We start from the raw sequence: 144,179 nt of genomic DNA on the forward strand, positions 1-144,179 counted from the left end.
GGCACTACCTTGCTGCTTTCCTGTTTGTCTTGACCCTTGACTCCATGATGACTGGATTCCGTAACCCCTGGACCATCTTGCCACATGGATTGCTGTTTGCCCGACCCTAAGACTGGACCTGGATACTGACTCTGCCTCCAGGCAAGTACACCTTCTGGCTGGCTGGCCGGCCTCCGACTCCACTGAGTTCTGCATGTTGTTGCTGAACACGAGACTACGACAGGCCTCCATGGATGAAACACTGGATTTCAGCACAGAAAACGTAGGCTCAAAATTCATGTGGTTTCACTTGTTGATGTGGCAGTTACTGGGCAGCAAGTAGCTAGTGCTTAAAATTAATTTACTTAGACAAGAACAGATACTTGGATTACTAGGTGAGGTAGCTGTTGGTGATAGTATGGAAGCTGAAGTATTTGCTACCTCGATGTGCCACTTGATTGCTTCTGAACTGAAATTTGTTCCAGATGTGGTGTAATGGATAGAGTGCTACACTACGACCTGAGAGACCAGGGTTTGAATCCCCACTCAGCCGAGAAGCTCACTGGGTGGCTTTGAGCCAATCACACTCTCTTAGCCTAACCTACAGCACAGGGCTTTGGTGAAGATAAAATAGGGAGGGGAAGAACCATGTACATACTCTACCTTGAACCTCTTGGAGGAAAAGGTGGCATATAAATGAAATATGTTGGGATGCTACTGCATTGGCAAACTTGTCTGACTCTGTTCTCTATCCATGCCTTAGGAGGAGGTCCCTGCAGAGGGGTAGAACCCATGTTCGTAGCCAAGGGAGGGGCAGGAAGGGACAGCTGCCCCCCTTTGTAAAAATACATAGCTAACTGAGGTTCTGCCGCCTCTAACAAAAGGCCTCCCCCTCCTAACAAAAAGCCTCTCCCCCCCTCCAACAAAAATCCTGGCTGTGCCCATGGTGGAACCCTCAGAGTATGCACGGAAAACATGTTTTTTTTTTTTTTTTTAAGTCTTGCCCTTTCAAATACAGCAAAGATCAAGAGGTGGGCATATGCATTGCTTACAGGCTGCCAGCAAATTTTGTGAGCAAAGAGGAGTGAGCCCTCACTTGCTGGAATTGGATGTTGGGCTGGGCTTCTTCCCTTCCACCTGGGTCAAAATGTGGTGGGAGGTTTGTGCTCAGAGAACATAACCTCACAGGTGCAATTCTTCTCCAAGACCAGTTGTACCCCTGAAGAATCCCTTCCATTGCAGCTTAAAGGATTGTCAAGGAAGGTGGCTGGGAGGTCGCCTGCTCTGGATGGGGTTACGCTTCCCCTGAAGGAGCAGGTTCATAGCTTGGGGATACTCCTGGATCCTTTGCTGTGCCTCAATGGCACACAGTGCCCTCCATCAGCTTTGGCTGGTGGCCCAGCTACGCCCCTGTCTGGATAGGGATAGCCTAACTACTGTTGTCTATGCTCTGGTAACCTCAAGTTTAGATTACTGCAATGCGTTATACGTAGGGCTGCCTTTGAAGACAGTTCAGAAACTTCAGCTGGTGCAGAATTCAGCGGCCAGGTTGCTCACTAGAGCAAGACAGTTTGAATATATTACACCAATCCTGGCCCAACTGCACTGGCTACCAACTAGTTTCAGGGCCCAATTCAAAGTGCTGGGTTTGACCTATAAAGCCTTAAACGGCTCAGGACCACAATACCACAAGGACTACCTCTTCCCATATGAACCTACCCGGACCCTGAGATCATCTTCTGAGGCCCTTCTTTGTGTGCTGCCTCCTCGAGAGGTCCGGAAGGTAGCAACACGAGAATGGGCCTTCTCTGCAGTGGCTCCCCATCTGTGGAATGCTCTCCAGAGGGAAGTTCGCCTGGCACCTTTAGGCATCAGGCAAAAAGTGTTCCTTTTTAATCAGGCCTTTGCCTGACTTGATCTAAATCCTATACCCCTTTTAAAATGCTGGCTCTTTGGGTTTGTTTTTTTAGATTGGGTTGCTGTTTTTGTTTTGATTTTATGTATTTGATATTTTATGTGAACTGCCCTGAGACCTTCGGGTATAGGGCGGAATAGAAAAAGAAAGAAAGAAAGAAAGAAAGAAAGAAAGAAAGAAAGGTCAATAGCCTAGGAGAAGGAGTGGTACTTTAAGACCAATTCCCACCCCCAACCCACCCCCTGAAATCATTTAAAGTTCTCCCTCAAAGGATGACTGACCCTAGAGAATGTGCACCCTCGGCTGTGTGTTCACCACGTTCAACTCTTCCCTACTAACTGATCTTTTAAACTGTGAGATGGATGCCATTTAAAGAACCATGCAATGAAGTGTCGGTGTTTCCAGTTGCCGATGTGATCTCACAGCACTGTGCCATTGCACTTTGATGCACATTATGTGCACTGACCCACCCACAAATGGACACACATCCGAGTAAACTTTAAAGCAATACAGGGTTAATAGACAACTTGAGCATTCACATGCATATTCCGATGGGTGTTTAATTGCAGCCTGTGGTTCCTGACCAAGAAGTGATATGTCCATGGAAAGGAAGCTGTGTCAAAGCATAAATCTCCTTAGTTGGAACCCATGGGTGGAGGTGGGGGCTGGAGATAGTAGGAAGTTCTTCTTTCTTCTCCGCCCTCCACAACATTTTATGGGTGCTCCTATTTTTTGCCCATAAGCTTGATCAGCAACCCCAGTGAAGAACTAAAGAATTGGAATGAAACTGATGAGAAGAGAACAGGGTTTCAAAGCAGCAAATTAGGATTCCAGAATGGCAGGTTCACATTTCAAATAGGTAGCATACCTCCAGTTATGATAGGGGTGGCAGGTGCCTAATGGCTGCATTGTTGTTGGGAAAGACATATTGTTGGGTCACAGAGCTGCATCAGTCTGCTTTCCCCCTTGCTCCTGTTCATCCTGCCTGAACCACTCCTCCGTGTACATAAGAACTGTATTGGCCCAGAGGGAGCCCTCTTTGCTCCTCATTGCTGCAAAATGAGTATCATAGTAGTGGCCATGAATAAATTGGAAATGTCAGGATGGATATGATAAGGCTAAAAAGCATAATATTTCCCCTAGCATTGTGCAGATGTCACATTCAGAAATTTCAGGGGAGTTTGGGTTGGAGGGATGTTTCTTTTTGTGTGTGTATGCGTGTGTGTTTCTTATATGCCTCTGCAGGCCATGAAGAGGAATGTGTAGATAATTTAGTCCTTCATTTCATCGCCACCCGCTTTTCTTCCACCCCCAAGAATTCTATGGAGGGTTTATATAGTGAAAGCGTTTTTTTCTGACGATGCTTTGCTTCAAAAGAATAGAAAGCTTTGTGCCCCGTCCAATAATGTCCTTCTGGCCCAAATTAAGGCTTTGGATGTAATCCACACCATTCTCTTATGTCAATGTCATTTCTCCGCAAGAGGGAATCATAACAGGATTCGTAGCGAGGGAGCTGACACCAAGCCTTCTCACCACAAATCAGATAGCCTGGTCATCATTATGCCAATGGTGTTTGTTTCCATCTTTAAGCAAATACAAGGCCATTCTGTGTGCCAGTCTCAGGAGTGCGAGTGACTTCTCACTGCCCTTGGCTATCTTGTGTTTAATTTAAGAAGCAGGCCCATACACCATGGCGGCCATTGTTTACCGCTGTCATTGTTATCAAAGCAAGTAAAGACGTTAGAATCTGTCCTGTCACTGGGTTTTATTTTCCTCATGTCAGGAGACAATGAGACTCTTCACATCCAGTCCTTGTCTAAGGACATTTTGTTTTTGCTATTTTTTTAAAAAAAGACTTTCATGTCATATTTGGCAAGCATCGAAACCTCACAGACTTGGTTGGATGAGCACTTCTGGAATAAAATTTGGGGGGGGGCACCATCACTACAGGAGAGTAGCTATCGGAGTGGTGATTTCAGCTGCAATTATCTACCTACTTAACTGGGAGTAAGGCCCACTGAACTCACTGGTGCTTGTTTGTGAGTGGATCTGTAGAGGATAGCATTATTTTAGCTACTGCAACCCTCATACTATAGAATTGGTATCCTTTGTGGTAAATCATTTCATTAGAAGGCACCAGCTTGCACAAAGGGATGCATCGCTTCAGTAAATGGTAGGAGCAGTGTCGGGCCATTAGAAAAACAAAATCCAAAAGCCTCAGGATGAGAACAGCTGCATTTGGACCAATGTGATAAAACCATGGGCTGTTGCCATTTTGGAGAATATAAAAGTTACTAGTTACTTCAGCTCTACATGAAATAGGTATCATTGTAAGGCAGAGAGAAGAGAACGCTACTAAAACAAATCATGTGATTAAATTTTGGTGGCACACTAGGTACAGAATTGTTTAGTCATGTCCGACTCTTCGTGACCCCATGGACCAGAGCACGCCAGGCACTCCTGTCTTCCACTGCCTCCCGCAGTTTGGTCAAACTCATGTTGGTAGCTTCAAGAACTGTCCAACCATCTCGTCCTCTGTCGTTCACCTTCTCCTTGTGCCCTCCATCTTTCCCAACATCAGGGTCTTTTCCATGGAGTCTTCTCTTCTCATGAGGTGGCCTAAGTACTGGAGCCTTAGCTTCAGGATCTGTCCTTCCAGAGAGCTCTCAGGGCTGATTTCCTTCAGAATGGATAGGTTTGAGCATTTTGCAGTCCATGGGATTCTCAAGAGTCTCCTCCAGCACCATAATTCAAAAGCATCAATTCTTCGGCGATCAGCCTTCTTTATGGTCCAGCTCTCACTTCCATACACTTCTGGGAAAACCATAGCTTTAATTATACAGACCTTTGTTGGCAAGGTGATGTCTCTGCTTTTTAAGATGCTGTCTAGGTTTCTCATCACTTTCCTCCCAAGAAGCAGGCGTCTTTTAATTTCGTAACTGCTGTCACCATCTGCAGTGATCATGGAGCCCAAGAAAGTAAAATCTCTCACTGCCTCCATTTCTTCCCCTTCTATTTGCCAGGAGGCGATGGGAACAGTGGCCATGACCTTAGTTTTTTTTAATGTTTAGCTTCAGACCATATTTTGTGCTCTCCTCTTTCATCCTCATTAAGAGGTTCTTTAATTCCTCCTCACTTTCTGCCATCAAAGTTGTGCCATCTGCATATCTGAGGTTGTTGATATTTTTTCCGGCAATCTTAATTCCAGCTTGGGATTCATCCAGTCCACCCTTTCACATGATGATTTCTACACATAAGTTAAATAAGCAGGGAGACAATACTCACCCTTGTCGTACTCCTTTCCCAATTTTGAACCAATCAGTTGTTCCATATCCAGTTCTAACTGTAGCTTCTTGTCCCACATAGAGATTTCTCAGGAGACGGATGAGGTGATCAGGCACTCACATTTCTTTAAGAACTTGTCATAGTTTGCTGTGGTCGACACAGTCAAAGGCTTTTGTGTAGAGAATTAATAGAGGTACAGAATTAATAGAGGCAAAATTGGGAAGCATTACCTAGTGGTTGGAGGATAACCTTCCAAAAGCTAAGTGCCTTGGGGGTGGGGTGGGTTAGAAGAGAATTTTATCAAGCTTAAAGATACCTCTCCAGGATGGCTAACAGTCTTTTCCAATTACTCAAAAATTACTTCAAAAATCACTTCAAGTTTGTTTGTTTGTTTGTTTGAAACCGCTGAAAATGCTTTTCCTGACCTATAAGATTTGGCCCTGCTTTTAGTGTTCAAGTCCTCTGAATTTCTTTTTCCTTTTTATCTTTGTGTTTTTATACTTCTGTTTTATAGGTTTTAGGTTGTGTTTTTTTTTGTGTGTGTATATATATATATATATATATATATATATATATATATATATTGCTGAAATGATGAGTATATACAATATAAAGCTGAAATATGTGAGTATACACCAGGCATAGGCAAACTGGGCCCTCCAGATGTTTTGGGACTACAACTCCCATCATCCCTGACCACTGGTCCCGTTAGCTAGGGATGATGGGAGTTGGAGTCCCAAAGCATCTGGAGGGCCCAGTTTGCCTATGCCTAGTACACACACACACACACACACACACACACACACACAAACAAACACACAGCTATGCATCACTTAGATTTTTTTTTAAAGTGGCTTACAAATGTTTTTAAATAAATAGGGCAAGTTTTTCCTCCTATCAGCAGGAAATGAAGGCTAGAACTGATACCTTTTTTTACATACAAAGTCTTATTTTTCTCAAATTACTCATGAGAAAAATAAAGTGGACAGCTTGTACACAAGGACTGCAGCACCTCAGATACAAAGTTTTGAATCACTATGCTTCAGAAATAAAAATATACAGTTCTAGAATCAGAGACCCAATTCTCATTTTATTTTTTGTTATATAAAGTCACTGTGAGGTGATATTACCATAATAATTTTGTCTGGCAAATGCTTAATGTGATTGGTCTTATTTACCACATGAGGGGAACTCAATGAAAACTAGAACACATTCAAGTAAAAAAAATAGGGGGGAGGGATAAATCAATTTAAATACTGTCTATATTTAATAGATGGGGGGAAACTTACTTTCCTGTCACATTGACAAGTAACAGGAGGCTAGGCCTAGTTTAATGTGGTATGAGCTCTTGTGAGCAGCAGCTTTGTCACTCAAATTGTAAGTGGAGTGAAAAAGCAAACCTACGTTAGAGACAAAAAGTTTCCAAAATGGAAACCAAAGATGACCGAAAAAATAGGAAAGAATGCACCATGATTAAACTGAAGACTAATTATATAATGAAGGTGTACAATACATAGCTAAAGAGAAGGCAGTTTACTTTTGTAGTTGGGAAAATCACCCCTAATCCTTATTCAGACCATATTGGATGCCATTGTGTTCTTTCTCTTCCTTTGGTGATGGATTTCTCACCCTGTGGCTTAATTGAGGAAAATCCCCACATATTGCTGCATAATAATTTTCTGAATTTTAATGAAGGCAGGCAGAGCTCCCTTATGATAGCTGTGTGTGTATATTGAATAGTGCCTCATGTGAACGATACGTTGTGTTGCACAAACGCTGAAGAAGCAGGAGAGTCTACGCAGAAGGGGGTGGTGTGGTGGAACAGACAGCTTAGCAGGGAGTTGCTAACTATACACCACTCTGGACAGGAGCCTTAAGGGCAAAACACAGTGCTTGTCAGTTCGTGTTTGCCTGGTCTCTGAGAGAAGAGACATTTTAAGGCTCTGCATCATGATAGCCATCGCAAGCTGAACTGAGACACTTCCATACACTGCCCAGTTATAGGGACAGACACTGACGAGGGAGCTTACGTACGCTTCCATGCTTTTTCCTCAGACAATGAGACACTTAGGTCTCTCAGAAATGCAAGTCAGATGATATCAGCTTTCAGGACTTGGAAAACGCATCCTAGGATGCTCAGTTTCCAGCTAGGGGTCTATGCCACTTAACAATAGGCAAACTTTGATCCCGCATGGAGCAGCTCTTTCTTTTCAAACCCAAGTCAATTCAAATGATTATTATTATTCTTTCCCCCAGTCATGTTGGCATTGTGTTGCAAGCACAGGCTGCTCAGGCAAAATAAACTTTGGTGCCTGTTTGGGAAGACATCAATGGTGTCCTTTCATCCTTATTCAACCTTTGGATGAACAATCACAATAGCAAAAACAAAAAAACCAGAAGTCTAGCTCTTTTGCATTTATTTCTTCAGCTTGTGGTCTGACTTATATGGAATGAATTTCTCACGTACCACATGTGGGAAAATGCTGCTCCACGTTTCTCTAGGAACACAGGTGTATAAACCCATGAAAAAACACACACATGCACATGCAAGAAGTGGATCTTTTTCCATGAGTCAAAGAGTGCACTGCTTTGAAAATGTGCCTAAGCAGTTTTAAACCCAGAAATTCATATCCACAATTGGAAGACAATTTCAAAAGGGAAGTTTTATTACAGTGGTGTGGGGAAAATGTTTCAGTCACCACAATCTAAAAAACGGAATGCAATACTTTCACAGGTTCCTTTAGTTTTAATATGCCTCCACCTAGCCATTCTTGTTTTCCCCAGTCCTTATCCATTCTTCCCTCATTGCAACCTTATAGTCAGTTGTTCTGAGTTTTCCACTTGTGTTGTGAAAGAGAGCAAGAGTTAGATAAATGGTGTGAGAGGATGATTTTTCCAGCATACCACTCTTGCTTTGCCAACCTCCCAGATTAGTAAATGAATCTCAGGAATATCATTGGGTTGCTTTGTCCTTTGACATGCTACAACCAGATCTGATGCCTGATATCTAGAAACCTTAATTCAATTTATTGTATTAATCTTTACTCAGTTCTGCTCAGTCTACTTTACACTGTTGTTTGTCCAAACGGAAGTCTGTAAAAAGGAACCAGATATTTCAGAGGTATAAACATATCCCTCCTCTCCATCTTTCCTAAATCCCTGAGGGGAAAGGAAACAAAGTAAAAAAACAAAACACACACACACAGGGAGAAAAATTAGAATCTGTACATGATCCTTATTAAGTCCAAATGGGACTTAACTCCCAGGTAAGTCTGAGGCTGCAATCTTATACATCCTTACTTGGGAATAAGCCTCATTGAAAAGAGTAGGCCTGCTTCCAAGGAAATATGCATAGGATTGCACTGTGAGTATTTTAATTAGTGCTACGCTGCAAATTTCTCCCACATCATTCCCCCTAACCATTCCCCATCAATTAGCGAGAAAAGAATTGCATGCAAATATTATTAAAAAGGGAGACAAAACTTCAGTGAGATTCTAATGGGTGAGGTGTAGGGCTTTTGTTGTGTTTACCTTACTTTGCATACGGCTAAGAAGCATTTGTGAGTGTCCTTTCTTCCAGTTTAAAAATCAACTCAACAGTGGCCTGCGCCATGCAGTTTTCCTGGGTGCCTGTGTTTTAATTAAAGCCCAGGGAAAGATATTTTCAAGTAATGGCTTTTGTAGGGCCTATTCAAATCAGGAAGAGTGGGCAGATGTGGAGGCTGCAGAGTGCCAGAGAAATGTTTGCTAGAAAGTTGGCTACCAAGCAACAATAAGGTAAGTTCAAAATCCCACAGCGTAGGAGCCATCTCTAGGGGCCAAAATCCCTTCAGCCTCCCCCCAATAAAATAGTTGAGGGGCAGTGCCCCCAGGTTGGTGGGCATTGCCATTCAAATGGTATGTGAACACCAAGTCTTGTGGTTGATTATGCGGGGCGGGGTTTACCTGCCCCTCCCAATATTTTATCCCAGTTGGCACCCTTGTCCCACAGCCACCAAAATTTTAAATAAGGCAGAAAAACGGAAGCCTCAGTCACAGCTGAAGAAAACTTCCAAGAAATTGGATTTTGGCACAGCACCACTTTTAATATATCCAACCGACTTTAAAAAAAATACTCAGTTTATCATTTTGGCCACACTACTTTCTTTTTTGTGCCTTATGCTGCAAAAACTAGCATTAGGCACATAAGCAGGAAGGTTTGGGATAGATTCCTGAAACTGCAGACACACCCACGTTCAGTCCTATTGGTTGGCACTACCATCCTACAAAGGCATAACACACTGCATTTTGAAGAAAAGGGCATAGCTTTATTCTTCAGAGGTGTATAATCAAAATGCTTCTAAATTTGATAGTTTAGCTATCAAAAATGGCTATAATAATGGCCGTTTCCTTGCAAAAACTCCTAACCAATGACTTAATGTATACTTTTAATCGCTTATAATTTTGAAAAAGCCAGGCATATCAAAGTATTTCCATTTCCCCTCTTTTGTCTTTAATGATCCATTGCCATAATAGCAGGGATGATGGACAAAAGGTAGCTAAGGAGATCTGTGGTGGATAGCTGATATCTTCCTCTGGTTAACCCTAACTGAAAGAAAGGTCATGTGTCATTTACTATCGATCCTGCACCAGATGCAAGTAATCAAAGGATAGAAAGATTTCTGAGGGAGATTTTATTTCGAAGCTTAACCAGGACATAAGGAAGTTACTAAATTAATTAATGTCATTTTTACCTAACCAATAACAGCAAGGATACCCTAGTAAGTCAGAAAGCCTCTTGAAAGGCTATTAAATAGAAATAAATCTTTCTTCTTTTCTTCTAGTAACAGATGCATCAGGCCAATGATGAAGCATGCTTTCAAAGCAAGTGAGTTCCTTTCCCCTCAGAGGGTCTGATAGGGTTTTGTTTTGTTTTTTGGCGTAGGCAGGCTCGGTATGAGAAGGTTTGCTTTGTTAATGACAAATGTCTTCAAACATCTGAAAAGATAAGCTATGAGGGTCGGGATCTACGGATTTATCTGGTCCACTCATATTATACATATTGCAGTCCACCAGTTTTGTGGTAAATATTGGAAAGGACTTTCAGATTGTAAGGATCGTGGTGTACTAGGTTGCGTAAGTATGCTGAAAAATGTTCCATAAGTAGAGAGCCTTAAGAGGAGGTTGGGGAAGCTCTGTCTGGATCAGGTGGATTTAAATCACTGAAGAACCTGATGCATCTTTTAGAGTTCATCTATAGTCACTTTCAATAACTTTCAGTATCCTTTATTTGTTGGATATTCCACCCCGCCTCTTAATACTTTTTGATTTTCAAGAAAATTTTGTGTCAGGTGTATATGTGATGGCTTTATTGGGATGAATTTGATATTTATTTAAACAATGTATATACCACTTAACTGCAATAGTCTCTAAGTGGTGGGAAAGTCAATGGCGTTTCCGTGTGCTCTGGCTTCCGTCACGGTGTTCTGTTGTGCCAGAAGCGGTTTAGTCATGCTGGCCACATGACCCGGAAAGCTGTCTTTGTGATAACCTTTTGAGCCTTTCTGAGGGTAAGGCAAGATAAAAAATAGACTTAGATGGACATGTGTCCATCCATCCCAAGGTGCACATCCCTGTGTGAAGTTTAAAGTGTTGTTTTCAATCTTGACAGTCCTAAATGGCTTTGGACACAAGGACTCAAGGCGCCAATTTTCTCTACGTGAACTAGCCCTACAGTTAAGATCTTCCTCAGGGGCTCTGCTTTGAGTCTCCTCACTATTATTTGTGTAAGAGTTTTAAACCAGCCTTTTTGGGCCAACCCCTCATAAGGTAGCTGCCTGGATGAGTCAGGAACCAGGAGCCATGTTCAGCTGTCAAAACCAAGGAGCCAAGCAGGAGCCAAGCCAGGAACAGCGCACTTGGCAAAATGGAGCCACGAATGGCAATAGTCTCCTGGTAGTGGCATTGCTGCTGCTTCCTGGGAGAGGTGAGGTGGTATCAAGGTTTAAGGCTGTGCAGATGTACCAGAACAGCCAATCTGATGGTCCTGCAATCTGATGGTCCTGCTCCTCGCCCCTGTCCCTCCATATAAAGGAGAGAGACACAAATGCTGGGAGGCTGTTGCTGTGGTTCCACCCACTGAGCTGCTCCTGACCCAGATACAAACCAGAAGGCAGTATTGCTGAATGAGCCATGATTCAGAACCACAAAGTAAGTCCAGACTGGATGACAAACCAGGAATCAGGACTGAAGAGCAGACCGCCTGTTAGGATCAGAGAATAACCAAGAAGGGCCTTGTTGTTTGAGCAAGGCTCAGCTGGCAAAGGAAACTCTTTCTGCCTAGAAAGGACCCAGTGGCTGGCCTGGGTGAGTAGAGTCAGTCTGGAAGTCACAGAGAAGGCTGCCATCAGCAGTTCATCATACAGGACCCATCAGCTCCCATCAGTTTGAGAAAAGGAGGATTGGGTTCCCATGAAATAGGCTCAAACAGATCCATTTAGACTCAAGATGGGGCCAGGATCAAACCGAAATGGATCTAGGAGGTAGAAGCCAGAAATCCAGTGTCTGGCCACCACTCTGGTTTTTGGGAGTCCTCCTATCTCTAGACAAGGCTTCTGCCTGCTCAGATTCATATAAAGTAATGTTTGCCACCCATTCCAATTAAATTGTGTTAACCAGATTTTGATTGCCTTTAGGTCAGAGCCTGTATCAACCTCCTATAAGTGAATATAGTGCAGTCCTAACAAATGACCTTGTGTTGTGACGCAAAAGAGTTCTAGCAATTGCTTCAAGTATATATCTTAAAAATGAAGCCAACAATAGTCTGAAATAACTGTGTGTGTGTGTGTGTGTGTGTGGCAGATTGTGCTGTCAGACCAAGTCTTTCCACTTTGTTGAAATGGATGTCTACAGAGAACATCCATGTTAAATTTACTCAAATTTCAAACTGGAGCTATCTTTCTTTCTGTGTTCTTCTTATTAATAACATCCAGAAATTATTTCCACAACCAAAGATATGTTTTTTTGGACTCTAGTGAGTCAGGATTAGCATTCTGCAACAGTGGGGAAGATGCATTATAATTAAGTCTGCACCCTCCAGCAGGTCTCTGCTGGAGGTACCAGCAGTATTTGGCAAAACCTGGTTTGTAATCAGCCTAGCTTCTGGCTGAATAGCTTGGCTGGTGAGGAGGCAAAGTCTGTGTGTTTCTATGGCTCCCACTCAGCAGACGCTCACTGAGTATCTGGGAATACAGGTCCAATGTGTCTCTCTTGTTCTCTAGTCATTTATTTCATTCCAAAATGAGATTTGTGAATTTTCTGTATTTTGACGAGAGATAAGGAATTAAGAGATTTCCCGGAAAGTCCACAGTAATACTGATTGTCTCTCCAATGGAAGTGAACATAGTTAAGGTTGCAACTTAGACACAGACATTTATATTGTCCAATGCAGCAGGAGACAAGGCAGATGTTGCTTCTCCTGCCAGTTCCTTCCTTGGACCTTTCATCTGCTGCCTTCCCTCTCCTGCTGGGGTGATCCAAGTGAGCAGGAGTCCAGGTGTGCCATGAAACAAACAAATGCAGAGGAATATGACAAACAGGGAGTGAATGAGTGGAATGAAGCAGATTCTCTTGCTAAAGATGGAGATTTCAGGGACCATGTCCAATACCCTAGTTGGATTTCAGTCATAAACATGCTCATAACAGCATGAATATCAGAAGGGTGCCTAAAAGTATACATTTCCCTTTGACTCATAGAACATGCTGCAGTGTAGTCGCATTTTGGTAAAGAACTTGGTGCCTTTAGTAGGGAAACGTGGTGTCTATGTCGAACATTGGGCTTCATAACACTTTAACGTTGACTTTGTCATTTGGGAGGTAATGAGAAGTCACAATCTGAGATCTCTAACCTTCCTCACAGAGCTAGAGTTCCCAAGGTCCTGTGGGGAGAAGGGATGACTTATGAAGCCAATATACATCTACAGTGCAGATTTTGTCTTCAATAGGTAAAGCTTGATCTGATATGACCCCCTTTTGATTTTCATCTGCTAACGTAGGCTGAAGCCAGTTTATTCAGTCTTAAGGTGCTACATGACTATGCTCAGTGGTAGTGTTTGGCAGGTATAAGATCCCAGGTTCAGTCCCCGGCCTTCCCAGATAGGGATGGGAGAGATTCCTGCCTGAAACACTCACTGAGCTAGACGGACCGATAGACTCACTCTCACTTACATCCTAGTCCTCTGTAGAGTTAAGCAATTTGGAATCCATTGATTCCATAGGGCTGGGCTGTACATAGCCTGAAGCAAATTGCGGCCTTAGCTTACTTCAAATATTGTACAGGGAAGGGGGGGAAAAGGATGTTTTGTAGCTTCCTCTGTGCTCTTAGTATAGAGGAGGAAAGAAATGTTGTCATCCTGCATACATTTATGTCTATATATTTTAAATGAAGACGTGGGAGCATTGCCTCCCTTTCCTTAAACAGAGTGCTCTTCCACAGCACAGTAGTGACATTCATACCTTGCAGTTACCTCAGTCTGGCATCTCTCTAGTGCTCTCCATTGCATCCCCCTAACAAGGAGCTGTCAGAACACACCATTGGAAAGACCATATGCTGAGAAATCCACTGAAGATTTGGTGCCCCACACAGCTTTTTCATTCTCCCCTTAGGGAACAGAAGTCAAAAATGCTCCCTTCTCAACGTTATATTCAGATACAGGAATACTGCGGTGCCCATCTTGCCTCCTCAGTGGCAAGAGGAAAAGGATATATGGAAGTTACCGTGAGTTTCCAGCTAAACCAGCTTTCCTTAGGCTGAAAAATGGGGTCAATATCCTTCTCTTCTTTTTGGTATGCTAATTCAAATGACTCTTCCCCTTCTCTATTCTGATATTTCTGCATTTTGGTTTTTTTAAAAGAAAAACACACCATCACACCCTCGCTTGTCGGCTTTACTTTATGTCAATATATTTCACTCTGTCACTCTATTTAGGCTTCACCTGTCAAAGCAGATGAGTTGATTTTCCTGGGGATAGCCTACGATGGTTTCCAAGTCTCAATTGGCAAAGTGTTTAGCGACTGCATCTCTGCCATGCCTTCACCATGGAAACCACCTGGGTGCTTTTCACATTCACATGACACACCGAAGAGACAGGTCAAGACTGACAAACCTTGACCAGTTTGGCTGCACATCTACAAAGCTAAGTTCCCTGTGGCATCTATTGCCATTCTGCACCTTAGTTTATGGGTGGCACATGATGTGCTCTCTTGGCCTAAGGGATGACACCTCCTATCTGTTGGAGTTTATCAGAGGAAATGACTGTTGGCTCATACAGTGGTGTATCAGATTTAAGTTTGTTCCTGCAGCTGCTTCTGGAGTGAAATGGGTTCAAAGGGTCCAGTTATTATTCAGTTTGTTCCACAGCTACCCAGAAGGAGGCTCCATATCCTCCTGAACTAGCACATGAACTGGCAGCAGCTGCCAGCTTCTAACATTATAGACAAAGAATTAAGAATAACAGTGTTCCAGCATATTGTTGGGAGGGTTAGAGAGGTGTTGTTTGGCTTCTCTCTCCTGCCTCTGCCAATAAATTAAAACTTGGTAAGTTCTAAAAGAGGTGTTCAAGGTCAACTGTAATAATTAGATTATTGAAGAAAAATAATTCTAAATGTGATCCATATGTAGGATTTAGAACAATAGTTGTCAACCTTTCCCAGCTTGTGGCCCACCCAAACATGAATTTCTTTCCTTTTTCTGTTTTTATCATATATTTGCATGATGATAGTTCTGCACTTGTGATCAGGCCACAAGCTGATCTGACCCACCAATTGAAGACCAATAATCTAGACCAATGTTTCCCAAAGTTGGGTTTCTAGCTGTGTTTGGACTACAACTCCCATCTTCCCTAGCTAACAGGACCTGTGGTCAGGGATGATGGCAACTGCAGTCCAAAAACAGCTGAAGACCCAAGTTCAGAAAACACTGAATTCTAGACTATGCAGAAGAACTCTAAAACGTACGGCTACGGAGAGCCCCCAAATTCTCTCTTCATCTAGAAGAGCTTCAATTATCTGACTTGAAGTATAGGTTCCATAGAACACCTTTTACATGTGTATCCCTGACTCAATAAACGACAGGCCATTTTCTAAAGGACCCTTTTGTATTCAGAGGACACAAACTGCATCCTAGCCAGGAAGGTGCAGTGCTATAGTTTTAGCCCTTCAGCTTGCTAGCAGATGGGCAAAAGCAGTAAATCTCATCACATGGCCTGATCACTAAGAACAAGAGTGGAACTTCATACAAGAGGCATGTGCTGAAGCTGACAGGATGAATGCAGAGGAGAAATTATCGCAAACCAGTTGTTGTCTATTCCAGGTCATCTGATCCAGAGTTAGAACTGATATGAATATTCATAAAATATACAAATTTTAGAACTGCCAATTTCATGATTCAAATTTTGAATGTGACATTCCATCAAAAATTAAGATGCATGCACTTTAAACATGTTGGCAACTCTTCACGGTGTGGATTTTAGCAGATTGTCAAAACCGAACTCTTATAACTTGTCAACAGCCAAAGAATGACAGACCTTGAATATGGTTACATAATAACTATCAAATGCTATTAAATACCAAATTCAGGAAAGTAAATACATTTGACTCAAATGCTCAGGAAATATTTAAATATTCAACATCGAAATTTGCAGAGGGCAAACTTTTTTGATGGGGAAAATAGATTCTCTAAAAGAAGACAGTGTGGTTAGCATAGCTCTGACCTTCTGGGTGACCCAGAATGGAATCAGGGTAGCCTCTGCCTTGGCCACAGCCCAATGATGTGAGAAGGGAGCAAGAGAAAGTGTCCTTCTTTTTATAACAACAACAACAACAACAATAATAATTTATTATTTATACCCCACCCATCTGGCTGGGCTGAAAATGGCATCATGAGCGACACTGCAGCAGATTCAAGAAAGCTATATCTAAAAGTACATTGAACTGACTGTATTTTATTCACTGTTTATCAAATAGTGATAAATATTGAAATAAATTGAGCTCAGTTTAATTGCTGATGTTAGATATATTTGTCTTTCATTGTTATATGTGCAAATGTTTCATCTGTTATACATGCAATTGTTCTCTGTGTGCTTTTTATTGCATTGTAAACTGCTTTGGGATTTATTGTGGGAAGTGAATTGTAAATGAAATAAATGATAAGTAAGAATTATGGTAGTAATAATAATAATAATAATAATAATTAATAATATAACAACAACAACTTGTTCTATTTTTTGTCTTTTTACAGATGCTTCAGAGTCTGGAAAGACTCAGAATCCATTCACATGAGGACAGAAATCTAAGTTCTTTTGAGTGAACAAGAAATCAATAAGCTGTCAAGCAAATGAATGTTTGCTGCTTAGGAGTGTAGTTTTGCAGATTTTTATGTAAATTTCTCAAATGTTAACCTTTCCTATTTGCTGATTAGTGCCAAGGCACTGGTTGATTAGCACCCACAGATGAGTCAATACTAAGAGCCAGCATGTTGGCATATGAATAAGCTTGGCTTAATGTCCCTACATAGCCTGGAATTGTCTGGGTGAATTTAGACAAGCACTCAAATCCCAAGTAGATATCACTGGTCTGCCTCAACAGATTGTTACAAAGATGGTACAGTAGTACTTAACCATTAATTTTGTTGTTGCCATAGTAGCCAACAAACAATCAGCTAGGTGCAATCCAAAATACATTATTTTCATGAACTTTTCAAAAGCTTTCAACAAAAGTCCTAAACAGGACTTCAGCCTGAAAACATGGGAGCACAAAGCATTTAGCAGGAAAGAAGAGATATAGAATCATTTATCCACACTAAGTGAATGGGCAGTTGAATGGCAAAGAAATTCACAATGTAAATCTATACATGTCTATGGAGAAGTAATCCCGTTGAGTTGAGCGAGACTTAACACCTGTGCTAGTTGTGTACAGTGGTACCTCGGGTTAAGAACTTAATTCGTTCTGGAGGTCTGTTCTTAACCTCAAACTGTTCTTAACCTGGGGTTCCACTTTAGCTAATGGGGCCTCCCGCTGCCACTGCGCCGCCACCACGCAATTTCTGCTCTCTGCAGGAAGGCTCGCCTGGCGCCTTCATTATACAGTGGTACCTCGGGTTACAGATGTTTCAGGTTACAGACGCTTCAGGTTACAGACTCCGCTAACCCAGAAATAGTACCTCGGGTTAAGAACTTTGCTTCAGGATGAGAACAGAAATTGGGTTGGGTTTCTGGGGTGGATCAGGGGCAGGGGATGTCCATGCACAGCCCTAACTTTAATTCAGTAACATGCAACATGGACATGTTATCACAGAATGAGTAGCATTGGAACCCATGATGGAGTGTGGACCTCAGCAGCTACCCAGTGATGCTGACTCCTGGCAACAGCTTCTGGAAGTTGCTTCAGCATGACAGGCTCAATCAGTTTCACCATCTCATGACTACTCTTGGCTTCATTTTTTTAAAAATGAAAAATCCTGACACCAGATCTTCTCTAATTTATCTCGTTTGGCTTTTGGATTACCAGTTGCAGCAAAGGTTTTTTGGCCAAATGTTGCTGAGCTGGCAAAAACACACACAAAAAATGCCATTTTTGAGCTAATTTTATGGAGCTACATGGGCTGCCATACATCTGGATTTTCCCGGACAGCTGGCCGATTTCCACCTGGACACTGCTGCTGATTGAAGTGTTCTGAATATGTCTGGGGAAATCCAGACATATGGCAACCCTACCTTCATGCCCTCCTGGTGAGTTTCCTGGGTGTTTCCCGTTGGCCAGTGTAGGACAGAGGACTGCCTGGATATTTGGTCTGATCCATCAGGGCTCTTCTTAGATTCCTGCATTTAAAGTCTCGTAAAAATTATCGCTCCTAGTTCTGGAAGGAAAAAGACAAGACAAGAAAAGCAGGATGCTCACAGAATGATCTTTAGCTTCACTTTCTTTTTTTGAAAAATATGCTTGAAAGTCTTAAATTTCAGCAAGCTTTTAGTTTTCTTATGGATTTTTTTCCCTTTGTATTAGGGTTTATCTATTTTTAATTCTCAGGTGCAGGCACAGATCAAGTGGCCTGTGTTTGTTGTAATGCTTTGGGACAGCTTTCGTAACCTTAATTCTCGGCGATTGTTCACTCCAGGAGTAAGGATTAAGGCAGGTAGCGCTTCATCAGCATGAGAGAGAGCAGTTCAGAGAGGAATGTTGCCATGGCACACTTCTCCTTTGGGTTGGGGGCATGAGGATAAGAGGGTCACCACCTCTGCTCAGTGATACGCTCGCTGACGTTTTCAAAGTCTCATTAATTCAAGTGTTCCAGGTATTGTGCAAAAGGTTTGACTGACTGACAGTAAAACAATGTTTGCATAATTGCCCAAACATGTAGCCTTTGAATAATAATAACGTCGTTATTCTCTGAGATACACTATTTATTTTCAGAAATGACCTGATAACTACTAGCAGAAGCAAAACACTCAATTTCACAGCTACATTGAGATGAAAATAATTATAGAATGCACGCAGAAATTAAAATCTATTATGGGCAATTGGGTTAGCAAACTAACACATAGCCTTATGCAAGAGAACCAAGTAGTCCTTCTTGAATGTACTGTACATTTTTAAGACTTGGCTTTTCACCTTAGCCCTAGTCTATTTTCTGCGATGCTGTTGGAACAATGTACCAACTACCAGGCCAGCTGCATGTTCAGCTGTCTGCTGGTTTAATTACAATTACATAATACTGACTTCTTTTCATTTGCCTAAAAGGACGGATGGGTGGGAGGTTGGTTCAGTTGTTGGCCTGATCCAGGAACTCTACTTCCCAGTTTTAGAATTGTCTCCAGAAATCAAACAAAGCTCAAGATCTTGATCATACTGAGGTCTGTACATAGGGATGGAGGAATCTGTCAATTCAATCCCCCCCCCTTTCCCAGTTTATTTTTCCAGCCAAAGTGACCTGTTTGAGGCTCACACCCAGGGAGTGTGTCTATGGAGGACCTGAGCTGTCCCTTGGCCTCACTGATATGGTCCAAAGTAAAATGCAGCAATAGGTTTGGCTCCAGTTTGTCTGCAGGAGTTGCTGGAAGGAGGCATACAAGACACCAGCCAAATACTGTATGTCCTGGAATGTAGCAAGTATAGTGTTTTTCCCAAAGCCTTTCTCATGTCAGCAGAAGTTTAGGATCAGAATTTTCCTTCTCCTAGATGGGCTACTTTCCCATCTGCCCCTCACTTCCCTCCATCGCACATGTAGAAACTGCACTATTGGCCACATCTGCTCAATCTGCTGGAGCCTGTCATGACATGCAGAGCAAGTCACTAATGTACCGACAGTTTGAGTCCCATCGGCTACACTCACATATTTTTTATAATGCATAGAATTTTGTTTACATTCTGTGGTTGAAATTCAGAGAAGTGCACATTTTGAAAGAAAACTATGATTTGGTCCACATGTTGCTTTGGGAACTGTAAATTTTATAAGTTTGCATTAAAATGTGAACAGAATGAAAGAATGAATTTCTCCTGCACACCTTTCTGTAAGAAGTGTGCACGCAGATGAAAGCTCATACCAATAATAAACTTTGTTGGTCTCTAAGGTGCTACTGGAAGGAATTTTTTTTATTTTGTTTCGACTATGGCAGACCAACATGGCTACCCACCTGTATCTAGAACCTTTCTTTATGTTGCTTTAAACAAAGCAGGAAAGAAAAAAGAAAGAAAATTTAGTGTTTAAGACATCCATCACATGGGAAGCCCAGGCATCCCCTCATTTTTCTTGCCTTTATGTCTTGTGACCAGAATGGCCAGGGGTTTGGAAAACTATTCCTGTGGAGAACAGTTACAAAAGTTGGGCTTGCTTAGCCTAGGGAAGAAAAAGGTTAAGGGGAGACGTGAAAATAGTCTTCAAATATCTGAAGGGCTGTCACGCTGAAGATAGAGTAGAACCAATGAGAGGAACTTGCAGAGAAGCAGATTCTGGCTCAGAGCTAGGAGAACCTGTTCAACAGTGGAACAGCCTGCCTCAGGAAGGGCTGGGCTGTCCTTTGGTGTAACAGCAGAGGCTGGGCAGTTGGGGGGGGTGCTGTTGTGGCCTTCTGCACTGCAGCTCCTGCACCCAGCAGCAGTTGTACTAGGTGATCTTCTAACTCTGTGATTCTACGATCTTTCCAGTGACTTGTTTTCTTTGATGACTTCAACAGTCGAGTCATTCATAGAAGTGAAGACTCCGCACCAAACCACCACCACCACCTGGCACAGAAACATAGGTTTTATTCAGAATGAGATTCAGAGCTGCTTCAGCAGTTCCCACCTTATTCATTTCACAAAATGGCTCTTTTCATAACACGATTAGCATTTCCCATCATTTCAGGAAAATAGTATGCAGACACCTAATCTTCTTCACTGGAGTCTTTGGGTTACAAAAAACCACTACTAAGGATGCGATCCACCAGGAGATTTCCCTGCACAAGCCCCATCAAAAAGAATAGGAATTCCTCACGGGCACAAGAGGTTTCACTACCAGAAAATAAACCCTATACAGTTCTGGACTGGGGTATCTGAGAAGCCACATCTCCCCCTACATTCTACCAACAGCCATGAAGATCTGTTGATAGTCCCCAATGCCCCTGCAGTAAAGCATGCTGGGACTTGAGCCTCTGCTTTCAGTGTTGCGACAGCACCACCAACTGCAATTATTTTCTCTGACTTAGATGCAAAGCAAATATGTTTTTTGTCAATGGTCGAAAATTAGTTTTCTCCTAAGCCTTCCCAATTTAGTCCGTTTTATTTCTACAGTGTGAAATTCTTGGCAAGTTTTTATGGATGGATGGCGGCTAATGGATTGAGGTTGAATCCTGACAAGACAGAAGTACTGTTTTGGGGGGACAGGGGGCAGGCGGGTGTGGGGGACTCCCTGATCCTGACTGGGGTAACTGTGCCCTGAAGGACCAGGTGTGCAGCCTGGGAGTCATTTTGGACTCAAAGCTGTCCATGGAGGCGCAGGTCAATTCTGTGTCCAGGGCAGCTGTCTACCAGCTCTATCCGGTACGCAGGCTGAGACCCTACCTGCCCGCGGACTGTAATGACTGCAATGTGCTCTACGTGGGGCTACCTTTCAAGGTGACCTGGAAACTACAACTAATCCAGAGTGTAGCAGCTAGACTGGTGACTGGGAGCGGCTGCCGAGACCACATAACACCTGCATTGGCTCCCAGTACGCATTTCCAAGCACAATTCAAAGTGCTGGTGTTGACCTTTAAAGCCCTAAACGGCCTCGGCCCAGTATACCTGAAGGAACGTCTCCACCCCCATCGTTCTGCCCGGATGCTGCGGTCCTGCGCCGAGGGCCTTCTGGCACTTCCCTCACTGCGAGAAGCAAAGTTACAGGGAACTAGGCAGAGGACCTTCTCGGTAGTGACGCCCGCCCTGTAGAACGCCCTCCCATCAGATGTCAAAGAGATAAACAACTATCTGACATTTAGAAGACATCTGAAGGTATCCTGTTTAGTGAAGTTTTTAATGACTGATGTTTTAATGTATTTTTAACCTTTTGTTGGAAGTTTCCCAGAGTAGCTGGGGAAGCCAAGGTGGATGGGCGGGGTAGAAATTATTTATTTATTTATTTATTTATAATATTTATTTATTATTAAAACATTTTAATGACGTTTCAGGATAAACGTTACGTTTATCTGCAGCACCTGGGTGTCCTTTGAATGTAGAGCAGCTTATAAATCCTGAAATTAATTAAATAAGTAAAAGAAAATGAAAGCTTGTGACAAATAGCAAATTTATAACATGCTGGCTCCACTTTGGAAGGAGGACTGAGTATTCTGATACATCAATACCAGATTTAGATCTGGATAAGTGAAATTTGGGAAGCATCCCTACAGACGGGAGAAAAAGTATTTTTGTTCTGTTTTGCTATGGACATAGTAACTATTACGTTTTTACACAAATCTTTAGCATTTAGGTTGCTGCTTCTGCTTCTAGAGTTGTTCTTGCTTTCATCTGTGTAGGCATAAAGACTTTCTGGTTCTCTTGATTAATTTATTTTACCTATTTTCTTACTTTTATATTCCACCTTTCTTCTGTCACGGCATACATGCAATTTAAGGTTTAAGGACAAATTTGACTTCATTTGCATTACAACGAGATGCTACCTAATTTGCACTTTTCAAACCAACACGCAAACCAAAACACGAGTATCCTTCCAAATCATCACGTTTCTAAATTTTGTGATGCGGTTCTCCTGACCAACACCATGTACAAAAATGTGTATATGAGGATAAAATGTTTATTTAAATGCATATATTAGGGTGGAGAAGTGCTACATCTAGGGAAAGTGTTTGAAAAATTGTGTATATTAGTCAAAAGCGCATAAAGCATACCGTATTGCCCTGAATATAAGCCTCACATTTCCCCCAAATTCCGACTGTGAAAAAGTGCGGCTTATATTCGCGACTGTAATGGTTTTAGGGGTTGCTCGTGTGTAAGTTGCCGTCGCTCTGGGCTAGGTTGCCTGGTTAAGCCTTTTCTGTCTGGACAGCCATTCACTCCGTGGCTGTTCAGTCGCTAGCAGAATCCGTCAGTGGGCGTTTCTTGAACTTCTTCCAGCAAAGAAGTTCTTTGACGCCAAGTCTACGCCTACTTTCCCTGCGCGGAAGTCTTCTGTGCAGGGTGGGTGTGGGTAGCGGAGGACCTGTGCTCTCCCCGCTGGTCTCCAGCGAAGAGTCCTGGAGCCCTCTCTCCAATTCCCCCATCCGCCCCCCTTTATCCCTGGTGTTACACTGATTTCCTTCCCCAGCTGATGAGTCCCCTCTCTCCCTGCTTGGCCCTTCTCTGGCATCGCTTGGGAGCCCTGCCTCCACTTCTGGCTCCGATGTCAATTCCCTGACAGCGACCTTACGGTATGCAGCCAGGAGCGCGGGGCAAACAGCGTGGTAAAGTGGCGCCTGTCCTGCGCATAGTCCCCCATCCTCTCCCCCAAGGCCGGGAGGGGAGAGAGCAAGGAAGGGGAAAGACCGTTGGCAATGCAGTGCAGCCCCCCCCCCATATGCAGCCAGGAGCAGCGAAGAATGGAGCAGCTTATATTCGGGTATTTTTTCTTTCTTTCTTTCCCTCCTCCAATTTTAAAGGTGTGGCTTATATTCGGGTCAATACAGTATTAGGAGGGTGTGTGTGTGTGTGTGTGTGTGTGTGTAACTTCCTTTAAAAAACTGAAGAACTGAATTTAAGATTTGAAAAACAAGCAACTTAGAAAACCAAAATTGACAGATTTGCCCATCCCTATTGTGATTCCTAGATGGTTGCCTGGCATGAGTACAAAACACAAAAGCAACACCCAGACCCTGAGGGGACAGGAGGTCACTTGCATGGTTTGTGAACATGCCAGCAAGAAAGGATGCTTGAGACATTCAATTTTTGAAAATCCCCATAGGAAATGAACTCATCCGTACCTCTTGGACTAATTGGAATCTACCTATCCTCCAGTTTTCTGATTCTCTGAACATTGCGATTCAGCTTCCCATAATTTAAACTTATCAAAATATGCTTTTCAGGGCATGCTTTGAGAGCATATAGAGATTTAAATATGTACAAAAAGAATCCACACATTTAAATCCAGATTAAATTAAACATACAAATAAATATTTTGAGGGCACTTCTGGGTGTGTGGAATCTGCAGATTATTTTGGAAAGTGAACATGTGGAAATGAAGTGAATGAGAAATATACAGATTTGCTCATCCCCATCAAAGAGCAAAACTACATTGCTGGAAACTCTTTGCATTTGTCTGTATCAGGTTAGAAACAACCGTGAAGACAGTGCCCCCCCCCCCCCCCGGTACCAGGAAGGGTGCATGTTAAAGCAGCATTAGAGTTAGTTTACAATAATTTCATTGTTGTCCATAGAAAGTTACCACCAAATAACAAGTTTGAATCCTCTGAGAGCAACAACAGCACCACTGACTGAGCCGACATTTTCAGAATGGGCTGGTAAGACACAGAATCGAATTCTAAAAAATGCAGATTTCACAGAGAACGTGTTGTCAGGGGTAAAATCCCCGGGTCACTTAGTGAAACCTTGAGAGTTGGCTTGATTTCAAAACAGAGGTCCTTGTTGTGCTTGCATAGGTCTGGTTGACATTATAACAGCTGTTATTACAACCAGCCTGAGGGTTTATCTGGATAATTTGGTGGTATCATTTAGCAGATACTCAGCAATATTCCATAATTAAAACCCAATGTGCTTCAGGTAACATGGATAGAAGATGATTGAAACTGGACCTTAGGACAATGCATGCGTGTGCGTGTTTAAAATACATAATAATTTGGCCCTGTGAAAATAAGACAACAGCCGCACAAATGGATAGCTGATGTTTCTTTAAACAAAAAACAAAAAAACCCTTGTTTTGAAAAATTGTCCCTTAAAATGAAAATATTCACTACCCCCCAAGAGTAACCGTATCATCTTAAAACAGAATAGGCCTGTAAGACTCTTTAACACTTGTTCGTTGATTATATTAATACCGGAATATATTAAAGAAGTGCAATATAAATTTGATTTTAATTGTTTTGTACACACACCAGTGAAAAGGAACTGATTGGATACAGTTCACAGGCAGTATGTTAATACGTTATTTTCATATGATGATAGCTTTGCATAATCTTTCTTTTTTCCAATATTTCCAAAAAAACCTGTTGTTAACCAAAGCACAGGAGAGAGGAAGAATACAATTTACATAAAATCGGCTACCCTACACATTAATTAGTAATGTGGCTGAGCGGAAGGTGTGTTCACTTAGTCGAAAGTACACTTTATAATTTATACACCAGCTGTTTCAGCGCTTTCGAGTCCATTTTCCTCCCTGCCTGCCTCTAATGAAATCGTGTTACTGGAGAATTGACTGGGGTGAATTGAGATTTTAATCCCATTGATGCTCTTCTATGGAAAGGCACACTGGTGGGAACTTTTAATGGAAGGTCTGTAATCAGAAGACACTTGTATTCAGTCCCCCACTATAATGAATCTCATCAAATGTTAAAGCCCAGGCAGTGTGCAGAAGGCTAGAATTTCAAGGTTTTTGACCAACCCCATTTGAGGCATTCCTCTGGGAGCGTGTGATTACTCAAGTTTAGCAGTTTATTGCCTCATCTTTCAATATCCAGTGAAGCACAAAATTCTCATCTAGGTTGCTCTTTTTACTTAAAGAACAGGCCAAAATAGACTCAAAGCTAGTAGCACTGTCATTGAGGTTAATTCTTGCTTTTCAGTTAACTGGGAGATCAATGGCGGCGGTGGTGGTAGTGCGGGAGGAGGAATCTTCAGAAATATTTGAATACAAACTACGGCTTTGCACTAATAAAAGGTTTAGTCCCTATTTCCTAATATATAAATTAAAAACCCCAGAACACCTTTTGTCTCCCTGCTCACATGCGCTTGTCCCTTGTTCTTTTGGAGCTCAACAGTAACATTAATTGAAAGGTGTTGCTGTCCTGCGAAGGATAAAACGAGTTAGTGGGATGTAAACATGTATTAAAATCCAGGAGTGTGAACAGTGCCCCTCCCCCTTATTCCCAAAACTTGAGCAGTTGAGGAAAGCATAGTCATTAAAAGAGAGCTGGTCAAAAAGCATGCTGAATTGAGAGCTAATGGGACTCATTATGTCAACCACACGTTAGCAAGAGTCTCCTTCCCCAGCAAAGGGAGGGGGTGGGTGGGAAGTAGGGGAAAGACGCAGAAAAGCAAATCCCATTTAAACAAATGCCTGTTTTTATTTTTATTTTTTTAATTTCCTTTTTAATCTGGCTGCGGGGTGGAGAAGAGGAAATGCATTTGCAGACACAAAACATCAATTAATAGAATGGAAGCCACTTAAACAAATACATGTTAAAGAAATAAACGGTGAAAAAGGAAGGTGCTTTGCCAGACAAAAGGATGTCTAGTACGGCTGAAAAAGAATAACTCTATTTAAAAGGAGTCTTTTCTTCAAGCGTATGGAGTTAAAATAGACGGAATAAAAGAAGGTTGTCTTAATACATTTTCTTAAAAGTTAGCAGATGGGTAATTTTCTTCCTTCGGCAACAAAAGAACTGTTCTGAGGCTAGTTGCTTTAATGAATATATGTTTTCTTGAGTTACTTCTTCTATACTTCTTCTTGGAATAATAAAAAAGGAGATCCTAAGTTGGCATTGTCTTGTCTAAAAGGAATCTTTATCTCTAATGACTATCCTGCCCATTAATGTCCCATTCCTAGGTAATGCAACCCCACCTTTTCCCTTTTCCTTGATAAATTTAAGTAAAACATGAAGGGCTGGATGCAGACTAAGTTAATTGTACTGTCCCACTGAAACCAATGTGAAAAGTTAGGAATGGCTACTGTAAGACACTATTTAAATCTATGGTATTAAGTGCAAGTAGCTTGGTGTGAGTACAACCAAAGGAACTAAATCCTTGCAGCATTCAACCTGACAGTGTGGCTTTCACAGCTGCCTTTATACAATTAGGCAGATATACAGAGCCATTGCAAGGGAGCATGTGATTCTGGCATGCATATTGTGAACACCCTTTGGCTACCTGCCAAAGGGATCTGATAAAAAAAAATGCACATGGGGCAAAATGTTTTTTTAATGTGCTGATGACATGACACACTTTATTTTGTCTGTGTTGTACATTTTAAAGACGGTGTACTAAAAATACTTCCCATCTCTGCAAAATCTAAGTTTAAAACAATTATTTCATACTACTCTGTCTATCACTGTCATTGATTTCAAGTAGTCCTCTAGAGCTTGTGACTTACCAAGCTAAATGCAAAAAGATTCCTGCATTTCAGGGGGTTGGACTAGATGACCTGTGTGGCCCCTTCCATCTCTACAATTCTATGATTCTATGAAGCTACCATTGTGCATAGTGGTGCGTGAATAACCCAGGAAGCCAGCAAAAAAATAGAGGTCTAACCAACTCTGGTAGGCCATCCAAGATGGCTTGTAGTCTATGCTTGGCTTGGTGGGCCATCAAACCCTTTTAAATTTTCTTGTATATACTGATTACAATTAGCTCATCAATTTGTCGTGTGTTACAAAAGGCAAAAAAAAGGTACATTGTATAACACCATAGAGTCACATTCCTCACAAAGAATATCTAAAGCTTGGATTCAAAGATCTACCAGATCTGTGGGGAAATCCCTTTTCCTTCCACTTGATCCTACCTGCATTTAGAGATGCATGCACTTGCCATGTTATAATGAAGATGCCCATTCCTGGGGGTTTAGATGTTAAAGCAAAAGTATAACACTTGCCTTTTCTTCAGGCCCACTTTATCTATATGCCCATTATTTCCATTGTCTGTTTCTGGGTCATATTATTTCAAAACTATTGCCAGCCCTTCTCATTTATTCATCTGTAGGCAGAAACAATTAGCTTATGCAAAGATCTTAACAGAAGAAGACCTTGACATCATGCACATTGCTGTCATGTTGCTTTAGATTCCACATAAGCTTGATTTTAAAACAAGAATTCAGTGAGGCAATAGTAAAATGTTCCACATTCTTCTGCTCTGAAGGAAGAGCTTCCAGTTCTACCATGGAGTGGCAGGCTTCTACTTTTAGGGTAGATGTATGTTTGTATTGGCTTCTAGTCTTGTAAAGGTAAAGGGGACCTCTGACCATTAGGTCTAGTCACAGACAACTCTGGGGTTGCGGCGCTCATCTCGCTTTACTGGCCGAGGGAGCTGGCATACAGCTTCCGGGTCATCTAGCTAAATACATGAATAAAGTGAAATACATCAAGATTTTTTTTAATATTTCAAACGATCCATTCTTGAAAGAGCTCCATGTATCTTTGAATTACAACCAGTTGAACTGATTCGGTGACAATGATCTGTACACCAAATGGGTCTCCATGTGCAAATCTAATCTGAATCTTCTGCTATCTATATAGAACTTTTGAGTGAATCCTTTCGCAGTTTGGATGCCCTCCTGAGAAGGAGAGGTTTGAGTAGTGGTGAGACTAAGTCCAAGTTCCTTCTACTCTGTCATTGGCTTGGAGAGGATTCTGGTCTGCAAACCAAGCACCCTGACGGAAGCACAAATGCTTTGTTTCTGCTATTCTGGTTGTTTTCCAGATTGCAGTCACAGATCAGAATCTCACTGCGTGACAATATCAATGTGTAGCAATCACAAAAATGATGGATTAGATGATATTTGAAATATAGGAGACGATACTACATATATATTATCATTTCAAAATTCAAAAAAAACCCCTTTACAACATTGAAGATACATCCCCACCCCAGGTTGAATGCTACATTGAAAATAGATCCCTGCCCATCCAGATAAAGCCAAAACCATGGCAAAAAAGAAAAAGATCTTCTTACTGTTAGAAAACAATTATGTCCAGTCCCAGAGTTTCTATGCATCAAAAATGCTATTTATATAATTCAAGTCACAGACTTTACCAATAAAAACCTCTGGAGCTACATCATTTGGATTCAAAATAACAAATTTTAGAAGCTTTGTTCTGATCTTTTTATTTTTTAAAAAAATCATGGAGAAGTATTATTAGAAATATGCAGTCATGAGTCTCTACATGCCATTTTGATAATGAAGACTACAATCCACAAGGAGACAGAAGTGGAAGAAAGAGGGGAAAGAGCTGTGTGATCATAAGAGGTGACTGCACCAAAATGATGTGTTGTTCAGATTGTTATTGACATAAGTACTCTCATGTGCTATGCAAGCTGTGATATGCACCTTGGAGGTCATAAAACCAAGAGCACTCAAGTGATCCAAATTAACCTGATTGCCCTGAGAAAATGACGCCCTATCCATTTGCTAACCATCTTGGCTTTATAGTGGAATCTCACAACTATCTCCACTTCGGGAATGGTAGCTTGCGTGTTGCTCCAAAATGGTAAGTAACGGAGTTGAAAGTTTAATGCATCTCTGACATTTGTTCTAGTCACACCTATGGCACCTGTTCCTAACACTGCCACTTCATGACTTATGCACACTTCCAGCCTTTTCTGAACAACCGGATCTCACAACTCTCCTGCTAGCTGCTGAAACTGGTCAGTGTTGGCTTCCCCCCGCTTTCTACCTGTTCATTCCCTCATCAAATCAATTAAAGAACATTCCCTCACAATCTTGTTCAGGGGTGGTCAGCTGCAAGCACCTCAGCATGTAATATGATAGTATAAAGGGGCATATCTTTAGTGGTTAATTCATTCCAACATTAAGTACCTCCTTGGTTTAAGTACATCAATAGTGATTGGTTTTAGACAGGATTTGGTAAATTTTAATGTTGTATTTTGTGTGTGTTTTGCAGCACGGGCTTCTAAGGGTTGATTTTATTCTTTTTCTGTGGTACACCACCTCAAGAGGCTTTTTTTCTAATCTGAAAAGTGAATTAAATAAATGAAAAATAATTAAATAAAATATTCATTTAGCAGACCGTATATGCACACTACTTAAGCTGAGGATCTGATGTCATACCTGCAGACAAACGAGGAAAGGCAAGTGATAGAGGATCAGAAGTCTGGAGCAAAGAAAGGAAATAGTTGTTAGAATAAGTTTGGACTCTGCCAGTTCACTTATCCCCAAAATTTACATTCTCTCGTTTCCATTTCCAATTTTGTGTTCATACTGGCTTGTAAGGAGTTCCCCCTGTGGTGACCTCTAGAGAACTAAGCTAACTGAGCTGTATTCCAAGTCACTCAAATACAAGCAACTGTTGCTATTTCAATGAGTTTTCTTAGAATATACCATATTAATAATATAAAAGAACAAAGAATGCAATATGATTCTCATGTTCTTTTTTGATTATAGTAGAATTGCCACAGAATGGGGTTTTGTTTGTTTTGGGTTTTTTTTTTTTGTTTTTTGACCTGCTAATGTTTCTTCTGAGTGAACTTCCATAGGGTAGGGTAAGATATGAGATTTACCATATTCTCTTTATCATGTTCTAGAAAGTATTTCAATCAAAAGTTACTTCCTAACCCCAAATCATTTACCCAACTCTTATCTCACCACATAGGGCTAATGGATGGGGTTCTCTCCAACAGTAGCTTTGCATGAGCAGAAAGCACTTCTCCTTGTGCAGAAGTCAGGACTTTTGATTTTCACTGATCCCCACTGTAGCCACCCATGCTCCATCCCATTTTTTTCCAGAGTCTCCCAGCACCCATTTTCGGGTGGTTGCGGTGGTAGAGGGTTTAAGTGAGTAGGAGGGATTGGCCAAAATGCAGTACTGTAATCCAATGTGAAAACACACTCTGCTAAGGCAAAGCTACCATTGGATACAACCCATAGTCAGAAGAAATAGGCGCCACATGTTGATGTTGCATTGAAGTCAAATGGTGATGGACATCCCAACCACAAATCCTAACATGAGAACTGGCCCTAAGTGCCTACCTGAACTGAAATAAGTTTTAATGCTCTTTTAAAGTATAAATAATTGGTAAACTTTATTTTCAACACTAAGACAGTAAAACGCCATTATCTCATCTCTGACCACGTCGTTATTCACAAGCTAGGCAATGTTTGCATGGAAAGGAAGCATGCTACTGACCTTCATAAACATATTCCTGGGTTACCATAGGATTGTATCACAGAGAAGGAGCTCCATTGTTACTGTTTATAACTATGAATCAGCTAAGGAAGTGCTGACCTCAGAACCTCTACTTGGTACCTTCAAACAGAACAAACTATAAGTGCACAAGAACAGCCTGCCAGATCAAGCCAATGGCCCACCTAGTTGAGCATCCTGAACTTAGATGCCCATGGGAAGCCTGCAAAGCAGGGCATGCATGCAACAGCACTTTGCTCACCTGTGATTCCCAGCAAGTGGTATTCAGAGGCATACTGCCTCTGACAGCTGTCATGACTAGTAGCTGTTGATAGCCTTATCCTTCATAAACACGTCTGGTCTCCTTTTAAAGCCATCTCGGTTGGCGGCCTTAAGTGTCTCCTGTGGGAACCATGCTCTGTTGTGTTCTAGGCCACCCTTTACATTTCCCAATGCTTCCTTCTTTTGAACTGCAATCACGGAATTGGAAGGGCCTCTATGAGGATAATGTAGTCCAATCACCTGCAATGCAGGAATATGCAGTCGTCCCTTATGGGAATCAAACAGCACTATGCTCCAACCAATGGAGCTATGTCACTTGTTGTTGTTGAATGTATATACCGCCCTATACCCAGAGGTCTCAGGGCAGTTCACAAAATAAAATCAAAATATAAAACCACAAAATACACAATCAAAATAAAAACAACAACCCAATAAGCTTCCCCTGGAAAAAAACACATTTTAAAAGGGCATAGGATGTCAATCAAATCAACCAAAGGCCTGGTTAAAAAGGAACATTTTTGCCTGGCGCCTAAAGGTGTATAATGAAGGCGCCAGTTGAGCAGAGCACATGTATAGCATATGTTAAAATGCCATATTAATTGAGAGAAAGTATGGCAGCAGGGATCCCCTTGCAAGGAAATGTGGCAAACTGGCCATGCAGGAACAGATCTCTTTCCTGTATGGGTAGCTTGCTGTGCAGCAGGGAGAGGGGTAGGTGGCCGATAGTGTGTGTCAGAGGCTGGGTTAAGAGGCTGAGTTTGTCAGATTAGGTCTGTGGGCTGGAGGTTTCCCATGCCTGCTAAACACATCAAACTGAAGCCTCAGCATAAAACTGCCTTGTCACCTTTGAATAACCCCTACATGCCACTTCTTATAGTTTCTGTGCAACCATGTTTATTGTTGTCCCAAACAACCTTTTGGTTTTACGAAGCATTGACACATCCTTTCTCTTTTGAAGAATCACTTTTTGTAGTAGCCTGGTGTTACATTCCAGGTAATGGCTGAAACTTGCTAGGCCACCTACCAAAACAAGCAAGAGAAATTCCTGTGGTTTTTTTTATTATTATTATTTTCTGCATGAATCATCTAAGTGGCATCTCAATTTTCAAGAAGAGAGAAAAAACTATAGGATTGATGTAAATCTGGCAAGAATGATCATCCTCACGGTGATGATCTTTGCAAATTTGCTTCTCTTCATGAATTTCCAAGTTCCAGTGACAACCCTCATTGAATATAAAACAGCTGGAAATTCACAGCTCCAACTCCTTGTTTGGCAAAGAGCTATGAATTTCTAAAGACCTTGTGAACAGCTTTTAAAAATGTTTTCTGAATAAAAATTAACAGGGAAAAGGAACTTTCTGATGGCTAATGCTTTGGCACTATTAATTTGCTCCAGAGAGGGAAATGTCACATTCATTTGCTGTCCTTTATAGCCCCTCCTAGTCCGGGGGCTACAGGTACTGACTGCAACTTTATATATAAAACAGCTGAGCAAAATTGTGGAAAAGGTCATAGAGGGCCTTTTTGGTAGGAAACTCACACAAGTGATGGATTTATGAGTATTATCTTTTCTAATGGAAACTTTTACTGCTGATTGCATATTATTTGGAAAGAGCTGTAGAAGGCTGGAGCCCCAAAAGGTCTACAGAACAGAAAGTGAGGTATGCTTGCTGATTACGATGGGAAAGAATGAAACCCTGAGGAGGCCTGATGTCATTTGTACAGTGATGGAGCACAGATCTGGTCTAAACATATATACAGTGTGTGTAGAAGACTGTAGTGTAAAACTTAGTAACCAGCAGCAGGCCTTGCACAAGAGACCAGGGCCCTGCGGGATTTGACATCTTTCCACAGGGCCTGCAGGACGGAGCTATTCCGCCAGACCTTTGGGCATGTTGCAGTTTGACTTACTTTCCTTTGTATAAAACAAGCCCAAAGGAGGCTCCCAACCTGCTCACAGGTCCTTGTATAATCAGTGGAAACAGTTGGTCCTGGCAATTATTAACCACTCTCAGTTCCACCCTGATAATTGCCACCTGCCCGGATTTTAACTTGTTTGAATCAATTTTAAGATGTATTTTAATTAATTGATGTCTGTTTTTATGCTTATTGTGTTGTTTTTATGATGTTAGCTGCTCTGAGCCTGGCCTTGACCGGGGAGGGCGGGGCACAAATAAAAATTATTATTATTCTTCTTCTTATTCTCCAGGTGTTTGCTTCTCCAGGTGTTTCCATCTGACACCTCAATAGCCAACCAAAAGGCAAAAGAGAAGTGTATGCAGGCAGCATCCATATCTATAGGACTTATCTACAGGGCTTTAGGGGCTCACCATATCCTACTGCTTCTCAAAGCTTCCCTTCAACACAGCTTGTTACAGATCAGGGTGCAAATTTACTTAGTACTTTCCCTAATGGGGTAGATTCCAGATATGCTGTCTAAAGTGAGTGGCATTTCTTATCAGTCAGGTATGTTTAATGATGAATATCAACTAGACTGAACTGGAGTACCCTTCATGGAAGGATGAATGAGCAAAGCATATGGGTACCAGAAAGCCCACACACAGCATTAGTCCACTTCAAAATCCACAAAGCACCAGTCACCAAAAAACTAGACAGTTATATATATATATATATATATATATATATATATATATATATATATGCATCAGCATTTTCTTTAAGCAATTCTAAAACTTGGTTCAATGTTTTATCTATTGTGTGTTCATTCTCTGCCGTAACTGAAGGGTAAAGTGGTGTGCAGCTCCTAGTACATAGATCTTTTGGTGGAGTGACAAAACTGCATCCAGCATACATCCTACCCTGGCCCATCACCTGGATTGCAGCAAGGACGGGGTAAAGATGAGCTGTGCAGTTTTCTTGACATGTTAAAGGTACATATTTTAGGGATAGCACATGATGCTGGGTTGGCTGTTTGGCCTTATGTGCGCCATCCATGTTGGCATGTATGTATGTGTGCTTGTGTGTGTGTTCATTTCAATAATCGCCATGAAAATTAGAATTCAATGCTATTTTGAAAGTCGTTCAGCAGCTCTCAGTGATTAGTGATGTCATTGCTGCTCTTGTCTTGTATTTTTATTTTATTTTTTAATAAAATTAAGAATTCTGCCCTGGAAAATAGGAATCCTTTCCCAGTTGATGAAGGGGTAAGTTCTCTCTGACCTACAGGAAATGGGTTATTATTGCCAAATAAATTCTACTCAGGCAAGAAAGCTAAACTCCAAATGTTCTAGCAGCATCTGTCCTCCACCAGGGAACAAATAAACCGGCAAGCACTAAATAAAACAAATGGAAAATAAAGATAGCCAAGCCTTTAGCATGAAGAATGTCAAAGATGTGTTTAGGAAATAACAGTTTTACTGGAAGGGAACACCAGTGCTTTGGCCTCCCTGAGAAGTGTCCAATTTTGGTGCTGTGCAAGCCTTTCTGCCTTGTCAGGAGGACCTGCTACTCCAGCCTCACTAATCACAGTTGCTGGGATGAAACATCGAGGAGCAAAGTCCCCAAGACAGGCTAGTCTTGCATTATTTAAGTGTTTATACTGATGGGCAGAAGAAGAAGGAGGAGAAGGGGAAGACCCTCAGCACATATTTATTGGCTTTAATGGTGCTAGTGTGATTTACACCACCTTAGTATCTAGTCCAGACAGAATAACCTTAAAGTGCATGTGGTAAATAATGGAAGAGGAAAACAGAGAATAATGTACTCTACTGCCAGCAAAATTGGATTGTATTTCTGCTCTTTCTCTCCCTCTCTTTGGCTTAGTCACTCAGAATTTTTAGGGCTGAGGATCAAACGCAAAATAATGGGATGCAATGAAATATATCACAGTAAAATTGGAAGAAAGAAATGGGGTTAACCAAATACCCCCCCCCCGCCTGCCAATGGGCAAATCAGAATGGCAAATTTTCCAGTGGTGTAGCCACACTCAGTGCAATATTCAAGTTATTTCTCTTTCTTCTCACAAGTTAAACATAAAATTGTTGAAGCAAAATAACCCCACCTGCTGTTGCCTATAGTCCTCACTATAGGAATGTGGTGCGAGTGGTGGGATGGGATTAAATGGGGAGGATAAGCATGTCATGCACAGGGCAAGGGATGAGGGAAGTGATTGGAGTGTGCATGTGCTGCGCAACATGAGAATGGGCAAAAAGGAAGAAATGAGTGAGACTGTGCTGCTATCTTTGTCCATCTTCAATCACCAACTCATGGCTCCTTGGGAACAACACCAGTCTCATCACTGTCTGCTGTGTTTCTGTAGCTCTGAGATCTCAACCTTAGGATGAATTCCAATATATTATGCCAGCAGGGTGCCTTATATTAAAAGCCACCATATTGCTAGCCACTCTTCTCCCCGTAGCCCCTTGCCCTGTACAATGCGCCAAGGAGATTGAAAACAAACATCAGTGATGCTGTCAGGAGGAGAATTGTGGAGTTCAGTCCTTGATCTTCCAATGTTTGGAACTTCCAGTTTAAATACCAACTGAGCCCAAACTTCTCAGTTCAGGCTTGGCACTGGACAGCACCAGCCTTCCTCACCACTTCGCCACCTCTTTCCCTTTTTCTCACTGAAAATTCCCCTGTGGGAGCAATGGAAGGAGCTGCATCCTCCATTAGGCATCCGGCCTCGATGTACATATACACAAATATATGCGCATGTATGCACACCTTGGTTCATCAGCAATGGATTTCATGCACCTTCCTGGCTCTCTTGGTGTTCAGCTACGAACAATTCCTCTGATTCAACCAGTATGTTTTCTGATTCCTATTGCCAATGAGACTTGCTGTATTCCTCATCTGCCTTCTGGAATGCCCTCCTGCTTATTCTCTTTGCTTGACGGTCATATTTGCTTTATTTTTGAATTGATGGTGACCTGATAGGCTCTGTGGACAAAGAACTGGCCCATCCTTTTACCATGCTCACAAATGTTTACATTTCTTCCCCATTCCCATCGCTGTATGCCTTTAATTAAAAGCTAGCTGCACGCACTCACCCAAATACTATTTTAAAGGTATCAGAATGTACAAGAAGCATAGATTTGGGGATGGTATCCCCTTTATCTTCAGTCCTAGCTATGAAATACTCTCTGTGTGTGTGTGTGTGTGTGTGTGTGTGTGTGTGCGCGCACACACACACACACACACACACACATGTCCAGATGGTCACATTTGCTGTCTTTGTCAACAGTTTCCCTAATACAAAAGGTTTTGCGTCCATGGGCTGCAGACAGTATCACTTGATCTTCTTTTCAGGCCTCAGCCTGCTAATGAAAGGCCTTGTAAAAGTTGTGTGGAGTTTGTATTGACAAAGGATTATAGGGATACCTTTCCAAAGCTTAGCAGCACTATCTCATGAATTGTCCACTGATGCAGGGAAAGCGAACCAAAGTCTCCAAATACCACTGTACAAACTTTTATTTTGTTTCCAGTGAACAGCTCCACTTCACAATATGAAACATTAGAAAGAAAATTATTGTAAAGGTTCCCCTGTGCTTCCTGGTTTCCATCCTAAAGGATTGATTGGTTCAGCAAATCTCTTTGGCTTCACAACATTTAAAATCTGAATTTGGCACATAGCTCTAATAACGTTCTCAAGTAGGGTTGTATCATACAAGCCCTACCCAGAAGAGGGGAAGTAACCTGTCATTTTCAAGTGCAACTAAACTGGTTTTCCAAATCCCACCACCAAAGAGGGTCCTGTGATATGAATTACACTAATTACTTCTTGTGGTTTAAACATTGATTTCAGTGTTAATTTAATGGACTTAATGGATGTTGCTGTTCCCATCAGATGGGTGACCAATATTTGTCTTATTTCTTGACCACATATAGATTTCTCTTGACCCTTTAAATATATTATAGTTGGCAGTCTCTTTATTCATTGTGCACAGGAATATCACCACAGCTTTACACAGGCAATTCTCTGCTCTATACTGGGTTCTCTCAGGGTTGAAGGATTATTTCTGGCATTTGCTACCCTTCCATGAAATATTGCACACACACACACACACACACGGACTATATATTATGTGAAAGCCAAACAAACATTGTGAGAACAGAGAAATGTGCTAAACTTCTATAATCACACCATGATAGATTTCATAAAGTTCCCTTTCACATCATCATTATTATGCTTAGGTTTAAAACATAAATTGCAGGCTTTGATACATATTATTTGAAGCCATTTGGAGTCAGGCTCCCTGTCTTTAAAACGCCACACACGGTGTGTTTAATAAATGAAGTAAAAAATAATAAATGATAATGAATCTTGGAGTAGCGTACTGTTCAGGTCAAAGACAAAACTCCCACCGAATTCAGCGTGGGCAGAATCGTTTACTTCATGTGAGGTCTGAGCTACATTTCCACTTGTCTTTTTCTTATGAGATGTTGTCTTTGGGCTTGAAGGATTTTGCTTCAATATGGGAATCGTAACACACATATGCTTGCCTTCCTGACCTTACATAGGCAGAGCTTCCCACTGAGGCCTGTGAAAGTGTTTTCCTTAGGAACTCAGAAGCTTTCCAGGGAGGGAGGCCCAGTTCCGCCATGTTTTTGTGGGTCTCCACACACCTGCTTCCAAAAGCAGCCCAAGATATACTGGTGCTTGAGGTAGAAAATCTAAATATTGTTACCAATCTGGGAAAAATATACTAATAACCAAAATAACAGATAATTTTGTGCCCTTTAATGGGCTTGACATAAGCCTTCCTGCTCTGCCTAATAGTAGGAATAGGACTGACTTCCACTTCTGCTTCTGGTGTCTGTAACAGAACTGTGATGTGACTGTGTAAAGGAAACCCTTTAGCAGCCTAGGATGGTGCCTTATACTGAGTGAAATCTTTGCGTCTAATTGGCCCAGTAGTGTCTACACTGACTACCAGTGGCTGTCTGTGATTTCAGATAGGGAATCTCTCCCAGCCATAACTTGAAATGCTAGGGATTGAACCTTCTACATGTGAGGCAGAGCAATTGAGCTATGTCCCTTCCTCTCTGAGGATCCTTGTGTCACTGCAGAATTGACATTAATTCCAGTAGAGGGACAGTGGCAGGAATCATTCATGAAGTGAGCCATGTTTTCATAAAGAGTCAAGATCTTCAATAGCTTTTGGGATTCTTCAAGCAATGGCCCTAAATCTGTTTCTGGGTTGGCCAATTATCTAGAATCCGAAATGTTAAAAAAGTGGGATGTGCCGTTAGAATGTTACCTCAGCTGAAATGAATTTCTTTCAAAGCCAGACATTGCTACATAGCCATCAGATTGAGAAGCCAAGGCGATGTGAAACTTCCCCCCATTAATTGTTAAGTAACTTTTTAGTGTGTGCTTGAACATAGCAGCAAAGTACAGCATTAAAGGAAATGATGAGCAAAATAACATGGGAAAGGACTGGGAAGGCTAGAGCTAGGGTGGACCAATGACTGAAACCTAGATTTCTGCATCCCTGAAACCCAATCTCTGCAAATTACAGGCACACCTTACCATTTCATTTCCAAAATCCTTACCATGGTGTGGATAAGAAAGGCTTTGTGGCTTAGTCAGGATTCACATGTCTGACACTAACTGATGCTTAACATCCAAAAGAAGCGATGGCAGTAATGGGAAGGCATTTAACAAAGTCCTCTGGGTATATTTAATGTAAGACCATCGGGGTGGGGTGAAGTGTAGCTGTTACCCTGCAAGACCAATCTCACCTTTCTTAGCCACAGGCAAGGAAATATAGAGAGTCAATACACTGAAATATTTGTGCCGTCTCTTTTCTGTTCAGTGAGAACTCTGGAATTTAGCAAAGCAGGGTATTTACCTAGAACAGAGAAGCTGGCCGACCTTTAGTCATTTAGAAAATTGGGGAATTGGAAGTCAAAGAAGTTCAATGAGATGGCAGGGTTTAAGAGCAATGACAGGTATGTTCCAATGGTGGGAGAAACTGCAAGTGTCAATCTGAAATTGCCATCAATGGAAGCAAGCTGCCTGACGATCCGTTATCCATCTTGAGACTGATTCATACAGATGGAGACTCCATGTGTTCCCAAACAGCCTACAAGTATGGCAGTCACACTTTGTACTCCCAAGTATGGGGGCCACTGCATTAACCATATCTTTATTGGCATCACTTACAAACATTCAGAATAAATAGGCCAGTGCGATCTCGTCGCCATTTCAACAGTACAGTCATTTGCCAAAGGGAAGAAGAGGCGGGCAATCTATTTCACCTCTCTGGGTCTCCAGCAAGGGCAGGGTCCTGTAGCATACTTTGGTGGCAAAAAATCAAATAAAGGAACTTAGCTACAGTCTTGGTGAGCTCCTGGTCTCTCCCCTGTAATAAGAAGCTTATGACCTCTGTCTCTGGTTTCCATATTGGGATACATAGTTGGTGTAAGAATTGTTGGCGGAGATCATCATACATTTTACATTTAAGGACTATGTGGGCTAGAGTTTCCACCAGGTGGGCATCACATGGGCAGATCCTATCTCCGTCTGCCAAACCAGCAAATCTACCCCAAAGGAGGTTAGAAGGGGTAGAATTGAACCTAGCTAGTAAAAAAGCCCTTCTTTCTTGCGGGTTAAACAAAAATTGTAGATAATTGAGGATTGACCGTATCTGTATATCTATGTACATGCACATGAACAAACATGCTTTGATTGCCAGATTTTACACAGAAAATCCAAAACTATTATTTGGAGTATCATTTAAGAAACAAGAACAGTTGTTGGTGTCTGTCTGCCTTGAAAGACAATGAAGTGCACCTCCAGGGGTGAAGTCAAACTGCTGGAGAATCACAGCACCTGCAGTGGCTGCAGAGACCGGTAACTCGTAACTCATAAATGTGTATATTAGTAAAAAAAAAAGTGTTTATTTGGAGAAATTCGCACCCAAGTGATGGTGAACTTTCATTCATATTTGCTGCAGAAATGTGGAGAAATTATAGAAACCATAACCAAGAGCTTCAACCATCAGTAATCATGGTGTCATGAGCCCTGTAGGGCTAACAGAATTGGACTCTGATGCAGGAGGTAGAAGAACGTGTGTGTGTGTGTGTGTGTGTGTGTGTGTGTAAATGGAGTGAAATCTGGGTGGGAGATGGTGGGGAATCCCCACTTTGAACAAGGAAGCAGAGAAGCCCTGGCATTCCCGTGAAGTAGAGAGCCTCAGTGGAGGCTGCAGAGGTCTTTGATGAGCCAGTCAAACGTGTGTACTAATCATACATGTGTAGCCTTGGGTGGTTTTGCCTTTAGTCTATTGATCTGGAGAAAAGGAGTAGTAGAGCCAGTGCCATAGCCAGGTCTATGTGTCGTCATACTGTAATTTAGCAGCTCAACAAATTCTCACATTCCACAGGCTGAGCTCCACACCCACCATGGACTAATGCAATACAAAGTTAGAAGCAAAGCTATTTGCCAGCGCCTCTTCCAAGCCTCAGTGACAACACAGCAGAAACAAGCTGTGTGTTTATTTTCCACAATATATGCCCTTAAAATCCCATTCATAAAATTCTAATGCTTGTAGTTTGGAGGTGGGGGGAGTTTTCCTGAATGTGGGTTGAAGCCTATCACCTTTCTGCCCCACACCTCTTTGGCATGCCCACCAATGCCCAGGTGCCTCTTAAGATTTTGGCCTTCTCCTGCTCTGCTAATGGCCTTTACTCCTGCTCCTAGTTAGCCTCCTAAAGAACACGAGGATTCAAAGGCTATGACTCAACAGGATTCAATTTCGGCTGTTTTATTAATTGACAGGGGGCCAGTCATGTGGCAAAGTTGAGAGTAAAGGTCTGAAGCTCATCCTTCGGACAATTTCCTAGTAATGTTGATTTAGCGATTCCCCTTTCATTTCAAAGACAGCTAAACAACGCTCGAAGTTCCTTTCTGGTTTGCAATTCGTCATAGCTCTTTTGACTGCAATTTAATTCCTCCCTATTTCTAGATTTCTTATTTAAAATATACAGTGTTTCAGAAAATTGAAATAGTATCCAAAATTGTCCCCCACTGGTTTTCCCACATTTGATTGTCAAAAATGTTAATCTTTTCTCAGGCCTGAAATTACGAGCCAGCTTTATTGGTCAAAGGCCATAATAATTTGAGCTCTTATTTTATAAACTCATTTCTGTAGAGTGATATCCCGATAGGAGCAAGAATAATAAATCACAAACATGTCCCCCAAGATTGCATTGTAAATGTCAAAGTAGACAGGAAATTGTAATTAAAGAAAGGAAATTGCTACAAAGAAGCACTTGATTTTAAAATGAGCTAAGCACAGAATTTTCTAAGCATTTAATTATAGACCAATTTCAACTGACTACTTTGCTTTTGCAGTCATATTTCTTATTATAACTCCTCTCTATAATAACCAAATCTCTCTGCTTACACTGGTCAAGAAGTATTACTGCATAACACTGCATAAGTACTGGGATTACCAACTTTACAGGAGCTTTAATCATATTCTGCCGTGATGGACAGAAAGATCAGAATTGTAAGTAAACCAGAATCAATCTAATGAAAAAAGCATATAGCTTGCGTCGCTTCAAAGTGTGACATTTGACCAAAATTGTACAGCTACCAGGCCTGTTCTGAAGTAAGAGAGCTTACTGGAAAGATGCAAGTGAGGGCTATTTCACAAAAGCAACCTGCAGTGTAATGAAGGGGCACTTGCAATCTACCTAATGCACAGCACTGAGCCAATTCACACAAACATCACACGCTCGGTGGCTCGTCAAAATGCATCCCTTGGCCTTGGCGAAGCTGATCACAAGCAAGCACCACCACCACTGCTCTGTTCTGTTAGCCCAGTACCACTCTACCAAACTTAGACTGACATGAAGAAATCCTTATCCTGTGCATGGTGGGACTTGCCTAAAAGACGTCCCTTATCCTTGTCCTGTTATTTCAGTGAGATTCCCAATGACTACTGTGGACTGAATAATTATGTGATCGTCATTAGCTCACAATGACACCTCATTGCCTGAGGAGGGCAAGGTAAGGATGACACAACTGCTTCAATTCACATTTTCATCATGCATATATAGTCCTGTGTGTTGCTCCCTCCTAATTTGTTTATAATCATTGAATCTGCTGGTCTGGTCAAGAGCCTGAGCCCAGCTTTTGCCCTTAATCATCCATCTGGCTGGCTACTGTGAGAACAGAATACTGGATGAGATGGGCCATCCAGGAGTCTCTTCCTGTGTTCGTAAGTGCTGGCTCTCCCTATATGCTAGGTTGGTAATTTGTTGTTGTTGTTTAGTCATTTAGTTGTGTCCAACTCTTTGTGACTCCATAGTGATGGTCTTTTGGGATGACAGGCTTAGCTCTGCTGGTAGCTGGAGAAAAGCAATAACATTGGTTAACTGGTAAGCTAACAGCAACAGAGGAAAACAGGTGAGAACTTAGTTGCACTGTAGTTAAAACAGGATAGAAAACTACCCAGTACCTTCTTGATTCCATCCTGTGCGTTCTTATTTCAGAGAGGCCATAGTTCAGTGGTTGAGCATCTATTTTGCATGCAGACGGTGTCAGGTTCAATTCTTCAGGTAGGGCTAGGAGAGGTTCCTGCCTAAAATCCTGGAGAGCTGCTGTCAATCAGTGTCAGAGATACTGCACTAGATGGACCAATGGTCCAGCCTGGTCTAAGGCAGCTTCCTGTGTTCCTTCTCCTCTTTTGCCCTACAATTCCTGCCAATGGCCAGGAATCCTACTGCCTTCTCCTCCACTGGCATCCCTCACTAAGGCAGCCTACAAGATCAAGATATTCACTTGGAAATCAATACATTGATTTTAAATCTAACCACTCTGACATTTGGATGAGATGAATTAACATGAGGCTTCGGGCTTTTCAATTAAACCAGAAAAAGAGACAGTGATTAAAATGAATGGATGTCACATGCATTCAAAAAGAAGAATGGTATGTGTGTGTTTTAAGACTGGTGAGTAATAGTAACATAAATGTGATATGATGGTTATTCATTATAGTTCATTAGGGCTCATTAAGTGGAAAGGTGTGGTATTTCAAAATACAGGATGTGATACTATCTGCTGTAGAGTTTGCAAAGGGCTTTCTGCAAAACTAGCCTTTGTAGAATTCCACTTGGGATCTTCTTCCAGGCTGATGCCCGTCCAAAAATATTTACTGTTTTCGCATTGCTTTTCTGCCGCTTGTGCATTCACCTTGTGGTAGCTCTTTTTAGCCCACATTTCTTTTGCTTAATTACAAAATTGTCATGCAGAACTGCCTGAAAAGCCTTGTGCACCGAAATATTTAATTATGAAATTCAAAGTAATTTATAAATTAATGTTATTTTGTTTACTTGCAAATTACTTTTTCTTTTCTTCAGTGAGTAAGTATTTGTGGCATCTTACTCTGTTGGTTCTCACATCATCATGCCATTTGAGCTCTGCATTATAGGAACGCAGGATGAAAAGCTGCACTATGGCTCCAGGGGCAGATTGGTTTGCAAGGGCACATGCATAGCAGGCATTTTTCCCCCAGGATGAAGGACAAACAAGCTTCCAGTTCCAGGAACATTTGTGGTTGACAGCGGAGGCAGGGAGCAATTCATGCTTGCAACTGGCATTGACAATTGCTTGTTGGTGTCATGACTCTGAGTCAGATTCCTGTTTCTTTGGGGGATGAGGGTGGGGACTTGGAAGCAGCAGGGGAAGGGAAACCAGGGACGGCTCAGGTGCGCTTCCACCAGATGTGTCTGTAGTGCCAGTGCCCCTCCAGTCTGAGGATGTAGCATTATTGTCCTCTAACGTGCAGATGTCCCAGTGAGACCTGAGTCTCGCACAGAGGGAAAGACTGATGGACTGGACTGGGATCCTTTACCCCTTTACCTGAGAAGGCACTTTCCAGAGAGGGTGGGGCTAGCAATAGGACTGGAATTATTGTTGCTGTATAGCGCTCAGTCTCAGGTTGATGGTTGTTGAAGCAATATCAGGGCTCACCTCACAGCAGTCTGGTTCACAGAAGGCTGTCTCTTTATTCAAAGAAACCAAAAGAGTGCAGGCCTAGCGATCACAGCAACTCTTTCCAGTAGGTCTGGCCCTGATGAGGTAGTTGTGAGGGCTGAAGGCCCCCACCTTCCCACCACTTTCTAAGGCTCCTCTCCTGGTTCCTCCCGCAGCAGCCTAAGGCCCATCATCTTGTCTCTCATTGCTCTGACCTCTTCATTTCTCTGCATGCTCTGGGAGACCAGGGGGAGAGGGAGACTCCCTGGATTCTTCGGCAGCCTGCCTGATCTCTGTCTTCTGGCCTTCCTCCTCTTCAGCCTCTGAGTCTGAGCCGCTCTTTGCCACAGTTTCTTCCTGCTCTCTAAACCTTGTTACCTCTTCAGCTTGTGACACTTCCTCCTCCCAGTTTACTCCCTCTTCTCCCCCTGACCACATATCGCCATCCCACCTTCTTCCCCTGGGGATTTTCTGGGGGGTTCCCCAGTTGTGCCTCCCACCTATGCATCCAGCCTGTCCACAACAGAGGCATTAGTGAATTGGCCCTGTTTAGGGGATCCATGGCTATTCCATGCTCCATCTTATGAACTTATTTCAGTACTGCTTACATGATCAAGTGCAATAGCAGTAGTGACTCCTGTGGTCTATAGAGAATGATTTTCATGCCTCAAGGTGCTCACACATTACTGGTGATAATGAATAGCACCAGTAGTGCTGAAACACCAACATAGTTTCATTATTACCAGTATTCCTCCCCCAATGTTCCCACTTAGGAAACTGATGATAATTACTCTGTGAATTTTGCCAAGTTTAAGAAGTGGGTGGGGATCAACAGTGTAGCTGTTCTCTTTCAACTGGGGCATGAAGCCTCTTCTTTTTATGCTTGCTTACTTACTTAAAAAAAAAATGATTTGGTTCCATGGTCAAATAATAATAGCAGTTCTTTTTGGTGAAATTATAGGGTTCCACTCCATCTTGTATCTCTAAATGGATCTAAATGTGTTGATCAACTCTTATAAGCAGAACTCGGCTCTGAAATCAGCCATAAAACTTTTTTGATGTAATAGGGAAGGCTGGACTAAGAAAGTTCCTAGAAAAGAAGGCGGGGGAACAGTATAGTCCTAACTAGGGATGGGGTAGAAATTAGTTTCAGTTTGAATTTAAAAGTGAATCTACGTAATCTGCACTTTCTGAAACAATATGTGAACTGAAACACAGCTAACTATACATCTATGGATAGCTCTGTGGTAGAAGTACTACTGACAGTTCATGTGCTGCCATTAGACCCCAAAATGGAGTACTTCAAGGGCAGAGGTGGGATGGAGACTGTCTTGGCTCTGTGGGATCCAAGGCCTTTTTTATCCATCCAAGAGGCCCCAATATCGGAGCCATCCTCAATACCAACTTGGAACTGTGTAACTAATTCCAGTCCAACCTCACCTGCCAACCGGGAGGGAAATGAAAAGAAAAGACTTGCAAAAATCCATCCCACACCTCCTGCTCTGGACAGCATGAGCCAGCAGGGCAAGTATTAGATCTGCAGCTTCACAATCTCCTCTACATCACTGCTTAGATTTCCTAAGCTATGCCTTTTCTTCCTTTTTCCATGTAATTAATGTTTGCATTTATACTGTCCCCCTCCATTTGTTGCTGCTTCAGCGTAATTTGCTCTTTCCCCTTGCTGTGTGACCCTAGCCAGCCAGGGATCACACAGTGAACAAGATGACATCATTCCGCTATGTAGCCAATCAGAAAAGCATGATCCTCTTGCATGATTTGTTTGAAAACACCACCGAAATCAAACTCTCCCTACATATGGGCTGTTGGTGGTATTTTCCATTAGGAGTGGCATTATTTCACAGCATGCATTTGCATCAGTCCCCACCCCCCGTTGAAGGTTATAGGAAATTGAGCAAAAATGTTCACTGGAGGAATATGTTGTCAAAGCCAAATATTGATATTCCTTATTTTGTTATGCTGTGCTGCACCAATGGAAGTGATGCAGTAAATTTGCCCATTTGTACTGAAAACAAATATGCACGCCCTTCCCTCCCTTGACTGCTGTGGGTGAGGGCAACTGAGTGGCTTCATATTATTGCACATATATTTTTCTACATCTGATTGGCTATGTGGCAGCATGACATCATGCTGAATACATGATCAATGATTGGCCGTAATCGTGTCAGCAGTGAAAAGAGTGTTGCTGCTTTTTAAATGGCTCCAGTTGCACAGAAGCATCAAGGTGACAGTGCTAATGTTGCACTGAATGTTTGCACATGTAAACAGTTGGTGCAGCCCTATGAAAATCTTCTGCCTCGTGCCAATCAAGTCAACACACATATAGGTGTATGCCTGGAGCATCTACCTTATAAGCAAGGTAGAAACTCACTCTTCCATCACACAGATTGATGCTTGGTCAGGTGATTGTGGACCAACAAATCAATCCAACCTTTGTTCAATATGTCAGTCTGGGAGTTTTCTTCACCATTGTTGATATACTTTGATGGAATAAATGAAGACATTCACCCAATAGTTTGGCAGTATTACTAAGGATGCAAACCTATAGTCCAGGCATGTCCAACAGGTAGATCGTGATCTACTGGTAGATCACTGGACGTCTGTGGTAGATCACTGGAAGATCACTGGCTCCCCCCAAAGAAGCTCAACAACTTTGATCTGAACCCCGCAAAAGGGGGTAGATCACTGCCAGTTTTTAACTCTGTGAGTCTACCCCTAAGGCAGTGGTGGATGGCAGGGTGGGGTGGCAGTGCTCACCAGACTTCCCAACAGCTGAGTTGCTATTATATTCTGGAAAGGAGGAGATGCTGGAGGGAGGAGGTGGAGGCCTGGCAGAAGTGCAGGATTGGCTCTGCTGGTATGTTTGCACCACACCTCCCTCCCTGTTTCCTCCCCTCCCCTTCCACCTAGTAAGTAGAAGCGAATCAGCCTTGGGAAGGTCAGGTGAGTGCCGTCACCTCATCATGCTATCCGCTCCTGCCCTGAGAACTATAGCATTCCAGGGAGGCCTCCTCATTGCAGCTGCAGAAATCCTTGCAAGATAGCCGAGTTGGTAAAGCATGAGGCTGTTAATCTCAGAGTCGTGGGTTCAAGCCCCAAGGTGGGCAAAAAGATTCCTGCATTGCAGGGGGTTGGACTAGAGGACCCTCAAAGTTCCTTCTAACTCTACAATTCTCTCATTCTCTCTCTCTGTTCCTCATCCCCATCTGATGTTTGGAGGACAAAAATGAGGGGTTCCAGGGCTCAAGTTGGGGGAAGTTTTGGATCTACGTCTATGCCTGAAAAGTACACCTGAGGTTGACATACAAAAAAATTATTTCCAGTGAAACGGATGGTAAAGGATTTTTTTTTTAAGGAGGAAGAGGAGGAGGAGGAGCTGCAACCTTCTGCCCTCCCAGCATAAGCCTGGGACAGTTTTGGATTTGTCAGGCTCTCCACATTCAGTCCTCTCTTTTCCACCCCCTTTAGATTGCTCTGTAACACTAATAAATGAAATAATAAATGTTATGTATATTTATAAGCACCTCACCTGCTGGCGCAGGGGGATTAAAAACAATAAAACAACACAGAGAGACCATTTGTCCATTTCCGATTACCTCTCTAGGCCTGCATCACATTTTCAGACAAACTATTAATATTGTAATTCAGGCTGCTTGGGGGAAAAAAATCCAGTATACAAAAAAAACCCTAACAACCCCAAAAACCCATTTGTTTCTATATATTTGTGTCAAAACGACACCGTGTGAAAGAAACAACTAAATACTAATATTGATTTTTAAACATCCACTAGCAACAGTGTGATTGGATTCAAAGGAAACAATCCAGACTGTAATGAACTGGGAAAATTCTGTGGGACAAAAAGACCTTGAAAAATATGAAATCTACCGAGTATCTCTTTTTTCCACCCCCAACCCTCCCCCCTTGCAGTTTTATGATTTCTCCAAAAAATTCACCTTGACTCCGTTTAAGTGAAATCTACCAAATTGGAAAATGACAGCAAACATGTAAATAGACACAAACGCTTCAAACGTCTAAAACCGCAGAAGTGTGGGTGGGTGCTTGTCTGAGAAGCTGGGATAATAATACAAAAAGGAGAAGAGGAAGAATGAAAAAAAGAAAGAAAGAAATGCCACTCTGTTACTAGTAGAACAACATATCAACAACTGTTAGAGCTGACTTGAAGGTTAAATATTAGGAAGGAATCCAATTTCTCTTGTCTATTCAGCTCAGCGGTGTGTTAGATTGCGGTTGGAGTGTGCTTATGGAGTGTGGGATATGAAGTAGCCTAATCAATCCCTACTGTTTCAGTCTCAGGTTCTTCTTATATCAGGTCCCTGCCCTGAGGCAGCCTTCAGCTTTCCAAAAGCCAATTCCATACAAATAAAAATTGCGACCTGCAGCTAGAGGGTGAAGCTGAGTTTCCCCCTCATGATTAATCTCTTCTTGGGTGGCTTTCAGAGGGGAAGGAGGAAGAAGAAGGGGGGGAAGGAAGGGTGGGGAGAGAGGGAAAAGCGGGGGGGGGGGTGTATTCACGCCGCAACCTTGTGAAAGAGAGATTTCCTATTGAATGAGCCCAGTGCTCTACAGCCAGCTTATCAAATGAAAGAATTCATTTAAGCACGCACACACACACACAGTGCCTCATGTTGACATTGAGAAAATGAGCTATCAAACACTATGATTAAACTTCAGCTGCCATAATTGTCGTCCAAACAACTGCATGGTGGAACTGAAAAGCATTTTCTTTAACCAGCTCGGTATGGTTCACCAGTAATACTCAGTTTAAAAGGTTGTTGCTGCTAGCAAGAGAAACAAGGCTTGAAATTAACTTTTTCCAATCCATAGACAAAATTAAACATAGGTATTTGAGTCACACAAACAACGGCAGGAATCAGATGTGCTTTAAGCTTCCCTCCCCCCCCTTTCATTTGTGTGGGTTCCGTTGCCCAAAGGTAGCTCCGGGTTATTAAAATATTCCAGCAGTTCCTGGTTTCGCTGCATTTGTCAAGAACTGTCCTGCTTCTCTCTGTGTGTATACACACACACACACACACACACACACACACACACAGTATGCATTTCTCTCCTTTTTAAAAGATAGATTTGTCAAGGGATGGAAGCAGAAGAAATCAAATAGATAATGTGTAAGGATTTCCCCTGCATTTCTGAAGGGATGGGGCGGACTCAAAGCAGAAGAGAACCCAAAACACAATTGCTGCCTCACGTGCAATTATATAGCAATGCCTTTATGATCTGCACACGGGTCTGCTCATTCAGACAAGCCCCTTCCAGAAGATAAAAGCATTTGATATTCATTCTACGCAAAGTCATTCTGGAAGTGATCTCCAGAGACTGTGGGGTCATTGAAGAGGCACGAGGAAGTCCATCAGGAAATGCGGCCAAGAACATTGACAGCAATGAAAATGCAACCCCTGTCACTGGTGCCCTGAAGCCAAATGTTCATTTTGCGGGTTACAAAATGAATATGTGAACTGTCACAGAGTTATATCTCTGTGTCAGGTTGATTAAGGAACACAAGAACTGCAGGGCACAATGATCGAGAAAAATGATCTGGGAAAGGCAATAAGTGAGTAATAAAGTTTGTGTGTGCATGAATATAATCACTGAATATTCTCCCATCTCTTTCAAATATTGGTTTCAATCTGCTTTAATTTTTGGTAAACCGAAAACTTTGAAGTGCAAACCTCCGAGTGGAATTCTGCTTTCAGTTCTGCATCTAGGGCTTTGCAGTATTATGCCGGCAAAAGCAGACCCGTGCGTTTCATTCCTGAGAATGGAAGGTTGACAACACAGATGCTTTGCAGCAAAAGGGGGCTGAAGATTGCCAGAATGTTCACATGCCATTTGTATGTGACTAAAACACAGTATTCAACTCAGTTTTGAAAATGGTACAAATGCACCAATTCCTTGGACTGCCGCCTATCTTATGAATAGATGTTTCGTAGCTTTAATAGTGGCAAGCACTGCAGCCAGAAATTAAGTCAATGGATGCAACTCCATTGAGTCATGGTGGGGGGGAATATTACCTGTTGACTTTTGCCTATTATGCGAGTGTTAGAAGTGCAGTTTGTGACCATAAAAAAGATGGCCTTCAATAAAGAAAGCCATTTCTGATCAAAGTTCTGTGAATATTGCATTTTCAAGATTTCCTGCATGCCTCAAACACACAGTGTGCATGATTGACCACAACAGGTATTTTAAAATGCTAGTGCAGCTTAAATTCCCATAGGTTAGAAGCTGCTATCAACCCAATTTTGTTGTTGTTTGGAGAAAAGCACACAGTTACTGATAGTTACAGCAGAATACCACTAGGTGTCTGCTATCAGTAATCTTAATATACTGCCTTACTGTGAACATCATCATACCTTTCCTTTATCAGCTTATTTTTTATCAGACTTTCCATCAAATTAATATCTCATTATCTTCTAAAGCTAAGACTTTTCTCCCAGTTATTTTACCTCCTAGAGCAGGTGTTTTTGCTAAGTTGATTATGCTATCAGATAAATTTGCCATTCCTTGAACATATGGAAATAAAGATTTTGAATTAACAATCACATTTTCATCATTTTTAGTGTCTTGCCAAGCTTTTAGCTTCCCTTTACTTCCTAGGCAAGAATCAATGTTGCAATATATCATGATTGTTCTTGGGAGAAAAATAAAGCAAGAGGCAGTGTAGCTGAATGGCTAGAGAAACTGGGCTGTGATGTTAACCATACTTACCTGAAAGTAAGTCTCACTGAATACAGTGGAACTCAATTCTCTGAGTACTTAGGGTTGCACTATCGAGAGATCTGCATGCAAATCCATCAATATTTACTAAGAGACCTGGGACAAGTCATTTCCTTATCTGCAAAATGTGAAGAACAGTGTCTTGTGAGAATGAATATGACTCTTTATATAAAATGCACAATAGAAGTTAGCAATGCTAAGATGGCCGAGTTCAGGGCACTCTACATCTTTGGGTGACAAACAACACCAAGGATAGGACAAGTAATGTCATAAGGGGTTGGGATTGACTTGCCAAATTCTGGAAGTTTACTTTTCTCTCCCTCCAACCTGTAGTGCACAGTATGGCTCTTCTGTGCAAAAAGGTGTTTCCACATAAGTGTTGTGATCTCTGGATAGTAACAGAGGAATGGATGTCCCTATGTAAATTAAGCATAGCAATATAACAACATGAGAAGAGCCCTGGCTGATGAGGTCAAGGGACTATCTAGTCCAGCATTTTGTTCTCAAAGTGGCCAGTCAGATGCCAGTGGGAAACCTTGAACAGGACCAGAGCACAAAGCTCCCTCTTCCACTTATGATACTCAGCATACGGTCCCCAATACTGGACATAGGTGGGTCCTTAACTGAGAGATGTTGTTTGCAGATGACCCAGCCTTGACAGCTCTACAGACTCATCAACCGTTTTTGTCCAAGACTGCAGGAAGTTTGGCCTTGCCAACAGTTGACTTCACCCCTCAAGGCGCCCTTGTCCATTGCCTTCTGAGACAGATGGATGCCAACCAAGCTAATATTCTTTATTGGCAACATTTCTATCCTGTCTTCAATCCTAACAAAATAAAGATTGCATACATGATTCTTCCACACACACACATTTTATCCTCACAACCCTGTGAGCTAGGGCAGGCTGTGCAATAGCAACTAGCCCAGGGTCACCCTTTGAGATTCATGGCCGAATGGGATTTGACTCTGGGTTTCGCCACCTAGTCTTTGTCTAACTCAAACCACTACATCACACTTGTGTCCTGGTCTCTTTCTTTCACCATTTGTGAGAAATGAAAATCCACTGCAAAAACATTGCAAACTCTCCAAACAAATAAATGTCTTCCTATTTCTTGCCTCCATCATATTGTGAATCCCAGGTTTTAATTTAACAGTTTAATTCTAGGATTTCTTCTGCATGGTGAGCTGCACACAGTGGTTTATTATTGCTGGGTTGCTTGGGCACGCTGGGCTGCACTCAGAGCTTTGTTATTTTAGGATTGCTCAGGCATGCTGTGCTGTACTTAGCAATAGCTTATTTTAAGATTTTTCATGCATCTCAGCTAACTGGAGATTATTAGTTTATCAAGAGAACAATCACAGGCATTTTGTTGTTGGAAGAAATGATGTGCACAGAGGTATAATAAGAAGTCAAATTTGGGGCAAAATAATCAGAGCATTAGCCAACGCTTTATTAACAATTTGTCAGCATGGTAATAAATTAATAACAAAGATATAAATAATTCCATTTACTTAAAATATGCTGCACAAGCTTTGCTTATACTGAATGCACCAACCACATGGAATGTTGCTACAGTCAGGCAAAAATGGCAGACCTATGGTCCTTCCAGCACTATCATGCCTGGTTCCCCCTCCACCTGCCCAGATTTCTTTGTATTCCATATGATAATGTTGTTCCTCTGGTATTCCAGAGTAACGTAGGTACCAGGCTGATTTCCTCCCCCTACTTCAAAATATATGGTATTTGAATAAAGGTCAAGTATGAATCCACTATATGTTCAGTGGTGTGGAAGGTGTTCACTGCAATGCCACTGTTTGGTGTGGGAGGGATCAGAGTGGTGGGTGTGGCCTAAGGTGCAATTTCCAGTACTGCTTATTTTGTTGCTAGAAATGCTGCCTACAGCTATATCTACTATTCCTATTACTACAACCACCATTTCTTGCTAACACATAATTTGAAGATGTGCATGCAACGAAATCAATTGATAAAGCCCTTGGCAACCGAGTACCCTCCAGATGTTTTGGGTTACAAGTCCTGTCAGCCCCAGCCAGCATAGCTAGGGACTGGTGGGAGCTGTAGTGGATGAGTTGAGAGTTGGAGTCCAAATCATCTGGAGGGCCCCAGGTTGGCAAAAGCTGAATTAACATAGATACGCCAACATTGACCTGCTCAATTTCCTGTGCATGAAGTAGCTGGCTACATGGCAATTGATGGGTTGGGCAGGGGAAATGGGAGTGCAGGATGGATGCTTTGATGGGAGTATTGGCAATAATTAAGCAGGATGGGGAAAAAGAGAGCAGCATATTCCTGACAAGCAAGATCTATGGAGCAAAGAGACAAACAGGGATAAGGATGGAGTTCAGGTTGCTACTATATTAGGAAAGCTGGTGTGAACATCTTCCTGCCTACTAGTCCCATAAGTCACAAGAAGCACCCAGTAATATTCATCAGTTGTTGGATATGCCTAAAAAGGGAGGCCTTTCTTCCTAGTGCCATTGGAGCGGATCTAATAAACACTTGTTTGTCTTCATGGCTGAAATGTTCCTGAAAACGCCTCCTGTTTACTTACCCATCCTTTCCAAAGGGTTAAAATTAGGCTTTCCATAGAACGGGGTAGGGGCATTCCTTAAATGCAAGAGTTGAGGGAAATGTGATTTAATTTAATGATATTAGAGATAGACAAATAGATTAAAAAAGGCTTCCAAAAAAGGGCTTGTGTGGAATGTAAGATAAATACACTAATTAAGATATAGTTAACACAGCAATCTAAAATTTCCTAGAAACTTAATGAGTTTTGAGCCACTAAAGCTGCACTGAGCACTGGAGGTATAATCAGCATCAGAACTGACACATAGCTCAAAATCATTTCAATTATCTCTTTCCTTTACATTAGCTAGAAAAATAGTAAACAGTCGACATGGTGTGAGAAGCAGAGTCAGCCAACATCAATGGGCAACAGACAAAGACTAGGTCATACAGTAGAGTGAACAGAGAGCTTCAGGGTTGACCTTTGGAATTGAAATATAGGCATTTTAAGCTCCAGCGGAATGTATCTGAATGGCCTTTTTTGTGAGTAAAATGCATAGTAGGTCAAGCGGAGGTCACAGTTGGCTTTGGGTTCACCAGAGCAAAGCAGATCACAACCCTTCTTTATTCAACTGCACTTTTAGGGGGGGAAAGGAACTTGAGAATCTCTGGCGGCAGCCTTCGAGAGGATTGGATCTTCAGCTGCTTTAAGTCAAGTTATTCTGCTGTGGACCATCCTACTGCTCCTCTGATTGATGCCCATAAGGAACTGGTCTCCTGGCTAATGTTCTGCCATCTAGACAGGAACAGATCTTTTGAAGCACCTCTTTGCATAATGATTTCTCTCAGGATGGTACCCACAAATGTTTTCTACAAACGTGTTCCAAGATAATATGGAAGAGCAGTTGCCTTGTGAGATATAGTTGGTGGGGTAGCACACCAGCTCTGTGCACACCCTGAATTACTAGGCAAATTAGGGTGATTTGAGGAAAGTACTCATAAATGATGAATTAACACCAATAACAAGGCACCTAGAGGCAGATCAGAGATTCCCTAAGATTCCTAGTGGCTCTTTGGTCCTGACTGGCCAAAAAAGGCAGAATTGTTTTCACCTAAGAAAAGAAACCAAGCTGTCTTCAGAAACAGCTGGCGTTCAAGAGGAGCAGGAATGGACAGGTCTAGTTTTTAATCACAATTAATTTGGGGCAGAGATTAAACCTATGCTGGTTTTTCATGTTGCTCTATGCCTTCTCCTATGCAGGTCAACGGAGAGAGCTCTATTATAGCCACAAAAATACAGTGGTACAGGTTAAAAATACAGGTTAAGAACAATTCGTTCTGGAGGTCCGTTCTTAACCTGAAACTGTTCTTAACTAGAGACGTTCTTGGCCTCACTGATGCGGTCCAAACGAAAGGAGAGCAATACATTTGGCACCAGCTGGGCTGTAGGAGTTGCCGGAAGGAGGCGTACATGGTGCCATCCAACCGTCTAAGGGACTTCACTCCGGATTTGTGTAGGGTTTACTGCTTAGCCTTTTCTTCTCCTGAAGAGGTCCTCCAACGGTTGGGAAACACCAAGCTTCATTTTATACAGAGTAGCTCAAAATCCAGAGCACAGACTGATGTTAAGAGAGCACAGAAAAACTCAGAAACAGATTGGAATGTACAGATACAGATAAAAGGTAAATCTTGCTCCAACTCCAAAGCTTGGTTAACGGGATGTGGTGTGACATAGGTCTGTGTAGCAACCAGTGTGGCTGTCTGCACTGCACTGCACAGCAGCAGTGTAGAGACTTAGGACATTTCAAGAATAACAAAACAGGAAACCGAAGTGAATAATGTCCTGTAACAACAGAAAGAGAAAGAGAAAGTTGTGGATCTCCCCAGAGGAAAATGTGTGAACTATCCACATTAATTTTTATAATGTTTTTATAATGTTGTACTATTTTAGTGTTGTTAGCCGCCCTGAGCCCGGCTTCGGCTGGGGAGGGCGGGATATAAATAAAATTTATTATTATTATTATTATTATTATTATTATTATTAAGGAATATGAGTTTAGATCCAGATTTGTAGTAGCATCCCCTAAGAAGCGTTCCACTCAGGACACACTCACCAGTGAAAAGATTGAGGTTTTTGCTGTTCCTCCAGTAGCCTCCGGTACCACTGTTCTGGAGGATATTCCAACCCTCTGGAGCAGATGGGGGAGGCATAGGTTGCAGGAGCAGGCAGAGTCTGAAGTTGCCTCCTCCCAATTCTACCAGTAGAATTCCTCTCTGTTGGATGTAAAAAGCTTTCTGCAGTTGTCATTCATTCACAGAAGGTGAAATCTGGATCTCCCTGCTCAGTAGATGCCTCATGACCTGTTGGGATAGCCAGTGTGGTGCCATTCAGAGGACTCCAACTTCCACCAGGCCCTGCCAGAATGGCCAGTGTTGGGAGCTGTCCTTATTACTGCAGATATGTGAGTCATGTTTCCTCAGTGCCACTTTTAATGTGCAAAACAGCCCTTAGGTTCATGCTATTGTGATCGATAGCAAATAAGCCCAGCTATTTAATAAAAGAACATTTTGCCTTTTAGACTAATATATTCCATCCCTTCCACCAAAAACAGGATCAAATGTCACCAGAGCTTAATTTTTGCATTTTGTATACTAACTTCCAAATAGGAAAAGCTTTTTTTGTGTGTTTGGCATGTTTATCCTTTAATGAACATTTTAGACACAGATTCCAAATTATGTATTCATTGGAAAGATTAACTTTGATTAATGAATTCATGCTAAGGAACTGTGTTTAATTGGATTTCTCAAAGATGCTAAACGTGAATGCTTCCAGCACAACTCTATATGTGAAAATGTATCTATCTAAATATCTATCTATCTATCATCTATCTATCATTTATCTATCTATCTATCATCTGTCATGCTACAGAAAATGTTATTGCTGATCTCCTTTTATCTGAGGATGAACTTTGTTTTTCTGCATTCAAAGTTCTCAGTATTCAAGTTCTAATAATGGTTAAAGTTATCTGCCTAATCAGACTAATTAGCGCTGGTGAACAGAGACATAATCATAATAGAATGCAAATGCCAGTTTTACAAAACGATAGCACCATATGTGCAGTAATTAGTGAACCACAGGCACTCTTTATAAATCATATTTATTAGTTTGTAAACATATCAAGCCCAAATGAAATGAAAGATACCATTAACAGCACCAAAAGACAAATCTATACATAGACCTGCCCAATGTGATACATGCTGCCTTGCTACACTTAAGCTTCAACGAGCACATAAATATTTCTGCAACCATCTTCTGGAGGCATATGAGTTTGGGTTGAATTCTGGAGTGTCATTCTCCCCAGCCCACCCCTATCCCCCCGGCTCCCTATATGGGGATGGGTGCACAGTGATCTATGGAAGCTGCCTTCTGATCATATGGGCTGTTGTTGTCTAGAGACCAGATGGTTCTAAATTAGGATGTGTGTTTTTTGTCAGCGATGAAAAATGGAACGTTGACGTGTATTCTAATTGTGTGCAACTGAAAGCTAAGCCACAGCTGAAATGTAACATGGGTTGTGCTGTTTCATACAAATAATTAGGCAGCACACTCTGCTTATTATTGGCGTACTCTTTATGGCCTAGCTACATGGACAAACTTCCTGGGACTGTACTCCCTTAGAAGGCATGTTTGAATGCCCCACCACGTCACAGCTGTTAGGCGGGACAAAACTTGTTAGCTATTTGCCATAGATGACGATAACCTAAGTGGCCATCCATTCTCAGTTGATTCCAGCTACTGTTTAATATGCATTTAATAACAGCTCTAGTGTTGAAATGTCATTTAACACCAGTAATTCATCAATTGTTGAATAATTAAGTGATGGGAAATGAATGCTGCAATGCTACACACACTTAACTGGGAGCAAGCAAATAAGCATAGGATTGCACTGAGAGTGATGCATCTTCAGCTGCAAACTAAACCAGAGAAATGAAAGGAATATGGGGACCAAAGATAGGGGAGTTCAATATATCTATTCTGACAAAACTAAATATGGCAGGATGGACGACCAGCCAGGAGAACAAAGTCTTGCAAATACTGGCCTGGTTGGGCATGCCAGCCCTCTAGCAGACTTGTGTGCATTCACTGCACTTAACCTTTAGTTTGAGGAATGGTTTTCCTCTTTTCTAAACAAGCCCATACTTTAAGCCACATTAACTTCTGCCTGGTAGCCCTCAGTTCTCTGTGAATTGCTAAGAAGAAAAGATGTACTATTCCGAGCTAAGACTAAGAAACAGTAAAGACTGGTGCCCATTGGGAGTGGTAGGATGGAGGCTAACAGTAGGTGGCGCAACAGCCAGTGGGAAGCAAAGCCACCCTCCTCTCTGCTGAGTTCTACAAGGGCAACAATGAGATAGAGGAGGAAGAAGCTGACAGTCAATACTACTCCCTGGATTGGTTGTAAGTAAGAAGGGGCTATCTGGGGGCAGACAGAGGTTTACCTCAATGGACCAGACTCTGCTGCTAAGAAACTAGCCAACAAGTATAGAAAGCATCATAAAACATTTATTTTCACTCTATCACTGTGATCCAGGAAGACTGAAGCTAAGCCTTCATTAAAGACAGAAGATAGCTAATGTTGATGGGCTACAATTCCCACCATCCTTGGACTACAACATCCATCATATCTGGCTACTGGCCATGCCAGGTGGGGCTGATGGGAATCTAGAGGATACCCCATGTTGGCTCCCCCTAAGCTATAGAATTTCTTGCTGTGCGGACCTGGGCTAGGATGAAAGAGGCTGCAGATAAAATACAGATCTAAAATAACTAGTCAAAACTTGGAATCTTCAGTTCACTTATACTTTGGCAGAAGAAACAACATTGATTCAGATGCAAAGGCTTGCAAACCTGCCCTGTGGTTCTTTGAAGCTGCAGTGAGCTGAATTGTAGTCAAAGTTGATGGGCTATGTTTCCGACTCTTAATTCTGTGTTTTACAACAAGCTTTGCTTTCACAATTATCCTCTTGGTTACTGTAAAGCTTGCTAAGATAATTTAGTATGGAGCTCTGCTGTACACAGTCAAGCAAAAACCTGACTCAAGCAAGTTTTGCCGTGGAATAGAGAGGTGACTTAACTGCACAGAAAGCAGTTATCCATACCAAAAGAAAAGAGTGATAAAAAATATGAACAGTGATTAAATTCACCAATTAAGGATGGGAACACAAATTATTTTATATTAGCCTGAAAACTCATTGGGGTGTTTTGAGTCGGGTACTTAAAATGGACACAGATGCGATCTCTTGGTTGTTCAGTACCTTTAAAAAACAAAAACTAGAGTAATGAATGTCCAACTCACATTATTGGCGAGATCTTTATAGCAAAGAAACAAAACATTAAAATTTGCTAATTAAATGGCATGATTAATACAGTATGTTTTTTGAATACAGAACACACGTACCCAATTCATATACAGAAGATGAGCCTACTAGATCAAGCCAATGGCCCATCTAGTTCAGCATCCTGTTCTCACAGACGCCCAAGAAACCCTCAAGCTGGACCTAAGCATAAGGACACCCTCTCCTCCTATGGCCTCCAATGACTTGTATTCAGAAGCATTACTGACCATAGAGGCAGAGCATAGCCATCATGGCTAGTAGTCATTGGTGGCCTTATTCTCTATGAATCCTCTTTTAAAGCCATCCAAGTTGGTGGCCATCACTGCCTCCTGGGGGACCAATGGATAGTAGTGAGAAGAGGACAGAGGACACTGGTGTGAGTATGGAGGTGGTAGGAGTACTGACAATACCATGCATGTTTTATTAGATTATGTAGAGATGGGAAACATTAGGCCCGGGGTCTGATTGCTGCCCTCTAGGTCCTACCGGTTCCCAAGTCCTCACTGGCCCCCACTGGCCTTGCTTTGCACCCACCTTGATTGTTTTTGCCTGGCTAGAAGTGCCTGCCGAAATGTTTTTTTTTATATAAAAGGTCCAGTAGGCACCAGACATTCAACAGGAATGGGGAACTATCTGACCTTAACTGGAAGGGAAAATTGGGCCCAAATACTGAACACACACCTCCTGGTAGATATGAGACAAACATCCAAGCCATGGGGGACCACAAATACCTCAATGACAGAGAAGGAATATAACAAGCCAGGCACTCCTTAAGGTCTCCTGGACCCAAGTTCTTAAGAACCTTGCAACTTAATACAAGAACCTTGAGCCTGACCTTGTAACATATGAGCAGCCAGTGCAAGCTTTTAAACAACAGTTATGTGCTGGAAATAGTCTGTTAACAGCCTAGCCACAGCATTTTGCACCAGCTGAAGTGTAGCTCCTAAATAATAATAATAATAATAATAATAATAATAATAATAATAATTTATTTATTTATACCCCACCCTCTGGCTGGGTTTCCCCAGCCACTCTGGGCAGCTTCCAAAAAAATATTAAAATACAGTAGTCTGTCAGACAATAAAAGCTTCCTTATACAGGGCTGCCTTCAGATGTCTTCTAAATGTCTGGTAGTTGTTGTTCTCTTTGACATCTGGTGGAAGGGAGTTCCACAGGGCGGGTGCCACTACCAAGAAGGCCCTCTGCCTGGTTCCCTGTAACTTGGCTTCTCGCAGTGAGGGAACTGCCAGAAGGCCCTCAGCGCTGGACCTCAGCGGAGGTGGAGACACTCCTTCAGATATACTGGGTCAAGGCCATTTAGGGCTTTAAAGGTCAGCACCAACGCTTTGAATTGTGCTCAGAAACACACTGGGAGCCAATGTAGGTCTTTCAAGACTGGTGTTATGTGGTCAAAGGGTAGCTCCTCAAAGAGCACGTCACAATAATTGAGTCTTAAGGTTGGCAAGCATTCAAACCAGTGGATATTTTGACAGAGGAATTATTTGAAACTTCCCTCATGACTTTGTCTTCATCATCCATCTTGAGTATGGGTAGGCAAACTAAGGCCTGAGGGCTGGATCCAGCCCAATCACCTTCTAAATCCGGCCCGTGGACGGTCCGGGAATCAGCATGTTTTTACATGAGTAGAATGTGTCCTTTTTATTTAAAATGCATCTCTGGGTTATTTGTGGGGCATAGGAATTCATTCATCCCCCCCCCAAAAAAATATAGTCTGCCCCCCCACAAGGTCTGAGGGACAGTGGACTGGCCCCCTGCTGAAAAAGTTTGCTGGCCCCTGATCTTGAGTGTCTAATAGTATCAACTTAACTGATGCCTCAGTGTGGTAGGAGAGAATCAACTGTTCTTCTATATTATATCTTAAAAAGAGCAAGGAATATGCAGTTCCATGCTTGCCTCTGGCGTAGCTTCACACTGCATTTAACAATCTGTCCCCCAGATCCCAGCTACCCAAAAAGGGAGCACACAGGCATTGTTTGAATTGATGGCAAAAAGAGATTGAGAGCAAACATAACCCAGTCCAATCATGCCGGTGCTTTTGAGGCTGCCTCTTCTGATCTTCTGAAAAGCTGGCACTGCCATGTCCACATTAGCAGGCTGCAGTTGCCAATGCACGCTCCTGGGAGATGGGATGTGCAAAGGAACACTCTGGCCCATCCATGCCAAGAGGAGAGTAATCCAACTCAGACCACACACACATCCGCACAGAATAAGGAAGACTCTTTGCCATTGGAAATAGCAATAAAAACAAAGAGTTGTTCCTGAAGGTTTTCCCCATGTAAAAGGATGGGCGTTTTCTGTAAAGGGAAGGGAGAAATGAACAGATTATAAATTGGCACAATAAGAAAAACTAAAACGTGCAGACAGGACATCTGTTGCTGCTGGTTCTGATCACTGGAACAGGCTTCCTAGTGGAAAACAGTAAAAGAATCACAGCAACTTATTTTTAAAACGACTATTTGTTTTAACATTTTCAATACTGACTTATTCCCCAATGAATCTCAAGGCAGAATAAAACCAGCCACGATCCCACCCACCGCCAAAACCGGAGTCAACTTAACAATATCCAAAAGATTTAAGAATTCCAGCAGGCAGCAAAATATTACTAAATTAACTGAAAGCCATTTGAAGAGCATCATCTTCACCAACTGCCTGAAACAATGTAATGATGGGCACTGATGGGTATCATTCAGCAAGGTATTCAGTAGGGTAGGTGCTGTAATGGAAAAGGCCTTACCCCTGGTTGACATCAGACTTGCTCCCCAAGGCTAGGGAATCTGGGCCTCAGATGATGAGGGCCTTGAAGTCCATTAAAAGCTTTAAAAATTAACACCAGCACCTTGTATTGAACCTAGAAACTAATTGGCACCCAGTGCAGATCACAGAACCGGTGTAATAGAATTGAATCAAAGAGATACAACAAAAGGTCTACCTACACTGCAATGTGCTAAATAACTTGTGGTGCTGATGAAACCTTTGGTAAAGTTAGGATATTCTCTAATGAAAGGCTCAGGCAAACAGAAGGATGTGTATGACATGGGACCAGAGAGATAAAGCCCTGTGCTGTGCAACCTATCATTTACTGTGTGGGGTTTACGTACTAAGAGAGGGGTTTTGTGACTGGGTGCTGAATCATACCTTAGCCTACACTCTGACCTGGGCTAGGCAGTCATCAAAACGAGGGCAGCTTTTCAATTTCCTGAGGGAAATTATTTGTGCCAGGCTACTAGACTAGGACTTGCCGATCAGAAGGTCGGCGGTTTAAGTCCCCGTGACGGGGTGAGCTTCCGTTGCTCAGTCCCTGCTCCTGCCAACCTAGCAGTTCGAAAGCACATCAGAGTGCAAGTAGATAAATAGGTACCGCTCCAGCAGGAAGGTAAACGGCGTTTCCGTGCGCTTCTCTGGTTCGCCAAAAGCGGCTTAGTCATGCTGGCCACATGACCCGGAAGCTGTACGCCGGCTCCCTTGGCCAATAAAGCGAGATGAGCGCCGTAACCCCAGAGTCGGCCACGACTGAACCTAATGGTCAGGGGTCCCTTTACCTTTACCTTTACATCTTCCAGACACAATGGTGGAACACTCCTGAGGGTGTGGCATAAGTGTACTTCTCCCCCATCACACCCACAACTCTGCTTGGTTTAGGCTGTTCCACCACCGTTGGAGAGTTTCACTGTTGTGTCTGGCCACTTCCACCAGTGTATTTTTCATGGAGGGAGTTTATCCGCATTCCCCCAGTGAATTCTATAGATTCAGCCAGAGTATATCCGGTATAGAATTACATCTTTAGTCAACAGTCCATCATCCTGACGGAAGGAAGCAGGGTCATGTGTGTGTTGATTGAAAGAAAGCAATTGCATGTATGCAATAAAGTCAGGAGCAGTTTGTATTTCTCTTTCCGCCAGGAGGCCTGCCTTGTCTTCACTTTCTGCTCACCTGAATGGACCTGCTGTTCAAATTTTGACTGCACCGAGGTGTTGTCTAACAGAAGTGGGGGAAGATTACTGTCTACATTTTTAACCATGACAGGGGGGCAATTTCTACAGTTACATTCTCAGTACAAAGCACAAAGCAAAATATGGCAAAGCGTTTATTATATTAAGTTTGTGACCATGTAATCCAGTAGCCAGCAGTTTGCCGTATCATTTCACAGAACTTATTTCAAAGAGTATTCTTTTGAATGGATAATAATAATGCTTTTATTTTAGTTTACTTTTGCTTTTCAAGACTAGATGTCAACAAGAAGAGCTGCCTGTTTCTTTGAGTCTGGAGTTAGCCACATGGAAACCACACATTGAAGAACTCAGCAGTTACAGTGATTTATATATAGGTGGTGAGTTTTGGAGTTAAATCCAGACTTCCTTTGCTGTCCCAGATATTTCTGGTTTCTCTAGGGGTCATTGTTCTTCAGAAGAGCTACACAAATTAAGCAGCACTGAGCAGTGAATTGGACGTATTAATACCTACAGCCTCTTTCTCAGCCAATGGAGACCCTCGTAAAATGAACAGGTACGGCACCGCTGAATCCAGCTATTCATAAACTGAAAATGAAATCAGGGTGACTGATTGTCATTGAACAGAATGACTTATGGTCATAAAATACAGCATAGTCTGCTCACATCTGATGTTTTAGAAATAAGCATATATGCATTAATGTTGCTGCTGATTGTGGAAGGTCTAACTCGTGTAATGTCTCTAAATCCAGAGTGAAGCTTTAGCAAGCCTGAGAATATGATGGCCTTATCTGGCCTTATAGATATGACTTGCTGCCATTTTTTTTAAACAAAATAAAACACCAAACTCCTTTTGGTCCATGTGTATATGATAGTTTTCATTTGTTTCATCCTGTCTTTCACAGGTAGCAAGTGGCTTCTCGTGCTTTTTCACTGATCAGGATGGTGAGCTTTGGGTGATCTAACCTGCCTCTCTTGCTGCTTTCTCAATTAAAATGACAGTGGTCTTTCTTATTTGGTGGTGCTCCAGTGTTTGATGCTGTTTATGACTTGCACAGCTCTGATGGCCAGGACTGGGGAAAGGGGCACGGAAGCCATGCCTGATTATCTAGGCAGGATGTTTCAGTCTAAAAAGAGGCAGAATCAAAGGTCAGGATATCTTGTTCTTTTGCTGATTTTACTCAGCCCAAGACATTGGTAACCAGGTGTATATTGTCTTCTTTGTGATCCTTTGAGCACAGGATTTGTAAGTTTTTTTTAGCTCTTCTTAGTAATTCCACATCAGCCAAAAAGAGAAGAGATGAACCTTTTCAAGTGATCCTTTGTTTCTAATTCCCTCCCTTTCCTCTTTCCCTGCTTCTACTCTTTTCTAAAGTGTTTTTGATTTCAATATGTGTTTTGTCTAAACATTTGAGAACATTAAGTCTAAAAAATTTGGTTTTTCCACAGCCATAGTATGTCCGCACCACACCACCTTTTCTATAATACTTGGCAAGTGCATTAACTACCATGAGTAGTTTTGCACTAAACTAAATGGGCAGAGGCCTCGATGCTACTTTCTGATTCCATTCTGCCCTTTTTCATTATGCCACAGAGCTGAATAGGAGGTGAATCAGGGACATTTCTGGTTTTCTGGAGAATTGATAGGCAAAGGTTCCAGTCACTAACCTGGCTATATGCAAATGTTCCATTTTTCAAGGGCTGCACACATAGGAGGCAACTCTTAGGGGCTGAGGGATCTCCCCCCCCTAAAATATATGAGGGGGGCAAGGGCCTCCAAAGTTAATTGGCATTGCTATTTAAATGGTGTGCATGCACCATGTAATGTGATCGATTATGTGGGGCTGCCCTTACCTCCCCCCAAATATTTTATGCAAGTTAGCACCCCTGGTTGCACATGAGAAGTCTTCGACCAAAGTCTGTGTTCTTGCGTCTTTCAAAAATTAGATGGAGTTTTTCTAATGCGGTTTAAAATACTAGAGGTTTGCAGTTAATCTTTTGCCTGCTGAATTCCTTCCTCCACACAGGTAACTGTGATTAAAATATGTACAGTGGTACCTCGGGTTAAGAACTTAATTCGTTCTGGAGGTCCGTTCTTAACCTGAAACTGTTCTTAACCTGAGGTACCACTTTAGCTAATGGGGCCTCCCACTGCCGCCACACTGCCGCCGCACAATTTCTGTTCTCATCCTGAAGCAAAGTTCTTAACCCGAGGTACTATTTCGGGGTTAGCGGAGTCTGTAACCTGAAGCATATGTAACCCGAGGTACCATTGTAGATGGAAAAACAATTCTCTCTGAGTTCAGTGGGGCTTCATCCTATTCAGCTGTGATAAGACCAGGGCCTAAGTTGTCACCCACTCTGTCAGGAGCCACCTTGAATAGAAACTGATGCCCAAAGAAATGACAATTGGCATTCTTGCAGAGCTGGCTGCAACTGCTGGGGGCTAGATGGCTTGATGACCAAACAATAGCTTCTCCCCATTTTCCCTCTCAGAGAAGATCAAACCTCTTTGCTATACACCTGGGAGAAGCCTCACTGAACTAAGTGGAACTTATTTCTGAGGCTCAGGCAGAAACCAATGGGTTCTTTCTTTCTTTCTCTTCCTCCTCATTCTCCCTCTCCTGGGCTGACACATGTGCTGCTCTTGAAGAAGCTTCATCACTAAAAGCACAATGCAATATAAGATTTAAGGGGAGCAGTTATTAGGTTTTGTAATCTTGTTTCCCTGTCTGCACTGGAAGAATCATAGGTTAAGCCTCATATGGAAAGAAAATGTTATTATTATAATATTTCTGAATAAAGACGTATACACACTGCTAAAATATTCTGCGAGAACTGATATTCCTCCTTTATTTATTTATTTATTTATTTATAAGTGTAGCAGGCCATTGTCAAAAGAGAAAACAGGGAGAGTTATTTACTGGGGAAAGATAATAAGGAAGCATAGATGCTCTACCTATTGTATATAGTGACAAATTGTCTATATAGTCTTGTGAAGCCATATGAAAAGCCTTGCTGGAACAGGCCAAGGACTTATGTAGTTTAGCATCCTGTATTACACAGTGGCCAACCAGTTGGGTAGGCTACGAGAAGTATCATTTTACTTCCCAGTCCTATCAGATTCCAGTGTTGGTGGGAGGGGCGATTTCTTTCTAGCTCTTTCATACTTAACATCAAAACTTGCAACCCATAGTGTTAGCTGATAGTTTGAAATCAAAGAGCATTGGGCAAGATTGCAATGCTCAGCAAGGGGGAAGGAGAGACGTTCTTATCAGAATAGGGAAGAATCTTTCAGAAGGCGACAAGCATCTGAAAACGGAAACTGTTTTTTCTTTTTGTTTTTACATTCCTACCTGCAGTGGGCACTCTTACAGCGGGGTGATACAAAGGACAATCAGGAAGTTCCTTGAGTAAGTGCTGCTTTGCACACTAGTTACTGGATTAGCCATATTTCCTAGATGCAGGTTTATTTTGTCCTGCCACCTCAATTTCTCGCGTGACAGTTTAATCCCACCTGCTCACAATGTATTGACAGCAGGTAATATGGTCTGCTTTCCTGTAGTTTATATCCTGCTGTATTTCATTACAGTGCAAATGGCTGTGGAAAACGAAAGCAAAGTTGGACAACAGCAGCTACAGCTCAAAGGGAGTTTGCAGAATTTTAGTTTTTTAAGAGTGCATGATTCTTACCTATCAAAGTAGGGGCCATTCTGTATTTGTAGTTCACAAAGGACAAGATCTGAAAACACTCTTGAGTCCTCTTATGGGATCTTATGGAATCACAAACTTGTGGCCTTTTCAACCCTCTTCAGCAAAAATGAAAAAAGAAAAAGATAAACTGTAGCCAGTTTAATTTATTTTAAAGCATTTAGAAGCTGCTTAATATTTTTTTTAAATCCCTAAGTAGTATACAATACAAAACAAACAATGTCATTAAAACAAAATTGCGACATAAAGCCAATGAAATGATAGCATCAAAACATATAAAAGTATATAAAACAGGGATTCAGGGGATTCAAACACATAAAACAGGGTCCAGCCAGGGAAAGGCTAGGCCAAAGACCTGTGTTTACAAGACATTTCTAGCAACCAATGGTTATTGCTTTTACGGTCCTCTCCAGGCCTAGACTTTGGTTCTACTTGGAGCTCTCCGAGGTCCAGCTACAAGCCTGAATCTCTGCTCTGCTCTGAAGCAAGATGCTGTCCAAGGTCCTGTTGCTTTGCATGAATGTCTGATGCTGCCTGAACACCTGACTCTGCCTACGAACTCCACCTGAAGCAGGACATATTTTACTCCATTGTACATTTCCTCCTCCAGGAGCTAAAACAGCACAAGATGACACCGTACTGCAATAAAGTTAGAATGCACCAATAGCAGAAGAGTAAACTATACTACTTTGGACTGCAGGTGAGGACTCACATGGTTGAATGTTTCCTCAATATGGGGAAGGGCCATAGCTTAGTGGGATGCCTGGGAGAGACCCCTATCTGAAACTCTGGGGCACCACTTCTAATCAGCATAAATCAGGGGGTGGGGAAGCTTTTTGGCTCCATGCACCCAATGTTTATTTGACCCCACTCCACAGGCCAACTTTGGCAGGTGGGTGGGGTAAGCCACCTGTCTGCCATGTGGTGTCATTATGGCATTGCATGATTGACATGTGTGTTGCAAGCACAATATTTTGCCACCCGCCCCTACGCTGCTCTTTTCTACCTCCAGTGCCAGAGGTGGAAACAAGCCAGGTGGGAGGCTTCAAACAGAAGTGCTGGGAGGGAGAAGCAGATTCTGTGAGGAGAAACCTCTCCCCCCCTTGTTGAGCAAGCTATGCCAGTATCACCCATCAGCTGATTTGTGGTTGGGAGCATGTTTTGTTCCAAGGAGCAAGTGGGAACTTACTTTAAGCTTGCAATTGTTCCTTTGGACAATTCCTTATGTCATGTATGGCATCAAGTTTAGCACAAGTGGATATGGCTTCCCTCAAAGCGCCTCATGGGTGAACCGTGGAGGCCTGGGAGGCCAAGTTTGGTCATGCATTGGAGGTTCCTCACCCCTAGCATAGACAAAGCTGAAGCTAGAACTACAAGGCAGTTTCCGCTATTCCTATTTAGAGGAGGAGGATCCTTGGTCATACAAAATTATAAGAGAAGTATTGTGTTGATCTTTCCCCCCTGACTTCTAGCCTTCCCCACCAATACTGTTTTCTACAAAACAGGATCTTAACATTTGTGGAATTCCCTTATCTCTAGACTGGCCTCCCAATGGTGTTTTGCTTGCTACTATTCTTGGTACCAGATGAAAAAAGTTTCATTTGCCTAGGTCAATAGTTTTCAGGTGTTGCTTTTATTCAGGATAAAGAATGTTTTGATGACTTCCTTCTATGGAAGTGTTTTAAGAAGAGCAAGAATGAGATAGACTGGCATAACTTTGGGCTAAAATCTGAGTTGTGCTGGTATTTAATTTGCATTGGTGTGGCAGGTTTTCTTATTTTTTTATGGTTGTTCTGACATCTTTGGCTAATAGTGTCTAATAAGTATCTTAAATGTTGTTGATTTTTTTAAAAGAACAACCACTGATTTGTACAAATTTGGCTTCATATAATGTTCAGTTCTCCATCTCCTTTTTGCCTTCCATCCCATAATTCCAGCATTATTATGCAGTGCATTAGGGAAAAAATCTAGTAGGCTAAAACAACAACATGGCAATTATAAAAGACCAACATGGTTCCTAAAAGCTGTTATGCTAAGTAGACAGCAAAGTTTTCAGATATTTTGCTCCTTTTTTACTTCATTCCTCTTAAGAAATGCCTAGTTAAAAGGTTAATTGTCCAGTGTCCTCCCAACCCTGATATGAAAGCCTTCCAATTAAAATTCACTGTGTGAAAGTTTCTCATGAATTCCTCTAGTGTTTGCTGTGGTGAACATGAAGAACATGAAGGAGAGACATCCTGAGATAGTCAGAGGCATTTGTTCACTGCACATTTAGGAACAAGTGTCACCCTTTCACAAATCTTACATGAATTCACTCTCACAGGCGGACCTGACCTACTATGGATACACCTCTCGCCTATTGACACCTGAGGTAAGTGTTTTCAGGATCAACCGTATTCCTGTGACATATATACAGTGGTACCTCAGGTTACAGATGCTTCAGGTTACAGATGCTTCAGGTTTCAGACTCTGCTAACCCATAGATAGTACCTTGGGTTACGAACTTTACCTCAGGATGAGAACAGAAATCGCACGGTGGCAGCAGGAGGCCCCATTAGCTAAAGTGGTACCTCAGGTTAAGAACAGCTTCAGGTTAAGAACGGACCTCCAGAATGAATTAAGTTCTTAACCTGAGGTACCACTGTATATATATAAATATATATGTGTGTATATATGGAATTTTAAAGTGTTGTGACCCACCCTGGGACTTGCTGGTGAAGTGTGGGAAATAAATTGCACAACAAATAAATACATAATACAGTGAGCTTACACTGGGCAGCTATGATCAGTCATGGCATGTGTTCAATGTGCAATGGGGTCATGTGCAGATCTCCCCTCTACCCAACTGTTTCTGCTGCAGTGAAGGTTGGTATAAACCAACTTTCCAGTGTAGTAACTTGCAGAGGTTGTTCACCTGGTTATTTCCAGATAATTTACAGATAACAAAATGGGGTTTGGGTGGGTCAGTGTGCTTCCGGATGAAACCAGGGAGCATCCTTCCTCCACCTGGCAATATGGGCCTGAGTGCTGGGCCCCTTCTCCTTTCATAAACAGCAAGCTCAGGAAAGCAGTGGAGCACTCTGCAGATGGCGCAGCAAAGCCAGAGTTAGGGAAAACATCTGTCTCTGATGTGTGCCATTGTGATGCTGTATGTCAATTCGCATCAGTCAAGCTTACAGTTTAACTCTTTTTCACATGCATGAAAAGATTTGTCATTTCCCTGCATTTTAGGCAAAGGTAGGCAAGGTAATATAATTCTGTGGGTTGGCAGGCATTGAAGCAAACCTCGGCTCTTAGCTTCATGTTCCCAGTTGCCTGAGTTTTCGGTGAGAGGAGTATCAGATGACTCAAGAAAATGAATGCTAATGAAATAGAAAGTGGTGGAAAGCTGCTATAGTGGTGGAAACGTTGCTCAGCTAATAGAGCTGGTGCTGAAAGGGGGGTAATGATACAGTTTTCCAATCACTTTCAAAAATAAGTCTTTAAATATTTATGCCAGTAGCAGGAGAGAGAAAGCCAGGGTGTCAGTCTTAAAGAAAGACTGTTTCACCGCCATTTACAAGCATAGTTATACTGACACAAAGGACTCGCTCACACTTGTATGGACATCACTTGGATTTTTGAAACTCAAGAGCTGTACTTTTGTTAGCTGAATGCGTGAATTGATTCCACTGAGAAAGCGCAATGTTGCGATGTGACAAAATATGTGCATATCTGGGCTAGTCCATTCGCAACTTGATTTTGTAGTCATCGACTACATGCACGTGTGAATCATTCCTTGGGAACTTGTTCTTGATTTTGTTATTTAGCTTGGAAACCATTTTAAGTGAAGGTGCTATGCAGTGGCGTAGCGTGGGGGGTGCAGGGGGGGCCGGCCGCACCGGGCGCAACATCTGGGGTTAGGGCAAATCCACGGGTTAGGGGGCGCAAATCCACGGGTTAGGGGGCGCAAATTACTTGCCTTGCCCCGGGTGCTGACAAGCCACGCTACGCCACTGGTGCTATGTATTGAGGGCGGCATCATGTCATAGAACGCATGTTCTTTCAGGAACATTTACATCTCTCAGGCACGCGCACACACACACACACACAACATTACAAAGGACCTAGAACAAATCCTCTTAAAATGTGATGCTTTATTGCTTCAGTTTTGCCATTTGATCTTGAATATATTCATTTAACCTTTCCTGGAGTTCCCCCCCCCCTTACAAAAATTGTCCTCCTATTGAAAAAAATACCCATTTCACATCCTGATCAAATCCACTACTGCTCATGACTTAAATCCTTAGGATGGGGCAGAGTGGCAGTGGGGTGGGGTGGACATGATTTGGAAATGAGCAGTAGTGGGTGGGGATGAGTGCTGAAACATTCCTCTACCCATTTACTTTAGTCTCTGAATTCCAGTCCCTTAACTCTCCCTCCCACCCCACCAAACACACACTTTGAGCAGCTGTGAAAAAGTGTCTGGGAACCCAGCTGAGGGCAAATGTTTTGGAATGAGAAGTGCAGGTAAAAGGTCCTTCTCCCTGCCTGCCCCTCCTTCTCTTCAAACTGACTTTCACAATCCATTACAGCTTCAATCCTAGTTTGCCCTCACAGCACAATCCTAACCAAGTCTACTCAGAATTATGCCCTAATTAATTCAATAGACCCTACTGCCAGACAAATATGTTTAGGATTGCAGCCTTCATATTGGAACCTGACCATGGAGAGATTTTCACCAGCAGCCCATCACACTTCTATAGCACATCACCACTAGCATACTCATAGTTATTTCTGGGGCGTGGGGCAATGGGACAGCATTTGTAGCATTTCGGAATCTCACAATTACATCTAGGAGGATGGTCCAGAGCAAAACTCTACTTTTCAGGGAGTTGGCCGTTCCAGTCTAGTATCCCTCCAATGATAAATAACCTGTTTCGTTAGCCAGAGAATCAAATGAGTAGGAGTTTCATTTATATATTAAAGAGGTAACAGAAAAGGTAGCAGCCAGCAATTGCTCACTCCTCATTTTCCAGCTCATCCTCCACCTATAGAAGTGATAGACTCCACTGCAAAAGGCACATTTTTCTTCTCTGCTTCTGCTCTGTTAATAGCTTTTAATGTTAAGTGGCCCTGTCATTTCACACAGATTTTGAAGCAATAATTTGTGTATAAGCAGGCCCTGATTTCAGGAAAGAGCAATGTGCTACTTGTTCAATTTTGAAGTGACTCTCCTTTCTGACTCGTAACATGAGGCTTTTATATGCATGAGAAATTGGGACATTTTGCTAGAAGACTTCATTTCCAATGTCTTCAGATTCCTGAATTTTCAAGTATGGCCTGTTCCGAAATGGGCTGGGCTTAGTAAAGTTGGTGTGTTTATTTACAATTTCCAAAGAAAAACAAAGACGGGGAACACTTGTATCCTGTTTGCCTTCAAACACAGCATTTCCTCTACAGTGATAACTGCAGTGATAGGAGAGAGGAGCTGAGATGCCGTTTCTGGTGATAATTGTCTTGTGTCAGCTGCCTGCCTTCCATGTTAGTGTCTGTCTTCACACTCAAAAAACAATTCACACAAGCGCCAGTCTCTTCACTGGGAGCAAAGGGGCCTTTTAACAAGCACCAACCACAGAGAGAGACCATTGCGGTTTTAATCCACACGGCCAAAATTTATGATGTTTTTTGTCCATTTGGCACACAAAGAGTCTTAATGGAAAGAGAAGCATTCTAGTTAGGTGTTGATTTAAAGCTTAATTTGGGCCTTGAAAAAAGGTTAGTGCATCTTTACAGCCATCTTGTAATTCTCTGAGAGGCCTGCCATGAAGTTAGCCAAGTCCACATTTCAACACAAACAAGGTCACTTTGAGATCAAAGAGGCACTCAGACAACTACCTATATTCACCAAGAAAAGGTTCCTACCTTGATCCCGAAATTCAGCAAAATGGATGCTGACAATTCCCAGCTTCAAAAGAGAGATGCTGGAAATGTTACATGTCCAATATCAATGATTGCTAAAGATGTCTCATATAACCCGACAGTTTGGTTCTGAACAAGAACTGACAAAATATGTAACGCTAATTATCCCATGCACATAGAATATAATACGGTGCGGATGAGAATTTATTTATTTTTTAATAATGTAATTTGTTTAATTTCAGGTTAGGAGGGGCTGAAGGTGAAAATCAATTAAAGGTTTTTCTTTTTTCATATGTAATGGTTATACACACACAATATTGTCAAGTAAGCTATGATCTGAGATGATGACATGATCACATTTATCATGTGCTAGAGGGGGAATTACTAGGCACATTCTAGTAGGCATGCTGCTAGCTGGCTTTTGCTGCACCATCTTAAATAAGTTTTATTTTTTTATTTATCACACTTGTCTTTTATTGGGGTTTTGTGTGTGTTTGTGTGATGGTGAATTTAAATTATGTAAGGCAGTTTGAGTGGGGTGTAAACTTTCAAAGCTGATCTGTTTGTTGTTGGCACTGTCTGTCTTGGGAGACAATAGAAGAGTATGCCTTCAGGGGTAAAGTCAAACTATTGGAAAGTTACAGCGCCTGCTGTGGCTGTAGAGACCAATATGAGAGAGACATGTTTCATTGCAGGTGGGGCAGATGAAGGCAGCCAGTTTTGCTGTGACAGGTGCACCACGGCGTTCATTCTCTCTGTGCTCCTCCCAGTGGTCAAAGCCGATCAATGTTGATATTTTTTGTGATAGGTGCATGATACTGGGGCAGGGGATAGTGCTTGCACTCCCAAATGATGGATGGCTCCAATGGAAGGTGCAGCAAATGTCAAAACAGTTATACCATGACCGTTCCATAGGTTGACTGTCTAACAGACTGCAACAAGACTTCCCGTTCAGGGTTTCAGAAGTAGTAAATGCCCTGACTTTTCTATATGTTTTAATATACTTGTTCATTTCCCCCCACTAAGATGAAACAAACTGTCTGGATGGCGATTCAGGACAGGGCTGACATAACCGTCAAAACAGCAACAAACATTTCCAATTTTGAAATTAGGATTTATTTTTTTAATTTGAAATTTGACCTCAATGTTCAACATCTCCTGGTTGTTCCTTGCTTAATGTCAGCTATTTGGGATTACTCATATTGATAATCGATATTTAGATTATTGGTGCAGACAAGAATAAAGTTATCTGATGGTCTGATGGTTCCTGTCTTTTCTTCACAGGGTGAGCTTTTCTGGTTGGTGCCGTCCCACACTGATAGGCCTCTTCCAGTTTACAAGTAGCAGCACTAGACAGATGGGTCAAGGAGTCACTATCTAAATTTCCCCACTGTTGTATCACTACAAGACACTGAGGGAAATGAAAATGGCTGCTAATGGACAGGACTCTTATTTAAAGGGTGACACAGAGCAGGATTCAGTGGTGGGTCCTTCTGAATTCTGGGTTTCTGACAAATGACAAGGAATGCCATATGATGCTTTTGGAATAGGTCTCCCCCATCCCATGAGAAAACACCCAGAGGCCTAAATTGGGGTAGGAATCAGGGTGGGAACAAACTTTAGAGAAGTTAGTTATTCCCTATTATGGCCAAAAAAATGTAGAAAGCTACCACCCTATGGCACCAGTCTCTTCAGGATCTTCCCAATTGCTGTCATGAGCTCCTCATCACTGTTGGGAGCAGGTTTAGATTGGCAGACTCTGACAGAAGAGGAAGAAGAAATGGGGCGCAGAGATGTTGGCTCTGCCTTCCAACTTTCCTGTGGAGAACCTCAGTGGGGGCTGGGGGTGACTTTGATTAGCTGAGGGAGGAGGATGAACAGGACATGGCAGCTGAACAGAAGGAGGCAGTCTTGTCACATAGAACCAGGCACCACCTTTGCAGATGGAGCAGACCCCCCCCCCATGGAGCACATGCTTGCAATTTTGATATTCCCATAAAGCAGTAGAATTTCATAAGTGAGTATGACATGCCTTATCTTTAAAAGCATGGTGGGAGGGGCAAGGAAACTTGTTGAGACATCTTCATCACTCCCATCTAGTTCTGAACTTCTTTTACTTCTCCTGAACCTTTATACCTGAGCACTGTTTTTGCTGCCAAGCCTGCACCACTACCTGCCTAACTAAAGATCCCTTCCTTCCTTCCTTCCAAGTAAGTACAGACGTACCTCAGAAGTCAAACGGAATCCGTTCTAGAAGTCAGTTCGACTTCCACAACATTCGGAAACCAAGGTGTAGCTTCTGATTAGCTGCAGGGCACCGCAGAAGCCGTGTCGGATGTTCAGGTTCCAAAGAATGTTCGCAAAGCGGAACAGTCCCTTCTGGGTTTGTGGCGTTTGGGAGCCAAAACGTTTGATTTGCAAGACGTTCAGGATCCAAGGTACAACTATACCTCTGTCTGCATGTATTGAGTGGGAGCCAGAACAACTGATGGCTCACGCCTGTCCAATCTACCTGCTGCAATCACTTTAGAGACAATGAGAGTTTGAGCCATGAAAGGAAGTGAGGAAGAGAAGAAATTGGCTTTGAGACAGCAGGCTCTTTGGGCATGTTGACTTAGAGCCTAGTTGTTTCCTCATGATGGTCACTGACTCACTTCAGGGATACAGTGGTACCTCTGGTTACGTACTTAATTCATTCCGGATATCCGTTCTTAACCTGAAACTGTTCTTAACCTGAAGCACCACTTTAGCTAATGGGGCCTCTTGCCGCTGCCGCATGGTTTCTGTTCTCATCCTGAAGCAAAGTTCTTAACCTGAAGCACTATTTCTGGGATAGCGGAGTCTGTAACCTGAAGCTTATGTAAGCTGAAGTGTATGTAACTTGAGGTACCACTGTATAGGCATCTGCATCTTGCATTGTGATTGTGACTGAAATACAGGATTATTTGGTACCAGAGTAACTTCTAGCTGTTAATGACCAAGGGCACAATCCACCAAGCAGTGTTTCTGCAGAGGGCCAATTGACACCAGTGAGCTTAGCACCTGAGCAGGGCTCAGTGGTTTGTGACTGAAATGCCATACTGGAGAATGCAGGGCATGAAAGAAGCCAGTCAAAAACCCCTGGGCTACTGCCGAATGGTGACTGAAATTATTCAGTTATCTGTACTCCTGTTAAGTTATCTATAAATATCTGCACTCCACAGGGTGCTCATGCAATTTCTGATGGTTTACCAGACTAAAGCCACGTCTTCAACTGTAGGTTAAAGTTGCAAGTCCTTGATATCTATTAAAAGGCAGGGGACTTGCTTATGAAGGTCGTTTTTCAATTGAGCAGTTAACTGGAGGGCACAGTGGAATGCGTTTTGCTGTATTTTGTGTCACAAATTTTGAAATCAAAGGATATAAACGTGACAGCAACCTTTCTTGCAGCAACTTTATTGCCAAATGTGCTGTGGGGGAGAAACACTCCTAAGATTAATAAGCTAACAACAATGGGGGGGCATTTTCATTAAAACAATGTGCTTGTTAATTGGAATTTTGCAGATTCCTAATGAGTGAGGGATGGTTATTTCAGAATTATTTGGATTGCTTAACATCATCTCAAAGATGAAGAATTGTGCACACACACCCCAAATGTAGGCATTAATTGGAGACTTTCTAATGAATGATATCATGGATGTATTTTTTTAAAAAAGCAACAACACCAAAGGTACACACTTAGAATCCCCCCACACACTGCTTATGCTTTCTAAATATTCACAGATGTTGCAAATACACTATAACATTCAATTGCATAAATTCTTTACAAGGGCACCTCTGTGTTTATAGCAAATTCTGTTCTAGGAAGAGAGGACTTTCCCTGAACCTCTTTTGTGCTAAGATTGAAACCATATGGGGAAAGATGTGACCTGTGTTTTTATAAAATACTGTCCTCTACTGGATGGAATATGTTATTCCCAGCTTGTGTAAATCAGCTCCTAAAAGTTGATGCAGACGTATCTTTATTCCACAAGTCAGAAGCCTGTTTCTATGAAGTAAATTTCACTCAGGCAAAAAATGATTTAAAGTTTTGGGGGTTTGTTTTATTTTGTGAAGTGGTTGTCAGTTTAAATGCAATGCTGGAACATGGTCTCAAAGCCTTTTCCTACAATGGATACATCAAAGTTGCCAACTTGCAGAATGGGGGGGGGGATAGAAAAGAGTGTTTTGTTATTTGCATACATTAATATAAATACATGTAAATGAAAATTGGTTATTGCTTAGCATAGCAGATTAGCTGGCAGGAGGGAAGGGAAAATTAAGGAGGGAATCTAGGCCAGTTTAAAAATGTGCCAGGTGTAGATCCAAACACGCAGCATGAGTCACACATCGACAGCCACACACATATATTCACAACTGAATTCTACTGAGAACATTGAACCCTGAAATGAATGGGGTAATATCTGCAATGAAGTACAATTTTGGGTTTCTGTTAATTCGCACCCAAATCCAAGGCTGAGTGAAATTCAAAATCCTGATGTAAGGATGAACTGGTTTAAGGCTCCCTGAGGCCTGCATGGTCCTTGGTAAGTCCAATGATATCATCAGGCACATAAAATTTCCTGGAACTGTGTGCCATTCCTGCTCAAATTGGGGCTTTTCTGCCACTTTTAAGTGATTTTACTAGTGGCTACGTACACAAGATCTGTGATGGGTTGAGATCACTCCACAGGAAGAAAGAACCTGAGTTTGAAAAATTACAAATAGTGCCACAGAAGCTGCTGATTGGAGAATGTGAGGTGGAAACGTGTTGTGGGAGAGAGAAACAGTGGCCAAGGAGGTGGGCCTGTGAGTAATCGAAGGAAAGGGTGGAATCTCCAGTATGGTGGCAAAGGCAAGAAGGATCTTCAGCTCTTTATGTATGTACATATGGAGGTCCACGCAATGACTAGGGAACACCAAGGATATGGAATGCTTTGGGGTTCCAAAGACCTCTTTAGGAAACTCATAGCATACAGCAGGCAGCCAATGAAAAATGGTTTGGCAGGGCTAGTGAACAAATTAACCCCACTGCCCAACACTACTTTTGTGTCGAATATGTTCATAGGAAAACATTCAGAACAGTCATAGTAATAAATAGCAAATAATACTAAGACCCAAAACACAAGGCTTTATGGTAAGATCTGCCCCCGCCCCCACACTGAGATTGCAGTGTTGGCCAGCCACTACGTGGGGACCAAAATATATGTAAGTATAAATTAGAAATTCATATTCCAGGTGAGAAATAAACCAAAACACAAAATACAGGTCAAAATTGAAAAGGCAGAAATGGCAATCCTCTGCTTTCCCTTTAAGTTATTCTTCCTGCACCCTCTGAAAGGCTCCCACTATTTGGTGGCTCGTCCCTGCTCCTACCAACTTAGCAGTTCAAAAGCACTTCAAAGTGCAAGCAGATAAATAGGCCGGAAGTTAAACAGCGTTTCCGTGCGCTGCTCTGATTCGCCAGAAGCAGCTTAGTCATGCTGGCCATGACTGTACGCCGGAAGCTGTACGCCGGCTCCCTCGGCAAATAAAGTGAGATGAGCGCCACAACCCCAGAGTCGGCCATGACTGGACCTAATGGTCAGGGGTCCCTTTACCTTTACCTGAAACAGAACTCAGTAAGAAGCTGCCACTAGAAGGAGAAATCTGGCAAACTGGACAAAATGTACAGTTCATATACAAATGAACTTATCTAGAACTATCCTTGGATTAGAGATAACATGGTCTGTTGACTTAGGTCTAGTTTCAACATTATATCTGAGCTATGGAAAATTTCACATGAGCCGTTCTTACTGTGTCACACTCTCCCCCGCTTCTGAATTTCTCCTCCTATGTAAAAACCATCATGGCCGTGCAACTTTAGGTTTTCACATTCTCACCAACAGCATCCAGAAGAAAGTTTCACCACGTGGAAATTATTGGGCAAATGAACCTGTGGCAGACTTGCACCCCAACCTACCTCAAAGCCATGACTGTTTGCTAGGGCAGTGGGTGTGGGGCCAATGGGGTCCTCTTCAAGCAGGTACTCAAACAGAAGACTATCCAGCCCACAAGCAGGGCTTTGGTAACAGGGATCACAAGAGTCTGCAGTGCCTGATATGGACTGAGTCACTGTCACTCCATCTCATGTCCTTTAAACTCTCTCCCTCTCTTCCTCCTCGCCTCCCTGCTGCTACTGGCTGTTCATCTCCCATCTCCTGCCTCCTTACTATCCCTCACTTTTTGCTGTAGTGGCAGCCAGATCTCTCCAACCCCTTAGCCCTTTATTAAAGCAAAATGGGATGGAGATGGAGGAGGAGGAGGAGGAGGAGGAGGAAGGCTTCCATGGGTCAAGGCTGACAGCACAACAAGTCAAGTATGTTAGGAGCCTGACCCATTTGCTAGCCTGCCCATGTCCCCACCTGAGACAAGGGTCTCAATTCATTTCATGATTGGGATGGCCCTATGTGGTGAGGTGGTTGGGGAAAATGGAAGATGGACACTGTGGTCCTTATGGGCTTTCCCTCTCTGTGGATGACATCTATGGAGATGGAGTTGACTAGGGGCCTGAATGCGGCAATGGCTTTCCTGCCCCACTCAAGGCATCTTCCAAGGTGGTCCCCAAATATTCCAAATGTAGATCCAAGAGCTACAGCTCTAAGCCAGGCAGATGAAGGAACAGCTGCATGACATGCACTCAGGCTCGACATTTCTCCTGTTATTCAGTGATATAACTGATCCAGGTTTTCCTTTCATTTACAACATTGGTGCATACTTACCTTTCTCATTGTTTACCTTTTTAGTATTAAGTGATGAATAAAGAAGGGCATCTTCTGCCTGTATCTCCAAGGAATGTCCTCCTGCTGACTTGGCATCCTGCCATGCACAAGCAGGAAATGTACCTCTGTGCAGATATTACCTTGCCGAAAAGTAACATGGATCTGATCAAGCACATCCAAGAGATGCGATGGCAAGAAAGGGATTGGCACGGTATAAAGCAGTGCAAGCACAGAAAGAATTGGGAAAGAAAACCTCTCGGGTTTGGTTGAGCAGCAGACTGCAAATTCAAACAGGTGCATGGCTTGCCTTATAAACAAAACACAGAAGGTATTTTAAAATGATTTGATTAGCTGTTTAAAGAACTGGGACTCGTTAGGTATATAGTAATCACATTGATAAAGAGTGGGAAAAGAGGCTAATGTTCTGCCAAAAATAAATGCATCAGATAAAAGCCCATTAGTAGCACGGAGAAATGAAATAAAAGCAGAGCTTCACCTCATGGTAAAATTAGACATTATTTAGGGTTGCCATATTTCAGAAAGTAAAAACCCAAATTGTCGAGCTTTTGGAGGGAGCTTTTTGAACTGTTTCTACTGCTTTTTCCACCACACTGCCATACATCTGGGTTTTCCCTGACATTTTGCCAGTTTGGCAAAATTGTCCCCTGACACCATTTTTACACCCAAAAAACAGGACATGTCAGAATTTTTCCTGACGTATGGAAAATCTGACTTATTGAGCAGATAAAGTAGCTATCAAAATGGACTTACCAAATGATCACATTTTTTAAAGCAACAACAATTAGTACATTTGAATAGTTACATCAAGGATTCAGGACATTATGTTCAAGTCTCTGTAGGGTTTTTTTTTTTTTTTTAAGTCTTTCATATCCTCAAAACACACATTATTGCAATGACGACATGAAAACAACAACTGTGTTTCCCTTATTACCAACATTTTCCTTGGGAAATTCTTCTTATTTGTTTTGTCCTTGCTTAAGAAGCAAGCAACATACATATACAAATTTCTTTCTTGGGATAATGTATGGTATGAATTAGACATATGAAACCGGGCATTATATATTCAATGCTGAAATGTTTTTGGATTGCTGGATATATGAAAAACTAATCTACCTGGCATGGTTTCCTACATCCACATATCCTAAGGTGGTCCCACCTCACACATACACTCACACGTTCAAAGCACCAATTGCTTGCAATACACACCACCAACATGCTGCAGAGAAAAGGCAGTGACGGTGTCTTCCAGGATGAAGTACTGAATTGCAATGCTAGTCCCAGCAGCCACAGCTTCCCGCAGTCCCAAGGAACAGCATCTAAAAATAGAAGTCTCTGAAGACCAATGGCCACTTCTTCAGAAGAGCCTTCCATTTTTCTATGAATCGATTTAAGTCTCCACACATCAATGGGAGGGAGCTTGACCTACAGACCTCGAAAGAACCCAAGACCTTAAGAAAGGTATGCCAGAAATAAGCAAGTGGAAGAGGAAAATAAAAAGAACCATTCTGTAAGAAGCTGATACAACCTGAGAAAAACTATTTTAACTTCTAAAGTAGGGTTGTGCTTTTTTTCTTGATCTTACTGTTTTACCTTTCATAAAGCACTTTGAGGGGTTTTAGGGTTTGTTTGTTTTACAATCAAGTGGTGTGTAAATTTTATGAAATAAAATAATTAATGGATAAACCATACTGGATGATGGGATGTGTCAGAGAACAGCTTGAGGAATGACACATTTGCATAGTTGCATGCCTGCGCATTGTATACAGATTTACCACGAAGAGCACTTGGAAATGAAAAGGCAGAGCAGTGGGTGTGCTTTACAGATCACATCAGCTACTGCTCTTAAAGGCGTTGACTATTATTATTTAGTTTTATCATTATCATTATGTTTTTATTTCTTAGAGTACCATTTTCAATGCTTTAGAGTCATTTGTTCACACAGATTCGTAATTGTCATGTTAAAAGTATTCGAGTGTTATGAATGGTAGACAAAAGTCTCCCAAGGAGTTCCTCAACTCCTCCAATGAGGTGTGAGTGGGTGTGATATCAGCTTTATAAGAACTTAAGATGAGTGTGGCTGGATCAGAACAAAGGCACACATAGTCTAGCATCCTTTCAACAATTGTGGCCAGGCAGATACTCATGAGAAGCACCCAAAGCATGGTATAAATATATAACTGGCGGTTCCCTCGCTGCTAGAAGCCAAGTTACAGGGAACCAGGCAGAGGGCCTTCTCGGTAGTGGGACCTGCCCTGTGAAACACCCTTCCACCAGACGTCAAAGAGAAAAACAACTACCAGACTTTTAGAAGAGCTCTCAAGGCGGCCCTGTTTAGGGAAGCTTTTAATGTTTAATAGACTATTGTATTTTAACATTTTGTTGGAAGCCACCCAGAGTGGCTGGGGAAAGCCAGCCAGATGGGTGGGGTATAAATAATAAATTATTATTATTATTATTATTATTATTATTATTATTATTATTAAGGTAATGATAGCCTCCCCCTTTTTTGCCCTCCAGCAATTAGATTCAGTATCCTACCACTGCTTGTAAAGGTTCAGAGCTTTGGGCTCCCAAATCTAAGCTTTTGGTTATGTTTGCTGTTATGCAATCTCCGTGGTGTGTATAACTGATGAAATAGAAGCAGGCCCAGATTAAAGCAACTGGAGGCCCTGGGCTAGGGGATTCTGGGAGGCACAGAGTTTTAACTTATCAATAACTTATAAATTATATCATTAAAATCAGTAAGTATCAGTTTATCTTTTTCTATGCAGAGAATGCTGTGATTAGACAACCGATCTTGGGACATTGTTGACCGTAGATCATTCTTTATCCTTTTTAGCCTAGGAAATTATCTTTCGCCAGTACAGTTTGTAACAATTAAACGACAGGGACAATCTGAAAATTGTTTCCTCATTTGGAAAAACTGTCTGAATTTTCTCCTGGAATATTATTTGATACATATATTCAGGGTGAGCTTGTTTGACATATTGGTGGAAGTACAAGAGTTCATCAACTAGACTAAGGTCAACATCCTTTGAATACTCTTGCACCAGCATTTTGACACCATTGTGAATCTGTTCCTTGGTTGCTTGCAGGTTCATAAAAAAAGGAAAAATTGTCACCTACACTCCTGTAAACTGTTGCTCTTTTGTCTAGGTTGGCTTCAAGAGCATCCATGACAGGGATAAATGAATTTACCTTAAACTTACCTCTTGAAGAAAGTTTGTCTAAGGCTTTGGGTGCTGTCCCATTATTGTTTTGTTTTTTGCACTCTACATCAGTTTTGTACTCTTCACCAAAATTATCCTGAGGGTATCATATGAACAGCAATATTTATTATTTATTAAATGTGTATACTGCCCTTCATCTGAAGATCCCAGGATGGTTCAAAACAGAAAAATCCAAAATGAGGATACAAAGTGCACTACTAAACAAAAACATAGACTAAAGAATACCACAGTTGCAACCAATTTGTTGACTAGATGCAGTACATCTAGGCTAGAATGAACGCAGGCCAACAAGTTTCATAGCTAAATATATTTCAATATTTGCAAATGTGCTCAATGAAATCTGCAAACTTTGGAGTGCCTAGCTGACTTTATGAAATTGGTGTGGCAAATATGTCCAAAGGTAAAGCACGAGAAATGAAGTGAAATTCTTCCATTTTTCTGCAGAAGATTTGCAGCCTGTCATCTGATATCTCCTTTTTCAGTTTCATTAGAAGTAAATATAACTGATGGCTTGAGCAATGTAACTTTCCCTAATAGCTGCAGTAGCTTTGGCATGAGCTTCCCATCTTGTGTCTGATAAATGTTTAGGAACTTTTGGCTCAAGAGGCAAGAATATTTTTAGTGCTGCCCATCTTTTTGTACAAGCTGAGAAAAAACAATAAAGCTCATTTATTGTGGCAAAAAACCAACAACAACCCCCAACTGCAGTTCATCCAACTAGATTTGGGGAAAGTCCAGTGCATGGATTAAACTTTGCAAACTTGTTCCTTTCCAGATTTTTTTTGTTGAACACCATTATATTTTCCAGCTATTATCAGCTGCATTGTCATATGATTGTCCTCTACATTTACTGAAATCTATTTCGCATTCACTGAAGTAGTTCAGTATCAGCTCATTCATACTTTCACTTGTGTGCTCTTTCTGTTCAAAAAGGTGTTCAACTGATAATCCATTACTAGGAGAAACGTATCTACCAATGACCGTAAGTTGATCATCGTGGGAAACATCGACTGAAACTAGAATAACCTGCCTTTTGATATCACTCAGTATAGCTTCTCGAACCGTATTATGGGAAACTGCTAAAGTTTCACATGTACAATTAAATTTACACATTTTAAAAGACACATATGCACATATAAGAATAAATAGAAGGAAATAAACAGAAAGGAACTTTAAAATAAATATAAGGAAGTTGGAAAACTGCTTCCTAGAGAAGGAACCATGCTACATTAGTGATGTAATTGATTACAGCCAATCGGTGCTATGCACAGTCGGGTTTTTCTGAAACCACACAAAACTAATCCCCTCTTCCCACCAAGCTGGGACAAAATATGTCACATAAGAACAAAAATGCAGTGAGTGCAGTTCCTTTGTGGGCTCACTGGTAATGTTACGTATGCTTGTATGCAACTGAAGCAATCTTTAAAAGTTTAAAAGTTAATCTTCACAGTATATACTTGTGCTATACATTGTTTAGAGTTGTTCTTTGTTCTTCTTAATGCATTAGGCATCTAATGAACAAAACAGGAAAAAAGGAGGGATGGGGAAGGCAGAAGCAGATAAATAAATCTCCAGAGAATCTGCAGAAGACGCAAGCTGTATATAGCACATTAGAAATGAAAGTTTTTAACAAAGGATGAAAAGCGTCGGAAATGCAAGCTCGAAAGGAGCTGTACCTGCCAGCTTCCCTTTGAAAATGTTTTCAATCCTCTGAAGGGTTCAGTTGCCCCTGAGTTTGTAATCACGGCTTTCTTGCACATCGTTTACTGTGCTAGCTACCTGCCTGTAATTCTTTGTGACTCTGACAGAAGTACTGCCTAACAATAGGATAGTCAGTGTGGCTGCACTTTCTTTCTTGGGAACTGCCAGTTTGCTTTAAAGTATTAGGGCAGCATTATATTGATTACTCTGTGATATTTGCAGGTCTACAAAATGTCCAAGGAGACCCACAGAAAGTTTAGAGACTTTTAATTTGTTGTACCAAAGCTCTTCGGATGCTCCCCGAAGGCTACGCATTTATGAAGAAGGGCAGCAACAATAAAAGCTTATTGTTTGCACTCAGCCAAACTGCATGGATTTTTTTCCTCTAAAGTATGACAAAAGAGAAAATGAGTTACACAGATTTTCAATAACTTGAACACCAATCTCTGCTGTCCAAAGGGAATTGCTCCAGTGTTCTTCTTTTGTCTATTGTGGCGTGGCTTTAAGGGTTTATCCTTGTAAATGACATCAGTAGTTACAGTGAACAGGACCAGAAAGAAGCCTTGGGGCTCAGATCCCTCTTGCCCTCACGCTCCAAAGTGCTCCGGGGATGTGTCTAAAGATAGCAAGTGAAAGTTTTCCTAGGCAGCCAGGGCAGCCAGTTTACACCGGAGTTGGGGGCAAGGTGGGTGTTCAACTCCAGTAAAGGGCTAAGGGCAGGGAGAGGCCTTGCCCTCATAAGGGAGCAGATAAAAAAAGAAAGCCATGATGTGTTTTCATGTGTAGAGCCAGAAGGCTTCAACCTATGTGGAGGTACAGCTACCTGGAATGTAACTAGACTGGTTGCTGGAAGGGATATACTGTAGTAGTGTATTGAGTGCTGTGGGCCCAAGCCTGTGCAACTCAGATTAGACAGCCACCTTGCTTGGCAGACTTCAGGTGTATGAAGTGCTTTTTAGCCTGGGGGTACGCAGGGGTACGCATACCCCTAAACATTTTGTGAATCTAACGGGAGAAGAAACTACCCCCAAAAATAATAATAATAGTTTCTCCTCTAGCATGGGGAATCATCCGTTGTGTTGCTATCACTGATGGCCACCTCATTTCCTGTCACAGTGTTTCCGTTTCCTGAGTCTCAGACGGAACCGAGCGTTTAATGTGTGAAGTAGGAGTTGGAATCTAGCACGGTGATTGGTCAATTTCGTTGTTACCACCTCCGATGATGGCTTCATTTCCTTTCCTGGTGGTTTTCTTGAGTCAAAATGAGAGTACCCCTAAACATTATTTTAGGGGGGGGAAGCACTGAGTGTATGACAAAAAATTCCTTACCCCAGCAGGAATTTTATGACAAATACTTCCTTACCCCAGCAGGAATTTTAAAGTAGTGTTCAGGTTTATTTTTGGCTTTATAATGAAATTTTATTGTATTATTTTTGTATGGTCTATTTTTATGTACACCAGACCCTCCAAGTGTCTCTGTTTTCCAGGGATACTCCCAGATTTACAGAAGCCACCCCGGTTTCTGATTTGATTCCGCAATGTCCCACTTCTCCTTAGTACGTCCCTATTTTCATCAGAGAAATGTTGGCGGTATGGAGTCACATAGGGTTGCCATATGTCTGGCTTCTCCCGGACATGTCCTCTTTTTTAGCTTGGCTATAGAGATTCTGAAATGTTGCTCTGGAGGATGGGGAGACCTTTCAAAACAGTGTGGGAAATGGTGCAGGGGAGAAAGGAAATTGGTGAAAATCGTTTCCCTTTTTCTTCCCATGGGAGCCTTGGGTGGCTCAAACACCCGTCAACAAATGAAGGAAGTCCATCCATTCATGGAAGAGCAACACCGAATCCAGCTGTTCCAATTCTGCACCCAGAAAAGTCAACATCTGCAGCCTGAATATGCTATACATAATGTACTCTGTTTCTGGAAGGAAGAGTAAGAAACAATGAGCTAAGCAGAGCACTGAAGCAACTCTGACTACTGCTCAGCTTCTAAGATTTTATCAGACTCCATTCATGGGCTTTCAGTCTCTGTGATCAGAAGGACTAAAAGTTTTTTTTAGAAAAGATGAGACTTGTGAGATGTTGAGTTCCATACTAGATCTCTGATCCTCTTCTAAAAGCTTCTTAAATGAAAGACCATCTCCACTGAATTGAGAATATGTATGGCCTAACATATAGCGTCAGCAGAATACACACACAATATTATATCCTCATATAAAATATTAATCTTAGACAATATGCATTTGTTTTTATTTGTGGAGAACCTGATTGAGTCAAAGTTAAATATTTTTAAATCCAATTAATTTCTATGGGGCAGTATGAAGGATATGTCAAAGGAATCATTGGGACTTAACAGCATAATCCTACACGTGTTTATTCAGAGGTAAGTCCCATTGACTTCAACAGGGCTTATTCTTAAAGGACTGCAGCTACAAAAATGCTTAGATTTAGCTAGATTATGTAATTTATCTGAAGTTATAGATGGCCCCATGCTCAGGTCCGTAACAGTGCATTTTAAATTTCCATTAAAATTCAATTTCAGGGGAGAGGCAGTCTGGTGTAATAGCTAAAGTATTAGAAATTCAAGTTCAAATCCCCAATCAGCTTTAAAGTTAACTTTAGGAAAACCACTCTCACAGTCTAACCTATCTTACATGGGTAGTTGTGAGGCTAAAATGCTACTCTGAGCTGCTTGAAAAAAGAGTGGTATTCAATGTGTAATAACAGTAAGAGCAGGGAAACCTGCAAACCTCCCAGTCCTCTAACAGCTTAAAGTTCCTGTTCGAAACAGGAAAAAGTCTTACAGTGTTTTAGCAAGATGCTCACTTTGCGTTTGACGAGTCTTGGTGAGGAACAAGTTCCATAGTTTCGTGGGCAGCCATACATTTCTAGCGATCCTTCTTTGTTAAGAGAGGATCCCATTCACATGAATGTTATTTCAGACACTGAGGTGAGATGACTAGCACAGAGTGAGGAAATGGGGTTTCTATGGGATTTATTTCGACTGTATGTCTAGCAAACACTAATTGCGAAAGCTTAGACTTAATCTTCAACATCTATTCCTCTGCACCAGTTTTTAATCATTTCCCCTGAAGACTCTTTAACATCATTGCATAATGGGAAACAAAGAAAGGGCATTATTATTTCATATCCACTGATGTTTCATCAGGGGGCCAAATTTCTTTTGGGCAGCTAACGTACATGGAGCCTGACACTTAATTTCTGCAGCAAATTAGTCACAAGATGGGGGTTGTGCTGGTGAAAGAGTGCCAAATCCCTGTCCTCTCCTGCTACAGTATAAACCGTTTTAACATCATGCTTTTAAAAATAATGAAGATTTGATGGAAAGAAATATCAAGTACAGATCCTCAGAGTTTTGAGGAAAGAAAATAAACCCGCTTTTATCATACTTGTTGTGCGACCTTTCATGACCAATAGCCTCACACTCGGGGCTTTCCCCCCCAGCTGGAACGCATCAGAACGAAATTCCGGCATCTCTCATGTGGGTGCCATTGCCATTCTAAGAGAAAGAGGGAGGTGTTCATGGTGAGTTCTAGCACAGCTTTTCCTAGAAAAATAGCACACACTGTTCTCTTTTCTCAAAGCTGTTAGAAAGCAACCTTACGCTAAACTAAACTCAGTTTCACCCTCCCCAGCTATCTAAGCCTCTGTAAAATTGAAGGACATTTCCCTCCAACACTGTTCTTTAATAACTCAGTATGATTTAAACTTTCAATCTGCATTCCTGATTTTGGTCATAATTGAAAGGACTGCATTAGCAGCGGGGGGGAAAATCCCACTTTTGCTTCATAAACTTTACCTTCATTGCCTCAGATTCTCAGTAGTTCTCAATATGTAAGTTTAATGGCGTGACCCTAACAAGAAACGATCAGCAAATGAAATGAGCCGCTGTGTAGCTGCTCCACGCGGCTACAAGTGTCAGTGGCGGCCTGCTTGCCATTAATTTTATTGTAACTCATTTCTTCAGGTTGAGTATGGCACGATTTAATGTTCCCATTCCCTCATTCCTGTTCTGCATGACAAATTGTTTTAATAAACATAAACCGGGTAATAATAAAGTAATAATAAGCCTAGCACTCACCTTATATCACTGCAGTTAAATTCTCCCATAAGCCAACACGGGTTACAATGACAATTACACTCAAGCCAATCCGCAGTCAGGCAAACACAATGGACAGATTTAATATAGTTTGTAAATATGATTAGTGTGCTGTCATGTTATTGCAGCTTGGTATTTACATTACTCTCCGGGGTTATTCACTACACCAAATCAACATTAAATAGTGCTCCTTTCTTTTGCTTCTTAAATCAAATATACCTTTCTTTGTGTTCCACTCAGAAGTTAATGAAGAAAATGGCATTGATTGTTAATATTCGGGGGATCAATCAATGTTTTATGCTTCCCCCCTTTCTTTCTTTTTTCTTTTCTTTTTTTAAAAAAGAGGCATCTGTCTTTATGTTTAGTCCTATATTAGGAGATCTCTTTTGAAATATACAATCTGCTCTACCCAAATGGCATCCACACCCTTTTATATCAACACTCAGCTGCCTACTACTCTCTTATGAAAAATGTTCAAATAATGAATGGCTGTTGTTTACAGAAGTAATTTCATGCTACATTTCCATTATTGCCTGGATTTGTTTAGCTTCTCGTGCTTCCCCCATCTCCCTGCAATGAACTTTTTAAGAAAATACAGCCTACTCAGGCTGTTTACGCTGTTATGCTGATAATAGGAGCCTTTCTCGTTGCTGACATATTGTAACACTTCTTAACCATGTGCAAATGAGCATCCTTAAACTCGTTAAGGTCAATTAATCATTGTACAAAGCTCTCTCTTTAGTACATCTCTGAATTCAAGCAGCTTATATCTAACAATGAAGGAAGAAAAGTGGAGGGTGTTACCACGGTCCAGGGTTTTTACGTGGCACAATTGTGTACTTCAGAGGTAGTCATAAAAATTGCCTCACAGTGTCATAATTTTGCTTCTGAAGTTATCCAGTTTCAGTTTGTAGGTGCCAGGCAGTGACTGTACCTGTCACCCCAATGTTCAGAGGCAGAAGTGGCAAAATTAGTGGCAAATGATGTTCCCAGTTCTAAAAATTGAACATCCGCATCTTCCCCCATCTCGAGGGGGGCGGGAACCCAAGTCATGCAGCAAGCAGCCCTTTGAAATTTGGAGTCTCAGCATTTTGCTGGACAAAAAGCCATCGTTATACTTAGTGGAAGACATAGGGTGCTTTTTAAAAAAGACTTAACATCACAAAGGACATCCTCAAAATAGGACATATGCTCCAGATCAGAAATGAGTCGTTAATTCTACAGATGAACAGTGACCTATTTGCTGTTTGAAGACATTGGCACAATCCTGTTTTTGCTCTTATTGTAAAGGAATAAGTGCAACACTCTGGCGGCACGTGAGTGATTATATCTCCATCAACCACCTAAAAAACAACGTGGGTTCTATTAAGCCAATATTAAGGATTCTTACCCATTTTGAACAGTTTCACTCCTAAAAATACTGCTTGTAAACACTCTCTTGCACCTCTTTTATGCAGCAGCCTAGAAATATCTGTGCTATTAAGATTTACATTTATTCTTTCCTTTTCAGCTGAGAGGGTCTCATCTCCTCAAATTTGGATTGGAACCTGGCCTGCATGTGGAGATATGCCTTAATCAGGCAGGAATGGGTTTTCCAGGTGCCTGAGGCCCAATGTCATGGTCCCTGGGTGCAAATAAACTAAGCTCTCTGTGTGTCATTGGGCATTACCTTCTGACTTTAGGAAATATATAAATAGTGCTGCATTTTGCATAAATATATTGAACCCGACATATAATGAAAGCATATTTTTATATCTACCAGCCACATAGCAGAAGGGGTGTGTGGTGAGGTGTATTACGTACATATTTTGCCCTTATGCCATGCAGATAGGTAAGCGTATTTTACATCATGTTACTGTAGATCCCCCAAATTTTGGGTAAGCAATCTTTGCTGATTTCTCCTTTTCCCTCCAGCCTTCCCCCCACCCCACAAATCTGCTCAAAGGTTGGCTGATCTCCAGAAGAGCAGGCAGGCAGCTGAAGGAGAAGGGGGCTGAATAAAGAACTATGAGCAGAGGGGTATCCTTTTGCCATTCTTGGGACTCCCTGGGAAACGCACTAAACCTTCTCCACCCATAAAACCCCTTCTGTTTTTTTCTCCCCACCTTGGAACAGGTTATTATTGGCACTTCAATCTAGGGATGGAGGAGAAATCAAATTTGTTCAGTTTGTATTTTAATATGAAGCTACCCATTTTGTATTTCCCAAAGCAATACTCCAAAATTTGCGCTTCTCTGGATTTTGTGGTGTAGTTTTTTGACCAAAAAAACCCCCAACGTTAAAAAAAAGCATTTATAAAAGCTGTGCGTAAAATGTATACAGTAGTACCTTGGGTTACATACACTTCAGGTTACATACTCTTCAGGTTACAAACTCCGCTAACCCAGAAATAGTACCTTGGGTTAAGAACTTTGCTTCAGGATGAGAACAGAAATCGTGCTCCGGCGGCACGGCGGCAGCTGGAGGCCCCATTAGCTAAAGTGGTGCTTCAGGTTAAGAACAGTTTCAGGTTAAGAACGGACCTCTGGAATGAATTAAATACTCAACCCGAGGTACCACTGTACTAGTGAATATTGTGCAATATACTGTGAAAATAAACACAAGTACTAGGAGACACACATACAAAAATGTATATGAATTTTCACGTAGAAAAAGTTCGCTGATACAAAGAACAGACAAGCTGAATTTCAGAGTGGAAAATGAGAAAGTTGGAAAACCCAAAACTGACCAATTCTCCACATCCTGTTTCAGTCCTTCTGAAGCCCCCTGTCTCCCTGAATTCCCTGATTTCACTTTCCATTCCACAATCGTAAGACCCAAACCTGCAGTATTTAAATTTCAACATACCCTATAATGCTTAGGCTTCTGTTACAGCCTATGCTAGCACATACACACCTCTCTTTACATAGCACGGGCATTTTTCCTTCTCTCTTGCTCTTCTTCTTCATAGAACTAGCATTTTAAGCTCTTGACCCAAGCAGGATGGTGTTTGTGAAACTTTTGTATGCATGCATGTATCTATGATACATACATACACACACAACTAGCTGCTTCTTTATTATGTAACAAATACAAACCTTTACTTCCATCCCCACCTAAATTGAAGTCTGTGTTCTGCCACTGTGGGTTAATTATTTATTTTATCCACTTCAACAATTTATATACTACTTAACAAGATTGTATTAAAGCAGTGTCCGGCGAGGTTACAAAACACAAGAACATACTGTAAGAAGAGCCTGCTGGATCAGGCCATTGGCCCATCTAGTTCAGCATCCTGTTTCCACAGTGGCCAACCAGATGCCTTGGGAAACCAGCAAACAACATTTGAACACCAGATCCCTCTCCTCTCCTGTGGTTTCCAGCAGCTGGTATTCTGAAGCATTGCTGCCCCCAACTCTGGAGGACAGAGCGTAGCCATCATGGCTAGTAGCCATTGATAGACCTCTCCTCCACGAGTTTGTCTAATTCTCTTTTAAAGCCATCTAAGTTGGTGGCCATCACTGCTTTCTGTGGGAGCGAGTGCCATAGTTTATGTGCTGTGTAAAAAAGAGCTTTCTTTTATCTGTCCTGAAGAAACGTAAGACTTGGTGTGGAAAGCAACGTCCCCATGGCTATATACCCCAAATCTTGGAAATCACACCTCCTTTGGTGACATGGATGTACAGGTGTGCATGTGATCAAAGAAGTATGTCAGCAGTAGGCAAATCAGGCCTTGGAGGATAGGCCAATACCAGCAGAGTCACAGACATGACATAGGGAAACCCTAGCTTTCCAAATGACAGTGAGCCATAAGGTAAAGACTTATTGCACTAGACTAGACCTGGCCTATACCACTTGCAGTATTTTATTGCATTTACATATTAATATATCACAGTGGTTCCAAACCTTTTTCTTTTTTTCTTTTTTTTTGGCCATGCCCCACCTAAGCATCTCTAAAATCCTGATCCTTCCCCCCCCCCCCCGGGTGACAAATAATTTTTATTATTCAGAAAAAGTGAACTATTCACATGGAGGAAGCCTAAAAAGCCATTAACTTGGTCTAAACAAGCTTCCAAATTGCCCCCCTTAAGAATCAAATTGGGAACCACAGATATATCCTTATATTTCACTATGCATTAGGATGAAGTACTTTAAAATGCATTTAACAATAAATGTATTTTAAAAAGCATTTAAATATAAAAATTATTTAAAGCAGTTAAAAACATGTAAAATACAGTAGATCCATCTGTTAAACCACCATGAACCATTTGCGTGCCCAGGCGCAGACCCCCGCCCCCTCCAGGAGACAAACCAAGAGCAATGAATTACACCCAACAACGTATTTTGGGATTTAAACTGGCCACAACTTTATTAACAATTTCAGATGTAGGAAACCTTGGCTTAAGCATTTGGCGTGTATCCCTCTCAGTCCCCTATCCCTCTCAGGCATAGCAGGGTTAATTGGATCAGAGGGGGCACTGCAAAATGCATGTTTACACAGCCAGCCTCCCCCCTCCGCACAGCTTAGAGGAGTTCACTGACCGCCCTTCAGTGTTTGGACAGTGACTCCCCTCGCACAACCCCCGTTAACAAGGAACCCTGAAAACACCGCTGCAGGGGGGGTGAGTCACCACTTCATGCCCTCCTTATTTGAATGATAGACTAAAGGATTCCACCCAAGGCCTCAAACCACCAAAGTTGTGACAATTGCTAGGGGAAAGACGAAACCCGCAGAACAGAGAAAATTCCTTCCTGGCTCTTAAACAGCAATCATCATAAGACGGTAGCAACGCCTGTGAACCTGGAAAGGAGAACGGTTAACCTGCAAGAAACACATGTGATCAAAGGGAGGGTGGGGGGGTGAAGCTCCAGAGCCTAATGTGCTTGTAGCGCTGGCTTTGCCCCCCTTTCAAGTTCCCAGACTGGACCAGAGTGAAGCTTGCTCACTCTTGGTCCGCTCTTCTAGCCCTGCCTCTGGTGACACTGCGGATTGGTGCATTTAAACTGGAGTTCAGCAGGAACCCCTTCACTCTGCAGTGCTGGGAAGGCGGGGCCAGCTCCAACGACCCGGCGTGTCTTGCCGGGGTTCAGGGGTGCCGCACGCCGGGCCGCAAATGGACTTTCTCCACTTGGATGTCCGGAAGGGTTCTACACAGTTTGTTCACTCACAACAGCACAACGTATGCAAGCTAGGCTTAGAGGTGGTAACTGGCTCAAGGTCACCTAGGAACTTCATGGGTCACTGGGGATTTGAATCGAGGGTCCCCCAGCCGTAGCCAGCACTGTAATCTACTACACCATGCTGACTTTCAAGGCCTCCCTGGCTCACCATATTCTGGAGGATAGAATAAGGCCAACGGAGGTCTGGTATTCATAACCAAACCTGGGTAGGAGCAGGGAGCCAAAAGCCCAGTGGAGGGAGAGCTACATTTGTGCTGCAAGAACTACTTCTGGCCATAATGTCTCCAGAGAATTGAGGCAAATCTGTGTATGGGTTGAGATCTGGCAACATGCTTCAACGTCAGACGGGGCTTTGGCCTCCACAGCAATCTACTCTCTGTTTGATCCTTGTGACTTATTGTGCCTATTTATTTTAAAGATTAATTACATACGTTCTCTATTTTTCTTAATGAAGAAGCCAGCAGAAATACAGAGAGATGAGGGAAAGAAATGGGGGGGGAGGGGGCAGAGAGTGGGGTGTTACTGAACACAAGATCACAGTACTTGAAACATCCTACTGAGATCAGAAGAATTGCGAAGCATACAGTGGTGGTACAATAGCTATTCATTAACTGCCTGTATCAGCAGGTCTGGAGATTAGAGCTTAATGCAATGGTGAAGTAAGTGTCCATATCACAGTAGCCATGGAGGAATAGCGAGATGTAATGAAACTGAATAGCTCGCCATTGAAAGTTGAAAAATATATTGATTTTTCAGTGCTTGATCACCCAGGAGGCTTTATCAGGTATGAATACTTGGGAACCATCTGCTAACTCTGTAATGGTATTTTAGGATTTGTGACAGGCACCAGGAAAAAAACAAACTACACGTTTGAAAATAACACAGAGTGAAGCCAGATTCTCTCATAACAAATCCCATTGCTGCCCATCTCTTTGCCTCAACCCATGCGTTTATGAGCACCAAACTAGATCCTTATTCTTTTAACAACAGATATAAAAAAATGGTTGTGTTGCTTAATTTCTGTTGCCATTTTTTTTTAACCAGGATATTGCTATGAAATATTTCCAACTTTGGGCTAGGAGGATGTCTTCCAAAATCAGGACTACAAATGTATTTCATTTTCAGATTTTGAAATGCCAGCCTTCTAAATTCCCGCAACCCGAACCAAAATGGATAGGGCCTCTGGTTATTATATTTAACTGTTGAACTCGTCATCATTCTTCAACATGCATTTGTACAACTTGCATAGAGACAATGAAAACAAGAGGCATGGCATAACCCTCTCCGCATTGCCTGATGTATATTACACTCCTGGACATGATTGTTGCTCTCTAAACAACAGCCATTGTTATTGAAATGTGCCTCTGTTCCCCCTGCTTTAATACTGCAGATGATTATGAAATCTCTTTGGGTACTATAAATCAGCTGAAAGATGTAATAACATGTTTCAGCTGTTGGGATGGATGTTTGATTACAGCTCTGAGGCGCTTTTTTTCATCTCATTTCTAGTTTAATTCCTAATCCATTCTGTGATTTAGAAGACAAAAAAAATTCCACACACCAGCAGCAAATATTCATTCATGTTTATTGAATCTGTGGGTAGGTTGCATGGGAATCAAGTTGCATCTTAAATGATTCGGGGGGGTATTTTATCTATTACAGAATTTGATAAAATAATACATAAACTGGCACTTGAAAATACATTCAGCAAATACTCAGCTTTGGAACCTGCTGTGTAATAAAAGGAATAAGGTTGCTGAAATGTTTAATTTTCAAACTCAGAAGGACTTTTTTTTTTAAGAATGAACATCTTTCCTTGCATTTCTTTTCCACTTAGTGATTTAGTGAGTCTCTCTCTCTTTTTTTAATTAAGTGGCATTTGGAAGTAAAGTAATAAAAATGATGACATATAAATGGAAGGAAAGTATTTATTTTCCTTATTAGACATTTTTAATGGTAGTATACAAAACACTGTGAATGTCAAATGACATGATGGCACAGAGGAGAGAGGAGAATACTAGTCCTTTGAGGATCAACATCAAGATCCTCTGTCACTTTTTGATAGTCTTAGATTATTATTATTATTTTTAAGCCATTTTCACAGGGGGCATCTGAATACTAATAAATAAGAAAATAAGGTTTTAAGCTCTTAGGTTCATCATTTGATTTCCTCAAAGTCCTTAAAATGGAGGGGGGGAAAGTAGATGAATCAAAATTTTGTTTAGTATGGACAACTCAACAGAGTAACGCTGCAATCCTATACCCACTTTCCTTAGAGTAAGCAATATTGAACCCACTGGGACATATTTCTGAGCTGACATGTATAGGATTGCACTGTAAATAAATAATAATAAATTTCCTCCCCTCAAAGAATTCTGGGCACTGTAGTTTGTCAATGGTTGCTCAGAATTGTAATTCTGTGAGAGGTAAACTACAGTAGCCAGAATTCTTTGAGGCAGGGAATGTGCTTCAAATGTGTTTTGAAGGTATAGTGTTTATTATGCAATCTTTAATTTGGTGGGTTTAGTGCTGTTTTTCTAGGGGGAAAGGTGCTGGAACTCACCTTTTTCTCTTATAATGGCAATGGTGCCCACCTGAGAGGTGCAAGAACGGAGTTCCTGTGAGTTCCAGCTGAAAACACAGCCCTGGGCTTACTGCTCTCAGATGGCTCCAGAAGTTCAGCCTGCCCCGGAAGAGAAAAACTGCTCTGGAGGAGTTGGGAAGGGCTGTAGATTTTATGACTTATAGGCCTGTTTTTAAAAAATCATTTGCAGGACTTGAGTGTGAAGGAAAGAAGACTGCCTCCTTCAAAATATGATCTGAATGTCAGTTACTAAGGATTGGGAGGCATGTGTGTAATGCTTTATCTGTGTTGTTCTCTTGCAGTTCTGTGCATGCAGAGGAAGGCTGAAGATATTTGCCGTTGCTTCTGTGGAGAATGGTTTTGCTGCTGTAAAGCACTAGCAATCAGTTTGTTAATAAATTCTTAAGAATTATCACTATCATTTTGTTTTGCCTACACACACACATACACACATAGGCAAAACAAAATGATAGTGATAATATAGTGTTAATATATAGTGATAGTGATTATACACGTGTGTGTGTGTGTGTGTGTGTGTGTGTGTGTTTCTCTCTCTGTGTGTGTGTATATGAAACTGTTGTATTTACTCAATAATATTTCAGGCCATTTGTTGTTATTTTCCTTCTTGATTACTACTTTATTACTTCTTCCACCCATCTGACAACATAAATCTCTGTCCATTTTTCTCCATGTTCCTCCCTTCTTCTCATTTTCCAGACTATGAAAATGAGATGTCACTCACCCTCATGTTTTGGTCAGATTTATTGATTTTTAAAGTGGGGTTTTGTTCTTAGCGTGTATAAAGGGGTGGTAGATTGTGCATGTACTGTATGAGAGGGTGAAAAACTGTTTGTGCATGGCTTCTGTTTTTTTCCTCTCCAAGAGAACCCTGGCTTGATGTCTTCTCTACTTCAGTTATATAACCATTGCCCTCCTAATTTGTAACAGCAAATAGATTCTGGAATGAACTCAACTTCAGCCCTTCATCTCCTTGTAATGTTCTTATTCGAATCCTAAAATAAATTAATTGGGCAGATTCAATTAGTTACATTGGTTGCTACAGACTGGAAAGAAATAGAATAATACGTTGCTATCTTCTGGATTGTTCACAGGACCCAAAGATACTTTGAAATATTGGCAAAGATGCACAGATCTTATATTTTCGTCAGATAAGTGTTTTCTTATAACTGAGGTAAACATGAAGTCAAGAAGGACCCTAAGACCTAGACCCTACATGAACAGACATCAACTATTTTGGTTTGTTCCCCCTCCCACATACTTTTAGTCCCCATCTTCACTGTACATTTCAAACAGCATCATACCACTTTAAATAGTCATGGCTATCCCTCCCAAAAAAATCCAGGAACTGTAGTTTGTTAGGAGGCCTCTGTTCCCCTCACAGAGCTACAGTTCCCAGAGTTATGTGAGAAGTGGGATTGACTGTTAAACCATTTTGAGAATGGCAGCTCTGTGTGGAGAATGGGGGATTTCCTAACAGCTCTCAGCACAATAGTTCCCAGGATTCTTTGCGGGAAGTCATGAGTGTTATAGCAGCATGGTACTGCTTTAAATGTATAGTGCAGATAGGGCCTTAAATATTGAACTTGTGGTGTGAACTTGTGATATTTGAGAGGCTGGAGTCCATGTTCAGAATAAGGATATTTTAGTCCTTTGTCTGCTCCAGCAAAATAAGGAAAAGAATAGATGCCGTGTTCTGGATTCTAGGAGAAATGATGATCCCTTTCAGCTGGTATTTATTGGTTAATTCCTTGCTCTCTTTTTTGACCTTTATTTAAAAGGCAGCCTGCCAACTGTTCAAAATCCTGCCAACTGTCAGAAGCTTAATTGTGGAGATTATGGTCTGTTTGTAACACAGATTATTAAAACACACTTGGACCTTTCACAGCCTTTCTCTTGGTTCGCTAATAGCTTATAGGCATTAGATAAAACAGATCGTTCATATTTCTCTCCTATAAGATAATGGGCTGTCCGACACCTTTTATATCATATTCAGAGCGTCATCATCAATGACCTCTTGGGGGGGATGCTTAAATCACAGCAGAAGCAGGTTTCTTGGAACTCACCCCTTATATTGTTTACCTCATTATTTCTTCTGAAGTTCAAGCAAAATGTCTTTAAGAGTGAACAAAAGTTGGGATCGTCTGATAAGTTTAACTTAGAAGGGGAATACGTTCTCATGATCTGGAGAATGATGAAAAAAGAAATGATGCAAAACAGCGTTGGCCATGATGGTTCAATATACAATCTGACAGGCACTAGCTCTAGTCTTTTATCTTTTCTTTCTTTTTTGGGGATGGAAGAGCACACAAAAGTATATGCATCATTTGCTTACTTAATTTGAATTTATAGTATTCACCCATACCAAAGTTTAGAATGGGCACAGGACAATACAAACCAAAGATGTGTCTTGGCCAAAGGGAAGGTGAAGAATGAATGGATCTCTGACACAAGGTTTCCTGCTATGTTGTTGTTGTTTTTTGTGGCAGGGTGGTGGTGGTAGATGGATTTAAATGTTTTATTTGGTACTGTATGGGGTTTTTCATTTCTCTCTCTCTCTCTCTCTCTCTCTCTCTCTCTCTCTCTGTGTGTGTGTGTGTGTGTGTGTGTGTGTGTGTATCATTATTTTCTGTAAGCCATTTAGTGACTGTTTGGGTATTAAGCGGCATATAAATATATGAAATAAAAAAATAACATATTCTCCAGAAATTATATTAAAATCCAGCATAGTTCAGTAATGGAACAAATACTTAGTAGTGCAACCCTGCACGTATTTTCTGGGAAGTAAATTCTACTGTGCTCAAAAGGGGCTTACTCCCAGTAATCTATGTATAGGATTACAGGCTAAAATTTCATCCACATAGCCCTAGCCCCCCACCCCAGCCAATGGAAACAGAAAGCTCAGACAATACTACACGATAACATAGTGATGATACTATAGGACTCTTCAGGTGAATTGGGCCTCCTAAATGTCAGGCAGCTGCAACAAATGCTTTCCTGTGTATGCTAGCTGCCTTACTAGTTTGCATGGACCAAAGGTGCTGCTAAGGTTAGTGACGGGTGAGCAATTTTTATCCAGAAAGCTAAAGGAGTTATAGTCATAGGCATATTGCACACAGAGAATTGTCCCTTTTTCAAGATTTTTGTAATCTGTCAGATCTGCAATATTTGTTTGATAACTCAGTTGGTTTGAACGCGGTGCCGAGAATGCCAAGGTTGCAAATTTGATCCCCGTATGGGACAGCTGCATATTCCTGCATTGCAGGGGGTGGGCTAGATGATCCCCAGGGTCCCTTCGTACTCAACAATTCTATGAATCTATAACCCCCCCCAATGAGGGCATATAACCCTCATGGCTAACCTGTGGCCCTGTAGCTACTGTTGGACTACAGTTCGCATCAGCCCAAGGCAGTGGTGAAGATTGATAGGAATTGGAGTCTATTAAAATCTGTAGAACCAGAAGATATATTAGTGTGTTCAAATAATAGCTTTAGCTTTCTATATGTATCTTTCACCCTTCCTCAGTTCCCAAGGACTGGGAGGCCAATGACACAAGAGCAGTAAAGCAAGCGTACAACAGCGCAGTCAGGGGATTTTAATCCAGGGAGGAATTTTTATGCCTCCCTCAATTTGTCTCCTCAAACTAGTCCTCTGAGCAGAACAGGGAGTTGGTGTGCAATGTACATACAAAAAAATGACTGCTCCCCATAAGTACAGCATCAATTAAAAAAACAAAGGATAGTGTCTTGCAGGGATGCGTGAGCATCCTATTACTCTCCCCCAAAGCAGTGAACATTTGGTTTAAGTGCTCACTAAAGGCTCACGGGCACTCAAAAAGTACCCATTTCTGCCACCTCCCCCCCTTTCTCAGTTCCTATGCTGTGAAGTTGGCTTTTGGATCAGGAAGAGGGAAAGGCAGCAGCGGCGGGTGCTCCAGAGGCTCCAATGTATCATGTTTACCTGCCAGAGATGGGACTAAGACTAATGGTCCCATCATCGCTGCTGGAAGTGGTGCAAATTGCATCAGTCTTCTGCCAGGGCATATTCAAAGTGTCACCGAGGTCTCTGGAACCCTGGCTATCTTCCTCTCTTGTCCCCTTCAGGCTCCTTGAACAGGTGGGTGGCAACATTCATCGTTTTGCCTCTGCTTGGATTCTTGCATCTGTTTACTTATGACAATTGCCTTGCATAACTATTTGAGTGCATACAGGTGTGACTTCCTGCTTGTTTCTTGCTGCGCTAGCTGCCACGGGTGCTTGTGTGCGCGAAACAGATTGAATCAAGCCACGATCTAATTTCCTAAATGTGTTTTTCCTCCAATAGTGAGAATGTGATGGGTTTTAAATTATAGAAACCCATCTATCTGCAGCTCAATGAACTGAAAATCCAGAAAGTGGACTCTTCTTAAATTCTTCACCAGCATCAGAGTGACACAGAGATAAAAGCCTATTCAAATTTCACAAGTAAAGTCAATCTTTCCCCCAAAGAATTACAAGAGTGACTGATATAATTCTGAACTCAACTGGTAAGTGAATGGTGAAGTTTTTCCTTTTAAAAAATAAAAGAAGAAGAAGCAAATTACAGCTTTTGTTGAATATAAAAGCTTGGCATCATGAGATGATCCTCTGTTACCGCATCCGTAAGTCACCTTCCTTAATGAGATATCACACTGATGCCCCAGATTCATGTGATTATTATTGCTATTAATTATTTATATAGCCCCATCAATGTACATGGTGTGTTACACGATGGAATAAAACAGATCCCCGCTGAAAGCTTACTGCCTGAAAACTAGACAAAAGGGGAACGGTAAGACGGAAGGGAGAAATTGAAAAGAGCAAATAATCATGGACAAGGAGTATCTGTGTGCAAATTTAAAATGATCCTGGCATATTCCAACTATGATCCGGGTAGTGTATATTTGGAATGGGTGGGAAGAGTCAAGGGTTCTGGAAGGAAGGATTAGAACTATCTGGGCAGAGGGCATGGAAAGAACTATTCAGGTTGGGACCATGGAAAACTCATACCGGTTCTGGCACCTGAGATTTCATCAGAAACTTTTCACATAGTTTGGCTAGAAGAATGCTTTGAAAAGGGGAAGGGGGAAGAAAGATCCCCCAAATTGCAAATTCTGCACCTGTGTGCGGCAGTAGGGATACTGAGGAATCAGATCTTTTCAAATTCTGCTGTGACCTGTCCTTTTCCATAGATCAGAACATGGATCCACCAATTTTTGCTGTTCTCCAAATGTTGCAATACAGCTCTCAATATTAAAATACCCTACATGTTAAAGTGACTTTCGAGGAAAAATATTTCTAGAAATGTATATCTTGGGGAGACAATATGTTTTAAATGCAAACAGGGAGTCCAGTTTGCCATCATTCCTCCCCACGCTCTGGGAAACTCACTAAGCCTGTGGTAGCCTAGAAGTGGGTAGGTTTTACTGCAACTGATTGCTGAACAGGACACAGCTGTGGGCAGCCAAAGGAAGCTCTACCAAACATTGGTTCCTGACCATAAATCCAGGTCCTGCCATGGGCAGCAGGCCACCATCGCCATCATCACTGACAGGATTCCACTAAACCTTTTCAGTGTCATTGCTTCAGTGGTGATGCCAGCGATGGTGGCCTGATTTAAATTATTTTGGACTTCCTCTATGAATGCTTTCCGCAAGGGCTCATTCTGACATTACCTGAGCACCATGAGAGCTACTGAATATGGGAGGTGTTCCTTCGCTTGCTGCTATGGTACTACTAGGCACCACAGATGACACAAGAGGAGACCACAACTTGGCCGTTTTCTACATCAGCACAACTCCTCCCCGGAGTGGGCAGCCCCATAGTGGGAAGGCGACATGTCACAAGCTGCTGCCACATCATCTTGGCTTCTGAATTTCAGTGGTGCAGGAAGGAACTGCAGTTCAACAGCTCCCAAACAGCTCGGATTATGGAACAACAGTCACAGAAATTTAGTTGGAAGTGGTGGGGGAGTATTATTATTATTGTTATCATCATCATCATTAATTAAATTTCTATGCTGTCTTTATTGGTATTGTTGCACGCCACCCCAATCTCCAAGCGGTGTGAGATTCCAGAGGTTCCAGGCACTCGGCAAGAGTCCATGTTTCCTTTTGGAAATGAGGCACAGCAGAGACTGTGGTGTCTTTATGATATATGGTCTATTTACACATATATACATCCTGAGCCTACGATGGAGGGGTACGCATCCCAGTAAGTTCCTGTCTCTCTCATTCCCCTCTCTGCTTACTCCCAACATCTCTTGAACACTTCATGGGCCCAAACCACGGCAGGTAGCCCTCCAAATGGCTCTTGCCCCCAAAACTCCTGGGGCCCTGGGTGACCCAGGCTGCTAAAGTCTGTCCTGATGCTGCACCAAGTACCCAGGTGGGCAAAGTTGAGTGAGAACAACTCTACCCTGCTCACCCACCCAGGTCTCAGTGATACAGACCAGATTGGCCATCTCATCCATAATCAAAACATGGATGAGGTAGGTCTTACTCAGAGCTGACCTAGCATTCAGAAACAGCAGCCACAGACCTGAGGGTTGGCTGATAGGACAACCACAATTCCCCAAGTTGGAGGGGCGTCTGGCACATGGCAGAGTAACTAAATGCCTGTGCCATTTGCTCCTTACCCAGCCTACCCCACCTCCCACACCATACCTCCCTTTACCCTGAACCACTCAGGGGGCCCTGCTCTCCCCAGCTCCTCTCTTCCCAGATGCATTTCCCCTCCCTTATTAAAAACAACAACAAAATCACCACACAAATTCAAAGCGGTTAAAACAAAACAATTGTAGCTCCGTTGCCCTTGTCTCTGGTTTTTAGCTAATGCTGCAGCCAGGATCTTGCTCTGAAATCCAGTGTTAAGATTTGCAAAAGTCTTCAAGCTGTACCCTTAGCCAAACAAATACTATATTTAGAAAAGGATAATGCAATATGAATATATAACAGAAATACATTTTCCATTTGTGATAGGGCTTTTCTGAATATGCAAGTTCAGCGAACATACGTCATTTGGTTGAGAGTAATTTGCATAGCTTTCCGACTACCAGTATAATGCTGCTGTTTAACTGTCCAGCTGTACATGGAAGTTTTGATATTAAAATAAGAAAATCCTTTAACTTTCAACGTCATTAAGAAACCAGCTTAAACGAAGGAAAATCATACTTAGGCCTGACATGGTGTCCACCATCCTGACACATACATGAATTATGAATCAGAGTCTCCAGTTAAGGATATTAGCAAGGGTTTAGTCATATATGACAAATTCTCAAGTTTCTAAACTTGATTTTTAAATGATTCTGTAATTGTAAAGCAGACCTTGAAAACCATCTTGTTTTGAAATACTAGAGATTATTCTTCCAAGTTTTTCTTCAGAGTTTAAAGTTTATTTTTGCTGAACAAAACCTCTTTCATCAGTTTTAAGAGGTGTAGAGGTATGATGGGGGAAGTCAGTTTTAAGTCTGACAATATTAGTAGTCATGCAGGGTTCGTTTGAGGGGTTTTTTTTGCAAATTTAATTTTACAGATTTTTATTAGGTGTTGTGTTATTTTGCTGCACACCGTTGTGGTGAAAGGTGGTATAAAAATAGCTTAATGAATAATAAAAAATAAAAACCACAGGTACATCAGCATCACTGATCATGCCCTTCTTATTCTGAAAGAACTGTGAGTAGGAAACAACCTTCACAAAATCATAGTATAGAAGGGGGTATTGGATATGCCTTGTTAATGTTTTTCAGTGTCCAGTTAGGAGCATAGGAATCTGTCAGACCATTGGTTCATTGAGTTCAGTATTCTCTGCCGCAGAGATGGGGAACTTGGGATCCTTCAGATGTTGTTGGACTCAAGCTCCCACCATTCCTGACCATTAGCTGATGGGAATTGGATGGCCATCACCATACCCTGAAACCCAGTCCTATATGGAGTTGCCAGAAACTGAACACTAAATCATGTGATCTGTCACTAAGGCTTCAGTCTTATTCCTACTCTTGTTGCTTCTGTTCCTCAGTGGTTGTTCTTACCTTTGCAACCTCCTTTCTCTTCTCCCCCTGGCAGGAACAGGCATGGCAGTGAGTCTTGGAAATGAATCTGCACAAACATACCATTTCTATATAAAACACCATGCTTTTTCCTCCTGCTAAGAGAAGGTGCTTTTGCACTCTGGCAGAACCTAATGTACTGCATCATCTCCTCACAAGGTTCCCTCCTCACCCCTTTTAGGCATGTATTTATCCAAAATGTTGGTGCTTGTATGGGGCATGGTTCAACAGCACAAACTGAAGAAGCTCACCTCACAATCATGAAAGCATACACAGGTATGGGACATTAGTAAAGGTTAGTATTCAAAGAAGGGTCAAACAGAGACTGAATGAAATGCACTTAGCAGAAATGGTGAAGCCTTAAATAAATATTTCAGCACAAAGCAGTGGGTTAGCTAATTTCACTAATTATGGCTGCTCATTTCTGCGACTCCACCAGCATGAAATTTTGTGCAGAATTTGGTATTGGGCATGGAATCAAATACCTGTTATGGATTCCTACAGCAACAACAACAGGCTTTAATATTTGTTAACAGTCACTTTTAAAAGGTAGCTTCTTCTACCCTTCAAGAGTGAGGTACATTGGAAAACCTGCAGATAGTTTACTCTATTTCTGAAATAAGGTGAGTGCAGTGGAATATATCCTGCAGAACCCACCAAGTCCTAACATCTCCCTGCCTAAGTTTAGTGCTGTCATCTGCTATTAGGGTGAAGGCAGAAAGGAGGGATGGAGACTAGGGAAGCTTCTGCTCTGAAAAAAAGCTTGGTAAGCACCTGAATAAAAGGGTTCCGGGCTACTCCAAAAAAAAAAAAAAAACCCTTCCCAAGTATATTATTTAAGAGGTTCTCAGATGCCAAAAATTTAAATTTGAACTAAGGAGGCAACTTAATGAGCTTAGAGAGAAATGTCCAGCCTTAAAATTTCAGTGCTAGCTCTCCCTTCCCCTGGTTTCCAATCCTTAAGCTGTCTTTACTTGGTTTTTTCCCTGACACCAACCTGAACTGAAGGGAGATCACAGTGCTGCCAAAAGCCCCACCCCCAGTAAGGCATCAGCAGTTCTTCAAGTGAATTAAGCAGCATACTTTAAAGCCTGAAAAGACAAGCACTGCCTTATTTCAATCTAGATGTGGTGATTTCCAAGACTGACTGACTGACTGCTTAAAATGTATGCGACTGCTGAGGAAAAGATTCTGTCGGCTCTGCCTATTTTTTACTCGCTTTCCAATAACATATTTAAATAAAACATATTTTCTTTCAAATGCCTCAATAGCTGCCACTTACGCTCCTGGAGAGGAGATTCTAATGGGTGTCCAGTTTATGCATTTTTCCACCCTCCTGATATGTTCCACACATGGACATAGGGACGTAAGTAAAGGACGGCAGAAATATTCCACCGGGTTATCTGTCAGCAGTAAAAGGCAGTACCTGTGTCACACTCCCAAAACTGGGGCTGCTCTACCCCTTTAAAAATCCATGCTGGGAACAATCTCATGTTTAGGGCCCATCTTTAGATAAGAGGCACCATCAAGCAAAGATCACTCTAAAATCCTTTCAAAATGCATATGATCTGAATAATGTACTATGTGGTGTTTTAGTTTCCCTTTATTGTGTAGCTGTTATGGAGTGCTTTCAACATGCTGGCAATCCCTCCACCATCCCTGGTAATGTACTCTAAAATGGCATCAGCAATATTCAGTGCAAGTATAACTTTGGAGTTTCAGTTCGGTAAGTTCATTTCTCCATCCATACACACATATGCACAGACTGTCAAGAATGCAGCACTTGCCATAATTGTATTACTGGTATACACCACACACCACACAGGTATTTCCGGGGTTTGAAAATGTGTGGGATGCGTCCAAAGGCTCTCGGCTGCACACCATTGCTTTTTATGTGTTGTGGAAGTGAAGTTAACACATTCCACCCACTGCCCCCTTGAAGTGTTTTGTTCCCTCCATTTTGAATACCAGAAGAGGGCTAGTTCAATATGGGGAATTGTCCTGCTCCACACAAGTGCACTGTACCTAAGGATGGGTTAAGCAGCTAATTCCATCCCTTGTAGGTTTTGCTGGCATGCAGTCATAGCTTTTTTCTGTTCCATCCCATTATATTAACCACTACAAAAAGTGCTGAAGGGCACACGACAGTAACAACCATATACGATAGGAAGAAGTTACAATAGAAAAGACAAAATATTATTACAATTACAATGTGCACATTTCAGCAGAGCTTACAAAGAACCATATAGCATAAGAACGTATACTAAAGAATGCTCTATGCAGATGACCAATATCATTACACTTGTAAAGAGCACATTTCAGCAAAGCTTACAAAAAACCTGTAGCACATACATTATTATTTTTGTAATTATTGCTGTTCTATACCCCACTATATGTAATTCTGGCCCATTGTATGCATTTTGTTTGAGTTTTCTACATAAAATACACATAAAATACCAGATGCACAATTTTCAGTACATTCACTCCTAAAATACACATTTTCGTAGACATCTTTTGTGTACAAGTAAGATTTTTGTGTGCACTGAAAATGCATTGTGAAGTCCAGAGAGCAGCATCATCTGACTTGGAGTTGTGCTCTAATCCACAAGCAAGTTCAGGAGCATGAGAAAGCAAATGAAACAGATTCCTCCCCCATCCCAAATTGTGCTTCACAGGAAGGCTGTACACAGCAACTAAATAGATGAACAATTCATTGTAAAACTGATACTGCACTTCCAAAAGGTATAGTTTGCACCAACCATGAAACTGATATATCTCACCTGGCTCCATCCTACTTGTGATTCCAACAATCACATGAAGTAAACACAGAGCTATATCTAGGGTTACCCTATTTGAAAAAGTAAAAACCAGGACATCCCTAGACAGAAAGATGCCAAAAAACCCACAATTTTTTGATTGACTTGCCTAAGATCCAGGGCAAAGTGCCGCCTTTTGGAAATTCCCCCCGGACATCAATTCCGCCTTTGAAATCCTGGTGATGTCTGGGAAAATCTGGACGTATGGCAGCCCTAGGTGAACACTGGTCTGCCACTGAAAATGATGGACCCATAATTATGCCCCTCTGCAATATGTATAATGAAACTTACCCAAGTCAGCCTCATTTTGTGTTTCCATGTCCCAGCCAGTAGTGGTACCAGGAGTGGAGTGAGAATGTGGAAACACAAAATATAATGGCACAAGTAAGTTTTGCTACACTTTATGTAAGGGGGAAAGACATGAACTCAATGTGGGGCTGCCATTTCATTGGCAGACCCATATTTATTGGCATGTCTAGTTCCACTGTAATCCTAACAATATACTGATGCATTCTCCTGGAGCCATTGTGTTCAATCCTCAATTCACTTTAAGTTAGCCCCCACCCGGGGGGGGGGGGAATACATGAATATTTACTTAATGGAGGGAGGCAAATGGCATGTCATGGATAAATGGATTCAGGATTCCAGCCATTACGAGACAAAGAGAAACAGTTTCTAATATAATGCTGCTGTTTCTGTTCATGAAATCCATGTCAACTGAAGAAGTTGAATTTTACTTTTTTTATTAAAAAAAGTCTCTCCCCCCCTTTCTCCACCTCTCTGCCTTTCCCTGCCCCCATATCCTAAAGAAAGACTCCCAAGTGCCTCAATTCAAATGGATTGAAAACAGAGTCAGTGGGGGGAGAGTTCCCGCAGAACACATTGTTGTCATTGCTGACCTATTCAACAGCAGTGACAGCAACCTGCCTTTGTCTTCTACTCCTCTAAACAAACTGATGACAGACCAGGTCCTGCTACAGAAATATCAAGAATTAAAGCATTCACAGTGGGAGCAAGCAGCGGGGCCAGTGCATTTGCAGAAATGGGGAGAGCTGGTCAATAAAAGGGGATGGGAGACAGGATCAAAAGGGGTCGGCTTACAATGGGCTCCGGGCTCAAAAGAGGTGCACACAATTGCACAGGTCAGAATTTACAAAAGGGAGTATTCCCTAAATTGTCACCTTCTACACAGTGGGGAAGGATGTGGGAGTAAGAGTAGGACAGAAAAGGAGTTACTCTGTGTGTGTGCGTTATGTGAGGTGGGGGGGAGGACTTGTCAAGGAAGAATATTATTTCAGTCTGGCACAAGCCAAAAAGGTGTTAAGCAAAGAAGGATGTACGATAAATGTGTGTGTAGCTAAGACAAGGCTTCTGCTCACAGATGGGCTAGTCAGAAGCTTACAGGCTACTATCAATAAGGCTGCTCAGGGTTGGATACTTTCTCTTGCTGAACTAGAAAGATAATTTTATTCCTTACGCCCCACATCAGTTCTGACAGTTCATTGAGTCGTTTATTTTGCTGCTTCACAATCTAAACAGAAGGCAAAGGAAAACTTTAAACACTTTTTTTTATTTCTGATCCTGAAGATGAGAAGCGAATCTAGAAATAAGCGGGCCTTGTGCAAGCAGATAGAATTCAACTGGGTTTGCAGTGCGGTCCTTAACTGGAGACTCTGCTGCCTGGATAGAGGCCTGCCGCTGCCGCAGATAGCTTTGCTCTGACCGGCTCTTGTCTTTGTCTGGCAGGAGTGCTGGATCGGTGGCAACAGTCCCCCTGGTGAACTGCCCCACCATACATGCCACTACAGGCAAGACTTTTGCCGGCTTTAGTCATGGGAAAGAAAAGGTTGCTAGACTCAAGCAGGACTAACATGGGCTACCTGAATGGCGTGAACCAAAGCCAACCAAAAGACAAGCCAGCAAATATGAGCAGCTTCCAAATAGCCCAGAACTTGCAGCCATCTCTACCACCACCTATTGCCTTAGATGTATGGTTGGGGTCTCTTTTTCCTTTAGCTGTGGTTGTCAGCTTCGCCTTTGAGCCAGTGCTACCGACTGGGCTCAACCTCCTCAGCCCCGACTGGGCCAGGCGAGCTGGAAAGCACTTCCAGAGACCTTCCATGCAGGAAGCAGGTCTAAGTGCTGTGGACTCACAACTCAGAGCTGTGAGCACCAAACTCACTTCCAGTAGTCAGCGGAGCACAGCAGAGCATGAACCACACGAACGACAGCTTCCGTAGAATAACTTCTTTTATTCTCTACAGCTACTATACAAACTAACTACAGACTAAATGGAGATGCTGGACTACACTGAGTGTTACAGCTGCATGAGCAGCGACCTTATCTATACACAGATAACACTCAGACTCCCCCTTTGAAGTCAGGCTGGAGCGGAATAAGTAATAAGAAAAATCCGCCCCCTCCTTTCTGAAACATCAGCAGATTCTTGCAATGGGAGGGGTGAAATATCCTCAGTGGTAACCATGGGTGCTAGGAAGGTTACAGCACTTTTGCAAAACCAGTGCCATGTTTAGGATATGTTTCCCTTTTATAACATAATTTGATAAACCTAGCATCCATGTTCAAAGTCCCAGGTGCATGGAAGGTTGCTCTGAGGAAAACAACACAGGCCTGCTGCTTCCAAGCATAGCCTTACATGTGAACTACATTCATTTACAGAAATGGCCTACATTGCTGGAATTTGGATAGGTGTTCCATGGCTTGAGGGGAAAGGATGTATTGGCTCCTGTCCCCTCAGAGAACTTTGTGAAGCAACAGACATGCCCTCTAATGTTTTTACCTTTTTCAATTCAGCGTGTCTATTTGATTTGTTCATGAGGGATGCAAGTTAAAGCTTGGATATTAATAAGCCTAGTAAAAAATTTTGATGTGCTACCTTGTAGGTGTCCTAGCCTCTCAATTCAACCATGGGATAGCTTAGGAAATAAAATGCCAGAAGAATGACTGGAAAAAAACCCCTTTTGTCTAAAGTGTAAATCTGGTGACTGGATTGCACAGTTAAACGCTGGATTTGATACACTCTGCAAAAACACAGAGAACTTTCCATCTTTCCATGGTATATTAAAGGTTGCACAATTATAATAAATTCTTGCTCCAGCAGTTCTAGGAGCAGTGAAAATCAGTCTCAAGTTTCCAGCGAACAATGAAGTCCCCACAGAGTTTTCAGCTTCTCCAGGAAATCAGGCTATCTCAAGCTGTGTTGGCTTTAAAGATGTCCTGAATGCCCATCATAAAACGTTTGCAACTCACTGCACATACACTGCACTTCCAGTCTTCTGCAGTCAAAATTATGCACTGTATTTCATTGCTACTTGAGATATTATATATATCTATCTTTACTAGTACCAGATATCAAAAGACAATTGTATTCTGCTCAGGCAATGAGATAGCAGACCAGCATACCTTCTTTGTGCCATGCAGACTGAAACTGAAATACAGGTGGGAACCTGTTTCAGCCTGAGGTAAAATTCTCTTCAGGGCATAGCAGGGAACACAGATTTTGCCTCAGTCCTGTAGGCTAGTTTCTACAAATGCTAACACACCCCTTTCTGTCCTCCATCAAGGGAAGGAAGTGGCGTGATCAGAGACACAATCCAAAAAGCAGAAATACTCAAGGAGGCTTCCAAGTAGGGCCATTAAGGGGTGTGATGGAGGAGGGGGTGTGGGCTGAGAAATGTTCATGGAGCCAGATAGAGAGGCCTGCTTTTGAGCCCTGCGCTCAAAAGCCCTGTGTTCAAAAAGCCCTGTAATCCCCATCACTGGGTTAAAATAATAATGTTAAGTAACACAGTGGTACCTTGGTTGTCGAATGGCTTGGCTCCCGAACAAATTGGCTACCGAATGCCGCAAACCCGGAAGTAAGTGTTCCGGTTTGTGAACATTTTTTGGAAGCCGAACGTCCGATATGGCTTCCGCGACTTCCGATTGAGTGCAGGAAGCTCCTGCAGCCAATTGGAAGCCGCGCCTTGGTTTTCGAATGGTTCCGGGAGTTGAATGGGCTCCCAAAATGGATTAAGTTCGACAACCAAGGTACCACTGTAATAATTAAAACAATAAGAGTCATCTGTGGGACATCGCAATCCTAACTATGGCAGAATTTATGGCCGTGTAAATTAAGCCAGCATAAGAGACCCTTATTCCAAACTCCCTTCAGTGGTGGGGCTACTGTCGGTTGAGCTGGTCTGAGCCTGGCAGAGGTAAAACAAGCCTTTAAAATAAAGTTTGGCTTACGGCACCCTTTTTGCCAGTGTAACTTCCACTGGGTTGCTAGGTCACATTACTGAACTGAAAGGCAGACTGCTTCTGCCCTGTCCCACCCCTGCCACACCCTCAGAATACCCTTTATGGGGACTAACCCTGGCCTTGGAGCAGATGGCTGAACCAGGAGAGGGGACTTACCCCAGTGTATCTCCAGTTGAGCTGGGATGAAGAACTTTTAGCTTTCTGGGAGAGCAGCTCCACTCTTTCAAACAAATAACCCATGCCTACTGTCTAAAGTTTTACAGACCAGAAAAAGCTGTATCAAGCAATTCTGCTATATACAGTGGTACCTTGGTTTTTGAACGTCTCCGTTGATGAACATTTCATTTTTCGAACGCCGTAAACCCAGAAGTAAATGCTTTGGTTTTCAAACACGCCTCAGAAGTCTAACGTGAAACGCGGCTTCCACTGAGTGCAAGATCTTGAGGCCTAGCTGTCAGCTATTGAGTTTTGGTTTTCGAACATTGCAGAACTCGAACGGTCTTCCGGAACGGATTACATTTGAAAACCAAGGTACCACTGTATGTAGTTTGGTTCTAAGCCGAGAAGGAGTACAGTGGTACCTCAGGTTAAGAACTTAATTCGTTCTGGAGGTCCGTTCATAACCTGAAACTGTTCTTAACCTGAGGTACCACTTTAGCTAATGGGGCCTCCCGCTGCCGCTGCTTGATTTCTGTTCTCATCCTGAAGCAAAGTTCTTAACCCAAGGTACTATTTCTGGGTTAGCGGAGTCTGTAACCTGAAGCGTCTGTAACCAGAGGTACCACTGTATTCTCATTACCCACATGGAAAGCAATAAGCTGTACCAACTATAGTGAAATATGTCAGTGGAAAATAATAACATTGTGCACACACTTTACTTTCTAAGCAGTGTCCCAGAATGTTTGGAGTATACTAGCAACTACATTTTAGACAAAATAAGCTGAAATTCAAAGTTGGCATCTGGGTATGTAAGAAGGCATTGCTTTCTGCCCTGCCCTATTCGTTGAATGCACCATTGTTTCCTTTCTGCTGCAGCTCATTATCCACCAAAAACTATGTTATTCATCTCATTGCCCACTGTGGTGAAATTATAAAACTTACATTATATAAATTATGTTGTCATTATCCCACCCTATTCATTTCAGTGCAAAGGAAATGTAATGCAAATGTGGGGAAAAATTAATTGGATTGCATAGCATTGGTGGACTGAAAGCAAAAACAATCAATGCTAATAATATTTACAGGATTGATTTCTCTTCCAGACATGGGACAAATAAGTAAACATCAGCAATATCTGCGCCAATATCTGTTTTCAGTAGAATTCTCCAACATCCCTATTGGCATCATTTGTAGATCATTTGTAAATAAATTTGTGTTTATTTCTTAGCAAAATCCCCCCACAAAAACCTGATCCAAAAGCGTGTTGATGCTTTTTAAATCATGGTTCTCACTGCATATCACATTAGCTGCTTATACAAAGAAGTGTGCAATTTGTAGCAACAATGAAAATTTAAAGATCAATGATATTTTCATATCAAATCCTTCATACTAATTTCACTGCTGAGCATTTAATCAAGTGATAAGTATCTCTGAAGTGGCAGGTGGGTGCATATGCCTCCATAATTAGGTTGGCAGTGCCTCATATATTAAAGTTATACACAGTTTTGCAAGGTATCAGGCAAACTCACTAGAGTCCCTTCCTATCCTGGTCTCTGTACTAATTGCACAATGCATCATTTGACACACAAAAAAAGTTATTTAATGGAGTTTGAAATTCGTCATTATGCAGAGAGCCCTAAAAATATCATTTCAAAAATCCCTCAGGTAAAGATATCATTTGTTTGTGCCTGAGCCTTTGGGCCTGTCAAATCTTTGTAACAATTCTCCTTTAGTAACTTCAACTTATCACACTCACATGACATTCCTGAGCAGTAGATTTTCATTGTCAATTGAGATGGGAAAGGAGTATGTAAAATTATTCAGCAAGAGGAGGACACTTTTTGTCAAATTTGGAAAATCCCACAATTCTAATGCTTTTTAGCCTAACTGATAACTTAAAATATATGCATAATAATAATAATAATAATAATAATAATAATAATAATAATTTTATTATTTATATGCCACCCATCTGGCTGAGTTGCCCCAGCCACTCGGAGAGGCTTTCAACACATATAAAAACATAATATAACATCAAACATTAAAACTTCCTGATACACGACTGACTTCAGATGTCTTCTAAAAGTTGTGCGTGCATACTTTCAGACAACAACCACGCAATCAATATTTTGTGGTAGGAAACTGAAAGTACTCAACATAATCACTTGTGAACCTTAAATATGTTGCCCACAGATTAAAAGGATTTTTCGTACTGCAGCATAGAGTTAAGTTTGTTAGTGTAGCCATCATGGTCAATAATGGTTTGATTTCCATTCCCTTGCCTTTTGACATTTAAATTGTCCTTGCCTTATGTCTCAACTCTACACTCACATTGCACTTTGCCATTGTAATTCTGATGGAAGAAGTCAGACTTGCGTACTAATGGACATTCTGAATTGATGACAAATATCTTTGACCAATTTTGCAACTGCTGCTAAAATCAGACTGCGTTTCCTGTATCTGTAAACAGAACGAAAAAGCTTATTGGCTAAAGTGCATGATCAGTTTTTAAAAGGCTGCCTTCTGCTTCCTATCATGGGATGTATCCATTATTACGGGCCATTTGCAATTTGTTGAATGGTGTGTGACTAGTAGTGATGGAAGAGCTCTGGCTTGGTTTGGAATGGGCTTGGCCTAGTGGTCTCAGCAACTCTGTTTAGGAGATCTTGCCCTGATGAAGCAGTTGCAAGGACTGAAGGTCCCAGCCTTCCCAGTACCCACTAGGACTCCTCTCCAGGTTCTTTTCCATGCAGTCTCAGGCTGCACCTGCACACAGCAACCCTCTGCTTTGCCCATTACATTTCTCGGTGTGCTGCTGGAGACATGAGGGGATGGGAGCTAGTCACAGCAGGTCAGGGAGACTCACTGGCTTCTTCAGCCACCTGCTTCCTGACTCCATCTCTCCAGGCCCCCACTTCTGCCTTGGAGTCTGAACTGTGCTCTGCCACAGCCTCTTCCTCTTCACCAGGCATAACCAGCCTTTGGCCCTCCAGATGTTGTGGACTACAATTCCCATCATCCCTGACCACTGGTCCTGTTAGCTAGGGATCATGAGAGTTGTAGGCCAAAACATCTGGAGGGCCACAGGTTGGGGATGCCTGCCCTTCACTAAACTCTGTCACCTCTTCTGTTTCTGACACCTTCTTCTCCCTCTGACCACTCATTTTCAGCCCACCACCAATCCCCTGACTCAGAGCCTTCTTCCCTGGGGGGTTCCCTGGGAGTTTCCTGGCGGGTGCCTCCCACCACTGCTCTGTATCCAGCCAGTCCATGACAAAGCCAGATCTGTCATCAGTTTTGGACCCCAAGAGTCCCAGGAAGTGGGTAGAAGAAATGTGAAATTGACAGATAAGACTCCTTCAACATCCTGCCAGATACCCACAGGGATCTGGCAAACCAAGGTTATAAGTGGACAGCAAAAGAACATAATGCCATATTGGAAGAAACATAAAGATTACTAACAGAACAGGGGTGGAGAACCTGTAGCCCTCCAGATGGAAGGTGTAGCAAATGTTGTATGCTTGGTGGATCATACAAGGCTGACCCAGGATATTTTGCTGTATGAGGCAGAGACACAAATGGCACCCTCTTCCCTCAAGTCAAGGTGGATAGTACCCAAGGCCAGCCAAGTTACTTTAGCACATAAAGCTAAAAAGACAAGCTCCTATTAACATCTCTTTCCTCCCTGGCAGTAAAAATGAAATACTGTATTTACTCGAATCTAATGCTCACCTTTTTTGGCCAAATTACTTGGCGAAAATTAAGGTGCACATTAGATTCAATAACACATTTACATTTGCCAGCAAATACTTTTTTTGGTTTCAAGGTTCTGAAAATTGAGGTGCGCATTAGATTTGATGGCACATTAGACTCGAGTAAATACGGTACATTAAACAATCAGTTGTTGTTGTTGTTGTTGTTGTTGTTTGTTCTTATGGCACCCAAAATCAGCTGCTTGAGGTGGCTGCCTCACTCTGGAAGAAATGGAGTTGAGGAAAGATTTCAGATGGCAATGGAAGGGAGACTGAGCCAGAGAAGGAACCGAATGTAGAGAACAATCACTGGCAGCCTGCTGTGGCGTGTCACTAGGGGCATCACAAACATGTGAGCTTTACCTATTTCTTTTTGATGTGATGCCATTGTCATGCCTCAGACTGCAGCTGAAAATTGTTTGTCTAGCAGTTCTGGTAGGTTTGATTCAATAACTCTTATAAGAGGGCAGGCAGGATATCAATGCTACTTTATTGCCTTTTTCTCTACCTACAATAGCAATTCTCCAGTCATACAGTATTATAAAGTGCCATCGCTGGGGCTCCGTATCTATTGTAGTCAGGTCTCATCACCCCCATTGCTGCAAGAGGCAAGGCTGTAATGCATCTAGGCTCATTTTCTAAAATGTTAACTAGCAGGAGCTGATTGGATGGCACTGGGCAAAGGGAGACAGGGTTGAGACGCTCTATTAACTCACTGACAGGCATGGGATGAACTAGGAAGACACTGCTAACAAGAAAATGAGCCGTTCTGCTATTGCTTCTTTATAAAAATCGCTGCTCGCCAAGTTAAAGTTTTTGACCTTAGCCTTTAAAATCTGTTATTCTAAAGGAAGCAGATTGACTTCTTGAGCCTTTCCAAAGTAAAGGGTGTCAAACATATGGTCTTTGCTTTCACAACGGAGCAAGGGTCATTGAAATATAAGGGTGGCTATTTTTAAAATTAGCAAAAGATTGCTACGCAATCTAGTTAAACTGTGGAATCCATTGCCACGAAATGCAATTGGAGCTAAGGAAATTAGCAGGACCAAATTAATAAGGACCAACTGATGCTTTGGGGGTAGTTATGCTTGCTTCATGCACATTGGTGTTTGCAGAGGTGAACAGCATAAAATGTGAAAGGACCGCCTATGACAGCAAACAAACAGTGTATATATGCTAAAGAATTGTGATCTATCACATCTGCCCAGTGTGTGCTCCGCATTTATTCCTAAAATCTTCATACCACATGATAAGCCTAGAGACCTGAAAGTGTGAATTGCCCCATCAAGTCTGGATTGCTCCATTAAATGTGGATTGACATTTCACATGATAAAAAGTAGCAACATGTTTCTGCTTTTCATTTCTATCTTGAGAACACTGCTGGATTTTTTTAAAAAACAAAACCACACACAACTTGAATTATATTTGTATTTCAGTGTTGGTGCAGTGAGATATAGATTCATTTACATCATTTTCCCTCTCAGGCCAGAATTCCTTATCCCATTACCAACCTTTCATAGTTTAAAAAATACATTTTTGCCTGTCTAAGGATATCCCACTTCCTTTTAACACCTCAGGTGTTAAAAAAAACCAAAACCCTCAGGTGGTGGCATTGGGTGGGGTTCAACACATGAGTCTGGTCAGTGGAACCCCTGTGCAAGGATTTCAGATATTATGGATGGTATCTGACTAAACTCACATGCTCAAAGTAAACCCACTGAAATCAGTGGATTTGGGTTAGCTATAACTAACACACGTCCATGGATTTTACAGAGTCTACTCTGAGTATGAGTTAGCTGAATACCACCCTAATCTTTATTTTTGTTGTGGGGGGATGTGTGGAATAGGGTTGTTTGAATAGCCCTAGGACACATCAGCATACATTTCTATGTGCCAGAATTCTGTAAGGAGTGGAGTGGGAAGCAAGTAGGACCACATAAAGCAGTGAAATTTAAAATCCTTCCTCCATCCAACTAGCAATACTGCAGGAATCTGAGCAGAGAGTGGTCACATAAGGACACTTCCCATTGGAATTCTTGTGAGCAGAATCAAGGAGGGCACAGCTGCTATAAGCCCTCAGTGCCCACCTGAATTGTGCTCAAAACCTCTCCTGCCTCTCCCAAGGGCTCAACAACATACATTAGGAAAAGCAGTCAGGCAGCACACAGTGGGGTTGTTGTTGTTGTTGTTGTTGTTGTTGTTGTTGTTGTTGTTGAAGTGCTCAATTGGAGCACTCAAAAAAGCCTCAAGCTCATTCCAGGCTGAATAGGACAGTGAGTGACCATCTCTATGGCCAACCATTTTCATGTCTCAAACATTTGTTGAATATTAGCTGCCCTCCCTCCCTCCTCTCAATCTCCCTCCCCACAACTGATGAAAACTGCTGCATCCCTTTGACAAAAATAGAAACAATTTTTATTCTATTACTAATCTCTTGAGTCAATGAGTTCCCATTGAACCTTCTTTTTCCCTGTTAATCCAATAAGCTGTGTTGCTTGCCTAACTCACTGCTTTATCCCTGGCTTTTGCAATGGCAACATATCAGACAATTTGAAAACACCAAATAACCCACCCACATGCTTTGTCTCTATGTCTGAAAGAAATCCAAAAGGACTCGCTCTCCAGCCTCTGTAACATTTCCTTTTATTTGGGCCATTACGGAATTCTGAGGTGCTGCAATCCACATTCTGGGAGAAGTAATATAAACAGGCTTGGTTCAATCCTCTCTTCCCTTGATCACTGAAATGATGACAATACTTTGATACCAACTCTGCAGACATCCATTAGAGTTGAATCAGCAATGTACTATTTATGAACAGGGATGCTGCAATAATGGCACTATCCATTCTTCCCAAACAATGCAGCTATTTGTCAAGTGATTAAACTGTAGTAACATACTTGGATTTTACTAGCCTATTTTCTCTTGGAACTTAAAAAGATTTTACTGCCTCAAGTTTGGCAGCGTGATCCCTAATAATTTTGATTTTATTACATTATCATATTTTTTAGATTTATCTCCATGTTTTGCATAAGATTCAAATTGTTGCTCGGTTTTATAAAATAAGATATATTTATCTTGGTCAAAAATCACATTAAGATAATTATCTTGCCCTTTTGGCAGATAATTTTGTTTGCAATATATTGAAAATACTTGTTTTCTTCAACTACTCATTCTTGTTAAAGTAGCTATTTTCCCCCGCTTGCTTGTGGTGGAGGCATCTCTCTCTTTCTTTCCCCCTTTATCTCCTCACCCATCACCCTGCCTCCCAGCCTCCTCCCTGACTACAAAAGCTGTGCAATTTCTCAGCCTCTGCCAAAGGCATCATGGACTTTGAAGAAGCACAGCTTGGGACGAAAGGGAGAAACAAGCTAAGAGGAAGGCATGTTTGGCAAATCCTCACTGTGATCAACTCTTGCCCAGAAACCTATGCCCCCACTGCAGAAGGACGTGTGGATCCAGAATTGGCCTCCACAGTCACTTACGGACACACCGTTAAGACCTTATTCATGGAAGACAATCTTACTTGGCTACGAGTGATCAGAAAAGAAGACTCTGTTTACACATAGAATTAGAATTAGTTATTTCCACATAAATTATACACATCATTTGTGACCTATACACAGTCCAGAAACCATGCATTATCAGCCCCTCCACTTTCCCAGGCAGGCAGCAAACCAAGAGTTTTTTCAAGTCTCTGGTGGATCAGCATATAGGCCAACTTGGTGCTCCCCAAGTTGGGAGTGAGCTGCTGAAAGCAGGAAGGGTGGAAATGATGCGGGATTATTTCATTTGAGTGAAACAAGGAAGATTAGTCCAGACTTAATTACATCCTTTCAAAGAAGTGGGTGTTACAAACTACCAGCTTCAAGGGCTGGTCTCAGATAAGTCCTTCTTATCTTACCATTATGGAACCCTGCATGATGGACAATGCCCCACTCAGAGAACCAACAGGACCTCAGGGCCTGGATACTTGGGGTTTGCATAGGTTCTGTGTCTGGGTTGAATAATGAGATGAATCAGAATGTTTTGGGGATCTTTCCACTCTCTAAAGTCAAACCAACCCTCCCCCTTCCCCAGGGGAGAATCAGAGACCCCACAAAGCCTTGAGTCATTTGGTTCTTTGTGAACTTTTCTGCATCCTATAGTGCTACGATTTCCTAATTCTCTGTGTTTCTCTAGGTCCAGGGGCTTTGGGAGAAGTGAGGCTGTCCAAAATGCTGCCTGCAAAGCACTGAAGAGCTTTGGGTTGATTTTTGTATTAAAGCGTAGCAGTAGGGGATTTCTGTAAAAGAAAAAAGTTAGTTAGGTTTTCTGCATCCAGGGAAGATTTCTTAAGGAGTGCTTTTACCACTGCCTCTTTCAAACAGGCAGGGACCACCCCCTCTCGTAGGAAATGATTCACTTTCCTTCATAATTCCTTATGAGGAGTTTTTCTGTTGCTCTTCCTTACCTTAAAATATTACTAGGTGACTGAGTGGTATAAAGTTTTGTCTGTTTATTTTTTATTTTTTAAATTGCAGCTTCACACTGGCTTTACCAGTGCTTGTTTGTGTCCTCCAATAGGCTATCTAGAAAATTGCCTGTGGATTTATGAAGAGCTCTGATGTTTGGTGTTGTGGTTGTGGTTGTTACAACAGAGCAATGTAGTTAAAAATAAATTCCATTGACTTTGGCGAAAAGCAAGCTGGGGAAGTGATAGACATTTTTAGATTCACTTAGATGCACTTAGATTCACATTTAGATTGGGAAACAGTCATTTTACATCGGGTTTTTCAGTACCCACCAAAGTGAACAGAGCACAGTACGTATTATAAAAAGATTCCAATTTTCAAATAGGCATAGATACAGATACAATAGAAATCTTGGAGTCCATGCATTGCCCCTAATTCATACACCCCCTAGAGCACCTCCCCTAAATAACTGCTGGGTCCTTAAGAACAAAGAAAACAATGAGCCTAAACCAAAGTTCAGTTCCAGCAGTGCAGCACTTACCTGTCAGGTTTTACAGATTTGCTTCTCGTCTAACTTCGACAGCTCTTCTCCAGTTCCTCATTAGGCTCTCTGACTTCTGGTGCTGCTGGACAGCTCCCTGTCATGATCAGAAAGCCAGAACAGGGCAGAGGAATGGCATACCACCCAACTTTGAGCCTTGGGTGAAACAGTTATTCATTTTTAAGTTCCAGATGTTTCAACAGACAAGCAGGACCTGCAACAAAATGCTGCACGGTACGTTCACAGGAGGGATCCTGTTTCCAGCCAGTGACTCAGCCTTATCCTTATCCAGCATGCTAGCTGTTCAAAAGCACACCTGTGCAAGTAGATAAATAGGTACCACTGCAGTGGGAAGGTAAATGGTGTTTCTGTGCGCTCTGACACTTGTCTGAAGTGGTTTAGTCATTCTGGTCACATGACCCGGAAAGCTGTCTGTGGACAAATGCCACAGACCTTGGCCTGAAAAGTAAGATTAGTGCCACACCCCATAGTCATGTTTGACTGGACTTAACCATCCAGGGGTCCTTTACCTTTACCTTTTACCTTTACCAGCATGCTATAAATTGTAAAGGGCTCTTTTACCCCACCATTTTTGTTTTCCAACAAACACTCAATGTTCAACAGCACTGGGCATCCCATTGGGCTGTCTTCTGGGAAGGGGGCGGAGTTGCCGTTTTCATTTAAGTATACTGATACCTCCCCTCTTGTTTCTCACTTGCACCTGCAGACACAGATTCACCTGAACTTGCTATTAGAAGGAATAAGTGCATGCAACAAAATGTTGCAGTGTCAAGTGCTCCTGTTCAGGGTTCTAGGTAGCCAGGCAGTCACACTCGGGTTACTTGATTCCATCCCACATCCTTCCAGTTGTCACCCCTGGAGACAGATAGAATTCTATGCTCAATGGATATAGTCAGTCTTCAGTGGGCTGTCCTTAGTCCCACTTACCCACCACAAAAATAGTATCTTTCCACTTCTGCAAACCTTGGTGTTTCCCTGAGCCTGCTGGTGTATGAAGTATTAGGTCAAGGGGAACAATAGTAAGAAAACCATGTTGTATGAAAGTGGTGCTGTTTTTGCTAGATAAGGATTGGCATTCAGCCGCGAACACCAACAATAGAGGGAAACGATGTCTGCTTTCATAAAACGACTGTGGCACAGTCATATGAGAAAGACTATTATCACTTGCCGTTTACACCTACAGAAACTTGTGTTTACTGCGAAACAAAAAGAGGCATCAGCTCAAGGGCAGCAACAGTACGAAAATCCCAGTCCAAACCGAGCCTGGATCCTTTCAGTCTAGTCCTGCTGTGTATTCACGTGCTACATTTTCAAAGACCTTGCACGGTTAACATGGGGCTTATTGAAACCTGTGGAAATACTGCTAGCTGCTGCCTATTTGCACCAGAAAAGTTGTGGGAGTTGCTCCAATCTGTTGTCTGAACGGAGTACAAAACCACCTATAGCGCATCTCCAGCCGTGCAGAGTATATTCCAAAAAGATTACCTCGAACTTGGCATTAAAAAGACATATTATTTAATTCCCCCTATCCCTGAACAACTCTTTGTCATTTAATGCTAATGCACCGTTTCCTGTCAGAAGCAGTTGATCATTAACACAAGCTACATAATACTAATCTCTTGCTAAAGTCTGTCATACTTTACATCTTTTTTCCAATTTTGTAATATAACACATGAATCTGAAACATCAGTTAATTCTCAGGATTTCAAAGGCCCTAAAGACCAAGGATGTTGTATTCTCCTGTCAATTTTTAAAAAATGCTTTGGTATATGATTTATTTATTGTGGAATACAAACCCACCCCCCAAATGGTCATCCTTCAAAAATGAGAGTTCCAGATTTTGCTGTGCAGTTCTCTGGCCAAATAATGTACACAAAGATGCATATACAAGAATAAAATGTGCATAGAATAAATTTATTCATGAAAATAATGCAATATATTAGACAAATGCATTGGGTCAAAACCCAAAGTTGCTTGCAAACATGTGTATACGAGGATAAATTTGCACTGAAATGCTGAATTCACGAGAGGGGAAATCACAAAGTGATGTGTAAATGTGAAGAACTGAAGTAAATATTGGGGGCGGGGAGAAGGAGAAACAAAGAGAAACTGAAATTGACAGATTTTCCCATCTCTAAGTAGGGTATCCAAATTCTTGATACTCAGGAGACCACATTTATAAGTTAATTTTAGTGCTACCCAAAATCAACAATTCCTTGTACAACATTTTCCATTGTGACTGGAAGCATGCCAGCCAGTGAGTCTTCGCCTTTCCCAGTCCTGCAATGGAAGGAAAAGCTACATCTGTTGAACCTGTCCCTAACCCGCTATTAAATCCGTAGGAGTTCCTTCAGGTTAGGAGCTGACCAGAAGTTGCTATCCGATTGTAATGACGGGTTACTGTCCCAGCTCTTTATTTCACGTGGTACTGCCTCATACTTACACAAAAGAGCACATAGCATTTTGCAGTAAATGCAGTAAATAACCCATGTCATCTATATATCTAAGCCTTTGCCAGGGGAAGAAGAAGAAAGAAGTACAAACCAATCTAAAAACAAATCTTAGAGTGCTATAATAATACTAGAATGACATGCCTCTTAAGCTGTTTACAGCTGACAGACGAAGCAAAGTGCCTTCACAATGAAGACTACTGTGTATGTTGACAGCCTTGCTTGGTTCATATCTGAAAGGCCAAATAAAAGTCATAATTTTACAAGGTGCCAAAGTCTACCCTCTTGAAGGGCATCCCGTTAAGGAAAGTACAGCACACATGGCCCTCCTTCCTCCTCTTTGTCTTGAGGCCGCTGATATACCTCAGAAAAAGTCCTCTAACTCCATAGTTCTGTAATTGCCTGTGAACACATATCATTTAGGAGGGACGTGAGGAAAGAGCACCAGTCACAATTACTGTAAGTGTTCACTCTCCATAATTTAAGGACATACAGGCTGCATGGGGTGGGCTGTTAGTTCTCGATGGAAAGTACAAAGAGCACACAAAGAATACATCTATATTCTCCAAGGATAATGGAAGAGACTTTTTAAAATATTGAGAATAGCAAGGAATTGTGTTTTTGGCAGGGAAAACATATGGTGAAGATAGAAAAACACAAATAAGAAAAGAAAATCTTTTCAAGGGATTTTAGAGAGACCTCGGGCAGGCCTTCTTATGACAGGAAGAGAAAGGTGAGGTGGAATGAACTGGTAAGATAAAGTGACAGGGGCCACCCTTTCAAATGAAGTTGGTGAGAAGTATCTGGAAGAGGAGGGGGAACAAAAAGTACTTCAATACAAAATGATTTATGGAGGGAGGAAAAGTATGTTAGCAGACTGCTGCTTGTAATAAACAACAGAAACTAAAAGCACAGGGCCTGGGAGCTTCTGGTATGGCAAGTCAGGAGGAGGGCCAATGCATGACAGGGTGCCTGCTCAAAGCTTTGCAAAAAGTTTATGTGTGCGTTAATTGGTGGTAGCAGCTGAGGTTCTTTCGGACCATTGACCGTATGGCATCAAAATGGTTACCTCATATGGCCTATTTAAACAAATGCATGAGGGCTTAAATTGAGGATGGGGTAAGATCACAAGCGCCATTCCCCCACACCCTGGTGTTCTACTTCAGACTTTAGCATATTCAGCACGAAGGTCTAAAGGGGGCTTCAAAGAATATTCAGCTAAATTCTCTCAGCTGCCTCCTCATGACCTGGAACCCTGCATAATCAGCCGAATGCACTCAAAATCCGCATTCAGATATTCATGTCAAACACACAAAGGTCTGAAATGAAGCCAGGATGCACAAGGGTGTTGGAGGTGGGACATGCGTACATACCCCATTTCCCTCCACAATTTAATAATTCACATAATAATAATAATAATAATAATAATAATAATAATAATTTATTTATATCCTGCCCATCTGGCTGGGTTTCCCCAGCCACTCTGGACGGCTCCCAACAGAATATTAACATTAATAATAATAAAGCTATAAAACAGCAAACATGAAAAACTTCCCGAAACAGGGCTGCCTTCAGATGTCTTCAAAAAGTCAGATAGTTGTTTATTTCCTTGACATCTGATGGGAGGGCATTCCACAGGGCGGGCACCACTACTGAGAAGGCCCTCTGCCTGGTTCCCTGTAACTTCACTTCTTGCAGTGAGGGAACTGACAGAAGGCCCTCGGCGCTGGACCTCAGTGTCCAGGCTGAATAATGGGGGTGGAGATGCTCTTTCGGGTATATGGGCTGAGGCCGTTTAGGGCTTTAAAGGTCAGCACCAACAATACGCCAGCACCTGAATAGATCTATTGCTCAGTCCAAATCTGCTCCTAGAATGTATAGTGCTGGGGCAGCTGACACCATGAAGCACATTTCATCACAGAGCATGTTAGCAAAATGAATCATTCTTTCACAGGCATGTGACCCCCGAGATGGGTTGTAACGGGGAGGGGTGCCCCTCAGGCCTATAAATGTGAGCCACCCCTTCTCTAGCTGAACATTTGAAAAGGGGAAACTTGCAGGTCATGATGCCCAAGGAATCCAGTCTTTGTGAATTTGGATGTAAATCGACCTTATTCTGCATCTTGTGGACAAAGGTGCAGACTGGGGTGAATCAATTGAATTTCACACTTCTCCAAGTAGCGCAACACAGTTCTCAAATTAAAAAAATAAAAACCAAGCTGTGTTTTGAAATGCGTGTTTTGAAAGGAAGTGCATTTATAAATGTTTATTTTAGGTGAAAATGCATTTAGAAATGCATATTGAAAAGCTTATTTGTATTTAAACATTGATTATTTTTTTTAAAAAAAATTATAGATTCAATATTATAGATTATAGATTCAATGTGGAAATGGAATGTCAGTATAAAAATATGAATATCACACATACAAAAGTGGCAGAGCCTGGAACATGAGTGATTCCTCCCTTCTTGCAGTTAATTCTGATGCAAAGCTACAGTAAAGCCCCTTGTTTTCTTTACTCTAGTGACACATTATGTATTATTACTGTAATTATTATTCTGCTTCTCAAAGAACTATAAAAATAAGTTGCCCTTCTATTTGTGGGTAAACTCATAATTCTTAAGCAGAGGTGGCTGACCACACTCATCCTTGGCCAGCCCTTGAGGGCCCACGAGCCAGTGGTGGGTGTGTCTAAAAGTCCTTATAAGGCTCCTGGGTATGGAAGTTTAAACCTTCCTGCCTTTCTCCCACCCAGTCTATGTTTTTTTTTTCCATTTTTTGCTACTACTCCCTATACTGGTGGAGGCTTGGGGCCAGAAAAAAAGGAGGGGCAGGTTAGGAGGCCAGAATTTTTTTCTTGCGGTCAGCTCAGCCCCTGAGCCATGGTTGAGCCACTCCTGGCTTAAAGGAGGAGCCATTTTATATAAGATGGAAAGAGAAATGAATATCATGGCAATAGGAGACCTGCTGTTTTATTTTCAGCCACTACCATAGCTGTCAACTTTCAGATTTTGTTTTAACTTTCAGATTTGAAAATAAGGGATCAGCGGCCTCGAAAATAAGGGATCAGCAGCCTCACCTGTCCCAGGGACAGTCTACAGGATATCTAACAATCCGGGATACCAAACCTTACGCCAAAGAATAAACGGACATAAATCGGACATCAAGAATCACAAGACAGAGAAACCAGTAGGAGAACACTTCAATCTCCCAGGACATTCTATACAAGATCTCAAAGTAGCTGTATTACTACAAAGGAATTTCAGAAATAGACTGGAAAGAGAAGCTGCTGAATTGCAACTCATTACCAAACTTAAAACCATGGAGAGACCTGGTCTGAACAAAGACATTGGATTCTTATCTCATTATACATGACAAAGCCATTTTTCACCTTCTCACCCCTTGCTTTTTCCTGTAAGACCTATTGCAGTCGTTAAGAGCCGTCAACAGGCTCATCTCAGCTATCTGCCAACCACCCATTCCCACCACCCTTCTGAGTAATACCCCTCCCCACCTTCTCACTATATAGAAGGATCTGGCAACTTCTGTTTCAGTGTATCTGACGAAGTGTGCATGCACACGAAAGCTCATACCAAGAACTAACTTAGTTGGTCTTTAAGGTGCTACTGGAAAGAAAAATTTTTTTTGTTTTAACTTTCAGATTTGAAAATAAGGGATCAGCGGCCTCGAAAATAAGGGATCAGCAGCCTCACCTGTCCCAGGGACAGTCTACAGGATATCTAACAATCCGGGATAGCAGCAGGAAGCAGTGGGAAACGGCGCTGGAACAAGGGAATTTCCCGCAAAAAAAGGGAAGCTATGGCCACTACCCTAAAGTTTTTCAACCCTGGATTTGCTCTTTTTTTCCAATGATATCAGTGAATATGTGTTAACACGATCACTCTAAGAATCACCCCCCAGAGTCATTCATAACAGCCAGTTTAGATGCCACTGGCGTATTTCTAAAGACCCGTCCTTCCCCCCCCCCCTTTCTTCTGATGTACATCATTTTGCAATTACATACGTCGAATCTCATACACTGTCATGTACTGTGCAGCAAAAGGAAAAGCGCCCAGGTTCAACTCATTCTAGGGACCAGTACTGAGCACAGAGATCTCCATTTGTTTGTGCAATTAGCACGTGACGGGGACAAAATGAGCAAGAGAAATGTAAAGACAGGCAAAACAATCCCCAAATACACAGGCAAATTGGGCCCAAGGAAAATCTGTCAATGCCATAAAAGGAAACGCCCCCGGAGGAGCTGTCAAGCATATGGAAAGATTTGCATGGCATCAGAAATCACTGTGCCAGAGCATGCAAAGTGAAGCTTCAAGAAGCCCCAAAGGCACAATAGCAATATTCTGTACATGACCAGGATGTGTGCAATTTATTCATAGAGCTGGCAATCCATGCCAGCTCCAAGCCAACCATAAACCCAGAGGGTGAGTGGTGTGATGAGCTCAATGTGAGGGGACTTTCAATACAGTTCAAAATGGCTATAGGAGATGGGGATGTTTTTTCATGGTGGTCTTCTGACTCAGGACTTGACAAGACTGCATGCAAGGCTCTTGACCTAATTTACCAACTTCTTGCAGACTTCTTGCCTAAGAAAGCTCAGTTGTCATATACCACGATTTCATGGCCACGCTGAAGACCATCACATCGACAAGGATCTCCAAGACCCTCCTGTGGTTCACGGCTTATGAAAAGATACCATTTACGATGCTGCTGTACTGAAAGATGGGGAGAGCCATAATAATAATAATAATAATAATAATAATAATAATAATAATAATAATAATAATTTGTTTATATCCTGCCCTCCCAGCCAAAGCCGGGCTCAGAGCGGCTAACAACAGTAAAAGCAACACAGTTTACATAAAATCACAATCAATTAATTGAAATACATTCTAAAATCAATTCATTCTAAAATCAATTCAGAATCAAATTAATGGCAACCATTGGGCTAGAGTTCTATGAGGATTACTGAAGTAGGGGGTCAGACTGTGCCATGGCCAAAGGCCTGGTGGAACAGCTCTGTCTTGCAGGTCCTGCGGAAAGATGTCAAGTCCCACAGGGCCAAGGTCTCTTGTGACAGAGCGTTCCACCAGATTGGAAAAAGCCCTGGCTCTGGCTGAGGCCAGCCTAACCTCCCTGTGGCCCGGGATCTCCAAGATGTTTTTATTTGAAGACCATAAGGTCCTCCGTGGGACATACCAGGAGAGGTGGTCCCATAGGTACGAAGGTCCTAGGTCATATAGGGCTTTAATAGAGTGAAGGCATCTGTAGACTGGGCGGCAGCAGCCCTATTTGGATGGAGAAGAGTATGTATTGATCCCTAGGATGGTAGTACAGTCGTACCTTGGAAGCCGACCAGAATCCGTTCCGGAAGTCCGTTCAACTTCCAAAACGTTTGGAAACCAAAGAAAGGCTTCTGATTGGCTGCAGGAAGCTCCTGCAGCCAATCGGAAGCCGCAGAAGCCCCGTTGGACATTCAGCTTCCAAAAATAGTTTGCAAACCAGAACAGTCACTTCCAAGTTTGAGGTGCCAAAATGTTTGAGAGCCAAGTTTGAGGTGCCAAAATGTTTGGGAGCTAAAATGTTTGAGAACTAAGCTGTTCAAAAACCAAGGTACGACTGTATATAAACAACACTGCAATATGTTTCATAAATATCTTTATGTCTCCACCTGCCTCATCCCCACCCTCCAGACAGGTTCCGCTGCTTTCACACATGTTGCATGTCCCCGTGTCCCCTTCCTTCCAACTCTGCAGGGGTGAGGTTTGATTGGCCTGTCTTTCTATCAGAGAGAAGATGTAATCATTACCAACCAGACGAGATGTGACCAAACTTCTTACCTTGAACCACCAATGGTTTACTGGGCTCGACAGCCTAGGACCCCCCAACGTTGTTCATTTCCTGTGAGAATAAATGTGACTCTCAAACTGCAGCTTCACCCCATCATAAACTCACAAGGCTGCTTGCGTAAGCCCGTGCTAGCAACACTTTCTCCCCAGCATCTATATAGACAGGTAAGGTACCTAATTAGGCACAGGCTAAGCTCAGGGCAAGCCTAGCTTGTGCAGATTCACTGTCCAACAGACAACATAAGAATAACCTGCTGGATCAGACCAAAGGTCCACCTAGACCAGCATCCTGTTCTCACAGTAGCTAATCAGATACTTATGGGAAGCCCCCATGCAGAACCTGAATACATCAGCACTCTCCCCATTTGTGATTCTGGGAAGCTCATATCCAGAGACGTACTCCTTCAAGAAAGGAGGTAGAACACAGCCTTAAACTCCATGAATTTGTCTACTCCTCTTTTTCAGGCATCTAAGTTATTGACCATAACTACACCTTTTGACAGAGAATTCCATAGTTTTATCTATGTGCTCTATATCATTGATACATGGGTACAATTTTCATGGATATCCATGCACCAAATACACGTTACGAGTAGTTTTGTTATGAAAGGCATAAATTATGAGTTACCTCTATGCTTAAATCGCTGTCCGAGCAAAAGGCATATGTGGTGATGAGAAAGTACTCACCCTTTCACTTTTATGCATTTTGCTGAGGAAAGAGGTGATTGAAAGCCAATGTTTACATTTGTATTCACAATCATACAACTGCCATCAAAGCTCCACTGATTTTAATTCAAGTCCATGGGAGGGAGGGGGGATTGTGCTCAAAGACAGCATAAATATCCCATGAGAAATGGTCCTCAGATTGTCATCTATGGATTGCCACAAATAGCAGCAGTCAAGACCTTCACATTTGTAATCTGGCCATTCCGTCATCTCATTTATTTAAGCTGAACATAACCTTGCTGCCTGGACATCTCTGCATTCTGGACTGAACATCCTTGTGCACAGGAGAACCGGTTGATCTTGGATGGATGGCTTCTCTGGGACCCCCCTCGCACTTTGTTTGATGTTGAGATCAAGGATCTCAACATGTTCTGTTTGCTTTGTCAGGACAATGTTTTCAGAGTTCATTATGATGGCATCAATTCTAACGCTTGGCACAAAAACATTTGATGACCTTCGTAGGTGGGAAGAAATATGTAGGCAGAGATTCCATTAGTCTGAGAGAAGGAGGGAAATGCTTCCACTCAATGCCACTCCAATGTGTGAATTACAGCTGGCATTAAAAATGCCCAGTACTGAGGTGCAATAAGGAACAATGCAATTAAAGAGCATGAAACATATTGCATTTTCAGCTTTTGCATTAATCTTCTGTTAAGAAAATGAGTAGTCTAGGCTTCCGACATGATTGTTCTGAAGGTAATATGAAGGATCCTTTTCAGTCTGAGGGCTGTACTACCTTCTGAACGGCCACCCGGGAGCCCCAGGCCAGCTCTGGGTGTGGTCAAGAGCAAAAGTGAGTGGAGTAGTGAATGTAACATTTACCTCAGTGCAGTAGGCTGGTTTCTACACACACACACACACACACACACACACACACACACACACACGTCTATTCTTCAACCAGGCAAGCCAGAAGCATTATCAGAATTTAATGACACATTGAAGGGGGTGCAAAGCAGGGCTCCTAAGAGGCATAACTGGGAACAGAGTGTGACCTAGGGAGATTCCCAGGGGACAAATGAAGAGGTTTGGAGGGCCACATGTTACCCTCAGGCCTGAGGTTCCCCACCCCTACAATACAGCAATATGAGAACTTTTAGGTGTGGTAGACAAATCTCATCTTGGAAAGATTCAGTTGACCATTTGGTGATTAAAAGTGGCATCTGCTACCAAAGATAGTGGGAGTGATCCTGATAGGCATTGCAGTCAACCATTCCCCTCTTCCAGGCTATTCCAATGCATTCTTCTCCCTTCCCCCAACTCACCATGTTCCATGACCACTGAGCATGCCTAGTCTGCCATTTCTTTGAGGAGGTCTGCCCATTTAGGCTTTCTCTGCCCAAAGCCACAGAAAGTAAATGCTCAGCTGATTTGTGCGCTTTTGGCACAGAGGATGAAGGACTTGAACCTCTTGCATTTTCCAAGGATTTTTCCTGGGATTCTCCTTATATGGCAATTTTGGGAACAAATGTTTTCAATTCTTGCAGAAAGATTTTGCAATACAAATGTCTAGATCTTTGTATTGCCAAGGAATTAATTCCATATTTGTGTTACATAACAATTGAATAATTCATGTTATATCTGGTTGTAACATATATTTCTCAACATTGGATTTGGTCCCTAATTGTTCAAATACCAATATTCAGAAATCAATATGGTAAGACTGCCTGGTCTTAAGATGAGAGCATCAGATCATTAATTTTCAACCCTTCCAATATTATATTTTTAACAAATGTGTGTATCTTCCAGAAATGCATGTCTCTTATTTCCTCCTCCTCCTTCACTACTTCTTTTCTTTTCTTTCTTTTCTTTATTAACAAAGCTATGGTTTGTATTAAGAAGCTAGGTTTTAATTTCGATCTATACAATATCCAACTTCTCCTAAATAGCATAATTGATTGAGCTTACTGATTTATAAAAATAAAACAACCACCCCTATCTGTTGTCTTGAACAACGAAAGATTTGTTTGGCTAGTCTAAAGCATTCCCAGGTGACTGCTAATTTCATTGCGTCATATTATGCTATGGAAAACCCATATGCTCTTTTTATCTTGACTGAGGTATAGTTTTAAATGGATATTTCCAACCTCTAGAAATCTATTGATGTATTTTTGCTTTCATTTTGCTTAATCAATCGATTAAAAAACATTTGGCAGAATCATCATTCTAATTGCCAGTAACCTCTCTAAACAGGAGAGCTTTAAAATGCTCTATTCTGCATGCTGTTTCCAGATAATCTTGACCAGAAACCCATAATTCTATTTATAGGTAGCAGTTATATTTTCAAAATGCTGATGTCAAAGTACTGGATTCCTGAATCTCTCCACAGATTCCTTATTACTGACAGAGTATTTATGTCTAGAATTTCTAATTTCTTTAACTTAATCTTTGAAGATCAATTGAAATCACCAAAGAGGCTGAAAACAAGTAACATTTCGAAGAGCGAGTCTTTACCATGAGTAAATACATTATCAAGGGTAGCTGTTATTGCAATCTCTTTTGCATATTTGATTCTTATCCTTCTTTTAGTCAATTCTGTTAAACTTTTTGCAGTCCCTTGTCAGGGTTGTATGTGGTCATTAACAATGGTGATAATAAGCAGCCCTGTCTTATGATTTTACTCCAAGCAAATTTCTTTATTTTTGCTTTATTTTCTTTCAGAAGACCCTGTGTGGTGAAAAGGAAGTCGAGGGAGACCAGTTGCCACTACTGAAGAAACCAGCCCCAGTTATGGCCTTGGTTAAAAATCTTATGTTCCACACGATCCACACTGAGGTACTTTCCTGTGTGGTTTATCATTAATCCCTGAACGCAGTACAGCAAGAAACTTGTATGTGTCTGTACCCACTTCCTCATAATGCTTAGATATCTGTATATGTATAAGAGAAAATAATCAGCAATTACATTACTAACTAGATGAAATGTGACCGGCTACCAATCACTGTACCTCTGGTCATAAACAGAGAAGATAAGAGAGGGAAGGAAATTCTCTTCACAAAGAGGCAGAGTTCAAACTTGTCTGCTTTCTGTGAATCACAGAAACGGCCACAGACAGACACCAGATAATAAACTGCCGTAGACTAGGTGACTCTTTAATCTGCTTGAAAAAGTCAGTTCCTCCATCCAGCATCATTATGTTAGGCCCACCTATCTGCCTGATTCCAGACTTTTCATTTTGAAAGCTACAGAAGGATTAGCCAAGAGACCACTAGAGGAACTCTCTTGCCTGTGAGGTTTGTCAGGATAATTGAAACCCACGAACATATTGTTGCAAATGGCGAGAATCAGGGGGAATCACATGGAAATGTTTGATTTCCCAGCTCTTCAAGTTTCAAGTGGCTTCTCCTAACAAATGTGCCATTGATATCAGTGGCGTAGCGTGGGTTGTCAGCACCCGGGGCAAGGCAAGTAATTTGCGCCCCCTAACCCGTGGATTTGCGCCCCCTAACCCGTGGATTTGCGCCCCCTAACCCATGGATTTGCCCTAACCCCAGATGTTGCGCCCGGTGCGGCCGGCCCCCCCTGCACCCCCCACGCTACGCCACTGATTGATATACATGTAAAGGACTGACAGTAGCCAAAGTGAAACCTATTTTTAGCAAAATTGCTGAAGTGGCTAGATGGAGGAGCAGGCTTATTTTGAATTAGAGTACTCGTAATGCTGTGACATAATGATTATTTCAGAGAACACAGCTTCTTAAGTGTGTGATATGGACCACCACAGTATCAGGGCTGTGTGAGCAAGACATGTGTGATGTGTTTGTAGAGATGCTGTACATTTTTTTCACAGTGTGCTGTCAAGGCTCCCCTCCTGCCCCTCTACAAGAAATGCTATGACCCAAGATGAAATCACCGTTTGGTTTACAATGAACGAAGTGGACTCAGCAGTAGGACCTCACACCTGCTCACTCTAAAAGAAGAAGAAGAGTTTGGATTTGATATCCCGCTTTATCACTACCCGAAGGAGTCTCAAAGCAGCTCACAATCTCCTTTCCCTTCCTCCCCCACAACAAACACTCTGTGAGGTGAGTGAGGCTGAGAGACTTCAGAGAAGTGTGACTAGCCCAAGGTCACCCAGCAGCTGCAGGTGGAGGAGCGGAGACGCGAACCCGGTTCCCCAGATTACGAGACTACCGCTCTTAACCACTACACCACACTGGCTCTCAGCTAAAGCTAAAGACATCCAAAAGCAAGGTTTCTTAGGCACTTAATCAAATTTTGCTGGATTTCTCAAAGTATGCTAGAATCTCCCTGAAGTGCACTTATGGTACCATTCTAGAAGTATGAGAGCCTATTATGAGATCCATCACTGGACAATGCAGGAGCAAAAAAAGTAAATTATTGAAATCAGAAATCAGTAGTCAAGTAGGAACTTAGTTTCATGATAGGAAAAGCGCCTGCTTCAATTCTGAAAGAAATTGTGTCTATATTTCTTTGGTGCTATGGCCTGAACTCTTTGTAACAACTTGACTGGTAAAAACAGAAAGGATGATGTTTTTTAAAAAAGTTTATGTGGATTTCCAAGAGAAGCACCCTGTGATTTCAACTCAATGGTAATAGTCCTATTCAAAATAGTTAGATTTGTATTGCATTGTACTGGGACAGTCCTTCAGAGACAAAAGCACATTGGTCTGCTAAATAGAATGGCCCAGATTAAATGTTAAGCCTGCATAGCTGCTGGAAGGCTGTGTGTTTGGGGGGGCGGGGAGAAGGAGTAGATGCATTGATGAGCAATGACTTGCAGGGTGTTGAGAAGAAATGACCCCACAGCTTCCATACTTCATGTCAGAACAGCTGATTGATGCCATCACATGTAGGGATGCTGGAGAATTCTGACTGGAGGGGGGGATTGAAAGTTGCTGAAATTTGCACATTTGTGGTCACGAATGAAAATTAGTCAAGCAAATACAATTGGTATTCACTTGCTCTTTTTCAGTTCACAAATGATACATAGTTAATTTCTTAATTAAAAACATGGTTTTGAGGCATCCTTCATTGGAATGAATGTAAGTTATGTAAGTTACAAAAATAATTACATAAATTATGTAACTTATGGTAAACAGTGGACAGTGAGACAAACAAGGCAGTGTTTGGCAGAAACTGAACTGCGATGGAATGAAAACACTGCTGATTCTGACAAATGCCAGTCAGAAGAGAAATTGCTGCCTTCTTACATCCCTAACTGCATTGTGAAACCCCCATGTTGGAGGGTGAGGAGGAACACACCCTCATCCAGCTAAGGTTGCACATCACTTGTGAAAAGACACATCACTGAACGGAAAGCATTAAATTTCTTTCAAATGGGTGGCCCTTACTCAAGCTGCGTCAGAGCTAGAAAACCGGTTCTAAGTTTGGACCAGTTTGACGGTGCTTGAAAAATGCTCCAAACAACACAAACCATTAGCTTGGTCTTCCTCTCATAAAGATGAAACCTTGGAACTGGGACAACATTAAGTCCTTTTCCCAAAAGAAAACAATTGAGAGGTGAGCCGAAGTCAACAAGTGAAAGACCCATTTCTACAGCTGGCTACTGAGAAAACCAGAAGACAAGAGCCATCAGCTACTGCTGTGCCCACAAAAAGCTCTTAGTCCAAAGAAGGAAGATACAAGATCGGATGCACCTCCGACCACATCCTGCTTCAAAGTTCATTCTAGGGTTTTCCCATTTGGGGGTCTTCCGGAGCTTGCCCACCCAGGAGGTGCCCTCCAGGAGCAGAGCTAATAGAAAACCACAAGCCAGCCCCTGCCTCTGTGCAGCACGGGGTTCCATCAGCACAACGTGCCCCGACTAATTAATAGCAGAGCCCCCCTTCCCCAGAGGGCAAACAAAATGAAAGGGAAAAAGCTCCGTTTTCAAAGCAATCATCCTGCACTTCAATGAAGATTTCTCTCACTCCCTCTTTTTTTTAAAAAAAGTTTTAATATACACACTAAATTAAGCTTGAGGAAAAAAAGGAGGGGGACATTTCATCTTTAATCTATTTACTTCTGAATATTTAACATACAATTCTGGCACCAATCACCAGATTTAACTGGAAAATTACTCACTAATCTGTTTGCTTATTTGGAATAATTGGGTAGGCTGCCAAGGAAGAGGATTTCCTACCCTGTTTAATATCTCAGTTAGTAGTCCAATTTCAGCTTGGCGGCATAATTACTCTGACAGAGCTGTAGCCACAGGGCCTGTGAGTGGGGCTGCTTTTTAAACCGTAAATTATGGAGGATTAGCATTTATGAATTTTAAATCAGGGCTGTGGTAGGAGACACTAAAGCTGCTTAGAGATTGCAAACCACGGCATTCAGGCACAAGCTATTAACACTTTCCTCCCCGGTCCTCCTCCCCCCTCCCCTCCAGACCAGTGATGAACAGAAAGGAATTTCTCCTTCTACCTTTGTTTGCCATATTATCCAGTGCCACTTATACTTGAGCTTTGCAATTAATTAGCAAAAGAGAGCAGGACAAGTCTGCCTGAAGGTTACTTATAGCCCAATCCAGTGCTTGTTTACTCAAAAGTAAGAGCCACTGGGTTTCAATGGAGGGGAAGAATTGCATTATGTGGCTCATACAGAGCTGGTCTTTCTCAAGGTTATCATAAAAAGAAGAGCTGCAGCTCAGAGCATCTACTTTGCATGCCGAACATCCATGTTGAGTCCATGACATCTCCTGGGAGGTTTGGGACTATTCCCTGTCTAAAACCTTGGATAGCTGCTGCCAGGCAGTGTAGACCAGGGATGGGGAACCAGATCTCCTGCACATTTCGCGGGCCAAGTTTGCCTACCTATCAATCACCTGATGTCAGAGTCCCATGCGGTGACCCTTTGCAAAGTGACATCAGCAAGGAGCTTCGCAAGACCTGACAATCAGCTGACTGTCAGCTTTTGCAAAGCCCTGTGCACAGCGCTTTGCATAGAGTTTGGCAGATGCTACCAATCAGCTGATCAGCTAAGCCTTTCAGCTGAACTGGGGTTTCACCTGCCCTTAGGCAAGATTAGCATGGCTTGGCCAAAATGGCACTGCCCCAAGATGCCAGGTCCTGCTACCAGACCTAGCATTGCTGCCCCTAGATATTTGTCAGTGCACACTCACCACCCCTTTCCTGACGAGTGCAAATAGGGTGACCACATGCAAAGGAAGGCAGGGCTCCTCAGTCCTTGACAGTTGGATAGACAAGAGAATTGCAGTAGCTGCAGTTCTGAAGAACATGGGAAACTGCCTTACATTGAGTCAGACCACATCCATCAGTCTCAGCATCGTTTACACTGACTGGCAGCAGCTATCCAGGGGTTCTGGCAGGGAGTCTTTCCCAGCCCAAACTGGAGATGACAGGGATTGAACCTGTGACCTCCTGTACTTAAAACAGATGCTCTACCTCTGAACCAAAGCCCCTTCCCAAAATGCTTTTCATCCCTGCAAGGTAAACTGTGCCTGTTTTCTCATCTACCAAACTGTCAGAAGTAGGGGTAGGACTTAGGGGAGCCTAGTCCTACTTTGCACCAAGTCACCCACTTCTCTGCCTAGCCAGATGAGCGGGGAATAAATAATAAAATTATTAGTATTAGTATTAGTATTAGTATACAGTTTGGTAGACCAATGTTTATTTTTAAAGAAGGAACCTCCAATTTGGTTATTAGGACAACCAATATTTAAACACTGGCCTATATTTTAAACACACACACACACACACACACACACACACACACACAAACTGCTTAAAACGTGAGCTGTTGGTATGAACTCTGCCACACTCCCGGCTCAGAATCTGTAGCCGGTGAGCTTGCTGCTGTTGTCTTTGCCCATCGGGGCTCATGATGGGGGTAAATCCTCCCTTTGATGTATGCATTAAACTTCTTTTAAGGCCAATGAGAGCAATGTACACGCACAGAATGTGCAATGCCCTGAAGAGAGAGAGATTTAAAAACATTCTGCCATTTGCTGAACCACTTTGAACACAGGGAATGTTCCTCGTGGGAGAGAGTGTAGATCTTAGATGCTACTGAAAGTGCATCCTGGGGAGAAACTTGTACATTTCCCCTCCAGGCTGTGATTCAACTTGAAACTTGTACCTGGTGGAACTACATGGGAGGCTCAAGGGCATCTGGAAATGAATGCCCTTGCTCCTACTAATAATTATCATTATCATCATTATCATTTCATATCTAGCCTGCCCTTCATTGATACAGGTTCCAAAGGAAGGTTACATCCTAAACATATACATATACAATAACAGTTTGGCTATTAATATAACCTTAATGAAATCTAATATTTATAAAATAACCTTACTTATTCTGCTACCACACCATAAAAGGTAAAGGTAAAGGGACCCCTGACCATTAGGTCCAATCGTGGCCGACTCTGGGGTTGCGGTGCTCATCTTGCTTTATTGGCTGAGGAAGCCGGCGTACAGCCAGCATGTGGCCAGCATGACTAAGCTGCTTCTGGCGAACCAGAGCAGCGCACGGAAATGCCATTTACCTTCCTGCCGGAGTGGTACCTATTTATCTACTTGCACTTTGACGTGCTTTGGAACTGCTAGGTTGGCAGGAGCAGGGACCGAGCAATGGGAGCTCACCCTGTTGTGGGGATTCAAACCACCGACCTTCTGATCAGCAAGTCCTAGGCTCTGTGGTTTAACCCACAGCACCACCCGCATCCCTTGCTACCACACCATACCATTGCAATAAATATGGGGCGGCTGAGCAATACCCGTCAACTGCCCCGGAAAAACTGACATCCTGGCTTTACCCACGAGAGCATGGCAGACATTTTGAGCACCTTGCTCTCGCACAATTTCAGGATGAGATCTTGCCCCCCCTCCCTCCAGCAGTTTTTCCAGGTCCACAATCTCTCTCTCTCTCTTTTTAATAATTTTTATTAACTGGCCAATCACATCAAATTAAATCACATCACATAATTCCAAATTACAAAGCCAAATTTTTAAATTTTGTTGGGGGAACCCATACTTCAAGATCCAAAGGGGGATTCAAATCATCTTCTTATTACTGCGTTAATGTCCAAATCAGTCCCATTCCACATCATATCTTGTTCATATAATTTCTATTTTTCCTTTACGATCTCTTCTGTTAGTCTCCTTAAGCCGATAAGCAAAATAATAATCCTGTGTGGATTTCCCGTTCCTCCACTAAGTCCAGATGGTTTCCATATATCTCCTTCGTAGATAGCATCGCTCTTTCCATCATGAATTTGGCATTTGTCGCTCTTAAGTCCCACCGAGGAGTTGATCCACGATATGTAAACAACTCTATTTCTCTCTTTCTCCTCCCAGACCCAAGAGCTCCAACAATGCTTCCCAAAATGGCGACGGCATTTTTAACTGCGTCATTCCAAAACTCTTAGCTTTCCAGCTTCATCTTGAAACATTGCTTTGGTTCGAAAGTTTATCTCCACACAGCCTTAAATCCACAGCTTAAGTCCTTAGTTTCTGACTCATTAGGGGAGGGGATTCTTGTTAAATCACATAAGAAAAAGGAAGGCAGGTTTTTCCCCCCTCCCCCCTCAGTCATTTGTCATACCGTATCTTGACGTATCTTCTCATATTTTATTCTTGTCTTGTTATCAGAGATCTCTTCTGTCAGCAGTCTTTACTCCCCTTTTTCCTTGAAGCATGTGCAATTTATCTCGTCCAAATTGCTTCTTTTGAAGATGCTTGCAACTAGCGGCGCGAATCAGGGACGGCGTCCAGGAGTGCCGGAATCCCACAGGAGGGCTTTGTGCCTAGTGCCCCCACCCCCACAAATTTGGGGGTGGTATAGGGCACAGCAGGCAAGGGCCGTCCCCCCCACAATCCTGGGGGAGTTAAGGAGGCTAATTACCCCCATCATAGCCTCCAAATTACCTCGTGTGGGTCGGAGAGATGTTATTGTCAGCCATCTTCCGATGCGCCACCTAGTGACCCCCCCAGGTCCACAATCTCGCATGGGTCATGGGACTTGCACAGGACTTTGGACCCGGAAGATGGTGTCTAGGATTTGGGTCGCACCCCATGGGAGGATATGTGAGGGGCCAAATGGCCCTGGCTTCTCTATGTGGCCCACAGAATTCTCCCTAGGCCACACCCTTCACAAGCCGTATTCTGTGCTGAATGCTTCTGCCTCGCTTGATTGTGTTCTTGAATGCTCATGCCTCATTTGCCTGGCTAGAGTATGGAGAGATGTGTGTGTGTGTGTGTGTGTGTGTGTGTGTGTGTGTGTGTATTGAAATATCTGGTGCAAAGGTGAGGCTCACATCCTTTGCTCTGCCCACTTTTGCCTCTGGCGCTGCCCCTCAGTGGCATATGTCCCCCCAGAAGCTTGCTTGGAAGGGAATGTGATCCTCTGACGAAAAAAGGTTCCCGTACCCCCGCATTACAGCTAGGCTCACACCAGCAACCCCCCTCCACATCTAAGGCCTGGAGAAAGAGGTGAGTCTTTAGGTAGCGCAGAAAATAAAAAAAATGTTGATACAGCTGAACTTCAGATAGTAAGGTAGGTGGGTAGGTAGGTAGATAAGAGAGAGAGAGAGAGAGAGAGAGAGAGAGAGAGAGAGAGAGAGAGAGAGAGATATCACTGGGTTCAAAAATTGTATTTTGGGTTTTTATGTTGTAAACCACCCTGTGATCTTCAGAGGATGAGTGGTATAGTAGTAGTAGTAGCAGTAGTAGTAGTAATGATTATGATGATGATGATGTTGTTGGCACCAGGGACCAAAGCAAACCAGATGTAAAATGGTAGTGAGGAGCTGATAATGATTAGGATTACAGAAGGAACAGATTGGAGTTCCACCGTGCTGTGACCCTTATGAGAATCATTCACCCAAAGTTCTTACCTGCACTGGCCCAATGGAACTTCATCTCCCAGTTACACCAGCTGTTATGTGTATTAATAGAAAGGCACATATAATGTCAGGTGTAGATTGGTCCTATATTGCTGGAAATCAGGGTTTACTAGACTGGGAAAAATACAGGATCTGTGCTGAAAGTCCCTTTTTTATCATTCCTTAGGCAGGTAGGGGGCAGAATAAAACCCTCTGGAAAGATGAGGTGAGAAATTTATCTGAATTTCTAAGGGTTGCCTTAGTTAACCTTAGTTAATGGTAGGGACAACTACTGATTTCTGCATGTTTCAGTGCAGATCCAGCTGGGGCAACTCACCTAATATGATACAAAAAGTGACACACATACACACACACTGGTTGCCAGAATAGGGAAATTGGGAAGGCCTTTCCAAAAGATCTCAAGAACACAAATCTAATGGAAGAGAAACAAAGCAGGAGTTGCCTTTACAACTGTATTCAAAAGGCCTGCTCAATTATTCAGACCTCACCATGCAAGGAATTTGAAAGGCTTGCCTATGGAATATTTTGGATAACAACTCTGAGGTGATGGAGAGCTTCTGTGTCAGAGTTAAAAAATAAATCTTACACAGGGCTGATATTAGTATTTCCGTGACTTCTGAAATGCTTGACAGCCATAATTAATGCTAGACATACATAACACAATCCACTGGGACCACAGAGAAGTTCCTTTGCGCAGGCCCTCTTGAGGTAAATGGGACACATTTTTACTCCTTCCATGCTCAGAGGAATGGAAGAAGCTTGAAATGATGGTTGTGTGAAAGTGCAGGTCCGGTTCAACTAATGTGATCCCACCCTGAAACTCACCCAGCCTCCATGATTTGAAAGGACACTTGGGGAACTGGTTGATACACCAACTTTCCATTTTGTTCAGATCTTAAGGTCTGATTGCTTCAGTTCTTCAACATGTTTCAGCAGATTTTGGAGTACATGAGTGACACCCAGAAATCTGTAGGGCAATGATCCAGTCAAAGCTCAGCATGCTTCACATCTCTTCAATTTCAATAGGGAAAAGCTAAGCACCCACTCTTTCACACTAAAATCAATAAGACTTAAAAGTGCCAGATATGATATGTGGCTGATATGTGCTCCAAGGCTTTCAATTTGCCCCCAATCATTTTTAAAGCATGTTTGCTGGGGGGGGGCAATTTTAAGAGCAGAGGGGCAGGTAGTGCTAAAAAGACATGATTGGAAACAGACCCCCTTTGATCACACTATGGTGGTCAGAGTTCCATCACCTTTCCTTGGAGTTTCTTGTCAAACACATAGGTTTGCTGTCATCATATGGAGTTGGAGCCTCAGTCAGGTCCAAGATACATGTTATGGGATGCATGCAAGTCACTACTAAACATCACACCTTTCTGCATTTGCCCAGTAAAGTTTAGTTAAAGAAGATGGATGGCATCACATTACCATAGTTAGAGTCTCCCTACTACTGCTCTTTGCAGGGTTGGGGGAAAGACATTTATAGTGTGATGTCGTGTTACTCATGTTATTAGACTAATTGTTTGCCTGGGGAAAGAAGTGGCAGGAGCAGGCCTCTCGTCACATCTAGTTGAGACCCTGGCCTTATAGCTGCACACATGTTATGCACACATGGACATAGGTCATTGGATTGACCTCCAAACCACAGACTCCTGGGATGGATGGACAGACTGACTTATTGATTGATTGATTGATTGATTGATTGATTGATTGATTGCAAGGGCTGTATACCACTTAATCAAGCATATCTCTAAGTCACTACATAACGGTATGAAATATTCACTAAAAAGGCAATAAAAACAGACATTAAAAATAGCAGGCAATAAAAAAGTGTCCAGGAAGAAAGGGGCTGATAAAATCAACAGTTTTAGCTTGAACTGTGATCCCATTTCTGTTCTGAAAATGAATATGTTGTCTAAAACCTGGGAACACAGATAACACAAAGTTTAAAACTATCATCACTAATTGGTGCTGCTTTTATATTCACTGATGTTTTCAGTATTCATGGTAGAAAATAAGATCAGAGTAATCTTATTACGCATTTGTGTCCATAGTTGCAGGGACCTACATTCAAGGCAAGGGGAGTAGTAAAGAGACGATACTTCATGCCTGTTTTGTTGGTTTTTAGCCAATTAGGAAATTCCTGCTCAGACAAAAAGAACACCCTTGGTGTTTCCTTGCTTGCCTGATGACCTCTAATCAAATACATCAATAAGATGCTCAGCACTGAAATGAGAACAAAATGAGTGTGCCAGGTGAGATGGCAGCCTTACAGATTGATATATTCAAATGTTTATATCCTGTCCATTAAGTATGAATGCTGTCAGGATGGCTAAGAACTGAGGTGGACAATACATGCTGGAAAGAATTTGAGCAAGGCTTCCTGCCTATGAGAGCACCCCTACTTCAATTCAAGCAAAGCCCCTATCAAAAAAGCATGCCCTTATAGAATGCTAGAGCATCAAGGAAAGTATTTCTCATACTTGGGTCTCCAGCTGTTGTTGACTACAACTCCCATCATCTCTGACCACTGGTCCTGCTAGCTAGAGAAGTTGGGAGATGAAATCCAACAACAGCTGATGACCCAAGTTTGAGAAGCACTCGCCCTTTCCCCAGCAGCCTCACTTATCACATGTAGGACAATTTATTTTTTATTTCCATTCCCTTTCAAAAATAAATTGGAGACCACATGGTTTCTTCTATCGCAATGAAGAGAACCTGTGATTCCCAGGCAGTTTCCCACCTAGGCACTGATTCAAACCTGCTTAGCTTCAGTGAGATGGTGGCCTCAAATGCATTTAGACTATGCTATAGGATAGCATACTGCATCCTGAAATAGTTCAAAGGAACAGTTATACACATGCCAAGGTGACCAAGACCCTGGCAGGATTGCTGGAGTGGCTGGCCCTTAACCCTAACACCCAATTTTTTATTGAAAACAGCCTGCTGTTTGCAGAGGGAAATACACGTGTTTGCATTTTCCTGCAGGGAGTAACAACAGTTGGTGGTGAACAGCTTAAAGTGGGAAAACAGCATAGTGGGAAGGTTTCTTAGGCAATACACCCCAAGCAGTATCTCCAGCACACTGGCAGCCCCACCACCAGCCCTGTCACAGTTGCATTTTTGTAGGGAAATATGTAACATGTAGTTTGGCTTTGGCCCCATGAGATATGGCCACAGAAGTGTTTGTTGGGACCTCATGGTTGTAGTTGTGGGCCATCTCAAAACCAGTTTACATATACATCTGCCCGCGTACATGAGCAACCACAGATTAAACTCCATTTACCTCATGTCAGCTCAAACACATTCGCTTCAATCCAGAGAGGCCTTTCACAAATGGAAAAGCCCTTCTGCCTATGGAAGTTGGCCACACCAAATTCCTTCAGCTTCCACAACTTCTTGTAGTCCCTTTCGCCCCACCCCATTCCAGAAAGTCTCTTGGCCAAGAAAATGTGATGAAAATGATGTATAGATGGTATATTACACCTGTCAAGCTAGCGAAAATGTATAAAGTCAGTAATAAATGTTGGAAATGTAAAGAAAAAGAGGGAACATTTTATCACATGTGGTGGGAATGTAAAAAGGTGAAATGCTTCTGGGAGATGATATATAATGAGTTGAAAAAAATGTTGAAATATACATTTATAAAGAAACCAGAAGCATTTCTATTGGGCATTGTGGGGAGTGACATAAATAGAAATGAATGTAAGCTCTTTTTATATGCAATAACAGCAGCAAGAATATTACTGGCCCAAAAATGGAAGCAAGAAGAGTTACCAACGATTGAAGAATGGGGGATGAAGTTAATGGACTATGCAGAATTAGATAAACTAACAGGAAGGATTTGAAACCGGTGAGACCAGAAATTCACAGAAGACTGGAGTAAATTTACGGACTATTTGAAAAGTAATTGTGAAGAACAGACAACGTTTGTAGGGTTGCAAGAAGTTTTGTGAGGAGTATTATTAGAAGTATTGTAAAAATGGACAAGGGGGAGGATGATTTGTTAAGAGATGTAAAGGCAATATAAAGTTAAGAAATGCATAAGAAGTGGTTAAAACGGTGGATCATCATAGGTCTGATGGAAGTCTAAAAAGATTGTATAAGTGATAAGTTTTGTGGTACATTTTATAATTTATATGTTAAAATTAATAAAAAATATTATAAAAAACACACCAGAAAGTCTCTTGGGCCTCAAGAGTAGCTTCTGGGGGTGCCAAAAGCTGTAGTGGAGGAAACAGACAAGAAAGCCCCATTGTCTAAATGGAGTTCCTCACAATGTTCTGAAGATCCAACCCAACATTCTTGACTGAGCCAGTTCATTTATTGTACTGTGAATCGTCAAGTGCAGAGTAAGCAAGTGACATGTTGT

Source organism: Podarcis filfolensis (assembly GCF_964270895.1).
Source record: "Podarcis filfolensis genome assembly, chromosome: 1".
In the NCBI taxonomy this organism is placed as follows: domain Eukaryota; kingdom Metazoa; phylum Chordata; class Lepidosauria; order Squamata; family Lacertidae; genus Podarcis; species Podarcis filfolensis.